This window comes from Mesoplodon bidens (assembly GCF_964165515.1).
Source record: "Mesoplodon bidens genome assembly, chromosome: 16".
Classification (NCBI taxonomy): domain Eukaryota; kingdom Metazoa; phylum Chordata; class Mammalia; order Artiodactyla; family Ziphiidae; genus Mesoplodon; species Mesoplodon bidens.
In genome coordinates this window covers 74,508,833-74,650,016 of record NC_138173.1, presented here as the reverse complement: position 1 = coordinate 74,650,016, position 141,184 = coordinate 74,508,833, and the positions used below count along the sequence as shown (strand labels likewise).

The window sequence follows — 141,184 nt, the reverse complement described above, 5'->3', positions numbered from 1 at the left end:
ATCAGCAGGGATTTCCTGAGCCCCCGCTGGGCCAGGCCCTCCCTGGGTCCCGGGGACACAGGAGCAAGCAGACCCGCTCCCGGCCTCGCTGGGCCTTTGCTGGTGGGTAGTGAAGGTTGAGGAGAGACACGGCCTGGTGCGAGGGGGCAGGGGTGGAGTCTGGGGGCGTCACACAGGCCTGGCCTTGCTCCAGCCCTGCCCCACCCCGGCTGCAGACCCTGGCACGGGTATAAGGAGGTGACTGTGTTCCGTGGAGTGGTCAGGACCCAGCCCCCAGGGGGCATCCGCAAGTCCCTCATCCCCACCCCTCCCCCTCTTGCATCTCTGGGGACTTTTTGTCTTTAATTTTTTATTTTCAGTTAATGAGAAACCACTGGGCAAACAACCCGTGAGGCCCTCATCAGCTTTTACCGCAGGCTCAGCCCCGTTTATTGGAGCAGAGGGCGTGGATGTGGCGACTGTACCGAGAGGACTTCCCTTAGGAGCCCCCAGCCTGGGAACGAGCAGCTTGCCCACCACAAACTTAAATGCAGGGCCTGGGGCTAGGGAAAGGCCTGCTGCTTTCTGTAGCCAGGCCACACCTGCAGGAGTCGCCAGCAAAAAGTTGAGAAGCACTGTGACCCGGTAGAGATTTGTGTGCTCATCCATTCCATCAACAGGCACTGATCAAGGCCACCTGGAGGTCTGAGCAGGGACTGAGGGTCAGGAGCTTCCCCCCGCCCCCGGAGGTCGCTGAGCCCAGTGTGTGTTCACGGTGCCCTGGCCGACCCTGGAGATGCTCACGCCCTGCCTGGTGCTGAGAAAGAAACAGTCACGGCTCAGAGCTTCATGCTCAGAGACAGGGCCAGAGATGGGGAGGAGGGGGCTTTGGGGGCTCCTGCTCTACCTGCGCAGGTCCAGGAGGGCTTCTCGGAGGAGGGAGCAGGGGCACGGGACTGCAGGGTGAGCAAGGAAACCCTCTTTGCTATGAGGAAAGGATCCACGCTGATCCCTAATCCCAAGCCCTGGCCCTGCCCTTCCCGCACAGGCACAGCCTCCCTTTAGCCTCAGAAGCCTCTGGAGCAGATTATGTGAACTCACCCCACACACCTGCCCACGCGCACACACGTGCAGGCTTCAAGTTGTGAGGAAGACCCGAGGTCAGCCCCATGCAGCGTGGTGGTCCAGGTGGCCTGCACGTGCAGAGGCTGGGTTGGGATTTGGACCCCCTCCCAGCATCCCAGAGTGGCTCCGTGTCCTCTCTAGGCCTGGGGACAGCATGCATTAATCCTTCAACCAGCATCTGCGGTGGGGACAGGAAGCTTTGTGCTGTCAAAAAATGGTTCTGACACTTGTTCAAACAGTAAGGGGACTTTATTCAGGACTGTTGTGACAGGGGTCAAGCCTGTCCAGTAGCAGAGAGAGGTCAGACTCTGCTGTAAATGCAGCAAAGACGGCTGGGGGTTTGGAGCCAACGAGCAGAGTGAGGGGTCAGTGGGTGGAAAGTCACTAAGAGGGGACATCAAGGGTGGTGGATTCTTGCTGAAGGCAGGCCAGGCGATCGGACATCAGGGGTGGGGATTCTCGCTGAACCGACTGGGCAGGATTCTTGCCAGAATTGGGGGATGCCGGCCGGCAAGGCCAAGTTCCGAGTGTGCTGTCCCAGCGGGCCCTTTATGTATCCGTGTCCTTTAATCCTCAGTCACCATAGTCTATATTCCAAGTGAGGATTCTGGGGCTCACCAAGTAAGTGGGTTGCCAAAGGGCAAACAGCTCATAAATGGCAGAGGTACCATTTAAGCTGGCCTATTTAACTCCGGCAGCTGAGTAAACGTTTGGTCAAGGCCCCCAGGAAGTGTGGGGAAATCTGGAAGGAAGGAAGACGCTTGCGGTGAAGACTTTAGTGGGTTTAGGCCTCCAAGGCTGACCGAGAAGTCCGCAGGCACTGGGGCTGTCCCACCCTGAAGGAAGAACCGGGCAAATTAGCAAAGTGGGACGAGGCAATGGAGCAACTGTATGGAAAGCGAAGGGTGGGTGGGGGGGAGGGGGGCGGGGGGGGGGGCGGAAGGAGGGGCAGGTGGTGGGCGGGAGAGGAGTGGATGGATGGACAGGTGAGCACATGGGTAGATAGACACACGGATGGATGATGGGTGGGTGATGTGCAGTTCAGTGTTGGTTGAGTTTGTGACGGCAGAAGATGAACTATCTAGATCCCTGTTCCAAGGCTGGGGCACAGGAGCCCAGATAGGTGGGCAGATTAGAACTGTGGGCACCACCCTTTGCCACGAAGCCAGCATCGCCACCTTGAGTAAGTGGAACGGGGGAGCCTGCCCCTGTTGCCAGCGTTTACAAGCTAGGGTTGGAAGCAGGTGGGCAGTGTGCAGAGACAGAGAAAGGAGTCAGGGCCACGGCACGGCCCTGGTGCCTGAAGCATGGATGCTTACGGGAGACGTGGTTTCCGGAAGGGCCAGGTTTATCTGAGAGCCAAGGTAGAGGTCCGTGCCGGGTGCTGTGGGCTTGGCCCCTGAGCATCCCTGGCCTCTGGACCCTCGTAGGGATGTATTCTGTCCAGTTCTGGCTGCTGGTCACTTCAGGGCTGAGGACTCCACTGTGATTTCCATCGAACGTCTGACAGAATCGGGCCAGAGATTCAGATGTGCAGCCAGGTAGGCCGACTGGGTGGGCTGCCCTTAACCTTTCCCTGGGCTGGGCTGGGCTGGGCTTGTTTCAAAGGGCATATTGATGGGCTCAGCGGGCAGCAGGGCAGGCTTCCTCAGGAGGCTCCTCCCCTCCGCCCCTCGTGCAGGCAGCGACCTGGCCCGACTGCCTGGTGGAGCCGCAGGGGCTCTTGTCCCTCGTGCTGGAGCTGCACTTGGTTTCTCCATGTCCGCTGGGGTCATCCATCCTGCCAATGTCGCTTGCTGCTACTCCAGGGGACAAAGGAACTCGTGTGGAAGGAGGCAGTTAAGAGTGTGAGCTCTGCAGCCAAATCCCAGCTCAGGCAAGGACCTGAGCTCTGTGTACCCTGTCCATAAAATGGGGACAGTAACACCCTTTGTCATAGGGCCCTGGTGAGGAGGAACGGGACCATCCGTGCAAAGCACCGAGACCAGTGCAGGCGCGTGGGAAGTGCTCAGGGGAGGGGAGTTAATAGTGCTGGCGCTGCTGGTGCCCGGGGTCACTGGGAGCTGGAAGGCCCAGTGTCGCTACAGAAGGGGCCACCACCGCTCACCCCGTGCACTGTTCATTCACAGACACCCAGTGGGCAAGACACAGATAGACCTCAGCCCCTGCCCTCTGGGCTCCCAGCGTGTAGGGGGAGCAGCAGGGACAGGTAGTGACAGCGCAGGAGGGTCCGGGCTGGGTACAGGCATAGCTGCACTTCTGAGGGCTTCCGGGAGGGTGTGCCATCCGAGCTCGCGGCACAGCGCACTCACAGGGGACATTGCAGTGCTCCTGCGCCCTCTATCTTTCAGCATCCCTGCCGGGCAGGCATCTTACAGGTGAGAGACTGAGGCTGAGTGAGGACCCCACAAGTTAGTGGCCAGGCAGCCCCCCGTCACCAGGGCCCTGTCAGCCAGCCTCCCCACCTCGTGCCAACTCCAGTCCTGGGCCCTCATGGTGCATCTTTCCTCCTGAGCGTTCCCCCCAAACCTGCACCTGCCTCAGGTGTGTCATCTGTACAGTCACAGGACGAGGGACAGCTGGGGCAGTCTTGATGGCTCTGCAGGAGGCTCAGTTTGGGAAGCCAGGTCGACCTGGAAGGATTCTCTGTGCTTGCTCTGGGGTCAGTGCTCTCTTGCACTGGCACTGTGTCGGTTGGGAGGACAGGAGTGCATGACATGCAGCAGCCACCTCGTGTGTTAGGACAGGGCCCCCCCGGGGTACACTGCCCGGGGGTTGCAGGGGACAGGCACCTGGGTGACAGGTGCGGTTTGAGTGGCCCCTGGGGACTCATCCCAGGGCTTCTCAATCTGGCCCTCTCGGGCTGGAAAGTACATTTAAAGAAGCCACCAGTCCTTGCAGAGAGGCAGGAGGCCCGTCCCCCAGAGCAGAAGGCCACAAGCCAGCTGCGGGGCCCTGGGAAAGGGCCTTCTTTTCTGGCTCAGGGCTGCCCACACAGCCCCTCAGCCTGTGCCCGGCACCGCCCCGGAGCCTTTCACACTCACCGTGCGGTGCAGGGCTGCTGCCTGGCCCCAAGCTCTTCCTCTGCAAACAGAGGACCCAGCCAATGCAAAGGCAGCAGCACGAGGGCACCTGTCCCCCGTGCCAGGAGCAGCTAGAGGGCATCACGGAGGGCAGCACACGGGAGCTGGCGCGGGCCCTGGGGAGGCGGCCCTCCAGGAGCTGCTCCGTCCACACTCGTTTGCAGGGAGCCCGCCTGAGTCCGGGAGAGTCTGGACTCTCGTGTGGGTCGGGCCCCCTGGAGCCTCTGCGACGCTCAAGCCCCCGTCAGAGAAGCCCAGGCGGGGGCCTCATTCAGCAGGGTCACCTCTGGTGAGGGTCTGCGGGCCCAGTGCACGGCCCGCGCCGCACGGACAGCCGGGGCCCATTTCCCTGAGGCCGCTCTGCCCTGACGCCGCCCTCCTGCATCCGACGCCCTGCGCCCAGGGTTGGGGCAGCGGGGGCCGATCCTCTGTCCTGGGTTTGTGCGGGCCTCCGCCCCACCCCTACCCCGTGCCGTGAGCGCCACCGTGGGGCCTGCTGCGCGGTGCTCGCCCAGGGCAGAGGGGCCGTGAGGGGCCCCCTTATTGCATCCTCACGAGCCTCTAGCCCACCTTCCAAAGGGCCAGCGGCAAAGTCTCGGCAGGGCAGTGCTCTCTGGGGGCTCAAAGGGTGCCCTTTCTCATGGCCGGGAGTGACCCCAGTTAAGTGCAGGGCAGCGGGCTCATCACCAGCCTGTTTGTCCAGCTGCCCGGCTCCCGTGGTTCGGGCGCGTGGGCCACTCGGAAGCTTCTCTCGTGGCCCGTGTCCTTCCCGAGTGATCTGAGTGTGCTCTGGGGTTTCCACTTCTACAGGAAGCTTCAACTGCCACCACTTAAAGAGTCTGTTTGACGTGGTAAACGTTGACTGAGCACCAGGCAGGTGTCAGGCCCTGGGCTGTGTGTGGTGGGGTAAGGGGACGGTCCTGGCACAGTGTCCGGATGCCGAGGGAGCCAACATGCCACCTTGGATCAGTAGAAAGAACGGTGTGAGGATGGACTTAGAGGGCTGAGCCCAGGCACGAGCACCATGAAGTAGTAGCCTGTTCTGAAGTCATCCAGCTCGTTCCTCTCAAGTTATAGATGAGCAAGCAGAGGCTCAGAGAAGTTAAGTGATTTCCCTAAGGTCACACAGCAAGCCATAGTCGGGCCCTGTTCATTCGTCGGTTAGTTCAGTGAGTGAACCCTGAGCCCTGCCCTCAGAAGAGCTCGCTTCAATCAGGGAGACATTTTGTCAACGGAAAATTCCGGCATGAGGCTGTACATGATATGACAGGGGCTTGTGCGGGGTTGGGTATGATTCAGGAAGTCTTCCTGGAGGAGGTGCTGCTCGAGCTGAGTTTTGGAAAGGCCTAGAGGAGCTGGCAAGGCAGAGAGTATGAGGGGCATTGTGTGTGGCTGTGAGGGGCTGATGGATGGCAGGAGGGGTGTCACAGGGTGCTGGGGGAGAGAGGCAGATGGCCTTCAATTTGGTCTAGAAAACTCTGGAGGAGCAGTCGAGGGCACCAATCCTATATCGACATCCTTTTACATTTTCTCTCTGGAAACCCTTTTTCTTCTCCTTGGCTGTCTCCCCGCCTGGACAGAGCCCAGAGTCCAGAGACCTGGCTCCTAGGCCTGGCCCCACTACCGGCCAGCAGAAGGTCTGCGAATCCTGGCGGCCGCCCCAGGTACTCAGGCCCTACTGGGCGCCAGGGGATGGAGGGAGGAGTGCCCGTGTCCTGCCCTCCGGAGTCCGTGGTGGTGGCAGGACCCCAGGTAAATGCAGGATGCCAAGTGCAGCCCCCGAGGCACCGGGGAGGGGAGGCTGAGCTGGACAGGCGCACAGGGCAGGCTCCCAGGCCCAGGCAATGAGCCGCCTGCGCAAAGGTCCAGCGGCATGAAACCAACTGCACCGCCCCTTCCCATGTCGGCTGGGGCCCTCCCATGCTCCTTGCCCTCCGGCCCTCGGCTTCCTCATCTGGGGAGAGGAGGGGCCTCAGATTCCTGCATATCCTCCTGGTGCCAGCAGGGCCAGCCGTGTGACCTGACCCTGGGGGTGAGAATGTCTGGGGCTGGGACACCCTTGTGTGGTGAGGACCAGCCTGGACGCAGAGCCACAGGAGCAGCGGAGGGGCTGCCTGGGGGGCAGCAGTCTTTATTTAGAAAGTCCTGAGTGGAGAGGAAAACGGAGATTGAAAACGTAGGGACACCGCTCGGAGACAGAGAAGGCATTTCAAATTCTCTGCTGTTCTCAGGATGATGTCTTTGCATAATGCTACCAGCCAGCAGGCATAGCTTTCATTCTTCCGTTTTTTTCCTGGTTTATCTTCAGTTGTCTGAAGTCCTTGTCCAAAAAGAGACGGTTGAAGCAGAGGGTCTAAGAGAGGCATTGTCTCCACTAAGCAAGGTGCTCCCTGTGGAAAAGCAGTTCCGGTCCCTTTGGGAAGGGAAGGGCGCCCGGGCTGCAGTGCCCACGCCACCGCTGATTCACACCATGGTCCTGAGCACGTCAGCTCCGCACTGGGTTCCAGTGTCGCTTCTGAAAGGGAACAGTTTGGAGAGACGATCCCTGGAGGCCGGTAAACGTCGTAGCTAAATGCCGTAACAAACAGCCCCAAATTTCAGGGGCCCAACGCAGCAGCCTTCCTTTATGTTCTCATGGTGGTGGTGGTGGTGGGGCCTGTCTGGAGCCCACTGGGGGACCCTGGCCCCGCCCACCCTGGGGCCCTGCCCATCCCAGAGCTTCCCTTATCCCGCGGCTCCCCCTGGACCCTTCTCAGCTCCTTTACTTCTGTGAGCAGGCAGATGGGGGATGGTAGGAGGGGTGTGTGGGGGGGCCAGCTTTGGGGGGTGTCATTTCCCCCCCTGCTGTCCACTGGCCGGGACTCGGTCCCGTGTCCACGCCTCACCACTGCGGGCACTGCACTCTGGCTGTGTGCCCAGGAGGCAAGGGAATGGTCTGGTGAACACGCGGCCAGCCTCTGCCGCCAGAACCTCCCGACTTCAAGTGTTCCGTGAGGGTAGAGCGGGGCGGGCCCCTGGGCGGAGGGGCCGTGTGAGCAGGGCCTTGAGACCTGGGGCAGGGGGACACTGCTAGGGAGAGGACGGCGGAGGGTGGCCACCAGCACAGAACCCTCAGGCGAGACCCGGGTTCGACTGTGGCCGCCCCGAACTCAGTCTCTTCAAACTGGACCGACCTTGTAGCTCCGCCGGCACCGCTGCCTCTGGTCCCCGTCGTGAGCCCTCGCGTTTGTCGGGCACTTCTCTGCCCCGGCTCTGCACACCGGCCCTCTGGCCGCATCCCCCCCTTGCAGGCCAGGAAGCAGAGGCTCTGGCTTCTCAGGGGGGCTCTCCCGGAGCCTGGACTTGGTCTGAGCCCCGCCACCCTGCTCGCCTGGCCCGAGAACCAGGGCAACCGTGGGCAGGGGGACCCCTGACCTGGTGGGTGGTGTTGGCCGTGGGCGTCTCTCCCCGTCGTTGAAGCAGGTTTGCACGGTCCACAGGCAGCCACAGGGCCGCAGGATGCAGCCGCCGGGGGCTCCCCTCCACCGGCCTGGTCCCTGCCCGCCCCGCGGGTGCTGGACCCCGGGTGGACGTGCCCGGGAAGCCAGAGGACATTCCACGAGTGAGCTCCAAGCCACACGCATCTCCCCTCCAACTCCAGCTTGCCTTCATTTTAATCTAATTCCCTTTCATCTTTAATGAAAAGTTATAAAAGTAAATTATTTACCCAAGAGAGCCAAACGGCTCCTCAGGAGCTGTTCTTGACTTGAGGGTAATTACACGTGTGGGTCTTGCGCGGTCTCCCTCCCCGGATGCTGGGGAAGAGGCATCCTGGCTTATGAACTAATTATCTACCTCGGTAACTGTTAAAAACGCGCGCCATTTAGCACATTGAGAGCAGGGCTCAGGCGTTGTGTGGTGCCCACCTTGACGAGCGCCCGGCCCGGGACCCGGAGGAGCCTGCGCAGCCGAGCCGAGCTCTGGGGAACAGCCCTTCTCCCGGCCCGGCGCTCTCCGCTCGTGTCCCCCAGCCTGAGCCAGCACGGCCGACAGAAGGACCCCCTTCCCTGCAGTGCGGGAGGCTCGGGAGGTGGGGGGAGGCGGGAGGCGGCTGTGGGGCTTGATGCCATCTCCCCAGGTGCCCACTTGCCTCTGCGTGTAACACCCTTGCCCAGAACACCGTCACTCCCACCCCTGGGGCACCTCCGTGCTCCTGACCTCTTTTGCAAACTCTCTGTCAGTAAAGTAGCAAAATAAGATTTGAAACATTTGGACTAAGGGAAACCGTACTTGGCACAGTTGGTCAAGACTTGGAGGAGTGGGCATGCAGGAGAGGCCGTGTGTGCGTGCGTGTGTGTGCGCCTGTGTGTGTAGACTGAAATACGGCTGCTGAGGGCCCGCGTGGTGCCCTAGGTCGGTACACTCTTGGCTCTGAGCTCCCTAACAGCCACAGAGAAAAGGTCAGTTACTTGGCTCTCGTCGGTAGCGTGGGAAAACTTGCCGCCTTAGTTGCGTACCTAGCGACTAGCTACGTTGGCATTAGAGAAAGTTCACCACTTTTTACTGGCTAGTCGGGAATTACAGGGTTTTCTACTGGACCTGCCTGTGCCTTCTCCCAAAGGACAGCCAGCGCTGGGGGGAGTGGGCAGCACCAGCAGGCCAGGGCCCCGGCCTTGGTTCTCTTCCGCATCCCCGAGGCTCAGCTATCGTATTTTGTTCCCACTTGAGCTTCTTTTTTGTTTCATTTAAAGGGTGACAAAGCTCCTTGATAAATTCCCGAACCTAGCCTTGCCCTGAATCAAATTTGGCTCTCAAATTTAGGACCACCCAAGATTTATGTCAACTAGAAAAACGTGTGTGTCGTGTGAAATTTGAAATTTAAATGTGCTCTAGCTGAAGCAGGCTTGGTAGAGCCTCGAAAACTTGACTCACTCCGGCAGTTTTGGAGTCTTCACCTCATTAATTCCTACTGCATTGTTCCCAAGTCTTTAAAATGTTTTATCCAAAATTAGACCTAAAGTCTGCTTAGTCGTCCAGTTTATCAAAGAAATGAAAGGCAAGGAAGGTGGAGCTCTGGGGTGAGGCCAGGAGGGTGTCCTTGCTGGGGGTTTGGGCTCCGGGGAAGAACAAGCCTTCCACTGCCGGCCCTGGGAGCTGTGTCCTGAAGAAGCAGCGAGCAGGCCGTCCACGGCTCACCCCTCTGTGCCGCTGAAAAGTGACTTGCACGTGACCTTGGCTTGTGGGGGGCTGCTGATAATTTTCCGTGTTTCCTTCAGCCCCCAAGGGAACTGTGCTGTGCAGGCTCCACCCAAGGTCCCACCTCACCCGTCTTCCAATGCCTCTCAGAGCGAGACCGTGGCCTGGGACACGCACACATGCGCACACACGCACACGTCAGAATTGACCTAGGAGGCCAGACTCCCGGGAGCCGCCAGGCAGGTCCCTTTTGGAAAGTCCACAGTGGTTTAGAACCGCTGGGCTGTCCACAGCCATTTGGCAAGTGTCTCCCAAGTGCCAGGACCGTCTGCCCACCCCTGACCTTCACGCCCTCCCACTCCGTGGACCAGACTAGAGAGACGGCTGTGGACACCGCAGGGCCGGCCTGACCACCGGCCCATCCGTGACCTGCTCATCCTCAGGCTCCGATCTCTACCCGGCCCTCGTCTTGGCTCCAGAGGCCCTGCTCCCACCTGCGCCTCTGAAGTCTGGGTCCTGATGCTCTCTGCTGGCCTCAGGCTCGCCCAGCCCCCTCTTCTCTGCCGTGCACGAGGGGAGAGGAACCCACGCTATGCCCCAGCCCTCTGCCCAGCCCCAGTCTCCAGGAGGACGAGTGGGGTTAAGGGCTTGGGATTCCAGAAGGTTCTCAGCGAGGGATAGATGAGTAAAGAAGACCGGACAAAAGGGCCTTTACAGACTCCTGTCCCAGCAGGCAGAGGCGCACGTCCACCCTGTGGGGCGCTGAGGGCCGCAGCTGCCTGGCCGGGCGTGGGCACAGCAGGGAGACGCTACTGCACCCACACTAGGATGGCTGGGACAAAGAAAGGCAGGCACTACAAGCGCTGGGAGGGACGTGGAGAACCTGAACGCTGCGAGTAGGGCTGTGAGATAACACAGCCGCTTCAGAACACAGCCTGGCGGTTCCTCAGCAAGTTAAACACAGACCCACACAACCCGGCAGTTCTGCCCTGAGGTGTGTGTCCTCGAGAAGTGAAAACCTGAGTCCGTACAGACACTTGTCCTGGAGTGTCCACAGCAGCATTGCTTACGACAGACAAGGGTGGAAGCACCCGAGGGCCCATCCACAAGTGAAGACAAGCTGTGGTGCGGCCACACGACGGAACATCACTCCAGCGTGAAGAGGAGGGAAGTGCAGGCTCCCACAGGTCAGAACCTGGACAGCGTCGCGCTCAGGGAGGGAAGCCGGTCCTTAAAGCCCGAATGTATAGGATGGGACTCGTGTGAAAGTCCAGATCTGGGGCGTCTGGAGAGCTAGAAACTCGATTCGTGGCCATTCAGGGCTGGGGGACGGGGAGAGAGGCAGGGATGGTGGAGGCGTGTGGAGTTTCTTTTTGACGTGATGAAAATGCCCTCACATTGCCCGTAGTGATGGTTGCACAGATCTGGGAATCTATGAAAAGCCGTGGAATTGTACACTTTAGTAGGTGAGCTGTGTGGTTTGTGAACTAAATCCCAGTAAAGCTGTTTAAAAAATAACACAAGCCCCTGTGCCCGGGGTTCGGGTGGGAGCTGGGCGCTTAGCTGGGCGCCTCGGGCCGGCTGCGAGCCTCTCCACACCGGGGTAGGTTCACCTGTAAAGTGGGGCAGTGACAGCGCCAGCCTGATGGGGTTGGTCTGAGGACTGCGTGAGGCGGTGCCTGTGAAGCCTTAGAACAGTGGCCAGGGTGCCCCTGGGAGCTCCTGTCACCACAAGACTAATAACAGTGAGAAGCGCAGCGGGCTGGCGCCCGCGGGGGAGGACAAGGGGGACGCCTGGGTGCAGAGGGCCGCGCCGGGACAGGCCCCTTCCACCGCGCTCTCCACCTGCTCCCGGGCTCACGTGGGCCCGGAACCCTCTGGAGTGCAATGGGCATGAGAGGTTGGCATGTCCCCAGGGCGGTGTCTGCCTGTGTCCTGGGCACCAAGAAAGGCCGGCCCCCTCCAGGCACAGTGTACAGTAGGGGCGGCATTTGGTGAGGCCAGGCGGGGGTCTAAACCGGCCCCGCATGGGAAAGCGGAGCTGTTGCAGCCCCTCCTGGGGCAAGAGGGGAGACCGAGGCTGGAGGACAGAGCCGCCCCCTCCAGAAGCAGGACTCCAGCCGCCATGCCGATGCCAAGCCCTGGATGACGGGCACTCCGTCGGGGCAGCGTCTGGGGCGGGCCAGAGGCCCCGGGCCCCGGCAGTCCCATCACTTCCCGGACCTCAGCCTCTCTGCTCAAAACCTGCTAAGGCCTGCCCAGTTCTCTCTGCCCTCCAGGAGCACGTGAGGGTGGGGGGGAGGGGCTTGGCCTGTGCGGGGCACCGGCGAGGGTTGCGGGGAGGGAGTGGGCAACGGAAGACTCGCCTGACCTGGTGGCGCCTTGGGGTGCGGGCACCGCCCCGTTCTCAGCGCGCTCTCACTGCGTGAACCCCCGCCCGCTGTCCGCACGGTGGCTGCCCTTGGCCAGAGCGCAGGCTGGCACCGCCGGCTGCCTTCCTCCTAGCGCCTTCCTCGCCAGCCTGGGCCCTGCAGGCCCTTCCCTCATCGTGCCTTCTATTTATAGCATGGGTTCCTGCCAGAGCCTGTCAACGTGCTATAGCATAAACGTGGCAGCCTTTCAGGAGCCATTCTGGGCCAGATAAGATTAAGTCCGTGACTCTGGCTGGTATTAAAAGTGAAGGAGAAGCACGGCCGGGGGCGGCGGGAGGAGACGGGCTGGGGCCCAGTTTAACATGTTGCGGGAAGAGACTAATCCGCTCCCCGGAGATTTCTTACGATATGGATTCTCCCGCATAAATAATCTCCTCCATGAAAGTTGGGTCTGCGAGTCAGGACCAGAGCCAGGCAGTGGCAGCTTGGTCCTAATGTCCTCTCTGCAGGGGTGCTTCGGGGACATGGCCCAGTCCCCTCGAGTCCCAGGGGGCCCAAAGGGGACAGGGCACGGCTGGGATTTGAGCCCAGGTACCCCTGCCCCAAAGCCCACTCACTTACTCTTTCATTCATCCACTCACTCACTCAACAAATATGAACTAGAAGAGTGCCTGCCTGGCCTGGGTGTTGGGACGAGGAGGGAGGGATACACAATGGTTAACAAACAAATGGGTAAAGAAGAACTTCAGATAAGATGTTGAGGGTCACGAGAAAATGAAGAGAGTGGAAGAGTGACGGTGCAGGAAGGCTCTTTACTGTGTGGTCAGAGACAGCCTCCCTGAGGAGAGGGCCAAGGTGGTGCGAACAGCAGGTGCAAAGGCCCTGGGGCAGGGATGCGCTGGGCCTGCTGGCAGAACAGGGAGGAGGGAGGCAAAGTGGTAGGAGCGCGGGGATGGGGGAACCTGGCTCAGGGCCGTGCAAGGCCCTGGAGACCAGGGTCAGTGGCCGTAATGTGATCAAAACTCCCTTTTATTCTGGGACCGGGCAAGGGGCGGGCAAGGACCTGACAAGGTGAAACCACGGTTCACGCCGCTGTGAACCGTTGGCTGCCGTGCAGGAAGCTGGCCTGGGCTAAGATAGAGTGGGTCGGGGCAGAGATGGGGATGGCCGCCGGGCGGGCCGGTGGGCTGGGTGTGGGTGCCCGGGGAGCACCTCGGTGTGACCTCCAGGCGCCAGGCGGGCCTGCCAGGTAGGGCCACTTCTGTACGGAAGACCCTGGGGAGGCGGGGTTTCCGGGAGAAAGTGGGAGGGTTTCGTTTGGGCCAAGTTAAGGGTGAGACCGTGCTGGACACCTGGGCGAGGAGGTCAGGGCTGCCCAGAGGAGCCGGTGCCCGGCTGCAGCCCTCACTGGGTCCTGAGCCCCTCCTGCTCGGTCCTGCAGGGTGGCCACCCTTCCTGTCCAGGAGTCCCTCCCACCTGGAGCTGCTTGAGGGCAGGGCCACATCCAGGGTGTTCCACAGACACTTGTTAAGATAACGAGTGCTGTGGCCTTGGCCTCAGGCCTCGGGTTTCAGAAACTGGGGGCTTGGGGGCGGGGCGGGCAGAAACGAACGGAACCTTTGAGCACTTCCCTTTGGCACTTTGCACAGAGAATGTGACACTCGCTGCGTTTCCAGATGAGGGACACAGGCAGGGTTCAGGCCGGGCTCTGCCCGCCCTCCCCTTGGGCCTGGGAGGCAGCGGCAGCTCTTTGGTCACTGAACGCCAGCCACTCTGACAAGTGAGCGCCAACCTAGTGGCTGAGAACAACACGAGCTACTACCCCACGGTCCTGTAGGCCAGTCTTAAGAGGTGGCGGCAGGCTGGGGGCTGGGGAGACCCCGGTTCCCGCCTTCTGGGCTCCAGGGAGGCCTGCACCCCTTGGCCCTGTCCTGTCTTCAAAGCCAGCTGTGCAGCAACTCCCGGCCTCCCTCCGCCCCCATGGACACGCAGCCTTCCAGGCTCTCCCCTGCCCCCTCTTGCCCTTATAAGGACCTTTGTGACGACATTGGGCCCACCCACATACTCCAAGATACTTGCGTCTCAAGGTCCTTAACTGAATGTCACCTGCAGAGTCCCTTTGGCGTGTGCGGGAACACACTGCACGGGATCCAGGGATTAGGACGTGGACATCTTTGGGGGTGTCATTCTGTCTACTGCATCACCCCCTCTGGTGGCACAGACTTAGGGTTCCGGGAGCTTCTCCGGGACAAGGCTAGACCTCACAGAGCCAGAGCTCTGTCTCTCCCACCCAGCGCTCCGGAGGAGCCCCCAGGTCGAGGTCGCCCGTGCGCAGCTCCCCGGCAGCCTGGGGGTCAGGAGATGGGCTTCCAGGCTGGGACCCCCCTCCCTGCCTCCCCGGGGGGGGTAGGGGGGGTGCCTCTCCCCTGAGGCTGGGGCATTCCAGGTCGTGATGTGGCCCACCTGCAGGTTGGCTGTGGGTCTGCATCCCTCCTGGACAGAGTGGCCAGGAGAGGCTGAAGGGACTCGTCCTCTGCCTCGGTCCTCTCTGTCCATCGCATCAGCGCTGTGCTGGTCATCTTTCCCCATCAGCATTCACGGCCAGCCTGCGGGTGAGGAACGGCCCTGGAGAAGCTATATAAATGCAAAGTGTCCTCCTCGGCTGGGGGTTAGAGCTGGTCAGGGACCTGGCCCGCCCTGCGCATTCTCCTCTGCCCAGGGTGGATGTGAGCATAATGGTGATAATGATCCAGCCGTCCCCCGTTGTGTGCCCCTCCCCCTCTGCATGCGCGTTTCCAGTTCTCACAAAACCTCTTTGAGGTGGGCTTTCCTATCAGCCCTTCTAAAGGTGAGGAAACTGAGGCTTGGAGAGGGCAAGCGGGGAGGAGTCAAGGAGAAACTACTCACAACTGCGCAGCAGCAGGAATCTCTCTACCCCAGCCTGGGGAGGGGCAGGGGGGTCACCACCGCAGGAAGTGGACAGTGGCAGCGGCCTGACGGGCCGACCCTGGAGGCCAAGGGCAGCACCTAGACCCCGCGTGCCCGGACATCAGACCTGGGGTTCCCACGGGGGTCTTAGTGAGCCCACCCTGGATGCCATGGGAAGGCACCCGGGTGATTGTGAAGAGTCCTCGGGGCGGGGAGGCGCCAGCTGCACGGGACACACTCGGACCGGTGTGCCCACCCCCTCCCCGCAACTGGCCAGTCTGCTGCGGACACAGAGGGAGTGCTAACCCGCCGTCCCTGGCAGGGGCCCCGGTCTGGCGATGGAGTGGACGCGGTGCCCACCTTCCCCACCCGAGGTCAGAGGGGCTGGGCCACGTGGCCCCCGGGGATGGTGGGCAGGAAGCCGAGCTGAGCCCTGCACGTGCCACAGGGCGGCTGAACTCCTGGCAGTGCCGTGATGTGGTTCTCATTCCTCTGGGCAATTTAGAAACGGCTCCAGCACAGCTTGCCTTTGAGAAATTTTTAATTATTTCTTCCCTGTGCCTTCCTAGTGAGCTCTGTGACTCCCTGGTGGACAGCTGGAGCTTCTCCTTGCTGGTCTCAGCTGTTCCTTCCAGCCTTGCTCAGCGGGGCGTCCACGCGAGAAGGGTCCCCTCTCCCCAGCGTGGGGCACAGCTGCCCTGGTCCAGAGTCAGAGAAGCGAATTCACTACAGCAAAGGGTGTGCTGGGACATTAGTGCCGGTGGAGTTACAACCCCCGACCTGAGCACAGCCATCACGGTCACTGTCAACACTGTTATCTCAGATGCATTTTCACTAGATCTCTCGCACAGTACCCCATGGGTCCCAGGAGAGGCCAGCCCTGGCATCCTTTTCAATTCAGGAAGCATGTCATATTCTCAGAGAAAACGGACCTCTGCTGTTTCCACCAGTGAGTAACGTGGGAAGGTTTGGTGCTCTCGGACCCAGGTTGGAGGTGCTGGGGCTGCAGGGTGGAAGGAGACAGCTGCTTGCTAAGCCCAGAAAGTCGTGAGTTTGGCAGGCAGTTATTGTGGGTGCCAGGTATGGGTGTGGCGTGACCAACTCTCCCAGCGTGCCTGGCACTGAGGGGTTCCCAGGACGCAGAAGTTTCAGTACTAAAGCCAGGATGGATGAACCATGACAGTTGGTCACCTATGACTGGGGACACATCAGAGAGCAAGACAGGTGGGTCCTGCCCCTCTTGAGGGTCGCCCTCCTCCCTGGGGAGGCAGACAAGGAAGCAAGCAACTCTCCCCAGACTAGGGCAGGGCAGGCCTGGCTGGGTCCTCTGTCTGCCTCTGGTTCATTACGCCAGTTTTGCAGATGAGGTGAAGGAGGCTCAGTTCGGCAGAGGGCCTCCTCCAGGATGAAGGGTTGGGGCAAAGCCAAGATCCCAGCCCGGCCTGCTGCTCAGCCAGGGGCCAGCTCCGTCCCCCATCCGGCCACCCTGGCCTGACCTCGGGACCATGCCCCTCCCCCTCATTTAGAGAATGCCAAGGAAAGAGTCCCACTAGGAACTGTGTCCACAGCCTCATTTCCCCTCTTCATTGCCCCAGGGGCCAAGTAGAGCTGGGCATCAGGGAAGGGTTAAGTGGGCACCACCAGGTGAGCTGGGGGCTGCTCTGCAGATGAGCCATAGGCCAGTGCCTGTGGCCCACGCGGTTCCCTACAAGGGAGAACACAGGGGGCAGAGATGCAGCAAGCCGGCCACCCTTCGCTGATTTGCAGATAATCCTGTCTTCCCCTTAATGGAACCGTCAACCGAGGCTCTCCTACACCTGCTGTCTCCACATGGGGCTCAGACTTGCCTGGCTGGGTTCATTGTTCAGCACGCATTACTGGGGCCCGGCCTGAGCAGGAGAGGGACCAAGGACTGTCATTACGTCCACTTCTCAGGTTTGAAACAGGCCCAGGACAGAAGCCAGTGTCTCTTGTTCCTGATATATCCTCTCTACACACACACACACACACGCACACGCACTCACACTCCGAGCCCTGGATGTGCTACGGAAAGGTCAGCTGAAGAGATTCCAGCACTCCTTGGGGATATCCACCTGCCTTGGAGGGAGGGTCTGCATGGCCCGTCCAGGGCTGGCCCCTCTCCAGACCCGTGCCTTCCAGGAACCCCAGTGAGGCGCTGGCCTCCTCCCATGGGCACCGAGGCCCCATAGCTGTTGGGCAGGATGGTCTTCCGTGCAGTCGCCTGGTGTCAAGAGCAGTGGCAGTGACTTGGGGGCTGTCCCCGACTAGCCTCCACTGTGGGATTCTGGTAATGGCGGGGTCAAGGTTGAGACACACGTGACGAGTCCTTCAACAGCAAGGTGGGCAGGCGTGAGGAAGTACACAGGTGACCTGCCACGTCATTACTCCTGGGCCTGCAGATGTGATGAGGCCAGGGCTCAGGGTCGGCGCTTGGTAGCCCCACGGCCAGTACCGTGTGGTGTGAAGTCCCACTGCAGGTCTAGGACCCCGTTCCCTGGCCTCCATGGCCGGATCAGCAAGCCGGTGACCTGGTGTCAGGAAGGACCCTTACTGACCGTATCAGCGTCCAGCGCTGCCATAGCAAATTACCACAGACCGGGGGCCTCGAGACAACAGAGCTGGACTGACTCACTGTTGTGGAGGCTGGAGGTCTGAATTCAAGGTGTGGGTAGCGCTCTGGGGGAGGATCCCCCCGCCTCTCCCAGCTCCCGGAGCTGCGGCTGCATCACTGCAGCCTCTGAGTTCTCTATCTTCACCTGGGCTCCCCTCTGAGTCAGTTTTCTCCTCTTCCGCCTCTTTTAAGGACACTTGTCACTCTCAAATCGCAGCCTGTGCCTTGCACCCATGCTTGAAGGTGGGTCCCCCAGCCTACCCACCCTGCCGTCCTGCTGGGATGTCTGGTGGTCTGAGGAGAGCGGGGGTCACAGCACAGCCTCTCCAGTCTACCTGCCCCATCACCCCACCCCCTTGCTGCTGCTCATTCCCTGTTCCCTGCCTGATGGGCGCGCGCCCTGCTCCGTGACTCCCAGACCTTCCCCCAGCTAGCGTCCCGCCTCCGTGGTGCCCCAGGGCCACCCCGGCCCTCACTGCTGCAGTCTGGGCGGGTCAGTCTGCAGGTGACTCAATAAAGGCCCAGCTACGGCTCCTCGGCCCGGCCTGTGCACAGTCCCCACCAGTTCTTAGTCCCTCCCCTGGCTGTCCTCCACCTGCAGGAGCCCCTGGGGTCCGGGCCAGAGCTCAGCCCTTCCAGGTGGGGGCAGCTAGGAGACCCTTCAGGACCCCCCAGTGACCCTGGGGCCCTCTTGGCCTCTCCAGCGTGGCACAGACCCCCCTGGGGTACAGCTCTGGCCCCGACGCCTGTCTCCGCTGGCCTGCACGTCGGGAGAGCAGGAACTGGGGCCCTTCCTCTGTTTTCCAGGAGACAGCCTTGGTGGGTGAAGGAGCGGAGAATGAATGAATGAGTGGAGGGAGGGAGGCTGGCTGGGCGGTGCCCTGACAGCCTCGTGCCCCGTGTCGCTCGCAGATGTGCTGGTGGACGGACAGCCCTGTGACCGCGAGGCGGCGGCCTGCCGGGTGGGCGACCCCGTGCGCCTGGAGGTGAGGCTGACCAACCGGAGTCCGCGCAGCGTGGGGCCCTTCGCCCTCGGCGTGGTGCCCTTCCAGGACCACCAGAACGGCGTGCACACCTACGACCTGCGCCATGCCGTCTCCTTCGTGGGCTCCGGCACCTTCTACCTGGACAAGGTGCGTGTGGCCCCCGGTCACTGTCCCCTGTCCCACCCCTCCCCCAGTGGCAGACGTAGGGGTTGGTAGACGTGGCGGCCTCTCTGCGTTGACCCTCATCCCCCTGACTCGCCCTGAGACCTCAGACAAGTTCACGTCTCTGTACCTGAGTCCTGGGAGCACAGCTAGGATGGGGATACCGGCCCCGAGGGTTGTCAAGGAGCTGAGACGAGTGTGCTGGGGGGGCGGCAAGGCAGCGTCAGATCTCCGTGCCCCTGGCACCGCTGCCCTGCCCCACGTGGCCGTCTCCTCCCTGCTCGTGGTCGCTGCACGCAGGCCCAGAGGGACTGATGGGGTCACAGGGCACAGTCCTCAAGCTCCACTTGCCTGGTGAGATGGCACCTTTGCCCCAAACGCTCCCCACGCTCCCTGACCCCCGAACGGCCCAGGGAGGGAAGTGTGATTAGCGCCATCCTAGGATAGGAGCTGAGGCCCAGAGAAGTGCAGTGACACGCCCGGGGCAGCACAGCAGGGAAGCCCTGGAGGGCCATGGGAGCAAGTCCTGGGGGCCCGCCCGCCCCTGCCCGCCCCTGCCCGCCCCCACCCGCCCCCGCCTCTGTATCTAGGTAGGTTCAGGGCTCTCCTGGAGGCTCTGGGGGTCCGCGCTGCTCCCGGCTGATGCCCCTCCTCCTCCCCTCAGGTGCGGCCGTCGGGCCAGTCAGCCTGCCTTGGGGCCCTTCTGTTCCTCTGCACGGGCGACTTCTTCCTCCGCATCCGCTTCCATGAAGACAGCTCCAGCAAGGGGCTGCCGCCCTCCTGGTTCCGCCTGCCCAGCGTGCACGTGCGCGCCCTGGGGGCCCAGGCCTGAGCCGCTGTTCCCGCGGGGAGAGATGACCAGAGGGCTCCCCGGGCAGGGGACAGGCCTTCGCTGCAACTCCTGTCCACTCCTCCCAACCCTCACCTCCCCTCCTACCTGCGGCGTCCTCTCTGGGCTTTGCAGGAGCCCCCAGACTTGGCAGCCGTGCCCCTTCCCACACTGGCCATCAGGGCTCCCCTGCAAGAGGCCGCTGCTAGGGTGAATGCTAATCAAACCCCAGAGTGTGGCCCTGGGTCCCTGCACCTGTTCCTGTGACCTGGGGTTCACAGCCCAGCCAGCAGGAAGAAAAGGTGAGCGTGAGGGAGGGGCACAGCCGGGGGTGGGGGGTCTGGGGAGCCTCCCTCGGCCCCCTCAGCCCTTGGAATCCCCCGAGGGCTGGCTCTTCTCCCAGGGGCCCCGAGGCAGCCCAGCCAGGAGAGATGGCACCGTGGTTGACCCCAAGAGGAGCCACCTGCCCCCCCTGGGCTGGTTCCAGCCTGGGCTGTGGGGGGTCGCAGGCTGTGTGTGTCTGCGTGTCGGTGACAGATTCTCCAATAAACGGCCTGCCTCGCTTCTCTGCTGGTCCACCTGCGTCCCTGCCTCTGCTAGTCCAGTGTGGTCAGGGGGCCGCCCCCCAGCTCGTCAGCCCCCGGCACAGGTAGGGACTCGCACGACCCCACACAGCACACACAGCTGGTGGCCGGCAGGGTTGGGCCTGTGTCTGTCTGTCCCTGTGGCCCCTCCCCTGCGTGTGCTCTTTGGGCCTCTATGCCACCCCTCTCAGAGCACCGTCTCGAGTACCACACCACGGTCCTCAGCCCCCGCGGTGGCTCTGGCCATCTTGGCCTCTCACTTACTCTCCTGAGGTCCACACACACTCGGGGAGATGTTTGGGGGTGACACAGGCCTCCAGAAGTCGAGGTGCAGATTGGAGGTGGGCGTTCCGCAGCCACCCTGGGACCCACCTACCGCGAGGGCTGCCTCGCCCCGGCTCCCTCCTCGCCTCCCCTCCGGGTCGCCCAGCCCGCCGGCCCCCTGCAGCCTCGCTCCCAGCCCTGGAGGTTTAGACCACCTCTGCCCAGGCACCCTCAGGCCCTGTCTAGTAAATTCCACCTTCGAGCAGAGTTCTGGGGCCAGAGAGAGGGCGAGGGTCCCAAGGCACAGAGCAGGGTGCGGTGAAGCCGGACGTGTCCAAGGCTCCCGAGCCACCCCGTTTAAACGAGGCCCCCCGGGCAGCAGGCGCGTGGCCGGCCCACACCCAGGGACAGAGGAGGATGGGCAGTGAGCGAGCTGCCGTGGGCCTGGGGCGCATGGCCCACGGGAGCCCCACGGCTTCAGAGATGGGTGCCCTTCCACGCGTACCGGCACGCCCCGATTAGAAAACATCTCAACGAAAGCTCTGGGCTCAGGGCAGTGAAGAACTTCCCAGGCCCGCCTCACATGGGCTGCACGTGTTCCTGGCGTGCCTCCCAGTGCCGGGACTTCGCCCTGCTGTGCGGTCCTCAAACCCTCTGGGCCCTGGGGCACTGCCCCATCGCGGGGCCTGGGGGACTGGGTCTCCAGGTGCCCAGAGCACAGAGCCAGAGGCAGCTGAGCAGAATCCCGCTGCCCTGGCAGGGTCACCCCAGGAGACACCTGGGAGGAGCCACCTTCTCCCACACTCCACCTCTCTGACGATGCTTATGGTCCCTCGCAGGCTCTCAGGGCCCAAGTCCAGGCCTCATGGACCAGGCTGCCACCCGTGGCTTTGCAGTCTGCTTGTTGCCCACAGGGAGGTCGAGTGAGGGCCAGAGCCCTATCTTGCCCCTCGTGGGGCTGTGCCGCCTGGGTTGGGCAGGGGGTGCTTATTCAAACTGCACAAGCTGCCACGTGGCCTGGGGTGGCCCGTTCCCCCCACTCCATCGGCCTCCACCCTCGCGGACCTTGCTTCTCCCAGAGCCCTGCCCTTAGCCGGCCCTCCCTTCTGCCCAGGGCGCACACACCTGGGTCCTCGCAGAGGCTGGCCCAGGGACGGTCTTCGTTTCAGTGCCCCATAGCAAACCCTGAATCTGAGCACAAGTTCATCTGGGAGATGGGGTTCCCCCGTGGGGGAGTGAGGGGTCGGAGGCAGGGACGAGCGGGGGCCGAAGCATTCTTGGGCCCCTGGGCTGAAATCCTCCGGGAACTTGTGGGGCGTGAGAACACAGCCTCAGACTCCTCCTACCAGCGGCGAGAGCTGGCCTGTGTCCCCCAACCCTCGGGGGTTCATTCCTGCCATGCCAGCTGTTCTCGGACCTGAACAGGTCAGCTGCCCGCCTTGGGAGCCCCAGGGATGCTGGACATTCCAAAGAATCTTGGGGGCTGGGAGTGAGGGCTCGTCCACAGCCATTTTCTGGGACTGGCCAAGTGTAACACAGCAGGTGTTTGGTCTCTGCCCTCAGTTCCTGACAGAGCTGTTTCATCCCTTGGAATTTCCTGGGTGACAGGAGCATCTTTTGTTCGAAAAAAGGTGGCTCTGGGTGGGCTCCTAGATGGCTTCAGGATGGGGGCTGGTCACCAGAAAGGCCCAGCATGACTAGAAGCTTGGGCCTCTCTCTCCCACCCTCATCCTCCGGGGAGGGGAGAGGGACTGGAAATTTAGTTAATTGATCATGCCTGCAAGATGAAGCCCCCGTAAAATTCCCTCAGCTGTGGGGGTGTGGAGAGCTTCCTGTTTGGTGAACACACCCACGAGCTGAAGGTCATGCACCCCAACTCCACCGGGACAGAAGTTCCTGCAGCCAGGATCCTCCCAGACCTCTGGGCACCTCTTCATCTGGCCGTTCATCTGTATCCTTTATAACGTCAGTTATAATCGATTGGTCAACATAAGCCGTAAGTAAAGTGTTTTCCTGAGTTCTGTGAGCTGTTCTAGCAAATTATCAAGCCTGAGGAGGGGGTCATGGGAACCCCATGTGTTTTTTAGTTTCCAAAACAAATACAACAGTTGCCAGAGAAGTTACTGAATGCGCTGAGAGAGAAGTCTCAAAGGGCTTCTTGGGGGAGGGGGTGTTGACACTAACCCAGGCACCCTGAAAGGTGACCCATGTGAGGCCTGTGTCCCGAGTGCCCCCCACGGTGGAGGAGATGAAGTGCATCTGGCTCAAGGACAGCCCTGAGGGGGCTGTGAGCATTTGGAGCTTTCTCGTAGGGTCAGTGGGAGCCCGGGAACCATGTAGAGCAGGGGTGTGACTGTTGGCGTTGGCATGGCTGGGTCGTTCCAGCGTGGAGGTGTGTGACCGAGGCAGAGAACCCAGGCGCGGGTGTCTGGGGCACAGCTCAGCCTCCTGGTTCTTCAGGTCCAGCAGTCCGACAGCTGCTGTGTCTGGAACCCTCCTCCCTCCCAGGGCCAGAGGAGGCTAAGCCCCGAATAGACTGTGTCCTTTTCATTTCACTAGCTGAGCGGGCTTGGTTTTGCCTCCTGACGCTGTTCCCTTTGGCCAGGACAGGCCTGCAATGACCCTGTAATCTCCCAGCCATCACACTCTTGTCATCCTAAACTCACCAAGCAGAGCCCGGATCCACGGGAGGGGGTCCGAGGCACTGAACTCCGACTCAGCCACTTGTCAACTCTGCGATCTCAGGTCACTTAAGACTCGATTTCTTTTCTTCCGAATAAGTGGAGATAAAAATACTTATTTCACGGGCACTTTTACGATAAGAGTTTGGTTTGATCTCCTCAACATTCCTACACATGAGGGCAACTCCCCGTGAATACTGGTTCCGTCCTCGTACCCCTCCCGTTGCCTGTGTGCTCCCATCCACATCCCCGGCATGTGCCTGGAATTCCACCATTCCCCTGGGAAGCTTAACAAGGGATATTGCTGTTTCCCATTAGACCCCCGCACAGGTTAATTTATTAGGTAACATGAAATAATATAAGGCAGGTATTTCCAACACAAATGCTCAAATGGGAAAGGGATTGTCTGACAAAGGAGTGAGCTCTGTGCCTCTTTGCAGTCAAGCAAAAGCTGGAACTGTGGATGGTTTCAAAAGATGCAGGTGTCGGATGAGGCCTGTGAGCCCAGAGGCCACTGTCATTAGATGTCTTAAGTGCCAGCCTGGTCCCAGTAAGCAGAGAAGAGAGTGAGGTGCGTGTGATCACCTGGCTCCTGGGGCCTCTGAGCAGTGTCTTAAGGGATTACGACAAATCATAAGTAAAGGTCAAAAGAGGGTGTCAACATGATGGAGTAGGGGCCCAGACTAAGCTCCTATTGAAAACAACCAAAAACGATGGTAATTATTTAAAAACACATTTGTGAGTGCATCCGCAAAGCTGGCAGGGGAGTAAGAAATACTCAGTCCAGTACCTGTGTGTAGGCAGAATCCAAAAAGGCAAGCAGTGAACTGATGCCAACTTTCATTTTGAGGGTTTTTGCCAAAGCAGGAGCATCAGTTTTTTTTCAGTCTCACAAGACAGGAAGGAGGAAGACAAATCCTAGGGCCCATCAGGTGGGAAGTCTAATAGAAGGCCACTCCCAGTAACTTGGGAGGCCTACCATACTTAGAGAGTGGAAATAAAACTACTCTATCTCAACCCTTTGATTCCAGCCCACACTGGCCCTCCCTTGAATCTGCAGTCCCCAGGCACACTCCCTGAAAGCCGCCCCCAAACTTCAAGTCACTCATTAATTTGAAAATGTCCCTGAATATACGCACCCCTACCACCACATACCAGACGTCTTACAGAAGTAAATGCATCCTTTCTGGAGGAATCTACTCTTGTCCCAAGCTCCAAGGGTTTCTACAAGGAAAATGAATAATTCAGAGTTTCAAAAGAAAGAAAGTCATTAAATACACAAGGAAACAATGCATCATGTGTGAGAGCCAGAAGAAACAAAAGCAGCAAACTTAGGCTTGAAAAGGAATCGGACATTGGCTTTATCAGACATAGACTACAAAATAAGTATGCTTTATATGTTTTGAGAAACGAAGAAGATTAAAATGGGTAAAGACCTAGAACATCATAAAATAATCAAATGGAACTCCTGTAATTGGAAAATAGAGCTGAAATTAAATACTTAACAAATAGGTTGAAGAGCAGATTAAACCCAGCTTGGGGGAGAACTAGTGAATGAAAGATAGAGCTGAAGATGTTAAGGGAAAAAATGCAGCCCAGAAAGACCAAACAATATAAAAGAGACTTAAACACAGAGAACAGAGTGAGACACTCTCTCATACATCTAATCAAGTCCCTGGAGAAGTGGGTAAAGAGAATAGAGAACAGGCAGTATTTGAAGGGGTAATGACTGAGAACTTCTCAGAACTGATAAAGACAAAAGTCCACATATTTTAACAAGCCTGATAAAGTCCAAGTAGCATAACATTTAAAAGACACAATAGACACGTCATAATACAATTTCAAGGACCAGATACAAAGGGATGATTTAAAAGGAGCTGGAAAGAAAAGACAGATTACCTTCAAAGAAGTGGCAATTTGATTGACAGCTGACTTTCCATCAGCAAAAACAAAGTCCAGAAGTCAGTGGTATAGTATCAGAGAATGTGCTGAGTGATGCAAATATTTTTCAATAGATGAAATGATTGTATTTTCATATAAACAAAAACAGGGGTTCCACCACCAAAACCTCATGGAAGGGAGTTCTGAAGAATGAATCTCAGGCAGAAAGAAATTGATGCCAGATAGAAAGTCAGGGATGCAAGGAAGAAGGAACAACAGATTGAGTGGTACACGTGTGGATAAATCTAAACAAACATTTACTGTACAGTAATAATTATTAACTTAAAACAGAATTGACATATAGCAAAATAACATAAGTGTTGGTAAGGGGATGATTGGAATTAAAATATTCTAAAATGCTTTAATTTCAATTTTAAAGGTTCAGGAGGAGGGTAAAGATATTGAGTAATTCGGTGCTTTGTTTATGGAAGTTTCCATTTCTGGGATAAGCACTAAGAAAATGAGAAATAACATGAACAACTTCTAAACTAGATGCTCCAAAAAAATGGAATAAGGAAAATTAATCATTCAATCGAAAAGTAGGAAAGAAAGAAAAGAAAATGACCAAAGAAATAAATGGTAATGACAAAACAAATAGAAGAAAATGACAACCATAGTGGTATTATCCCCATATTACAGGTGAAAAAAATGAGGCACGGAGCAATTAAGTAACACCTAGAAGTGGTTATAAAATGAGTTGTAGAAATAAAGCATATCCATACTTAGAGTAAATTAAACTAAATATCCCAGATAGAAAACTAGACAAAACCCACAAAATCATGTTTATGATATTTACAAGAGACACTACAACCTAAGGATATAGTAGGTTGAAATGAAATGTTGGAAAAAATGTACCAGAAAAGTCCTAATTAAATAAGTCTAAAGCAAAAAATAAATTACTTTAAGAAATAAAAACAATAACATCATGATAAAAGTAATAACATCAGGAAGCCTATAATAACTCCAAATATGTATGCAACCAATAATGCTGCCTTCAATACATAAAGAAAAACTTGGTAGAACTAAAAGGAGAAATAAACCTCTCACAGTAACTAAAAGATCAAGAAGACAAAAATTGTTAAAGACATACAAGATTTGTAAAATTCCATCATTAAATTTGATTTAATGGATTTATATAGAATACTCAGCAGCTTAGAAAGTCATTTTTATCAAGGGCATATGTTAAAGATTTGCTTTATGGCCCAGTAAGTAGTTGAAGGACTGTTATCCTACAGATACATTATCTGAACCCAATATACTTAACTTAGAAATCAGAAAAAGATGATTACAAAATTCTCATGTATTTGGAATCTAGTAAACACTTCTAGATAACTCAGAGTTGAGAGAGGAGTAACCATGGAAAGTAGGAAATACTGAAATTGAACAATTAATAAAAGTATTAATTAACTTGCGTGATGCACATAAATCAGTATTTAGAAGAAGGTTTTATAAACTTAAATGCTTATATTCAAAAGAAGAAAGTGGAAAAGTTAATGAACAAAGCACCATCTCCAGGAGCTAAAAAAGATGGCATAAGAAATCAAAGAAAATAGAGGAATATAATAAAGATCATAAATTAACAAAATAAGAAAGAGACACACAATAACAAAAAGCCAAAGGTTGTTTCTTGAAAAGGCTAATAAAATTGAGAAACCTCTGAGTAGATTAATAAAGAAAAAAGAAAAGGCACAAATAGCCACACTACAAGTAAAGAGGGGACATTGGATACTGCAGACAATAATAGGAGACTATTATAAGAGGAAATTATGAAGAAATTCATAACAATAAACTTGAAAATGTAAATGAAATATACATTTTCTAATAAATATAATAATTAAAATTTCTGGTAATAAATAGTATGAGTAATCCTAAACCCATTAAAGAAATCAAATCTGTAGTTAAAAATCTTTTCAAAAAGAAAACTCCAGGCCCAGATGGTTTTTTACCAGTGAATTCTAATTCAAGGAACAAAAAATTCTAATGCTACACAAAATATGTCTGAACATGGGAAAAGAGGTGAAACACTCAGGTATATTTTATGAGGCTGGTATAACCTTGACATCAAAATCTAACAAATACAGCATAAGAAAATAAAATTTTAGGCTAAATCCTAAAATTTTGCATCACCGTAGATGCAAAAAATTTGAATCTAAATGTTAGCAAACTGATTCAGTGATACGTGTAAAAGAATACCATCATCAAGTGTTTGTTGGCAATCTGTATATCTTCTTTGGAGAAAAGTCTATTTAGGTCTTCCGCCCATTTTTGGATTGGGTTGTTTGTTTTTTTGATATTGAGCTGCATAAGCTGCTTGTATATTTTGGAGATTAATCCTTTGTCAATTGCTTCGTTTTGAAAGGATGATCAGCATCACTAATTGTTAGAGAAATGCAAATCAAAACCACAGTGAGGCTGAGTAATATTCCATTGTATATATGTGCCACATCTTCTTTATCCATTCATCAGGGAGATCAGCTCGGTGCTTTGTGACCACCTGGAGGGGTGGGATAAGGAAGGTGAGAGGGAGACGCAAGAGGGAGGGGATATGGGGATATATGTATGCATATAGCCAATTCACTTTGTTATACAACAGAAACTAACACAAAACTGTAAAGCAATTATACTCCAATAAATATGTCAAAAAACAAAAACAAAAAAACCCCAAACCACGAGGTATCACCTCACACCTGTCAGAATGTCCATCATCAAAAAATCTACAAACAATAGATGCTGGAGAGGGTGTGGTGAAAAGGGAACCTTCTTGCCCTGTTGGTGGGAATGTAAATTGGTACAGCCACTATGGAGAACAAACAGTATGGAGGCTCCTTAAAAAACTAAAAATAGCAATCCCACTACTGGGCATATATCCTGAGAAAACCGTAATTCCAAAAGAGACATGTACCAAAATGTTCATTGCAGCACTATTTACAATAGCCAGGACATGGAAGCAACCTAAGTGTCCATCGACATGAATGGATAAAGAAGATGTGGCACATATATACAATGGAATATTACTCGGCCATAAAAAGAAATGAAATTGAGTTATTTGTAGTGAGGTGGATGGACCTAGAGTCTGTCATACAGAGTGAAGTAAGTCAGAAAGAGAAAAACAAATACCATATGCTGACACATATATATGGGATCTTAAAAAAAACGGTTGTGATGAAACTAGGGGCAGGACAGGAATAAAGACGTAGATGTAGAGAATGGACTTGAGGACACAGGGAGGGGGAAGGGGAAGCTGGGACAAAGTAAAAGAGTAGCATCGACCTATATACACTACCAAATGTAAAATAGATAGCTAGTGGGAAGCAGCCACGTAGCACAGGGAGATCAGCTCAGTGCTTTGTGACTACCTAGAGGGGTGGGATAGGGAGGGTGGGAGGGAGACGCAAGAGGGAGGGGATATGGGGATATATGTATACATATAACTGATTCATTTTATTATACAGCAGAAACTAACATGACATTGTAAAGCAATTATACTCCAATAAAGATGTTAAAAAAATAAAATAAAAATTATTTTTCACAGCAAAAAAAAAAAGAGAATACTATGATCAAGCTGTATTTATTCAGAGAATGCAAGGTTGGTTTTACATTGGAAAAGATAGTAATGAATCCACCACTCTAACAAATGAAAGAAGAAAAATCGTATCATTCTTATAGATGTGGGGAAAGTCTTTGATAAGAGTCAACATCCTCTTGTGACTTTCAAAAAATCTCCAAAAGCCTGCAAAAACCTCTCAGTAATCTAGGTCTAGAAGAGTTCCTTTAACCTAATAAAAGGATATCTATTAAAAGTATATATACAGAAAACATTATTCTTTTTTGTTTTTTAGGGTACTTGTTTTATTTTTTTTAACATCTTTATTGGAGTATAATTGCTTTACAATGGTGTGTTAGTTTCTGTTTTATAACAAAGTGAATCAGCTATACACTGATTTAGTGTAGTGTATAACTACACTGTTAGTTTCTGTTTTATAACAAAGTGAATCAGCTATACACTGATGGGAATATACATATATCCCCATATCTCTTCCCTCTTGCATCTCCCTGCCTCCCACCCTCCCTATCCCACCCCTCTATGTGGTCTCAAAGCACCGAGCTGATCTCCCTGTGCTATGCGGCTGCTTCCCACTAGCTAGCTATTTTACATTTGGTAGTGTATATATGTCCATGCCACTCTCTCACTTTGTCCCAGCTTACCCTTCCCCCTCCCCGTGTCCTCAAGTCCATTCTCTAGTAGGTCTGCATCTTTATTCCCGTCTTGCCCCTAGGTTCTTCATGACCTTTTTTTTTTAATTCCATATATATGTGTTAGCATACAGTATTTGTTTTTCTCTTTCTGACTTACTTCACTCTGTATGACAGACTCTAGGTCCATCCACCTCACTACAAATAACTCAATTTCGTTCCTTTTTATGGCTGAGTAATATTCCATTGTATATATGTGCCACAGCTTTATCCATTCATCTGTCAATGGACACTTAGGTTGCTTCCATGTCCTGGCTATTGTAAATAGAGCTGCAATGAACATTGTGGTACAGAAAACATTATTCTGAATGTTGAAATGTAAGCACTCTCTTTACGATCAGGAACAAAACAAGGATGCTCATTATCTCCACTTTTATTCAACATTGTACAATTGGTCCATGCCAGCACAGAAACTTAGATACAAGAGCAAATAAAAGGCATAAGGGCTGGAAAGGAAGAAACAAAACTGTCATTATTTGCACATTATATCACCAATTACACTAAAAAATCCTAAAGAATCTTCAGGTTTATCGGAATTAGTAAGTGCTTAAGCAATGTTGTTGGATACAAAATCAATACAGAAAATCCACAGCATTATGGTACCACAACAAAACCAGCTGGAAAATAAAATCATAAACATTACCATTTATAGAACTACAAAAAATACAAAGAATCTGTGGTAGGCAGAATAATGACATTCCAAAGATGTCCACGTCCTCATTCCCAGAACTTGTGAAAATGATGGGTTCATGGCAAAGAGTAATTATGGGTACAGATAAAATTGAAGTTGCTAATCACCTGACTTTAAAATAGGGAGATTATCCTGGATTATCCATGTGGGTCCAGTATATTCGCAAGGTTTCTTAAAAGGGAAAGAGAGAAACAAAAGAGAACCAGAGAGATGGCAGCATGAGAAGAATTTAGCCTGATGTTGCTGGCTTTGAAGATGGAGGAAGGGGCCGTGAGCCAAGAAGTGCCTCAACCTCTAGGAGCTGGAAAAAGCAAGGAAACATTCTCCCCCTAGAGCCTCCACAAGAACAAAGCCCTGCCCACATCTTGACTTTTGCTCAGCAAGACTCATTTTGGACTCTGACTTCAAAAACTGTAAGATAATCAGTTTGTGTTGTTTAAGCCACCAAGTTTGTAGTAACTTGTTACAGAAACAATAGGAAACAAACACAGAATCCAGGAATAAATCTTTAATGTGTAAGACCATTATGGAGGAAGTTATAAAAATTTATTGGAAGACATTAAAGGAGATCTAAGTAAATGGTTGGAAGACTCTCTTTCATAAAGATGTAACTTCTCACTAAATTGATCTGTAGGTTCAATGCAACACCAGTAAAAATCTTAATTTTTTTGTGGGGCGGTGAAGCTTGGCAAGGTGATTCTAAAATTCATATATAAATGCAAAGGCCCAATAATAGCGAACATACTCTTGAAGAATAAGTCAAATTGTATTATAATGCTAAACAATACACACTGTGGAATAGAAGAATGGGTCAATGGAAAGCCCAGAAACAGACCTATGCATATAGGGACATATGATGTATGAAATATTGTTGTCACATGCCAGTGGGAAGAGGATGGACTTTTCCTTAAATAGTGCTCAGAAAGTCAGTGAGTAGCCATAGGGAAAGAGAGATACTGGGCCCTGCTACACACCATGCATAAAAATTATTCTAGGTTAAGACCTAAATGTGAAAAGCAAAGTATAAAACATTTAGAAGACATTAAAGATATCTTACAATCTTGGGGTAGGGATAGATATCCTAAATAAGACACAAAAAGCCCAAGCCATAAAAATGATAAATTTCACTATATTAAAACTAAGAACTTCCATTCATCAAAAGACCATAAAGAAGATGGAAAGACAAGTCACAAACTGGGAGAAATATGAAGAGGATCTTAAACCGTAATGAGATTATTCAACCTGGAGATGGCCCTGCCTGACTGCAAACGAGGCATGTCTCTTTTAGGGAGGAGAGGAGAATGAGCACCAGAAGTTTCTACCACACCTAGTGAGGTTGAACTGGTCATATCCTAAGACCCAACGATTCTACTACCATGTACATAATGTAATGAGTGTACAGTGGCTTGTGTAACATGAGCTGTGTGCCAGAATGTTTACAGCAGAATTGTTCATAGCAGGGAAGAAAAGGACATAAGTTCACATTCCATAGTAAGAATGGAATGTACAGATCCGTTTTAGCATATTCATATAGCAGAATAGTATACAATGATGAATATGCAACAATGTGGATCCACTTCCAAAACATAACGTTGATGGAAGAAAGCAGGCAACAGAAAAGCACGTGCAATATGGTTCTAATTACACGAAGCAAATTAGTGTATTTGTTAAGGATACATACCAAGTTGTTACAATAAAAAAAAAAAAAAGACAATAGAGACAAGTGAGTAACTGACACAAAATTTAGCATAGGTCCCCTCTGGATTCCCTCAGATCCCTCGTGGGACCTGAGAGGGGAAACAGGGCTCTGAGAATCAGGTAATGTTCCATTTATTCACCTGGGCAGTGAAAACTTAGTTCTATGCCTCTCTCCAAAAATTGAGATGTTCAATTCAGGCCCAGGTGATGAGAATTGTCAAAGACATGGCTTTCGGTAAAAAAAATAAAAAGAAAAAAAGAAAAAGCTCCTTTGGCACAGATTCAGCAAAAACCAATAAAGAAATTCTTTCCTTCCACCTTTAGTTTGCCATTTCAAACCTGCTGATTAATCACAGTGTGTTCCTGGCAGCCGCCCAGACCAGCTCCTCTGAAAATAGGTGACGTGCGAGCCCTCGGACAAGAGCACCTTCAGCACCACGGACAGCAACCCACGGCTGGCCCTTCTGAGACCAGCTACGTAGGGATTCCGAATGTTGCAGAAGGGCAGAGGATGAAACAGAACCCAGGTCTCCTGATACCTCATCTGGTCTTCATTCCGTGGCTCCTGGCTTTGGCTAAATGGACTGAAACGCCTCCCTGAACCAAGAAGTCGCCAGGGGACTTCCACATGTGGCTTTCACATATGCCATTGAAAGCTTGGGCTTTGCAGCCAGCCTCAGCAGGGTTGAGATCTGACTCTGCCTGCATCATCTGAGCGCTTTCGGAAGTCTCTTCACCTCTCCAAGCCTCAGTGTCAGTCATATCAACTCCCCACAGAGTTGCTGCGAGAATTCAGTAATATTAGATCTTGTGCTCTGGTGTGCGTTGAAAACCAAGAAAATTCCCTTTCCCTCAGTGGATTTCATATAGAAAAAAAAAATTAGTTCTTTGGAACATTTAAAAGATGCTGAAACAACTAGAGGCTGATCTGGAAATAAACCCCACAAAATTTCCGTATAAAATCTTGGCACTCGCTAACAGGTATTAAGGCTCCCTTAGATGTCAATGTCTTAGCTTTGTCCAGTCTGGTTCATTAGAGCCCCCTGATCGTTGCCTAATATGTCCTTACTTTGTCATGCCAAGAGTCGCTCAGAGAAGAGGGGTGAAAATATGCCTACAAAATGTCCCCAAGGCTAAGGGTCCTCAACCACACACTGCTTTCCCACAGTGAACCTGAAGGGTAATATATTGTTCTCTTGATGAGTCGCTAGATTCTATTTGCTAGTATTTTACTTAGAAATTTTCACCTATATGTGTGCCATCGGTCTATAGTCCCCCTTATTTTGTATTATTTGTATTAAAGATACTCTAGATGCATAGAATGAATAAGGGCATTTCTCTCCTGTCCTTTTCTATGGACTCAAATAGTTTAAACAGTATTAAAATGATTCATTCTTTAGAAATTAGATAAAACTCAGCTGTGAGCCTGTCTGATTCTGCTTTTTTTATTATTAGTTTCTGCTTTATAACAAAGTGAATCAGTCATACATATACATCTGTTCCCACATCCCTTCCCTCTTGTGTCTCCCTCCCTCCCACCCTCCCTATCCCACCCCTCCAGGTGGTCACAAAGCACTGAGCTGATCTCCCTGTGCTATGCGGCTGCTTCCCACTATCTATCTACCTTACGTTTGGTACTGTATATATGTCCATGCCTCTCTCTCGCTTTGTCACAGCTTACCCTTCCCCCTCCCCATATCCTCAAGTCCATTCTCAAGTAGGTCTGTGTTGATTCTGCTCTTTTCACTGATAGATCTCCAGTCACCTTCTAATCTCTTCTATGGTAATTGGTCTATTAAAATTTTCCATTTTTTCTTGGACTGATTTTGGTAATTTACTAGGAAATCATCCATTTCCCTGAGGTTTTCAATTTGTTATCACAGAGTTGCATGTAATATTCTCTCATAATTCTTTTTATCTCTCCTGGATCTGTAGTTATATTGGTATGTCTGCCTTCTTACTCCTAATCTTGTCTAATTTTACTCTCTCTCTTCATTCTCCATAATTGGACTCACGAGGGTTTTTTCTATTTTATTAGCCATTTCAAAGAATAAGCTTTTGCATTTACATATTCTTCCCACTATTAAAATTTTTTTTCTATTTCATCAATTTCAGTTCTTTATGAATTCCCCTTTTCTTGTTTCTTTTGCTGTTTCTTTTCGTAATTGCTTGAGACAAGTACTAAAAATGATGTTATGTTTAGCCTTTGCCCCTTCGAATGAAGGCATTTAGGCTGTGGGTTTCTAAGCTGTTATCTTTACTCCATGTGTTTTAACATGAAGCATTTTCTTTTTCTTTGTTTTCCAGATGATATATAACTTCTCCCTTGATTTTTCTCTTTGATCCAAGAGTTATGCATGAATGTTTTAAATTTGCAAGTAAAGTGTTTGGCTCCCATTTTATTATTAATTACTACTTGTATTGAATATGGCTGGAACATGAGGCCTGTGAAAACTTCATTCTTGGGTTCTTGAATTTGGTAATGTTTTCTTGTCAGCCTATTATATACTGATTTTCCTCAGTGACATTTGGGCACATAAAAAGGGATTCACTATTTGAAAAATATATATATATATATAACTATATTATATATACGTTCACAATTATTGGTTGCATTATTCAGTTCTGGTGTTATTACTTCGTTGTTTTTGAATTTCAAATATCCATAAAAGCAGAGAGATAACGTATACTATACATCCATCATCAAGATTCAATAACTGTGTACATTTTGCTGTTTGTTTTTTACTGAGGTATTTAGAATTAACTTGTAGGCTTCATGGCATTTCACCCCTAGATACTTCAGTTTATCTCTTTACTAAAGAAGGATGCTTCCCTGCTTAACCGTGATACCATTACCACACCTGAGAAAATGACAGTGATGTTCTAGAATCTTCTAAAACTCCATCCATATTCAAATTTCCCTAATTGTCCCTAAAACAGCTTTTAAAAATCTGATTTGTTCAAACTAGGATCCAGTCAATGGCCATGCAATAAATTTGATTGCCTCTTCTAACAGTTTCTTAGTTTCTAATACTCTTGTCCGTTTCTTACAGAGATCGTGCAATGGTCTCTCACTATAATTATAGTTTTATCCGGTTCTCTTTCCTTTCCTAATAGGTTTTGCTTATATATTTAATTTTTTTTCTTTTTAAATACAGGCTTATGGCTGTATAGCACTTCATTGTGTAACATTCTAATTTATCACATATAAATATTTTAAACCTTTTTGAGATTACTATCTACCCATCCTACTTTATTTTCATTTGCTTTATCCTTGTAGATATTTTCCCAGCAACTTATTTTATTTTATTATTATTATTTAATGTCTTTTTTTTTAACATCTTTACGGGAGTATAATTGCTTTACAATGTTGTGTTGGACTTCCAGTCTCCAGAACTGTGAGAAACAAATATGAGTTGTGTAAGCCCCCCCAGACTGTGGTATTGTGTTATGATCGCCCAAGCAGATAGACCCTGAGACTCCTTCCATTGCACTGATAGCCATTCTCTCTTCCCTGTTTCCCAGATCTCTCTACTTTGAAAATGAGATACCACCTATTCCACACAATAAGATATTCTAGTTTTCCCCTGATTATTCCTCCCCAGTCTAATAAGATGACACTTCTAGACATCTTTTATTTTCTTCCTTTCCCCTCCCCCTCCAAGATGAGATCCTTGCAAAGTTTATAAATTTCCTTCCTGGCCATAACTTGTAGCTATTGCTGAGCTATGACTTTTATAAATAGACCATCATTACAATTTTTCCTTTCAGTACAGACCTTCAATTCTAGGAACCCTTACTTAGCACTTAGATGATACCGTCTGGGACAGGTCTATCCTTATTCATTTTTATTCAATTTACCACATAGCAAGTTCCTCTGCTCACCATTATGTCTTCCCCTTTTCATCGTTCTTCATCTCGTGGGCTCTGTTTTGTCTTCTTTATTTCAGGTTTGGGTCTTCTCTTGAGTCTTTTCTTCAAATGAAGGATGCAGGGGATAGAAGAGAATTTGGGAAGTGTACTCTCAGAATCTTCCTTTTGCCTTGACGGGTGAGTGGGAACTTGTCTAGGGACAGGACTCTTGGGTGAAGGTCTTTGCCAGGTATGAGGGTGGACAGAAGATCCCAGGCTTGGCCATGTGGCCTGCTTTGGCCAACACAGTGCATTCAGAAGTGATGGGGGGTGTTTCTGGGCGGAAGCTTTTGGGACCACGGTGAAATCTGTCAGGTTGCGTCTCCCTGTCGGGGATGGTGGAAGCCTAGGGCAGGGGAGCGTCTGTCAGCCTAGGTCTCAGGGGGCCAGTGAACAGAGCTACTGTCAACTTACATGAGCAGGAAGTAAGCCTTTGTCATTGGAACCGCTGATTTTGTTATTTAAAAAATTTTCTGGTACTGCTATGTCTCAGTCAGTGCAGGCTGCTGTGACAAAATACTGCAGACAGTGGTGGGGATGGGGGGTGACCAACAGCAGACATTTATTTCTCATGGTTCTGGAGGCTGGAGTGTCCAAGACTGGGCGCTGGCAGAGCCGGCACCTGGCAAGAGCCCTCTTCCTGGTTTGCAGATGCCCTTTCTCACTGTGTCCTCACGTGGCCGAGAGATAGTGAGAGACAGAGGGCTCTGACCTCTTCCTCTTACTATAGGACCCTAATCCCATTACGGGGCCACACTCTCATGACCTCCTCTAAACCTGATGGCCCCCCAAAGGCCCCACCAGCAAATGCCATCACACTGAGGGTTAGGGTTTCAACATATGAACGTGGGGGACATAGACATTCAGTCCATAACATGCTGTATAATCTATCCCATCCTGACTGATTCAGAAACCGATAGGATGCAGGGTGTTCTCACTCTCCAGGTACAAGTCTCCCCGTCGTGTCTGGCTTTGGGCCCTCCCTAGATGCCATGATTTTTCTTTGTCAGCTCTTTGGAGGCTCAGATCTCATAGCTGAGTGCCCCTGTGTTAATCTGGATCCTCCAAGAAGCAGATGTTGAGATGCAACTAAACACAAGAAATTTAAGAGAGGAAACGGAGGGAGCTGGGAGAGCCATCACACCTGATCTGACCCACGTGAAAGAGGGAGGGAAGGAAGGATGGTAGGATGGAGACCAAATACTCAGTTAAATTCCGCTGCCAAAAGGCTACTGCTCAGAAAAGGCAAATAGACAGGAGGTGAAGTGAGGCCTGGCCCCAGAGTCTGGCCTGACCCTTTTCCTGATGCTTTCCATGGCAGCTGAGGTGCAGGCCAGAACACAGGTCAGTATGGCCAAGCATGGGCTGCGCAGGAGAGAAAGGGGTGTGGGGTGCATTTGGGACTGAACTGTGGACAGTATTGCTGATGAAGGATCATGGAAGCCAACATGTACACAGTACATCGGTCTGTTGTATGTAAGCATCCTGACCTCACCTTTGCAGCCTCCAGGGCCTGGACCAGGAACTGGCCGAGTAGATGCTTAACAGACATTCGTGTCAAGAAAGAATGAAGACCTGTATCTCTACTCTGGTCTCAGATTCTAAGACATAGTCTGGGAGAGAGACACTTTGGGTGGAAGCACCAAGGAGGTGTCCACCAGCACCAGAGTCAGGGAAACTTACCCTGATTGTCTCACCCCGCCCGTCATCGCTCTCCGCTTCTACCTCGTCTGCACCCCACAGTCTCCCTCCTCTTTGGTTCCTGCATCTCTCCTTCTTCTCTCCCATCCCCCAGTCTCTCCATCCTTCTCTCTGGCCCTCCACTTTCCCTTCCTCTTTCTGATGTCCCAGTTCTCCCGCTCCTGCCCCTGCTCTGCTGGGTTCAAAATCTCAGGACTGTTGTGCAGGAGTCTCCGGTGCCCCTGCATTTGGAGAAGCAAGAGTAGCTCATGAGAGAGTGAGGTTCAAAGCTACAGACAGAGACAAACACAACCAGCTCACCTTCCTTCAGTGCTTACCTGTGCCAGGCACGCTGCTAAGTACAAAACACACCACGTCCCCATTTCACAGATGAGGAAATTGAGACTTGGGTGAAGTGACAGGTCCAAGGTCAATCAGCCAGTATATGGTGGAGCCAGGATTCAAACCCAGGACCATCTGACTCCAAAGCCCACCTGTTTGCACTACCTCCACCCCAAGCTCGGAGACTGTGCCAGTGTGGTACTTGGCTTTTCACCCTCACCACCATCCAATCAGCCAGGAGCCCTCACTCCACCCATTCTGCAAGGGACGGGCCTGAGGCTTGAAGTCCAGGGGTTCACCCAGGAAGTTGGTGCCCAGATCTGAGCCAGATCGGCCCTAGTGCACACGCAGACTGAGTCCTTGACCATTATGGGCCACCTCTTCACACAAGGTGTCCCCTCCAGCCCTCCTCCACCTCCAGCATCGTGGGCCTGATGCACCCATGCTCCAGCCGGCCTTGATCCGGGGCTGTTCACTTGCGCTGTGTTAGGACCGCACCGTTGTCACATACTCGAGGGACGGAATCTCTGCCTGGCTCCATCCAAGCTGCACAGTAGCAATGGAGTGTGAGAAACACAGGAGTGCGACCTGTGATGTGGCCCTTCTCCCCTGGGCGTCCTCCTCTCTAACCGTATCCCCGAACCTTCTTGAGCATCCATCCCCTTTGTGTTCTCACCTGCTCCCTTGCACTTGACACTTAAGGAAGGTCTTACATCAGCATCCGTGGACTTTAGGGTGTAAAAGTCAGTGTTTCCCAGGGCCGGCCCCATTGCTGAAATGGTGCTAACTTCCCTGGGGAAAATCCTTAGGATTTTGTTTCTTTATATTTCTCTCTACTTTTTATATTTTACGCAAAAAGTATTGTTTGTGATCAAGAATAAATAAATTAAAAGGGTACAGTGATTATAAAGAGTAATTCAACCTGCCACCATTAAAGAGATTTTAGGCATCTGAGTGGAGGTGTGGGAGGGATTTGGGGAATTGGCGGCTCTTCCTGTTGCTGCGGAAATCACACCTTGGCCACCAGGCCTGTCCTGGGTCGTTGGAGACCAGACAGCATCAGAAGCTGCAGTGATTTCACCCAACTCACCCCCGGGGTGCCTGGTCCCCTGTGAGAGGACCCCGGCCCCGACAAGAGGCGCTCAGCAGTGGCCTCTGGGGGGCTGGGGCCGCGGGCTGTGTGCACTGCAGGCCCAGCCCCTTCACAGTCGTCAGAGTTGGAGTCGTCATTGTTTTCATTGACCACCCATTGCTTGGGGACCCTTCTTCTTCCAGGTTGGAGAGCTCCCCAGGCGCCCCGTGGTGCTGATTCTGCAGGATGTGGGTGCCCCACACTGTCCAGTGAAGCGGATGTGCCTTCTCTCCCTCCCCACACCGTGCACGCGTGGACTTCCGTGAATGCACAAGTGAAATCCATCTTCCTCCCGTGGGCTGCGAGAACCCCCGTGATCGGGCCATGCCTCCTGTCCTCCTGGGGGTGGGGTTCGGAGCCCTGACCTCTGACCTCATCTTGTGCCAACTTCCTCTGGGCCAGCATCCCAGCCACATTTGCCTTCTGGCTCTTCCCTGAATAAGCCAGCATCCCTCCCCTGACCCCAGGGCCCTTGCACAGGCTGTTCCCTCTGCTTAGACACCCTTTCCTGGGTCCAAACGTGTCACATTCAAGTCTCAGTTCCAGTGTCCTCTCCACGGGCTGGCCATCCCTGACCACTGTACCTCAAATCTCTCTCTGCCCAGTACACTTTTCCCCATCCCGTGTTTCTCATCTTCCTACAATCACCTGCCTCTGGCTTTTCCCTGATGGTTAACCGGTTTACTGTTCACTTTCCCAGCAGGACGATTGCTCCGTGACAGCAGAGACCTACTGCTGGCTCCCCAGTACTCCTCAAGGCAAGGGCTGGATTGCCAAGCTATGTGGACTCCCTGGAGACCCTCTGGGGGGCCTGGGAGGTGGATGGTGTCCCAGCTCTGCAGACGATGATGACTCTGTGATCTCCCATAAGTCCCTGGACTTCTCCGGGCTGCGGTCTCCTTATTCATCAAACGAGGAAGGAGACCTAATTGCTAGTGTACCTTCTGGCCCTGTGGGAAGAGACTTAAACCCTGGATGGGGCCCTACAATGTGTGCATCCTCAGAGTGTAGCTGTACCTTCTCCACACCCATAGCAACCAGAGAGCTGGGATCAGCCCATCCCACGGCCTGGGGACTGACCAGGAAGCCCTTTGGGGTCCTGCAGTCTACGCTGGTCTGGGCTCTCACAGCCCCCGTGACCCACGGGTCTCCAGCTCCAGACCTGCCATGGCCATCTCCCATCTATCTTCTGTCACAAACTCCCAGCCCCCGCCTGGCACGGTGGCCCCAAGCCTGGCAGGTGATGTTGGGGCAGAGAGCAGCTCAGGGGCAGAGAAAGCCTCTCTGAAGCCCCAGGCCCTTGCAGAGCTCCCATCAGCTCGGTGGATGTTTCCTGATCCCTACTCTGTGCTGGGGACACAGACAGGTCGGACAGGCCCTGTCCTAGGAATCTCGAGGCCTGGACCGGAGCAGGGGATGGAGCAACAGTGCTGAGGACAGGGGCTGTTCGCACCGGAGCACATGGGCCATGCCCAGACCCCACCTGGGCCAGGAGGGCTTCCAGGGGAAGGCTCCCATGGAACAGGAGCCTCTGGAAGCACCCCACCCTCTCTTCCCTCCCGCTGGGAGTTGACAGGCCCATGATGATACAAACGATACACCTGCGAGTCCCCAAAATAGCAGCAGTGTGTACAGGGATGCCGTGTCTCGCTGCGAAATCGCTGCCACCTCGGCTGCGTTTGCAAAAAATACCTTCTGCCACACAAAGGTGAAAATGGAAGAAGCGAGAACCAGGCTTCTGAAAAGGAAAAATATTTAAACACTTTCCGCGGGGATCTGTAAACTCTCGGCACAGGGACAACGGTGGCGCCATGTGACTGGACTAAAGTTAGCTCCCACCCGGAGGAAGCTGGCTCCCCGGCCAGGGAGGTGGAGGGAGGAGGGCAGCGTATCCTCCGCGGGGCGGGCGGGGCAGGCGGGACGAGTTCCCGCACCGCGTGGCCCCGCCTGCGGGCCAGGCCTCCGCCGGCGAGCCGCACACGCCTCCCCGCGCTTCATCCGGATGGCCGGAGAGCTCTCTTCTGCCCTTGCCAACCAACCGGTGGGGTGGGGGGCAGGGGCACGGAGCGGGTCGCCCACTCGCCCACGGTCACGCCGGGTGGAAACGACAAGCTTGGGATTTGGATCCCGGCCGCCTGACTCAGAAGCCGGTACTTATCCCACAGCCCGAGTGCCAGTCGGGGTCCGTCTGGGAGAACTGATCTGATGGTGATGCAGAGCCTGTTCACACCCCGTGTGCGCTTTAGGGACACGCTGCTTTGGACGTGGCGGGGGAGGTGTCCGCAGAGCAGCCTCCACGCCCCCCGGCTCTGCCCCGTGCTCGTGCTGGGCAACTTCCAGGTGCTCCTGTCCACAGCCACATCAACAACCGCGGGGCATCCCGTCTCACACCCGAGCGCAAGCTTCCCCACGTCCCACATTTAGAGCCTTCTCCGTAAGCGATTGTTTGTTTTGAGGAGCGGAAGATTTTTTATTTTTAATTATTCTTATTTACGTCAGCATTAGTATTACGAAGAAGAAGAGCTGGGTTCAACAAATGTCCCCTCTCTATGGGCGTCTAATTATTTTACGCACCGAGTGGTGAGGAGGTGACTGAGAGAAAGGTCACCCGTGCCATTTCCTGGCCACCGGTATGTCGTTCTTGAATCCATTTCATTAATCTAGTCAGCAAACGCCCAGGAGCCTCTGCTCTGCCAAGCCCCGCGTACCCAGAAGCGGAGGCTGGGGACAGGATGCCGTCCCCACCGCCCAGGAGTCCCGCTGTGGGTGTGGACACGCTGCCCTCCCATCTCCTGGGCCTGGTTTTCGAACAGCCTCCCTCAGGGGTTGGCCCTGACGCTCCGGCCTCGGTTAATGAGACCCTCCTGGTGGGCACAGTGTTCGTGCCCCTCCAGCAGCCCCCCTCAGGAGCTGTCAGCTGGTGAAGCCTCTGCCGATGGCCTGATTGATCCTGGCAGCACTGGGGCTCCGTGGGGAACACGATGGAGCTATTTATGGAGCAGGTGTGGAGCTGGGCAGTGGTCCAGGCTGCTGCGTTAAGAAGCCTGAAATCCACTAATCATATTTCCTGCAGTAAAGCAAGGGCTTATGTGTGTGTTGGGGGGGTGGGGGCCGCCCTTGGCTCGAAGGAGGGGCCCCTGGCTTTGCCTCTGCCCTCATTCGCATGTCACCCTGAGTCCCAGAGAGGGCTGGCTGGCTGCTCACCTGCTAGATGGACTTCCTACTCTTAAGAGTCCTCTAACTCCGGGGGCAGATCAGATCCGCCCTGAGCCTCGAATCTGCACACCGATCGTTCCTGCAACAGTTTAGAGTGTGAATCTCCCAGGCATCTTTGCCCACGTGGTCACAATTGGAGACATCACCGCACAAGGAGAACTCTGGGGCTCAGAAATTCCAAGTAAGACCCCCCTTGGGCTTCACATCTCACGGGGGAGCCCACCCATCTGGGGCTTTGTGTCCTCACATCACCTGTTGATGGACTTTGGGGGCAGCTGCATGCAGGTCCAGCAGCCCCAGGTCACAGGCTCTGACTGTCCACCCTATGAACTACTTCCCCTGCCCCTGACATTACATTCTGGAATCCTCTGGGCAGACTGAGCCTGGCCGGCGTCAGTTTCCCTTTTCTGGCATTGGCTCTGCCTCTTGTGTCTTGGAAGCCCTGGGCCATTTTCCTGCTTCCCTCCCCCAGACTCTCACCACATCAGCCCTGGGACCAGCCTTAGCATATTTTGGATTTAATCATGGAGCCAATGAAACAACTTTTAGCCCCTCCTGTGTACCAGGGACTGGGCTGACCCTCCCTCTTCCTTCTCAGCCTTTTCGCCATCACACTGGTCCAGCCTGGTTGCCTGTGCCTGGAGACAAGGACGCGGCCCCCCAGCTCCCACCCCACCCCACAAAGGATCTGCAGTCATGGTCACTGTCTGAAGCTTAGAGCCTTGGCTTCATCACTGGCCAAGGGGATGATGATGGCCTCACAGAGTCATCATGAGTGCTCAGTTCCCAGCTCAGGCTGAACAGCCAGCAGGTGCTCAAGAAAGGCTCGCTCAGGACCAGCCCACCAGGGCGCCATACACCACCATCACGGTGCCACTTGCTCACGGCTCCCTACGTCCTCTCACGATGGGTGTAAACACTTCTTTGCCATCTCAGCTGGGGCCAGATTGGTGATGGCCTTGAAAGGAAACAGGTGAGCACTGAGACCAGGATGAGCCCTGTGTGGACCCGTGTTCAAGATTCTCAGGCTATAACAGATCTCGACCGAAGACAGGGCTGGGATTGATGAGCAATGTCTGCTGTGGGCCCAGGCCGAGGGAAGGCAGCCTGTGTGCCAATACTGGTGAGTTCATACTTGGACCCACTCCCCTCTCCAGGCTCACTCCTCACTCCTTCCACTGCCTGAGCTCTTGTTGCTTTCTGCCCTCTCTTCCACCTCTGCGTTTCGTGTTCTTTCTCCTCCTTCTTCATTGCACTGGACCCCCAGGGACATCAGAGTCAAGGCCTAAACCTCAGAGACTCTCGGAGTCCTGGCAGGCCACCACCTTTGCCCTTTGCACAGCTATTTTTTTTTTTCTTTCACTCAACTACCTCTTCCTGCCTTCCTTTGAGAGATCTCACTTGGGGTGACTTCAGACGCACTGGCACGTGAACTGAACTCTGCTCTTTAGTTTTTAACAAACATTTATTGTGCACCTACTGTGTGGCAGGTCCTGCATGACCAAGTTGAGGCCGGCATGGCCCCTGCCCTCAAGGAGCTCACAGTCTGGCAGGGGAGGTGTGACTGGCACCAAAGGGGTCACAGGATAGAAGTCTGTGCAGGGACACAGGCGCCTCATCCAGGCTGGGCACAGGGGAAGCTTCTGGAGGAGATGCTGCCAGAGCTGAATCTTGAAAGATGAGGAGACGGGAGCCTGAAGAGGACAGGGAAAGGTATGTAGGCAGAGGGAACAGCATGAGCAAAGGCACGGAGGTGTGATGTGCTGCACTGGGTGGCTGGCCTAGAGCACGGTACCTCCCTGCTTCCTGCCCGCAGCTGAGTCTTTCACAGACACATAGCGCTGATGTAGAAGCAGCACTAGACTGGGAGTGAGATCCACTCTGACTCACTGAGGGGCCCGAATAAGCTGGTCAGCCTCTCTGGGTAACACAGGGTAGTGATTCTTAGCCCCAGGGGCTACGGACACGCCCACTGTGTGTAAAGAACCTAGCAAACAACTAGGTGGTAGATAGCGTTATAAAACCATGATGTTCTCTATTATCGAATCAGATACATCTGTTTTTACTAAAGAAGACACTGAAGTCCAGGTAGGCCCAGGGACAGATCGCTGGAGGAGCACAGACGGGCTGCCAGCTCACAGGCACCGGCAGCACTGGTCTGCTTGGGACCAACTCACAGTGGCCTAAACCAAAAAGTGAATGTATTTGCTCCCTGTAGGGGAGTGGCCTGCAGTCGCAGTACCTGCCTCCCTCCCACGCCTCCTCAAAGAAATCCTTTCCCAGGGTTCTCATTGGTTGAGAGGTGAGCCACGCCCAGCCAATCACCGTGGCTGGGGGAAACCTGGCTCTGATTGGCCACACCTGAGCTCTGAATCCACCTCTAGGCTGAGCTGGAGTTGGTGCTCCCAGACCACAGGGGCAGAGAGGGAGGTGGTCTCCCCAGACGCACTGCCACCAGCCTAACAGCTTTCTGGACTGTCATGCGGCAGCAACCCACAGTGCTAGCTGAGCACCTGCCTTGGGGATGAGTGTTGGGGACACAGGGAAGATGTCAAGACCCAGGCTCTGCTTCAAGAAGTTCACTTCCACCTGCAGGTCAAGACCATGGAGGGAGAGTGTAGGGTGAGGAGAGGAGTGTGGGTGCTGGATGGACAGACCAGGAAACCTTCCTTTTACCCGCCTCCCCGACCAAGAGCTCTCCAGAGGCCCGGCTCCCAGGCTTGTTTCTCTTGAGTCCAAAGGCCATATTTGGGGCGGGGTGGGGGGGAGTTAAGGAAGAAACGGCGTTTGGGAGTGGTCTGTGGCTATTCGTGGCACTGTGAACTTGGGGTCAGAAGGCAGCTGGGTCCTTGAAGGAACGCAGGACAGAAGCCAGGAGGAGGTTCAGTGCTGGTTCTGGATCCGAATTGCCTGGGTCCCTGGGCACGTGATCCTCTCCCGTTGGAAGTGTTCCCATCTGTAAAACAAGCGGTTTGGACTAGTTTATCTCTGAGGTCCCTTCCAATACGCGCACAAAGCTGCTCCGTTTTCCTGAAAGGTTGTATGTAAACTGAATAAAAGTGGCTCCCTACAAAGCTTGGAGTCTGTGGGTGGAGAGCATCCCATCCCCCGCTCCCGCACCTGCCAGCGGGGACAGCTTGGACTTTCCTACGAGGCGTTGACTCAAAGCGGGGCGACCTGTGGGTCGGAGTCCAGTGCCCCCTGGTGGCGTCCAGGCGGGCAGGCTGCTTCCGGACGGCGTAGGCCCGACGGCTGTGACTCAGGGGTGGCGCCGCTGCAGGGCGGCGGGAGGCCCGACTGGGGTTCCGTCGTGGGCCGAGCCACGGCGCAATTAATTACCAGCTGCTGGGAATCCTTGTCGCCCGCTCGCGGTGACTCACCGGGCGGCCAGGCTCATTCGCCGAGCGCGGGGGCCTTGGTTTCCAAAATGAATTCTGGGGAGAGCGCCTGCTAGGGGTGGGGCTCCCCGCCCCCGCGGGCGAGCTCAGACCCAGTGGAGACCGGGCGGCCCAGACGTCGCCCACAGCGGGGGCCCCCTTCCCTGGTGCGCCCGGGGCGCAAGCACCCGCGAGTCCCCAAAATGTGATGGAGAGCATCCCCGCCGGGGAGCCTCCGTGGGTCCCTAGACTCGCTCGACCCAGACAGAGTCCTGTGGGCGGGGAGCCCAAGCACGGCCCGAGGGGGCGACCCAGAGGGGTCAGGGCTCCCGGAGCGAGCTGCGCGAGGGTTGAATATAATTCCCTGGCCTACCCCCCCCCCGTAGTCCATGGCTAGCCTCTGCCCCGTTTTTCAGCCCGCCGCCGCGGGGGGGTGGGGCGCCCCTTTCCCCAAGTCTCCATCTCTTTCTTGGCTGGGGTCCAAGGGAGATCTTCTGACCCAGGGAAGTGGAGACCGGGGGTCTCCGCCACTTGCGCTTGCCCCTTTCGTGCTCCATTGCTCAAGAGGCAATTAAAGGGGCCGATGGTTGAGGGAAACCCCCTCGACGACCTGAAGGGAGATGGGGGGAAGAGGGCAAAGGAGGCTGAAATAGAAAGGGGGTAAAGCCGAGCGAGGACCCCTCTCTGGACTCAGGGAATAGCTACGCCCAGGCCGAGCCTCGGGTTTCCTCCCCAGGCTGGTCCCGAGAGGCGCCGTCGCGCGGTGCGGGGAGCAGGGGGGAGGGTCAGGGTTGAGTTCTGGGTGCACCCCGCGCCCAACCTCGGGGAACCAAGGAGTGTTTCTCGGAAAAGCAACAGGAAGCAGACAGGGAAAGGGGAATGCGGCGTCCTCCCCAGCGGCCCCGATCCCAAGAGTGGCGGTTCCTGCCATCCTCAGCGCTCTCCCTGGGAATGGCTCAGGTCGGCCGGTGCTGGGCCAACCGGCCGGCGATGCTCTCCGGGTCTGACGCGGCCCTTGGGACCCCAGCACGCGACGAGGAGGTGCCCCAGGCCAGTGACACGCACCCGCGCCCGGGCCAGGTGGCTGACCCTGGGGGAGCCGCGTGCGCCGCCGCGCTCCCGGGAGCCCACCGACCCTCCCCTCGTGCTCCCACCCTCCGCCGGATTTCCCCTCTCCCTTAAGCTGCCTGTCTGCTTTCTCCGGCTGGGCTGCATCCCGTTTCTTCTCCTAACCCCGGGTCCCTCAAACTCTCCGCCTCTCGTGGTTGCATGTGCTCTCGGGGAGCTGGCCTAGAACGGCCCAAGCAGCCTCATTTATCCTCCCATCCCCCGCCAAAACCTGCTGGTGGCTCCGCCCCCCGCCCCCTCTCGGGCGACACCCAGTCCTCGGCCCGCCTCCGCCCCCTCCCCGGCTGCACCGGCCGCCCCTCCCGAGCTCCCTTCGCGTGCGCCCTGCGCCGCGTTCGGTCTGCAGCGAGAGCCGCCGCGGCAGCCTCGCCAGCTGGCTGGTGACCAGGCGGGAGGTGGCGCGCCCGGGAGGCTGCGGGAGGGAGGGAAGGAGGGAGGGAGGGAGGGAGGCCGGGCCTCGGTTTAGCCCGGCCCCCGCCCCCCGTGGCCCTCCCGCTGGAGCGGGGCTGCCGCGCGCGGGCGCGCGCCCGCGCGCGCACACACAAACACATACGCCCGCCCGCGCGCACACACCCGCGCGCGCACGCGCGCGCATATACACACACACACATATACACACACACACACGCAGGCACACATACGCACAGACACACGCACACACACACGGGCTCCCTCCGGCGCGCACGCACGCAGCGCTCCAGGCAGAGCGGCGCTGCGGCCGCCTCCCCGGACGCCCGGACGCCGGAGGGCCCCGACCCCCGCGCGGCTCATGCGCCCGCGCCCACCCCGCATCTCCGCGAGGCCCGCGGGACCCCTCCCGCCGCCGCCTCCGCCGCGCCCGCCGCCCCCGGAGGAGCGGGCTGGGCGACCGCCGCCGCGCCGTTCCCCGGCCGCCCCCGAGGCCGCTCCGCCGCGGGCCCTGCCACCCGGGGGCCGCGTCCCGCTCCCGCGCCTCGGGGGCTGAGCCGAGCAAACTTCGTGGACCGGCCGACGCCTGGCTGGGACCCTGCCGCGTCCCGGCTCGCCCGGGTGGACGCAGCGCGCTCGGACCTTCGGGCACCCGGCCGCCCCAACCGCTGCACCTGCTCGGCCCCCTCCCCGCTCGCTGGGGACTCCGGAGACGCCGCCACTTCGCAAACTTTTTCACCCTCCTCGAAGGGGAACGCGGAGGGGTAAAAGGGGCAGGAGGTCCCGCGGGGCGCGTGCGGACCTGTGGTCTCCTAGCTGGGCGCCGCCTCCTCGGAGCCGGACCCGGAGGGGCGCGGGCCCCGGCGGCCGCGCTCCGGCTCCCGCTCCCGCCCCTGCTTTTCCGGCGGGAGCTGGGGGCGGGGTGCGGAGGGCAGCGAGGCCCGCGCGGTGCCCGGCGGGGCCGCCGTGCATGGCCCTGCGCAGTGGGGCGGGCTGTTTCGGCCGGGTCTGGCGCAGGGTGTCGGGGCTCCCGGACGCCTGGCCCCGGCGCTCGAGCAGCCTCCTGTGCCTGTCCGCCTTCTCTCCCGAGCTCGGGCCCGCGCCGCCCCTGCCCCGCCAGCCGCCTCGCGGTGGCGGCGGCTGTGGCGGCCCCGGCGGAGGGGGGCCCCCCCAGCCTCCCCGCCCCCCGCCTCCCCGCTGCTGCTGCTGCTGCTGCTGCTGCCGCCGCCGCTTACAACTTGGAGGCGGCGGCGGCGGCGGCGGCGGAGGAGGCGGCGGCGGCCGCCGGGCGCTGCAGTGGGACGCGCGCGGCTGCGAGCCTGCGGGACATGCCCCCCGCGCCGGCTCCTTGCTGGCGGCCATGAAGAGGCAGAACGTGCGGACTCTGTCCCTCATCGTCTGCACCTTCACCTACCTGCTGGTGGGCGCCGCCGTCTTCGACGCCCTCGAGTCGGACCACGAGATGCGCGAGGAGGAAAAACTCAAAGCGGAGGAGATCCGGATCAAGGGCAAGTACAACATCAGCAGCGAGGACTACCGGCAGCTGGAGCTGGTGATCCTGCAGTCGGAGCCACACCGCGCTGGCGTCCAGTGGAAATTCGCCGGCTCCTTCTACTTTGCCATCACGGTCATCACCACCATAGGTAAGGGCTGGGCGCGCCGCCGCCCGGCTCCCCGCGTCCCGGGAGGAGTCCGGGGAGGCGGCTGAGCGCGCGGCGCAGGGCTGGGTGCGGGGCGCCGAGGGTTAAACGCAGCCTGTCGCCGGGGCCCCTCCCGCAGCGCCCCCTCCTCTCCGGGAGCCCCCGCCTCTCCTGCGCCTCCGCGCCGTCTCACCCCTCGCGGACCCCACCCGGTGCCCTCCTCCGCGCCGGTGTCTGGGCCGGGCGTGCGAGCCCGGAGCGAGCGTGCCGGAGCCTGGAGGGCGGAGGCGCCACTTTTGCGAAGAGAGTGGAGCGCTAAGAATAATCCCACAGCAGACACCCACCCACCCACCGCCCCGGCGCGGGCTGGGCTGCGCGGGCCTCCAAGCCTTACACTTACTACCTCTCCGGGAGTTGGAGAGGGCTGGCCTGGCACCTGCGGCGCGGAGACCGACTCAGGTGGCCGCGGACGGCTCTCGGAGCGAGGCAGGCGCTGACCCTCGCCAGCCTCCAGCCTTCTCCGAGCCCAGGTTTCAGTTCTCCTGCCTCCTGGCTCCTCTTCTTCCATGCTGGAACCTGGTCGTGCCAGGCCCCTGGGAGGAGAGGGTTTGCTCTTTGGTGATGGGGGGGGGCGGGGCGGTGGCAGCCTGGTGAGAGGCTCTAGGAGCGCGGTGGAGAGCCCGTGGAGGCGGGCAGGACCAGCCCACCCCCAGGCTGTGCCGGTGGGTGGGTAAGGCACGTGTGCGTATTGCCCAGAAGCCGGGGAAGTTCAACTCCGGTCCAGGGAGAGAGTCCAGTCGGTACACCCTGGGGATTCCTGTGGGTCTGAGCCCAAAGGTTCTGCCGGGAAGCAGCCTCTGGTGGGCACCTAGGGCAGGACCCCCACTGAGGCCAAGGGGTTCAGGCAACTTGCGTCCATCACCCTTGGAGACCTGTGGGAAATAGAGCAGGTCGCTTCATCCCAGTGGATTTGGGGCTGCCCTCCCCACGCCGCAGGAGGCAGGGTGGTGTCTCTGTGGTGTGCACCTTGTCCCAGCGCAGCACCCGGCCTCTCATAGCCACCTCCTTGGACCTGTCAGGGCCACTATATTGGCTCGGGGCCACCTCTAGTTTGCTCCCCTCCAGTTCTTCGTGTCCCTGTGCCCTGAGAAGAGGCCTCGTCTTCCCCATCCTTCTCTCCGTCCCTCCTGCCTGACTTCTCTGGACCTCCTTCTCTGATTTTCCCCTTGATATTTTTCTTTCTCTGGAAAGCTCTGCGTGCTGAAGAAACAGGATTTCTCAGTGCCATATGCAACAGGAAGCGCCGGCACAGGACGGCTTGTCTTTCCTTCTTGGTTGAAAAGAGTGTTTAGAGAGTCATCTTGTCTGAAATGTTTAATTCATTGGTGTAGGTCTTTACGTTTTCGGGAGGAAATTGTCCTTCTGCTGTCTGCGGAACCAGCTTTACTCCTTTTGCCACACGCCCTTGGCCCAGGGGCCAAAACACAGTAAAGTCCTTCCTTTCCCACCCTGTGCTTCCAGCTCATGAAAGGGCCAGCCAGTCATAACCGTCGTTTCTGTTCTTTACACTTCCAGTGTGAGCTGTGGCAGTGACACACACACACAGGGCGTCCATCCTGCGGGGCAGGGACCTGCTTGCGGGAGAGCCAGAGAGCCGGGGATATGCCCCCAAAACTGACCCCCCCTGGGGAGGGGAAGAGCTCATCATTCCCTAAAGGACCTTGAGTGATGTAGACCCAAATCAGATGAAATCTGCGAGCATGCTGGCCACCAGTAGTGAAACGAGCACAGGAAACCTTTGGCTGGTCCCAAGAGTTGAACTGCAACATTGAAGAGACGGTTGGAGTTAAAATCAAACCTAGAGATGTTCCATTTATCTGATAAGGTTCTTGTCGATTGCGTTTATTGATTCTGATGGGCAGTTCTGGGCATATGCGTCTAACGGTTAGGGCTCCAAAGAGAAAGGGTCAAGGCAGGGTGGCCAGGTGGAGCGTGTGGAGGGGCAGCTGATGCCTGTGCTGACTTATTCCTCACTTTTGTTGAGTTGCCAACTGATTTTCCAGAAAGAAAGGGTGCAATATAGGTGTAAGGCTAGGAAGAAAAGACTGTCCTAACTCAGCTGCCCTGCGGTGGAAGGATGCTGAACCTGGAGCCCGCTGACCGGGCTTGGAACCTGAGTCCTGTGAGACGGGAAGACTGTGAAGCGGAGAGTGGTGTGCTGACTCCCAGCCTGTTTCCCCACCTGTAGAAGGGGCGTGACACTGTAACCTCCCACCAGGGTGACTCTGAAGGGCCAGTGGGATCCCTCGTGCCTGCAGCCGCCTGGTCCAGTGCTGAGTGCACTTCGTAGGTGAGAATCCATGAATTTTGACATCAGCTGAGCCTGACTCTGCCCTAGGAAGCTGTTTAGCTCTGAGGAACTCAAATTTACGGGAAACCAAGCACCTGTCTAGTTAATTCTGTGTGTTTTCTTCTTTTTTAATATAAATGCAAATTAAGGTGCTCCTAGGCCTAGACCAAAACCCAGCCCCAAGCCAGGCCCTCCAAGGAACCGGCTCCTATTGGACAGTGATATTAATGAGTCAGGTGCACCTTCAGGGGCGTTCTTCTTTTTAATCTAACCTTGAGTGGTTTCTTGAGCATGCGTGCTTCAACTTTGAGCTCAAGTCTCCCAGGTGGGGCAGGAGCCGCCCTCACTCCCTCCTCTGCTTCCCGGATGCAGTTAGTAGCGCACTCAGTGAACGGGATTTTAAGAACATATATAATTAGCACTTTGCCTTGGATCTGTGGCCGCCGTTTTCATCAGAGGCTTCGTTGGGCTCTCACACTGACCGCCGCCCAGCTCTCCCGGGAGCCCAGGCACAGGCACCTTTGTCCTAAGGAGGGACGAGCACAGGTCCCACGGGCTCCAAGAAGGCAGATGAACTCCCATCGCTGCTCCAGTTCTGGGTGCCATCCGTCCCCGCTCGCTGCTTCTGATGTCTGTGCCACTTGTAGCTGCTGCCCAGGAGATGGTATTGTTGCGTTCTAAATTTGGCGAGCCCGAGGCCTTCGGAACTCTCCATCATGTTCAAGATGAAAACTCCTTCTGCATCCCCTGCCGTGCCCATCTGATTAGCAGGCGGGTTGGAAACCCTCCCACCTGCCTTCCTGAGCTGCTGGTAGGAGTGGTGGCAGTCAGGAGTCCCGGCGGCCAGGGGCTCTAGAGCGCCTGCTCTGAATTGCTCTGCTCAGGGCTGAGGCCTGGGTGGGAAGGAACCCCCAGCACGCTGGGGCTCTTCCTACAGGAGGCGCTTGAGGCCAAAATTGTGTCCCGCCATCAGCGACTACTTCTGACAACAGCGGGAATCTCCAGACACTTCTCTTTCGACTCGAACATCTGTGTTCTAAGTAGTTACCACCTTCAGGATCATTAAAGAGGAAACTGTGCTTAGAATTCAGATCTCATTTGGAGGATCTAAGAAGACGATTTAAAAACTGGGCCTCGCAGGGGAAGGAGGGAAAAAAGGGCCCTGCGTTCTGTTTTTGCTGCTGTTTGGAGGAGGAACAGACTGACGTCAGGCCCTTTGGGCCCGGCTGAAGGCGGGGTGGCTGCTCGAGGGCACCGGCTCAGGAGGTGGGTCCCTGGCAGGGGGTGGGGCACAGTCCCAGAAGGTTCTGCGCTCATGCGGGCTCCCTGCTCAAGGTCCCTCGCCCCAGAATGCCGTGGGGCACCCCCTTTTCTCGCTCATCCGCAGGACCTTGAACAGACTTCTCACCAAGTGGAAAGCGTCTCCCATGTCCTCTTCTCGCGCTCTGGGGCGCAGGTTTCGATCCATGGTTTACACTCTCGCTGCGTGCCAGCCCCTGCCTGGCCTGTGCTGCCTTGGAGGCTCTGGGGACCGTCTAGATGACAAGATAAGGCCTGGCCTTGAGGCAGGAGGGGAGCTGGAAACCCAAACAGTTGGGTGCAGTCCAGCGTGAAGCGTGGGGACAGCTAAACTCAGTTAACCCTTCCCGAGCCGCCGGCAGACAGCCCAGGGGCTGGGCCGGGGGGTCCTGGTGGGCCCTCGCCCTCCAGGACGGCACGGCTTACCCTCTGCCCCTCACTGCCCCCAAGCTGTGCCCCTGCCCTCCGCACCTCCCCCAGCTCCTGCATTGTCGGTGCCATTCATTCTGCCCCTGGAGGAACTGTGTCTCCTCCTGGCACCGGCGGGGCCCGCACAGAGCCCCGCACAGAGGGGTCGCCTCCAGAAGGACCGAGGATGGAAGCACCACTTCTACGCACACGCACTCACGTCACCCCCGAGGCGGGAGGAGGTGTTGCCCCAGTTTACAGATGGGGAAACTGAGACCCAGAGGAGGCAGTGCCCACTGAGGCCGAGGGCCTGGAACTCTGCAGTCGGGATCTCCTTACCGCAGGCTCCAAGGATGGATTCCACCCAGGAGCCAGGGATGGGCCTGTGGAATGTTCCATCTGTGTCTTTCTGCTTCTCCCTTTACCTTCACGCTTCAGGAAACCTGCTCAGCCAGGCCCAGGTGAAGGACCCGGCCACCCAGCACACCGTGGGCTGGACGGGAGGGCTGGGGTGTCCTTGTGACTTTCAGTATGGCAGCTGGTCGGGTGCCCAAGCACAGGGTGCCGTGTTCAGCTCCTCCCAGGCCTGCCCGGGCCTGGCCTTGCTCGACGTGGCCCTGGCCCTCCAGCAAGCACAGCCTATTTATAGGTGTCCTGGGGGAGGCAAAGGGGTGGGTTCTTTGACTCGGGGTGACCTGAGAGGCATATGAGACACCACGCTGAGGGCTCTGAGATGGCAGGGATCACACGAGACCCCGTGTGCAGACACCTGTTGCCTTCACCTGCTCTTTCTGGACGGCCTGGACTTTCATCTGCTAAGTCCGGGGAGGTCAGAGCAGGAGGTGGGCCAGGCTTCCGTGGACATCTCTTCCCCTGTGGACCTGCGTTCGCACCTGCACCCGCCCATCCCCCACACTGCCCCTCGGCCAGCCCTCCCTGCACCTGTGTGTCAGGCTCCACACATCCCCGCGTCCGTCCGTTCCTCCCTACGTGCTGTCGTTCACTCACTCACGCGCTCACTCAGCTCCGTGCATCGTTCGTCTTCCCTCCGTCAGTGGGATGTTACCCAGTTCCTCCCATGGGCGGGTTAGGGTGGGTGCACGGCACCCCAGCAGGGCTCAATGAGTGTTAATGCCTCGATGGCAGGGAATCTTCAAGTTGTTCCAGCCTCATCTCCTTCCTGCCAAATGGCCAGCCGATCCCAGTCACTTCTAATTTTTAAGAAAGTAGAATGTTCGTATGGAGAAGCGCATGTGTCACAAGTGTATTGCTCAGTGATTCCGATAAGCAAACCCTGCTGTGCAACCAGCACTCAGATCAAGAAACAGAACATTACCAGCACCCGTGATCCTGTCTCATCAGCCAGCCTTTTCTTGAATGCCTCTAGTGACAGGGAGCTCATTACTTCACACGTGATGAAGTGTGTGTGCTTAGATGAACGTTGTTGAGGTTATTGTATGAAGTTCTGACCTGTGGGCTTCCATGTGGAAGGGGGTGTGTGTACTTGGGGGGGGGTCTTCTCTTAAAGGGCTGGCCAGTCTCTATGGTGGTCACCTGAGGAGGGGCCAGAAGGTCTCCATTTAGAAAGTGGAACTCGGGAGCCCAGGCCCAGGAAAGGAGAGGGAACTCAGCACACAGAGTGTAGCTAAGTCTGGAGTGGGATGTGTGTGGAGTGGTCCAGGGTGGGAGGGGCTTGGGGAGCTAGGATGGACAGGTGGGCAGCCCCGGGCACCTGCCCCTGTGAGTCAGAACACAGAGCAGCCCCGCACTGTCTTCACACCAGCCGCGCCAGAGGACCAGGGAACATGCCGGAGGAGATGAATGTAACGCCTGGTCTTGGCAGTGCTCTGGGAGGGAGTTAGGAGGCAAGGACCCTGGAATTCCCCGGTGGCACAGTGGTTAAGAATCCGCCTGCCAATGCAGGGGATTCAGGTTCGATGCCTGGTCCGGGAAGATCCCATATGCTGTGGAGCAACTAAGCCCGTGTGCCGCAACTACTGAGCCTGCGCTCTAGAGCCTACGAGTCACGACTGCTGAGCCTGCAAGCCACAACTACTGAAGCCTGTGCGCCTAGAGCCCATGCTCCACAACAAGAGAAGCCACCACAATGAGAAGCCTGCGCACCGCAATGAAGACCCAATGCAGCCAAAAAAAAAAAGAGTCCATGGGCAGTGGAATCTGGGACGTGAGAGTCTGGTTGAGGGTCTTCCCCTCCACCCCGGGGATATCCTCCTCCAGGCCACCCGTGGGTGGGCAGTGGGGGCGGGGTCTGGTGTTCATTTCCTTAAGGGATTTTGTTCAAAGTTCCCTTCTGCCTGTCCCAACTCTGGGACCTCCGTCTGTAGAAGGTTCTCCCTTTTAAGCTGAAGGCACCCACCCTGTGGCTTACAGTTCTCCAACAGAGGGGCTGAGTAGAGCTTGGTTCACTTCCTGTCCCGTAACAGTCTTGGGAATTTGGAGATGGCCCCAGGGCCCCTGAGTTTCTTTTGATAACGCCTTTGTAAGCCAGCCGCTGTCCTCTGAGCAGCTCTGGTGCACACGTGTGCCCTCCAGGTCGGGTCTGGTCACGCAGGGAGAGCGGAGGATTTTCTTACCTCCCCTACTCTGCACTGTACTTCTGTTCATGCTCCCAGTCAGCACCCCAGCATTTCTGGGCAGCCCCCTCCCTGCATTGACATGTTTTGAGCTTCTGGCTCATGTGAACTTCTCTTATTCTCTGTCTTGGACTGGGGTGAATCCAGGCCCTGACGTTGATCTCGGATCGCAAAACAACTATGTGCTGTGGACCCGGAGAAGAAGGGATGGTTGATGGAAAAATTTGCAGCAGGGGAAGATGAGAAAGTTTAGGAGCGTCTGTGAGTGCGTTGGCCCGGCTTGCCAGGACACTGTGAGATGTCTGCCCCTGGGCCCGGGAGAAGCAGGGGGTCCCCAGCTGATGACCGGCTGCTGCCCTCAGCCACCTCCACCACCATGCTCCTTCCTGGGGTCCTGACGGGCCTGGCCGGGAAACAGCTGCTCAAAGGCAGGGCTGCCCCGTGCGGTGGGCTTGCCCTGAACTGCCCTCACCCTCTTCGTGTCCCCAGCCCTGGGAGGAGCCCTGGGTGGCAATGAAGTGAAGGATGGGGCCAGACCAGAGGCGGATGAGCTGTGGCTGGCATGAGGGTGCAGGTGCCCTTGGGTGGCAAGGGGTGTGGTGGGCTGGGCGTATGGAGGGTGGAGGGGGCCAGGGCCAGGCCCTACCTCTGGCCTTGGTCTTCCATCTGCAGGAGCGGGTCATGGCACCGCTTGCCTCCAGAGCCTGAGTCCAAGGGACTGGGGGCCAGGGGTGGCAGGCAGATCACCAGGAGTCTCGTAACCGTGGGCAGGACTGCTCACGTCTGCCTGTCCTGGAGGCCTGATCCTAGGCACATCCCTTTAGCCTGGGGCTTTCTCATCTGTGAAATGGGGACATAGAGCTTGGTGGTTCTCGAGCATCAGAGAACGTGCCAGAACGACCGTGAAAGGCCTCCTGTCACAGCCCCGGGGCTTTGCTGTGTTGACAGCGGTTACCAGGTGCCTCGCACCTCCTTGCACTCCGCCGGCTCTTGGCAAATTGGAGAGTCGTCATTTGCAGCTTCCCAGCCCTGCTCTCCCGCCCACCCCTGGGGGACATCCCATCCCCTGCCTGTCTCCAGCCCCCGCCCCTGCTGGGTGCTGTGGCCCTGACCCTCATTGTGGGGGCTGTCCCATGCCCGCTCTGTACTCAGAGAGCAACCCCAGAGATGGAAAAGCTTCTGGCATCCAGCGGAAGGAGGCTCCCGTGGTGGGATGCCAGGCTGGGGGCCTCGGGGGCCTCTGGGGCCGTGGGGTCCAACCCCGGGCAGTAGGTTTTCTCAACCCAGGCCTGTTGGGAGAATATGGCTTTCCGGGAGGCCGCCTTCCACCCTGCAGCCACGGTGACCTTTCTGAAGCCCACCATCTTCCTCTGCCACTGACACCCCTGCACCCCCAATTTCTCGGGTCAGAGCCAGGCCCACCACGCCTCCTGCAGGGTGCCCCGGGCGTGTGTTTGTGCCACAGCCTCCACAGGGGGCAACTGAGTCCCCAGGGCCGCTCAGGGCACTTGCCGGAGGCTGAGGTGCGCGCCCGGCCCTGAGAGCTGGGGGGACTTTGAACTGAGTGGTTTGGGGCCATCTTCCCGCTCGGATGAGCCTCGGGGCCACTGGGCAGGTGCAGGGCAGAGGCCTGGCCTTTTGAACTTCAGCTGTTGGGTTTAAGGGAGGACAGCAGGTTAGGGACCCGTCTTGCCAAATGGGGAGCTTCTCACTCCCACGCCTTAGATGTGTGATTTCGGTCCCCAAGGCCACCGCTAGTGATGGGCTCGTGTGAGTCAGGCACCTGGCGGGAAGAGACACCCACCTGTGAAACAGCCTTGGGCTGTCACCAGCCCTGCCAGACATGAGGTACATCCCAGCGAGCAGCATCACCAGGCCTTTGCCCGGGGCTGAGGCGTTCAGTGTGTTGTCATGGCACCCAGCCCTCCGCCCTGCTGCGCCCTGCCTGCCCCTCCCGCCCTGTGGGCCCCCAAACTTCCCTCCACCTCTCCCCACGCCCCCTGGGACACCACTGCCGGGCAGTTCCCACCTGGGACCTTGCCCGTGCTGCCCCCTCCACCCAGCCTGGCCTGTGCACTGACAAGATGCTGAGACTGTACTCGTGTCTGTCCTCTGGACGTTGGTCAGTAGGTGACAGCAGGGGCCTGCACTGTGCTAGATCTGCTCACATGAAAGGCGCTTGAGGGCTGTGGTCAGGCCTTTTATCCCAGTGTCCCGAGCACCTGGCACATACTGGGCCCCAGAAGGTGTTTGGTGATTGACTGCCTGATGGCCCGTCAGGAACAAGATGTTACACTCAAGGACCAAGATGTCAGTAAATGAGAAGCACGCGGCAGTGGTGTCTTTGGTCCCTGTTGGCCATTTGTTGGAGGCGTGCAGGGTGGCACACATCTGGGTGCTGTGAGTTTCAGGGGTGGGTGAGGCCTGCTGGGGGTGAGGGGCAGAGCCTGGTGCCGGCAGCCACTTTGGGAGCTGCAGCCCTGAGGCGTCCAGGCTGGGCACAGCTGCTTCCTGGACCCTCCCCGTGTGCACGCCTGCCCCCCTTGCTGTCCCTCTCCCACACCTTCGAGCCGTGGTCTTCGTGCACAGGGGAGCTTGGTGAGGATCTCCCTGCTGACTCTTGGGGATTCCATTAGGTACTTCCGTGGTGCCCACTGGCAGTGTCCCCACTTCCTTGGGCAGGAGACCGTGATTGCTCATGACCCACAGTGAGGATGCTGGCATGAGGGCTGCAAAGAGCGCGGGCTGTACGCAGGGCCCTGGCTCTGGTCACTGGGTGACCTTGGGCTGGGGCAGGGTTCTCCCCGTGCACCATTGACATTTGGGGCTGGATACCTCTTTGCAGTGGGGACCGTCCTGTGCATGGTAGGACACCGAGCAGCATCCCTGGTCTCCATCCTCTGGTTGCCAGTGGCAACTCCCCTCCCCCACCCAGTAGTGACAAATAAAAATGTCTCTAGACTTTGCCAGATATCCCCCAAAGTGCAAAATGTCCCCTGGCCTGGTGACTTCCCTTCCCGGAGCCTCTTCTGCAGACTGGGAGGAAAAGCCACCTTCCGAATCATGGCCAGAGGGGGCCGAGCAGTGTGTGTGCGTGTGCGCAGTCAGTGCCTGGGAGGTGGGTTCCTTCCCTCTCCCTGCCCCCTCCTCCTGCCCAGAGGAGGCCTCACAGCCACATGTCGGGAGGGAGGTGACTCTGGCGTTGAGCTTTCAGGCACTGTCCCATGTGGATGGGGGTGGGAGCCCAGGTGGGGCTGAGGCGAGCTCGCTCACTCTGGGCGGGTGGGGTGAGCTTGGAGGTGTTGGGCGGAACTGTAGGAGGGCGCTTGGCTTCCCCACCTCACGCAGAAGCTCTAGGCAGCGTTGCTGTGTGGCAGGGAGCAGGGAGGGTCTGGTTCCTGCTCCAGCCCAGCGGCGAGGCCCCAGGTACGTCTGGAGGCAGCTCGGTGTCCCACGGGCTGCACCTGCAGTGTCGGGGCCTTTTCCCTCTTGGACTCTGGTGGCAAATGACTGCTCGTGATGCAGGGCTGGCCTGGCTGGGCTCTAACCACGAGTCTCATCTGCGCCCCAGGAAAGGGCCTCGCCCAGGGCTGCTGCAGGAGGCGGGGGAATGTTCCCTTTGAGTCTGGTCGTACTGAAGGGTTTCCCAGTGTGAGCGCCATTTCCGGGGAGATAAAGACCTCTTTGACTGCGTCCTGAGTGCTGAGGGGCCCTGGCAGTTGGCACAATTGGTCTGGCATCTATTTGGGACAAGTGTTTAGGCCAGAGGGATTCGAACGCTGACGAAGTGGATGCCCAGTGTGTGTTGGTTCACAAAGTAGCTCCTACATCACAGAAAAGGGGAAGTAGTGAGCTGTGGCAGAGGTCGGTTTATAAAGAGGGGAGAACAGTCCCCACCGCTCCCCTGTGGTCTCGCGGTCACGTGCAGGAGTGGCTTTAGCTTTTCATGTTCCCACTCTCCTCGTTGCCCAACTGTGCTCCCTGTTTTTATCCTTTCATCAGGATGTATCTGTAAGGGACTACGCTCAGCTGCCTGGAGCAGAGAAGCCGGGTAACAGTGACCGCGCCAAACAGCAGTGACGGAGTCTGGGGCAGGTAGATGGGCTGACAGGTGACTCCACGATGCCTTCAGAGACTTGGGCTCCTTCTATCTCTCTGCTCAGCCGTCTTAGCTTGGCTTTAGTTCTCAGGCTGGTGCCTCATGGTTCCAAGATGGCTACCCTAACTCCAGCATCACATCCGGCATCCTTTCCTGGCAGGAAAAAAGAACAAAAGACAAAGGCATGTATCAGCTGAGCCTGCTCCTTTCTAAACAGCTTGCCTGTATGGTCCACCTAAGGACTTCTGCTTACCCGTCATCGGCCAGAACTTTGTCTTATGGCCAACCCTATCTGCAAGGAAGTCTGGGAAAATGTAGCATGTTGCTTTTCAAGCCAAATGGGTCCTGAAGGTGAGGAAGGAGTGGATATAGGTGTTGGTAGGGCCCCCATGGAGTCTAGGCGTTTCAGAGTCTTTTTCCCTTTAAGTTTATATCAAACATTACCTTGTGTTTCTGCAGTCTTAAGGGAAATATATTTTCACAGCTCCATATCCACTAAATGAATGTATGATCATCTATTTAACCACTTCTCTATTTATAGTGTTTTAATGTGTCTTTCCTTTTTTTTTTTTGCCAATTATAGGTAGTGCTTTATTGAATGTGTGTGTGTGTGTGTGTGTGTGTGCGCGCGCATGTAGATTCTGCTGGGTTATTACTTAAGGGTTTGCTGTGGTGGTGGGATTCCCAGGTCAGAGGGCACGAGCACCTGGGAGTGTTGTGTGTTGTCTTGTAAACAACAGCATATGGTGCAGGGCTTCTAGTCTCACTGCAATTTCAGCAGTGCTCAGCAATGTTGAAGACATTTTTTGGATGTTCTTAACTATTTTAGAACATTCTCTTAGCAATCTTGATGTGGCCTGGACCAGGTCATGTGGGGTTAGAGGGCTGGTGTCCACAGCTGTGAAAACCCATCCTCATCCCAGGCTCAGCTAGTCCAAGGGAGTCTTGTGGGGGCCGTTGACACCTGGAACCCACAATCTCCTGGAAACCCCGGAACCAGGTGGAGGCAGGGGAGCTAGTGGGCCTTGGTCTGGCTCCCAGGATCGGAGGTTTTGCCTCATCAGTCTGGTCCAGCCAGTTGGCTTGGTCACTGGAACTCTGAGCTGAGAGGCAGCTCCAGTGGGGAAGAGTGCTGTGATCGATTAGTCATGTGTGCCATGGGTATAGAAGGGACAGTGGCAGGATACCTGCCATGCACTTGCCCGCCCCAAGCTAGCGAAAGACATAACTTCAGAGGTGGAGGGCTTTTCCTTCAATGTGCCTGGAGTGACATCTCTATAGAGGACTCTATGGATATGGATATTGTTTGTCCCTGCTGTTATCTAGTTCACAAAGCAGGGTCCCATCCACTACCATCTCTCATCCACATAACAACCCTGTGAAATAGGCATGGTTAGGATTAACTCTGTCATGCCAGCGAGGCAGACACGTCCAGTGGCTTCCGAAGGTCACACAGTGGAGTCTGGGACTTGAACCCAGGTCTTCTGCCCTCAAGCCCAGCATTCCCTTCTTTACACCACTGTCCACCTTCCTGGGATCATGGGTTGGACACAGGGCAGAAGACCTGCCTCGGTGATTGTTGTCTGACAGTCAAGAGGATTCAAAGGTCCTCTGGTTCTACCCTTTCAGGATGGCATCGTTGCTTGACCCTCCAGTGACAGGGAGCTCACTGCCTCACCAAATGAGTAAGGAAGGGCAGATGTGGGACTGATGTTAAAACGAAAGAAGACAAAAGGTCTGTCATCTGCTTGTCTTGGTCAGGCTGACCAGAGCACCCCAGGACAAGCTTCATCTCTAGTCCCTGTCACAACAATAGAGCTTTCACTCATGGGGTTTTGTTTTTCTACAGATACCATCTGAATTAACTTCATCCTCTCAACAACCCTATCAGATAGATATTTTCATGTATTCCCATTTTACAGATGTGGCTATGGGAGATCAGAGAGGTCAAGCAATTTTCCCAAGGTTACACAGCAAACTAATGTCAGAGTCAGGAGTTACACCCAGGCAGTCTGACTTCAGAGTCTGTGCTTGTTACTATTTCATTATATACTGCTTCTTTTGACCTTCTGTATCAGTTAGCTAGTGACGTGTAACAAATCACCCACAAATATAGAAGCTTCAAACAATGACCATTTATTACTGTTCACAGACTGAGGCTCAGATGGGCTTGACCGCTCCAGAGCATTCAGCTGGGCAGCGTTTTTCTCATTGCTGGTCTGAAGCTGACAGGGCAGCTCTGTTCCAAGCCACTGTGTGTTTTCCTCTTGGTGATGGCAGAGGTGCAAGAGGGCAGTGAAAGCAAGTGAGGTGTCTTATGCCATGACCCTGCTGCCGTGCTGCCATTTCTTCCACATACCGTTGTCTGAAGCAAGTCACGTGACAAAGTCCAGAGCGTAAGGGCAGGAGGTACACCTGCCCACGATGAGGCCGAGGCAGGGGTGCGGTCTGCTCACCCTCCTGGCTGACCATCAGTTTGTCCACGCCCCTTGCTGAGCCTTTCCTGCTCTCCGTGCTTAGCTGCCTGGTGCAGTGGAGAGAGCATAGCTTTGGACTCTCATCTGGGTTCAAATGCTGCCCATTTCATAGCTCTAAGATGTGCCGTTCTCTTATCTGTGTAATAGACAGTGTATCATCTATCTCTGTATCAAGCTCAGGCTACCATAACAAAGCACCATGGACTGGGTAGCTTAAACAATAGAACTTTATTTTTTTTGCAGTTCTGGAGACCAGTAGTCTGAGATCAAGGTGTTGGCAGGTTTGGTTCCTCCCGAGGCCTCGTTCCTTGGCTTAGAGATGGCCACCTTCTCTCTGGGTCTTCACATGGTTGTCCCTCTATGGGTGTCTGTGTCCTAATCTCCTCTTACAAGGACATCAGTCACACTGGATTAGGGCCACCCTACTGACGTCATGTTAACTTAATCACCACTTTAAATACCCCCATCTCCAAATTTGGTCCCATTCTGAGGTAGGGGGTTGGGACTTCAACATATGAATTGGGGGGACATAATTCAGCCCATAGTATCTTCCCAGGACTGCTATGAGCAGAACAATGGAAGTGAAAGTACCTATCCAGGCCTGTCATGCAGAATTCCCTCCGTAAATGTTGGTCTCTGCTCTGTCACATGTAAGAGTGTAAGCGTATGTCCTTACGGCCAAGGAGCTTTTGTTGCCCTGATGTACTAATTATCCTATCATTATTTTCAAAATCTGGTTATATGTTGGGTCAAAAGGCTGCCACGGTAGAGCGGACCCAGCCTGGGATGTGTCATCAAGAGGCCCGAGCTCAAATCCCTGCTCCACCTCTTACTGGCTGGGAGACGGTGAGCAAACCCCTTCACTGGTCTCAGCCTCAGTGTCCCCATTTGTACACTCTGGGTGATCCTTCAGCATGTTTTGGGGTATATGAGGTCTACTATGCTTCTTTTAAACTTCTTAATTGAATTTTCTAACAGGTAGCATGTAGTACTTCCGTAATTAAACACACATACATACTAATGTTAAGTTTTTGGTGTGATTATTTTAGTATGGTTATAGATAATAAATGAGCCCTTATCTTTTAGAGATATATACTGAAACGTTTAGAGATGAGGTGAAATGTCTGGGATTTGCTTCAAAATTATCTGAATTGCAGGGGAAGGAGGTTTAGATGAAATCAGATTGGCCATAGGTTGTTAATTATTGAAGTTGGATTATTTGTGTTTGGGGGTTTATTATACTTCTCACCTCTACCTTAGTATATATTTGAACAAAACATAAAGTAAAAGTGGAAGTCTCTCGTCACAGTCTAGCCCCTTAGCCCCGCTTCCAGGTCACAGCTGCCAGCAGGTTGCTGTGCAGAAGAGGATGAAGCAGTTGGCTCCTGTGCAGGCTCTGGGCTGCTCACAAGTTTCCTTTGGCCCTTACATTGCTTGAAAATATTTTGAATTAGTTGCCAACATATATTGATCTTTCAAAAGAACCCGCTCTTGGTTTTATTATAGTACAGTAAGGTTACCTATCTTACTGGTTTTTGCTTTTGTATTTATTAAATACTTATTTTACACTCTTTAGTTTTATTTTTCTTTTCTGCCCTTCACACGCCGACAGCTTCTGTTTCTTAACTAAATGTATCAAAGGCTATACATGTTCCTCTGCATGCCCCTTTGGCTATATCCCATAGGTCTCTCATTATCACTTATTTGTAAATAACTTGCACATTAGTATTTTCTTTAATCCAAGAATTAGTTGAAGTGTGTGTATGTGTTTTAAACTTATGCACACACAGAGACACACACATAAAGTTAGCATAGTTGGTTATAAGCATAAGCTTTGGAGCCAGACTGCCTGGGTATTATTCTTTCTTGGGCATTTACTAACTGTGACCTTGGGCTTTTCCCATCTATAAAGTTGAAGATAATGATAGGAATAATAGGAATAATAAATAATAATAATAATAGCCCTCAAGTTGTTGAGAAAATTGTTAGCTATTGCATTCTGAAAGTTTAAGAGAGCTAATGTTAATTGAGTGTTCACTATCTGTAGGCACATTTCTAAAGCATAATTTCTATATTCTAAGATTTACTATAATTTTTCTTTGTAGCTCAATGATTACTTTTTGTAGCGTTCCATGTATATTTGAAAAGAACTTACCTCTTTGTTGTGCGTGAAGTTCTATATAAATCTAAGTCAAACTTGTTTATTATGTTGTTCAAAGCCATTTCAAGGGTTGAAACTAGTGATTATTGGCTAAATCAGCCTGCACACCTGTGCTTCTATACTGTTTTAAATGATCATTATTTTGTTAATTCTCATGCCTTTAATGGAGCACGTGCTCTGTCCGGTTCGCCACAGTGCCCACCATCATCACATCAGGTCACCTCACTCATTTACTTCAGCTGCCTAGCTCTATAGACATTTCTGCTTGTGCCCTTGCCTTATAATCATCTGATTGTCATTATTGTTAGGTCTACTTTATTTTTGAAGGAGATTGTTAGTGTCTCTTTCAGTGCTTCGTCACTGTGGTTTGTCACTTTCTCCTTGTATTTCTGTCAATTTTAGTTTTAAGTATTTTGAAGCTATCTGGTTAGATGCATAAAGGTTTGTGTTTCTCATTCCTTCTTGGTGTGGAGATAAGCTTGCCTTTATAAAACATGCTTTTTTTTTTTATCGTGTTTGATATTTTTAGCCTTGGGTTCTTTTTTTCCTGATATTATTTCTGTGCCTGCTTTCTTTTATTAGCATCTGTTATATATGTGTGTGTGTAGGTCTGTGTGTGTGTATATATATATATATATATATGTATATATATGTGTATATATATATGTGTATATATATATGTATATATATATATATGTATACACACACACACACACACACACATGTTTTGAGCTTATTTTTACCCTTTCTCTGCTAGGAAGATTTTGATATTGCTTATAACAAAATGCCTAAAAATAAGGTACAAAGGTCCAGGAATCTGGGCTGTGTGCGTGTGTTTCATGTATATTAACTCTCATCATGGCCATGATAGAAGTTCAAATTTACATGGAGTTTCTTAGGATAAAGGACAAAAAGAAAACACGTCAGATGTTATAACTCCTATCGTAGAGCTTGGCACTAAATTGCACGAGAAGGGCTCGCTGAGTAACGTGTTGGTGTCCTGAACATTGGTGTGGGCTGTGTTGAGATGTGGCTGACCTGGAGACAACCGGAGGACGTGGCATGCCCAGGGGATGTCTGGGTGGAACATCTGGGGAGTGACAGTGCTAGTCGCTGCGGTACTCTGTCCAGGGCCATCTGGGCTCCCAGTTCCTTTGATTTTCCTGCTTTGTCTTCTTTACGTGTTGTCATCTATACGCGTGTTGATCATGTCTGTGTCCCAGGCAGGAAGAAGAAAGGTGGGCTAAAGGTCAGAAGGGGTATGCCAGCTGAGATTGCCCTTTGAGCAAACTTTCCTGGAAGCCCCACCCAGTAACTTTTGCTTCTCCCTCATTGGCCAAGGGTGGATCCTGTGGCCACACTTAGACCAGTCATTGGAAGATGATGGAGAAGGGGGTGTGGCTGCATGCCCGATTTCACACATGCCTGAAGGCCTAGGGAACACGAAGCCCAGACTTCTGGGGTGGAAGGGACCTCCTGGCAGCCTGTTCAGAGGCCTCGCAGATTCTGCCTGTACACCCCTTGTAACAGGGACAGCTCTCTGAGCCCTCGGCCATGGTCAGCTACCACATGTCCTGGTATGTGATCTGGTACCACGTGGTCGGCTCCGACCTCTCGGGCAGGTTTCCCTTCCCTGTCTGGGCTTTATCTCCTGAGTGGGAAGTGGGCCCTCAGATGCGGTTGGCTCTGAGGTCTCCGGTGGCTGGTGATGGAAACCCTTGGACCTGCTGCTGAAGACACAGGCCACGGGCTGCTTTGTTTGGCATCTCAGGGTGTCCCGAGAGACCCATGGTAAAGGGATCAGGAGAGAAGATGGAGCTGAGATGGGGAATGCTGTCGGCAGGGGGTCACCTCATGTGGGCTGGAAGAGGTGAGCAGAGGAAGCTGCGGCCGGGGTGGTGACACTTTCCCTCGCTGCCTTCTCACGCCTGGTGTCCAGACACCTGCTCTCCACCCCTCTGTCAGGGGAGATGCTGGCAGGCCAGTGCCCTCATCTTACGCTTTGCTGGACCCATCAGTGACCTTTACAAGGTGGGGTGTTAAGTGTTGTTGGTACCTTGTACTCGCTTCTTCCTATCCAGGGGGCATTGGCCATCAACCAGGACCTTGTCCTGTCACTGTCCCCTCCCCCAGCCCCTGATGCCCCTGGCTGAAGTCCTGCCTCCCACCAGACCCAGGAGACCCAGCCATCGGAAATGTTCTGGGTTTTTTCCTTTGGGTTTTGTTTTCCAGCTCAGCCTCAGTCTTTTCTGGGCACACAGAGAAAGAAGCCCTCTCTAATTTTTGGCTTGCTCTGGGGATGACCTAAGCATTTGTTTTTAAAGGGCTGGCGGGGGGCCACGGGGCATTATGCAACACTGCACTGAGACCACATTACCCACTCGGCCTTGTCCCAATGCATGCATTTCTGCGATGGCTCAAGACCTGTGCTGATATGCACCAAGCTGGCCACAGGCCATCAAATCAGATCGAGTCACTCCCCTGCTCCAGAGCTGTCGATGGCTCCCAGCTGCCTGCAGCGCACAGGCATTGCCCACCACGGCCCTTGGAGTCTGAGCTGTTGCCTACCACTCAGCGCCGTTCAGCACCGCACCCTGTGCCATGTAGATGGAGTCCCTAACCACTAAAGACTGCTCCTCTCTGGCTGGTTAGGCGTCCCTCTGGTTGTCCCGGTAGCTCCAGGGCCCCCGCCAGCTCAGCGCCCGTCACCCCGTGTCATGCCCAGCTCCTCCCAAGTCTGGCTTCCTCCCCTGGCCCCTGCCTTCCCAGCAGGGACTGAGGCATTTGTCCGCCAGTGTCTGGCACTGAGCAAGCTTTCGGAGAATGTTTGTTGAATGAATATAGGCATGGAAATGGAGCAGCTTCCACAGGAGCTATATTTAATTGTTCTAGAATATTCTCCAAGTCTTTCAGAAAAGCAACTCCTTGAAAAACCACAGCCCACGAATCTGAATGGCAGGTGTTTGCACGAAGTGGTGGGTAGTCCAGTTGGGAGGGCAGCCCCGCTTTCCGTGGGAGTGGGGTTCTCCCTGCACCCCTCACCCTCCCGGCTCGCTCAGGAGCCTGCTGATTTTGCTGTTTTTCCTCCAGATCCCAGGGTACCTGCAGGGCCTGGTCTGGTTCCCTTGGGGTTGCCGGGAGCTTTTGTATGAGCAGGCCATGTAAAGGAAGGGGGCCTTCCTTCGTCCACCTGAGGCTGGGCCACTTTTCCAGGTGGCTTGAGCCCTGAGCGCGGCTCTGACCACAGGCCAGGCAAGCTGCCAGTCAGTTAAGTAAATTTCTCCACAGCGTCACTCTGTGCACTGGTCCACGTGCAGACCTCTCTAAGTAGGATGCTGGGTCCAGGCGTCCACTGCAGGTGGCCAGTGCCCCACCCCCTGACATAGGATCAACCCACCACTGGCCTCACCACGGAAGCCTCTGGGACTCTAGTACCTTCCAGCAAAGGGAGCAGTCAGCCTGCTGTCCCCTGTGGTGTGGGGTGAGCTTCCTAAAGCCTGTGGCCCTTGTCCCGCCCCCAAACCCTCAGGGGCTCTGGGAAGTCTGCAGGGTCAAGTCCAGACCTCGGAGATGTCTGGACCTCCCCCCACGACTCTCCCCCCCTCTGCCAGCATCCTCTCTCCTTCACACTGTGGTCTGTGCCTCCTGCTTCCCGCCTTTGCTCAGCCTGGTCCCTCTGGCCCACATCCTTCCGGGCTGCCCCGCTGTCTTCATCCAGTGCGCATGCGTGAAGCGGCTTGCTAGTGAGAGGAGCCCTGCTCCGTGGTTAGAACCGCTGTGGACTCAGGCTTTGTCGGGGCTTGTCCTGGCCTTTCTCTTGAGCAGCTCAGTGTTTTCATATGTAAAATGGGTAGGCCAGTGGCTGCTTCTGAGAGGTTTTCTGAGAAGTAAGAGAAAGTGGGTAAAGTGCTTGGCCTGGTACCTGGAATGTGGTCCGTAATGGATGGACAGTGGACGCTGTGCTGACGATGTTGATGTGCTGGACTCTGCCAGACGCAGTTCGCTCAGAAGTGAATGAAACAGACACGAAAGCTGCATGTCTGCTCCTGGAGATAGTTGTTAAACAAGTGAAGACACAAATCTGAAGCTCCAAGTCGTGGGATGTGCCGTGAAGGGAAAGACGTGGGTGCTAGGAGAGTGAATGCTGGCGACTATACTCCGATTTGGTGGTCAGGGACAGCGTCCCCCGGAAGTGCCATTTAAACTGAGACTTGACGTGGGGAAAAGTTACTTGCCCAGGACGAGGGAACCGCGTGGCATGTGCAAAGGCCCTGTGGCAGGAGAGGGACTGAAAGAAGGCTGGGGATGAGGCCAGAGCGAGTGCCCTGGGCTGGATGGGTGGGGCCTGGAAGAGTTGGAGGAGGTGGCAGAGCTCTGGGATTGGAGAATTGGGCCCTTGGGGCTCAAATCCTGGCTTAGCCGCTTACCAGTGTGTGGCTTTCTTGCCCACGTTACTTAACCTCTCTGTGCCCTCGTTTTCTCAACTCCAGAGTAGGGGTCGTGAGTGTCCACCTCAAAGGGCTGTGTGTAGATTCAGAGGGAAAGTGCAAGTGCCAAGCCCGGCACACAGTGAGAGCTCACCTAACGAACTTCCAGACGCTCCCTCGGCTAAAGAAACCACTGCATGCACTTGAGTGCAGGGGGTTGCAAGGTGCCCTTGAGAAGGACCTCTGGCTGCAGGGGAAGGGTGGGCTGCAGGGTGTGGAGGGGAGAAGGGGGAGCGGTGGGCTGCAGCCTTCATGCTTTCTGGGTGCAGAGGGAGGCTCTGGGTAGGGTGGTAGCCTCAGGGAAGGGGAGAGGCAGACCTGAGATGCTGAAGTCGCAGGAGGGCGGCTTCCTCCATGGGAAGGATCCCTCCCTTCTGCACCTGCCCCAGCCCCAGGACTGTCCCCAAGGTGGCCCTCAGTGCTGTCCAACTCTAGCCCCTTGGAGGTATGCAGGGCCCAGCTGGCCTCAGGAGCTGCCACTGCAGGCCCTGGACGAGGCCCTTGCTCTGATTCCTGAGGCCAGTGAAGCAGGAGGTCAGGGTGGACAGCTGAAGGGGAAGGCTCCTTCCTGAAGCTGGGACCTGCCCTGCCCACTGTGACACCCCTGCAGGATTGGGCACTGGAACTTCTGGTCCCCCCACCTCTGTTGCTGCTGGCCCAGGCCAGGTCAGGAGCCTGCACTTGGCTGGCCCTGGGCAGAGGCTGTGCCAGCCGGAAGAGTCTCTGCCAGCTCCTGCTGGCCTCAGGCATGACTCCCCAAGTGTCCGCAGGCATGGGTGGGCCCAGGTGGCTTGGAGGACAGGACCCAGGAGCTGCAGGCCCCCAGGCCATGTGCCCCAGGCTCACCCCGCCAGGGTCACTGCATCACTTGGTGAATAATAACAGCTGTGACGTGGCTCAAAGCGAGGCTGAGAAAGAGCCTCCGGCAGCAGGCGAAGTGTGGGTTCCAGGGCCAGCGGGGAGGTGGGAAGGTGGTGGGGCTGTGGCCTCTGTGCTTGTTTTATCCTTGTCCCCGTATCCTAACTCAGTGCTTGCTTATTAACGAGTGAGTCCGCTTGGAGTCCTGCCCTGCCCCCAGGTGTGGAGCTGCTTCCCGGCTCTGGCTTCAGCCTCCCCTTCTGTGAAGGAGGAAACTGGGCGTCTCTGAAAAGACCTGGGTTCACATCCTGACCTGTGCCCTCACAGGCTGTGTGACCTTGGGCAAGTTCAGTAACCTCTCTGAGCAGTTTTCACATCTGTAAAATGGGACCGCCAGTGTGAGGACTAATGGAGAAAAGGCTGGTGCGTGGTAAGCTCTTGGTGACTTTGGCTGGTTCCTGCTGACAATCCCTCAGTCTTATCCAGGCATGTGTGTACCTAGAGATCCTGGGTTGAATGATCACTACCTGTGTCAGTGAGGAATGGGTTGACTTCGTGTAATTCTTGTAAAAATCTGACCACAGCAGCTTAACCAGTTTGGGATTTTCCCTAGAACAGGAAGTTTGGGTGTCAGCAGGCTAGCTCCTTGGGGAAGTCATCAAGGACCCAGGCCCTCCTGGCCCTCTGTGCCCTCATCTTAGTGAGCAGCTTTTATCCTGCCTCCTCAGTGGGAGTAAGGGGAGGAGTGAAGGTGGGTGTCTGTTGGGGCTGCCCTTGTGTATCGGGGACACAGGCTCCCCCAGAGCCCTGCCTGGCAGGCGCTTCCGCTGTCACTGGGCAGATCAGGGGCCCGTGCCCACCCCTGGTGTTTCTAGCTGGGCCCATGGCTGTTCCAAGTAAAACTGGGGTTCTCTCAGTGAGGAAAAAAGGGGTACGGTATGGAGTGGCCAACCCACATGCAGGCCCCAAATTGAATGCTTACTACTCTGAAATGGGCTTAAAAAGAAAAAACCTGCAAATGCCTCAGGGGTAGTCTTTCAGGTCAGTGTAGACCCGGGCCTCTGCAGTAGCCGCTGCGTCTCTGCCTCTGTGTGAATGTAACGCGGGGTGTAGCCATGCCCCGTGAGGGAGGGTGCAGCTTTCTTGCCCACTTAATGCCTGGGGAGAGGCCGTTCGTTGCTGCATCTTAGAGCAAGGCCCTGGGTCCAGAACGGGAGCCCATATGTTCCTAAAGGCCCAGTGATGGCCCTCAGCCTGCTCACGAAGCCCCCAAGCCAGCAGGCCCCAGACTCCCAAAGGGAATAGTGTCTGTGTGGCGTTGGAAGTGGCCGTGCAGCTGAACCAGTGACCTTCCCAACAGCGGGCTGGGACCCCTTGCGGACACCAGAGGACATCCCAGGTATGTGAGGACCCTGCTCCCCGGAGCCTCATCCCAGCAGAGCTGGAGACCCCTGTGGAAGGGCCAAGCTGGCTGCGGACTAAGATCCAGACGCACTTGGAAGTGACGTGGAGAGGGGTGTCCGGAGAGCCCGGGTGAACACGGGGCAGTGGTTCCAGAGGGACAGAGACCTCGGGGCTCTCAGCCCACAGAGGGGAGGTGGGTTCAAATTCTGAGTCCAAGAGGGGAGGCCCGAGAGGCATACCTGCCAGGAGAGGCCTCTCCGTGACCCTGTGGAATCCTTCCACCTGAAAGAGGGGGGCCCACACTTGGGTGGAATCCCGCTTCCAGAACTTCCCAGGAGTTGTTGTGGCCCTGCAGAGCCTGGGGAGGAAGTTTGGGCTCTCGAGTCCAGGAGGCTCCAGGCCAAGCAGGGGGGCAGCTGGGCGGCCCTGGGCTGGCCAGGGCTCTGGGCCTTCGGGCTGGGGTGCCAGGTAGTGCGCTGGACTTCGGAGCATCCCGCCTGTTTCTCTTCTTGTCAAGGGTTCCGACCCACTTTTCCCCCTTTGCTGAGTGCTCAGTGTTTAGAGGAATTATATTCTCTCTTGACCCCGAGCTGTCTCTTGGGGTTTGAACAAACCAGCAGGCCAGGCAGGCTGGGTGATGAACACTTCTTGGCATTCGGGGTCAGAGTAGCCTGCAGGACAAGTGCTGTGCACAGAGCCACAGGCCCTGGGGTTAGGCAGGCCTGCTCGTGAGCCCAGCGCTGTCCCTCCTCCCCGGCGTGACTCAGTGTCTCGGCCTCGGTTTCCCCATCTGCCGCATGGGGTTTGCACACCCAGAGGTGACAGGGAAAGCATCTGACACCCGGCACAGCTGCTGCAGGGCCCGCTGCCCAGCATCAGCCTTCAGCTGGTAGATATGAGGGATAGGGCAGTGGGGTACAGGATGGCAAGTGAGGGAGTGGCTGGCTCCCAGCTGGTGGGGAGAATGGCGATGTTTCAGCAACGTGGGCTCCCTGTGTTGGTGAGAAGTGCTAGTGACGTGTGCCCACCTCGCAAGGGGTGGTGGCGTCTGTGAGGCACCTCGTGTGCGGAGTGCAGTGTCCCTTTTGGTTCCCTTTGGTCTCTGGGCCCCTGGGATAGGTTCCTCCTTCTCAAGCCCCAGTAGGCTCCTGGGCAGGGAGGCCCACTCTCATGGGCCACCGTCCCTCTCTGATGCCTCACTTCCGCTCAGCTGGGGGACAGTGTCTGTCCCTCTTGATTCCTTTGCCCTGAGTGCCCGGAATTTGCACTCAGCTGATCTGGGGGTGAGCAGCTCACGAGGGCGGCCCTGGGGACGATTGACCCTCGGGCCAGACTGTCACGGCCTGGATCTGTGTCCTCAGCAGGAGGTGGGGCCGGAGGGGGGACAAACACGATGCTGGCCTGCGTCTGGGGGAAGCATGTACATTCCGGGGCCCCGCGGCCTGGCTTTTATCCAGTTCTTGCCACCTGCCTGCCATGGGCCATGGACAAGTGACTTACCTCGGTTTTGGGAAGGGTAAAGTGAGCATGTACTTGGGAAGAGCTTAGGACGGTGCCTGACATGGGGCTGATCCATAGTCATTGCTTACGCTTGGAGAATCAGGCACAAGCTAAGACTGGAAGGCCCTCTGGGAACAAACTTCTTATTTTCCAGGTGATCCTATTCTGAGGAATCCTGGTGTCTTCATCAGGCAAAATGTATGATTGCCCACTCTGCACCAGCCCCAGCTAGGGAAATGGAAATGAGGAAGTGACAGGTTGTACCTTGGTCATAGACCAGGGTGGGAGACAGACAAGAGCCTGGCTAGTGGTGGTGCAGAGGACGGAGGGCCAGGAGGGGGCTTGAGGAGGGAGCCACCACTGGACACCTTTGTTGTTGGAGAGGGGTTGGGGCTGTGTGTTCATCAGCACAGGCTGACCGCTGTAACAGACACCCCCAGGTCCCGGTGACTTAGCACAATACAAGTTTATTTTGCTCAAGTTAATGCAGGTTAGAGACCCTGCTCCACCAGGTCACTCAGGGCCCCAGGCTTCTTCCATCTTGTGAGTGTGCCTTCTTCTAGGTCCTTGGAGTGCACTCTGTTCAGCTAGCCAATGGGGAAAGAGAGCTTGGAGGCGTGTGCAGAGACAGACCTGGAATTGGTGTGTTTCATGCCTGCCCACATCCCATTGGCTAGCACATAGTCATGGGATCCTGCCTGGCTGCAAAGAAGTCTGGGAGATGTAGTCCAGCTGTGTGCCCGGGAGGAAGTGTGTGAGGTTTGCCAGCTTTGGCGAACACCAGCGGGTCTGTCCCAAGAGGCTTCTGGGAGAAGCTGAGGCTGGCCCGGGCCGTGGAAGATGCCTGGGAGTAGGGAGGGGAGACAGGCCCTCCAGGCAGGGGGGCAGCTTGGGTGAAGGCTGAGAGAGCCCAGCACATTTGGGGGAGACAGGAAGCCCAGGGGATGGGGTGCGTGGAAAGGCGTGCAGGGGATCATGGGATGTCTCCCCTCATCCCCCAGTCCCTGAGGGTTTTGGTGTTCGTTTCCAGTTGCGGCAGTGCCTGTGCCCCGAGCAGGCCCCGCCGTGAACATTATTACCTCATTCAGTCCTTCCACCTGTGCTCCCTTTGGGGCTGGTGGACACCCAGGGCTCCGGGAGATGAAGTAATTTTCCTATAGCTCACTCAGACAAACAGCGTGGAGCCAGGATTTGAATCCCAGTGTGTCTGACTCCGTGGCCAGTGCTATTTCTGGTGCTCCATACCGCATCTGTGTCACCGGGCCAGGAGTGCATGCGAGCACCCAGAGTGGGGAAGCCTCTGTGGGGAGGAAGAGTGCGTCTCTGGGCTGACATGCCATGGGACATGGCCCTTGGGTGTGGCTTTCAGGGAAGCACGGTCCATGCACAGGGGCCTCTGAAGGCCCCACCCTGTGCTGAATCCCCATCTGCTGCTTGGCCTCAGGGCCACCGGGTGTCTGAGCCCTTGTGACCCTGACCGCACAGGTCCCGTCACAGTGTCGTTATTCCCATAAACATGTCAGCGAAGGAGGAGGGCCTCAAGCAGAGCAGAAGTTGGGGAGGGAGGCCGTCTGGCCGGGTGGAGGGTGGCACAGGTTTCTGGGCAGAGCTGGGCGCTGGGGCATGAGGTCCTGGGTTCGAGTCCTGGCTCCCTGCTCCATAGCTGTGTGCTTTGTATGAGAAAGAGCATCAGGCTCCTCATCTGTGAAATGGGAGTGCCGGGTCCCCTGCCTCACAGACATAGTACTGGGGGCACTGCTGTCTGTCCACCTGGCCCTGGCACCCTGTCTTGGTCAGCTCAGTGACCAGAACAAAATGCCTCAAGTTGGGTGGCTTAAACAACAGAAATTTATTTCTCACAGCTCTGGAGGCTGGGAAGTCTGAGATCAAGGTGCCAGCCTGGTTGGGTGAGGGCCCCCTTCCTGGTTTGCAGATGGCCACCTCCTTGCTGTATCCTTCTGTGTTGGAGAGAGAGAGCTCTGGTCCCTTCCTCTTCCTATAAGGACATGAATCCCATCATGGGGCTCCACCCCCATGACCCCATCTGTAATCAGTTACCTCCTAAAGGCCCCACCTCCAAATACCATCGCATTGGGTGCTAGGGTTTCAACATATGGACACTGGGGAGATACAAACATTCAGTACATAACACACCCCAAGCGGGCCGTGGGAAACAAGCTTGGGGTTTTGTCTCCCTGGTGGGCACAGTGGTCTAGAGCTGGACGGATCCAAAGACAGCCCAGACAGCCAAGGCAGCAGGGCGGGCAGAGCTGCCTTGGGCTGGAGCAGCGGGGCCCAGCTTTGGGAGGAGGGCGCCCCAAATCCAGCCTTGGAGGAAGCCGGGGCACTGGGTGGGCTATGTACTCAGTGTAATGCTGGAATGGGTTCTCTTCTCTCTCTGGGACCCTGAGGTCCCACCACCACAGAAGGAAATGAGAGGCTGGGCCGCCTCCTGGGTGGTATCTTCACAACCTGCAGAGGTGTTTAGCCCACTGTCTCAAACGTGGATGGCCGACGTTTCGCTTGTCTCCACGAGTTCTCTCTCCAGCCTGTGTTTGCCAGCTCTGTGGCCCTGGTGACCTCCGGAAGCTCTCGTAACCCGACTGTCCCCACCTGGAAAGTGGGCTACTGGCGTTTAGGAGGTCAGATGATCAGGGCTGTCAAGTGAGACGTTGACTGTCGAGGTGGTCGGTGGAATGTTGGGCGTCCCCGCTGCTCACCTGGCATCGGCCAGGTCCTGCTAAGGTGCCCCTCCTGATTGCTGGCACGGGTCTGGCGGGGTTTTCTTTCTTCTTTGTAGCAGCTTTATTGAGATATAGAGTTCATAGACCGTACAATTTCCTCATTCAAGGTGTACAGTTCCATGGTTTTCAGCATATTTACAGATTGTGCAACTGTCCACGGTCACTTTTAGAGCCATTCCTCGCCTCAAAAAGCAGCCCTGTGCCCTTTACCCATCACCCCGCCCCCCCTTCCACCAGCTCGAAGCAGCCGCTGATCGCCTTCCTGCCTCTTTCAGGCAAGGCTTTGAGCTCGTGTCTGCTGGGTGTTGGTTTGGCCGCTCGGGGCGATTAGGTCCTGAAGCCGAGGACCCAGGGCTTCCTCGCGTCACTCTCTGGGCCCACACCCCATTCTGCAGGGGCTGAGGCGGGGACTCTGTGGCTGGACCCATGGCTGCTTGTTTATTTCTCCCTCTTGTCGTGTCCCCCCGCTGGACTGGCCGCTGCCCACCTCTCTCACCCTGTGGGGCCTGGCACCTTGCCTCGTGGGAGATGGTGCTGGGGACCTGGGCTCAGGGAGGAGCTGTGAAGGTCCTGCAGGCTTGGGCAGCTTCTCCTGGGGCCCGTCCCAGTCCACACGTTCTAGGCTGTGGCTGGAGCCCCAAGCTCCTAACTCACCCCGTCCCCGGAGAAGACACAGGACTGGAAAGGGGGCTGGGCCCTCTGCCCCCGAGGTGTGCCGTGTCCCGGAGCGCCTGAGCCCACCTGCCCCATGTCCATACTCCTCCGGAGGCAGCCCTCAGGCGTGGGGCAGTTGCCATGGGAATTGTGTATTGGGATCTATTTTGAGACCATTTTGTAGCATGATTTTTATTACTGCCTGGTGTTGGCTGTTGGTTTTTCTATGTTTTTCCCAAGTGAGCGGGTTCTCACTGGCCAGTAGGTTGGGCCGGGTTTGTTTCTGGCTGTGGCATTGCCCAGAGCACGGTCTGAGCAATTAGTACCAGTGGGGCCAGGGGCCTTGGGAGGACCCCCTTCAGAGGACGCGACGTGGCGTCCCTCCCCCAGCCTCTGGCCAGCGGGGCATCAGTGGGTGGGGCCGGTGCCGTGTGGGACAGGTGAGGAACCCAGGAGGGAGTCACCCCTGGGCTCTGGGAATTCGATGAGAGGCTGGGGGTGAGGGACTGGCTATGGCCAGTACTGTGATGAGCGGCTGGGAGGAGGGCGGGAGCGCCAGCTGCGGCCTGGCCTGACACGGGGTCTCACCCACTGTTGGCTCCCGGGGCCCCCGGCCTCCCCTGCATGGCATTCATCATGCATCAGAGCTTGAACTCTGAGCTGAGAGTGTATTCACTCAATGTCTGCCTCTCCCGCTGGGCTGCAGGCCCCAAGGGGAAATCCGGGGGCTGTGCCCCTCCCGCCATCCCCGCGGTGTGCCTAGCACAAGGGAACCGTGAATAAATACTTGTGAATAAGAGAATGGATGAAGCGAGGGCCCTCAGGAAGGGGCTCGATGCTGGCCAAGCCTCTTGCCTGTGGGAGCTTCTGGCGGCATGTCACCTCCCCTGGGCAGGCTTTGGGGTCCTGCCGCTGGGGCTACAGAGCAAAGACCTGAGGACGTCAGCCAAAGGGTGTCTGGGAGGGTGACCCCTAGGAGGGATGTACCAGGAAAGGGAGGGAGGGAGGTACTGACCGTGGAGAGCCTGTCTTTGGGGTCAGGCCACCTGGATCCCAGACATTCTCTGCACATGGGCTCTCTTTGCTGCCTCTGCTTCCAGGAGGGGCCTGGCAGTTGACTTGCCTGCACGCATGCAGGCCAGCTGCTGCTCTTATCTGGATATTCTCTTACTGATGTTGTGATTAAAGCACACATGGATCCAGGAAGGAAGCCCATGGGATGAGCAGGGGACACTCCCACGCCTGCTCTACGTGGCTGGGTGGGGGCCGGGGTCAAGGTGATGCGGCCACAGAGCCCCTGCTCGGTGATGGGGACGTCCCCGGGGTCATCATCCAATCCCGGAGCTGGGAAGACTCTCAGTGGGAGGTCAGGCCGCCCAAACGTGTCCTGTTGCGGTGTTTCTAACTTTAAAAAGCAAAACATAATAATCAGGTCAGCAATACATGATCATTGTAAGCAACGTTAGAAAGTACAGGTGAGGAAAAAGATCTGATGTCCTACCTGCTGAATCTACGGTTTCTAGTGTATTGGTCCACACTTTTCAAATACACATGCAGCCGGCATCTGTTTCCTGTTCTTATTCTTATTTTTATTTATTTTGCAAGAAAACAGGATTGTACTACACTGACTTTCCTGGACCTTTGGTGTTTGCCATTTAGTGTATCCAGAACCTACTCTCATGGACATAAGTATAATAGTGGACATCTGTAGCCCTGCTTTAAGGGTCCGTCTGTGTGCTGGAATCTTAATAAGCCATAATGAACTGCTCTCCGGTGTTGGAGATTCCGGTCCTTTCAAGTTTTGCTGTTATAAGGAACGCTGTGATGACTGTCTTGTTCACAGTCCTTTGTACACTTGTCCAACTGTCCCCTTAGGATGCAGTCCTGTGGGTACAGTTGCAGTGTCATCATCTACAACCCACTCTGCGCCGTCCTCACAAAAGCTGCCTGGGTTGTGAAGGTGGAGCCCGTGCTGGGGGGTCCTTGCTGGGGGGCATGGACGGCGGCTGACGTGTGGGGCTCTGCACTGTGCGGGACACCGCTCCCCCTCCCTCGGAGCTGCTAAGCCCTCTTTGCTTACACGGCAATTACGCACGTGACCAAGAACCTCGGGCTTCTCATCTTTGCAACGGGGATAACGCAGTTCACCTCTCTGGATCTTCCTGTAGGTGAAATCTCATGGTACCAGGTCCCTTGTGGTGTCGGGTGCTGGCCTTTCTAAGGAAATGCGTGGATGGTGCCTCTGGCCGGGTGGCATCTGGGTCTTCATTCTCTCCATCCCCGGGCAGGGTGAGGTCACAGCTAGAGCCGCACACGTCAGCAGGACCTACCCGGGAGTGAATCACTTCACTCTCTGGGGCCCGTGGTGTTTGGGATCGATTTTACAAAGGGATGGGGTTTTGTAGGGATGACAGAGCGGGGGTGGGCATGAACTGGGGGGCAGCCAGTGTCGTCCTCTGCCACTTTCAGGGCCCCTTGGGTCTCCTGCAGGTCGTTTAGGGAGGAGAGGAAATGGGGTCCAGGTGAGCGATTGGCGTAATTGCTAAAAACCAGCTCTGGCGTGGTGGGTCAGAGGTGTCAGACTGAGGGATGTACTGTGTCTGGGGTCCCCGAGCAGCCCCCCTTCGGGAGGGAATGGTGGGCTGGGGGTTGTCCTGACAAAGCCTTCATCCGTCAGCCTAGCGATTCCCGAAGAGGGCAAGGGCGTCGAGGCAGTGGGGGATGTGTCCTGCAGGCGGCAGGGCTCTGTGGCTCCCACCTCCCTCGGCCTCCTCAGCCCGTGGCTGGCGGCCCTTCACGTGATCCCGCCCCCCTCGTGAGCCTGTCTTTGGGTCCTACCTTGCCCAGAACCCAGGAAGTGGCTCTGGGCACCAGTGGACGTTCTTGTGCCTGAGAAGGCAGTTCAGCTGTGATTTTGGGGGCCAGAACTGTTTTCAGTTGATGCCAGTTGCAGCCCTGCCTTGGGGGAGGGGTGTAAGGCAGCTTCGAGGTGATGCTGGGCAGAGGCCAGGGACCCGGGCCCGCATCGCCTGCCTCAGTTGGTCTGCGTGCTGCTGCTCCTTCTTGGACCCGGACTGAATCCTTGTCCCGTGCAGGTTACGGCGCCAGGGAGGCCACCAGGAGGGCTGCGGGCAGAGACGCAGAGGGACGTTGAGGGCGATGGAGGAGGCGCTTGCGTTGGCTCCGGGCAGGGGGTGAGCGGGGAGGGGCTGTGAGGTGTCCCCAGGGGAGTGGTTTCCCTGAACAGCTGCTCACAGGTCGCCTGGGCCTTGGCGAAAAATCCTTTTTTTTTTTTTTTTTTTGCGGTACGCGGGCCTCTCACTGTTGCGGCCTCTCCCGCTGCGGAGCACAGGCTCCGGACGCGCAGGCTCAGCGGCCATGGCTCACGGGCCCAGCCGCTCCGCGGCATGTGGGATCCTCCCAGACCGGGGCACGAACCCGTGTCCCCTGCATCGGCAGGCGGACTCTCAACCACTGCGCCACCAGGGAAGCCCGAAAAATCCTTTTAATGGAGGTTCCGGAACGGAGCCAGTGTCTCAGGATCCAAGCACGTGGGGCGCAGGCTGAACTTGGTCACGTTGTCTCCCTGGGTGACACCTCCAGAGCTCTCTGGGCCTCCTGGCTCCCTTCGGGGCTGTGGAGCCGGAGAGGTTACGTTAGGATCGTGCTCAGGGCCCCATGGCCATTGACTCCCGCTCGGCGCCACCTGCCACCCCGCGTGATCCAGAGGTGGTGCTGCGTGCGCGCCCCCTACCCCAGCCCAGGCTCCTGAGGAGGAACCCGGTGGCCCAGGCGGCTGCCGCGGGTTGGCATCGGGACCGCCTCGGCTGGTGCACTGTCCAGCGGGTGTGTGTGGCCCATCAGCCTGGCGCAGGCATGGGTGGTGGGACGTGATGGGCAGGAGGGCTGCCGGCCCCGCGGGGCCTCTTTGTTTTATCCACAGGTCCGGGCTGGCGTGGGGAGAGCCAGAGTCTGAGTGCTGGCTGGTCTCGGCCACCCCCTGGCTGGGTGGCCTTGTGGGCAGGACCCTCTGTGGGTCCTCAGTGTTGTCTGCAGGGAATGGACGGGCCAGCCGGTGGCTCGTGAGACTGCAGGCTGAGAGGGGTGAGGGACACGTTTTACCCTGTGGCCCAGCGCCTGTCCGCCCGCCCCCCTCTCTCCTGGAAAACTGACAGTTCCGTGAAGCAGGGAGGCCGGTGCCACCCAGGCTGCGCTGGGCGCTTCTGGACCTGCTTCTGGACCTGCCTCTCTCTCCCTTCCCTCCCCGTCTCCCCCCTCCTCTCCCTGCCCCTCTCATCTCTTCTCTCTCTTCATTTCTTTTCCATGATCAGAAAAAGATGAGGATCACAACCGCGAAATCGATTCCCCGTCCACTGCTGCTGTCTGTGGGTCTCTGGTACAGGCTCTGCTGAGCCAGGCCTCTCCCCGCCCTGCCCCTCTCCCCTTCTGGATGCCCACGGAGACCCCAGCAGAACTGGGAAGACATCCTAAAGATAGGACCTTTATTAGTTTATTTTTTTAAGTCAGTGAACACTCTAGGAGCAGCATCCGAAGGGAGCAGGCTCTCTCCAAGGTCCTGGCCTTGACTTTGGAGTCAGGCTGCTCTGAACGCTTAGCACAGAACCTTGGATGAGCCCCTTGGCGTTGGAGGCCTCGGCTTTTCCCAGTTGTGGGATGTGTACGGGGGCCCCGGCCTCTGGGGTCCTGGCCAGGATTCAGAGAGAGAACACACGTCCCACACGGGGTACAGTGTGGCCCTCGTTCTGGGAGCTTTCATCACCCTTGGCTGGGCTCCTCCCCCACCTCTGGCCTCTGACTCACCCCCTGTAGGACGGAGAGCCGAGTCCTAGTGAGAGGCTGCACAGCCAGACCCCAGCCGTGTCTTCTCACCTCTCGCCTGACCCGCTGGAGACCTTTCAGAAGCTGTGGCGTGTTTCTGGTGTGGACAGGTTGCGTAGAGGTGTTTTAAGGTTTGGAGGTTGGTGTTCCGTCGGGGGGTGCTTCCGCCTGTGCTGTAGATTCATCGTGTCTGAAAGTCCTCGGTCTCCGCCCCAGCAGTGCGGGAACCGTCACGTGCCGGGTGTGTGCTGTGTTCTCTCTCATGTCGCAGGGCTGCTTGTGGAACGTAGGCCTGGGGCCTGACTCCCATCTCACTCAGGCGCCTCTGCGGCTGTGTGGCCTTGGCCCGAGCCGGGCCACGCATCCCCACTGGGCCCTCGACCACCGAGCCGTCGGGTGCTGGGCAGGGGGGTGTTGCGCCAGCCTCAGATGCAGCCACAGTGATGCTGCTGTGGATGGAGGCGGGGGGCCTTTGCTCAAGGGTGAGACCCAGCCCTCCAGGCCAGGGCAAGGCCACGGGCATCAATGCCCAAGGAGGCACGTGGCTGAAGGTCGAAAAACAGGTGGAGGACACGTAAGTGAGAAGAAATAAAAACCACACTGCATGTCCGTGAAGAGGTGGTGGGCTTTCAGGTATCAGATACAGTTTGATGTGGATCTGGACTTTTCTGTGGAGCCTTTTCAGACAGCAGGCATTTGAGCACCTGCTGTATGCAATGCTGCTGTGGCTCAGAGCACAGACTCGGGCCGGCTGCCAGGTTCAAGGGCTGGCTGTGCCGCTCATCGGCCTCCAGAGCTGGCTGATGAATGGGGCCGCCCTTGCATCAGTTTCCTCATCTGTAAAATGGGATGATCCAGCTTGTAGAGATTGCCAGTGAGGAGCTGACCCATTCAAACCTGCTAAACACCCAAGAGGTAGGTACTCATGTGTATATATTTATTTCGCACTTCATAGAAAGGGCATATAGCAGGGCTGAAGATACTATTGCATATTGTTTTAACCACCCTACACGACAGGGTTTATTCCCATTTTACAGGTAGGGAAACCAAGGCTCAGGAATATTAGGAACTTGCCTCTGGTCACCCAGGCAGTACTTGGTAAAAGCACGATTTGCACCTCTATTCCTATTAGTTACTGTTATTGGCCCCCAGTTTTCTCTGCTCTAGACTAGGGATGCCTAACTGCCACACGATGCATGGCTGGTAGCCAGGTAGCTGGGATCAGATCCCAGATGGGTCCCTGGTTCTTCCCTTGCAAGATTCAGCTTTGGGTTACGACCACTTAGTGCACCGCAGGTGTGGTGGTGGTGGAGTAGAACGTGGGCCCTGATGAGCTCAGCTCCGATGAGGTGGGGCGGAGCCGGAATCCTCCCACTCGGCCGCGCTCAGTGTTGTCTGGGGCCAGCAGCGCTGGCCTCACTGGCAGCTGGGCGGACAGGTGAGTCTCAGCCAGACCTTCGGCGTCCAAGGCTGCCTTCTGATGAGACCCCCACCCCCCACCCCCTCCAGGGGACTGTGCACGTTCAAGTTCGAGAAGCCTGGTCTGGATGGTGGGCTGGGGGTCATCCTGCCTCGGCTGTTCTGGAGTCCATCTTGGGGTAGGACCCCTCACCCCCCTTTGCACCTCCTCGTCCCATTTCACAGACGGGGAAGTTGTTAGGGGAGGGGTGGGGGGAAGGAGCCAAGCTCCAGGGGACCTCCTGTGGACTGTTCCAGGCGGGGTGGGCACCTGGCAGTTGCAGAATGTGCTCCCCTCCCAGACACGTCCACACACCTGTGAATATGTTACCTTGCACAGCAGGGAGCATTAAGGCCGCAGGTGGAGCCGAGGTTGCTAGCCAGCTGACCCTGAGATGGGAGAGTGTCCTGGATTGTCCAGGGCCCAGTGTAATCACAGGGTCCTTGAAAGAGCGAGGCAGAGGCCCAGAGTCACAGACGGCACGTCGTGATGCGAGCAGAGGTGAGAGAGGGAGAGATGAGAAGAGGCTTGGAAAGTGGAGGAAGGGGCCGTGGCATCCGACAGTCTCCAGAAGGAGTGCAGTCCTGCTGATGCCTTGCCTTTAGTCTAATGAGACACTGTTCAGCCTCTGACCTCTCAAACTGCAAACAAATAAATTTGTGCTGTTTTAAGCCCCCAAGTTTGTGGCGATCGTTACAGCCACCGTAAGAAACTGATACACAGAGCAGATGTCGTCCTGATTACTTTGTTGTTGTTTAAATTTTATTGAAGTGTAGTTGATTTACAGTGTTGTGTTCATTTCTGCTGTTCAGCAAAGTGATTCAGTTATACATATATATATTCTTTTTCATATTCTTTTCCATTATGGTTTATCCCAGGATATTGACTGTAGTTCCCTGCGCTCTACAGTAGGACCTTGTTGTTTATCCATTCTCTATGTAATAGTTTGCGTCGGCCCGAGGACTTTGTGTAGAACTGTGCTGGTACTGACGTCTGCCCTTGTTTGGGGAAGGAAACATCCTCCAAATCCCTCAGGTAGAACTGCCCAAGACCCCTGGGCGTGGGGAGGCGGGGGCCAGCCTGGTGAGAAGCTGGGGGCAGGGGAGCTTCCTTTTAAACTCCTCACACCGAGGGGTCATCCCACCCACGCTGGCTCCCAACCTATTGCCATGGCGCCCCGTCCCTGTGGTCCGCTCCCGGCCTGTGGTTGGTCCCCTGGCCCCCTCTCCTCCCACTGTGCCAGCAAGGCCATGCCCAGCCGTGTCCGGCTCAGCGTAGGCCCTCGTGAGATGTTGAGTCGCTGGAACAATGGTGCCCAGTTACGGCCACCCGGGCTTGACCCTTCCTCAAGGCCAGGAGCAGCTGGGTAAGCAGAGGTTGGGGTGAGGCGGGGGGCGCTGGCCGAGGCCTTAGGCCAGATGTGTGCACACAGCCCCCTGGGCCTGCCTTGGTTGGAGACTCAGGGTAAGGCGTTCCCTGACCGCGTGCCTGTCTCACTCGGCCACACCTGTGCCTTTGGCCCCTCTGAGTCCCCTCTTGGCTTCACTTGCTGAGCCCTGGGCAGGGAGGGGGTACCACCAGCCTCCCCACTTGCCCCTTCCTGCCCGCAGTGGAAACTCAGGAGCCAAGAGACTGGGGGGAGGACACCAGACAGGCCCACAGGGAGTGGGACAGCTCCGTGGTCCGGAGCCCCAGCAGTGGGGAGAGTGGGGGTCAGAGCATGGCAGGCCCTGGGCCGGCGCTGGAGGAGGGCAAAGCCGCCCGCCCAGGCCAGCACTGTCCAGTCCTGAGCCCCTGGTAGCCTCAGCTGGGATACTCCAGACGCTGTGTCCACCCTGCCACTTGGGCAGTGAGGAATTATAAGGCGATTGTCATGGCAATGGGGAAGCAGGGTTGGGGGTGCTCCCAGAGGGCTGGAGTCTGCGGGCTCAGCCTGCCTGGGCGGTGGGGCCCAGGCCTCAGTCCCAAGGAAGACCTGGGGATCTGGCCTATTGCCACTCTGAGCCTCAGTTTCCCCATGAAGGAAAGTGGCTGTGCCTACGTCTGGGGGCCCCGATGGGCCTGGGTGCTGAGGTAGCAGCCTGGTGGGGGGACTTCTGCTGAGCCCTGGTTCTGCAAAGGGCAAGTCTAACCTCTGTGTGCCTCAGTTTCCTTATCTGCAAAATGGGAGTGCTGTTAGCAGTCATCCTCATAATTGCCCCACCCGGTGCCTCCAGCAGCTCCCGCCTTGCCCGGGTGTGGGCTCCTCCGTCCTTCCAGTCGTTCAGGCTAGAAACCTCGGCTCCGTTCAACCCAACACCCAGGCTTGTGGCCCACCTGCGGAAGCGACCCACCATCCAGCCCTCCTCCTGTCGCCTTGGCCACTCCCTGGACAGGCCACTGATGCTAGCCTGGCCTCCCCTCACCCTGCAGCTGCCCCGCTGGCCCTTCCATCCCCCACACTACAGCTAGACTGAGGGAGATCCGCTAAAGACGGGGTCTGATTGCATGGTTCCAGCTTCCATTTGGAAGGAGATGGAAACTTCTGGAAGGTTTGAGTCAAGTCCTCACAGTGGACCACAGGCCTTAGGTCCCCTGCCCTGCCTTGTACTCCCCCCAGGAAGCAGGAGGAGAGCAGGAATTCGGTCACCCTGCTCCCTGGCACTTCATCTTCCTCCAGCAGAGATGCTGTCCCCTTGGACACCTCTACATCCTCCGAGATCTGCTCAAAGCCCGCCTGGCTGCCTGGCTGCGCTCTCTCCTAGCCCTGACACCCCTCCTGTGTTATCACCTGTGCCCTGGCCTTGCCTCACTGTGTCTCACAAACTAAGTGGTCACCTCGCCTCCTCAGGGAGCTTATATTCCAGTGGGACAGAGGCTGTCCCCACCTCACTGTCCTCAGTGGCTAGAGCAGGGCTGGCACATAGTAGGAGCTCAGGGCATGTTTGTGGCATGAGTGGTGCCCGCTGTGTGGCTGGAGGCCCGGGCATGGTTGGTGCTCCGTCGTCCACCGCCCTCGGCCCTGGCTCTTCCACGTTCGAAGTGGGGCCCCAGGAAAGTTATTTGGAGCTGAGCATTTTCATTGCATTTCTACCAAAGATGCATGGAAGGTGCTGGTGCTTGCTGGGAGCTGGGAGTTGAGGATGCCCCCCGCCCCGCCGGCAGTGGGGCAGGAGTGGGGGTTTTGAAGCTGAGGGAACTGGGCTCCTTTTACTGACTGGCTCTGAGACCTCCTTAGGCAGATGGCTTGACCTCTCTAAGCCTTAGTTTTTCCATCTGGAATATGGGGATGGTCATAGACACAGAAAGTCTCAAAACAGCCTGGGTGCGAGCGATTGTCTCGTGTGCTGAGCCCCTTAATGGCAAACGGCATGTATCATTGATCATCAATAAACGTCTGTTAACTGAATGAAAAATATATCCGATATGTAGGTTTTACCCAGTCATTTTTGTGCTTTATATGAAGGAGCTGGGTCATAATAGCCCCATTCTTCCTTGTCAGTTGTTATTACCGAGTGATTGCTACCTGCGATTTGGTGGTCTAAGTGCTTTTTAGTGATTGTCCCATTTCATCAATACAATAATATTACAGAGAGGCTAAGGCTCGGTTTTATTGCTAACACTAGCACCTTCAGAAAAGTGTTACTCGCCCAGGGTCATATAAAAATAAATAAAGCCTTTCCGACCAGCTATTTGATCCAGTAGGTAATATTGATACATTTTCATAGTTCAGATATTAAGCCAAGATACAAAGGTGTTCATTGAAATAACTCACTCCCATCCTGTTCTTTGCATCCCATCTGCATCTGTTTTTCCATGTTCTTACTAATAAAGTAGGAACCACTTTTATTAATATCTTGTGCTTCTGATGGAGACACAAATATCTATTATTATCCCCCCTTTCTTACACAAAAGGCAGCATCTCGACCACTGTTCTGTCTCTTGCTTTCTCATAATAATAAATCCCAGAGATCTTTGCATACCAGTACGTAACTTCCTCTTTCTTTTCTTTTTTTTTTTTTTTTTTGACGTAGGCATACTATTCCATTTTGCGAATGTACCAGAATTCAGTGAGGCCTCTACGAATTGATGTTCTATTCCTGATAGAAAAGGACTGGAAACAACTCGTGAATGAATAACTTTTTACCAACGTCATTTCATACGTATGCAGGTGGACCTTGAGGATAAATGTGCAGAAGTGGAATTGCAAATGCATTTGTAAACTTGGTAGATGTAGAAATTCCCCTCCATGGGGTTGTACTATTGTGCCTGCCCGCCAGCAACCTATTAGTGGGAAATGGTAGCTTGCTGTAGCTTGAGTGTGAGGTTGAGTATCTCTTCTATGTTGAGTGGTTATTTGTGGGTTTTCTTTCCTCAGGAAATTGTCTGTTCATGTCATTTGCCCGGGCTCTCAGTTTTGACCCCCCCAGGTTCAAATTCCAGCTCTCCAGAACTTGAGAAGAAATAAGGGAATAATAATAAAAAGAGGAGGGGGAACCTTCAAGAAACAGGCCCCCAGGGAAGGAGGCCACCCTCTCCCCTTGCTGATCACTTGGCCACTGCTGTTGGATAGGCAGCAGGCCAGCGCCTCGAACCTGGCACCGGGGTCAGGTCTGAGCTTCCAGGGGCTTGGGGCCCAGTGCCAGAAGGTAGGTCAGGGCAGCATTCTCCATTTTTAATCAATGTGCCTGAGGCAGAGAGCAAAGAGGAGAGAAACCCAGCCTGTGCCCTCAATTCTAGGCGTGAGCTTTGCTTCAGAAATTTGAAGGGGACCCCTGGGACCAGTAAGGAAAACCTAGCCTGCAGCTGTGTCCCTAGGAGGCGGGGGGCCTTGGGCCAGTCCCCTATGACAGGGCCCCCATCCACAGGGGGTGCCTTGGGGCACAAGCACTTTCTGGCCTATGAACTCCTTTGGTACCCACAGGGCCCCCAGTGGCTTTGCACGTGCTGTTCCTCCCCCCCGGGAATGTCTCCCTCGATAACTTGCCCCGCCTCGGTATTTTAATTTTTACTTTCAAATCACTTCTGATCTTGTCCCCTCGGGGAGCTTCCCAGGGCCGCCCCCTCCACAACCCCCCAGAATACATTAGTTCTCTCCACGCTGTGTTACCCTCTGAACTTGGGGGTCTCAGCACCTCGGACAGCGCCCGAGTCAGCGGGAACCTACAGGGCTGGTCCAGGGCCCTGACAAGCCTGGGACTCTGCGGGGAGACGGAAGCTAAGTCACGCAGAGCTCCTGGAACACGGCCTTGCTAGCCGTGACCACGACATCAGCTCCACTTGGCAGGTGGGAGAAGGGCTGTGCTCGCAGACCCACTTGCCCCCTTCTCCTGCGGTGGCCGGCAGGGACCTCACTCCCAGGCTCCCTCGCGCTCTGGTCTGGGGGATTTTAGCCCAGGGCAGGCGGCAGCAGAAGTTCAAATGGCAGGGTGATGAGAGGGTGCACACTGCACCCTCCCTCCCCCCGCATCCCTGGCAGTGGCTCCACTGGAGGACAGTGCCATGGCGCCTGCTCTGGCCAATGACCTGACCCTGGCCTGCCTGCTCTCACTGCCCAGGCCTGGTGGCAGCTTCTGGTCCCCACTCTGGGCTGCTTCAGCTTTCTTATCACCCCCATGACTGGGTGGAATTCCCTCTGTCCTAAATTTTTCAAGTGGGCCCTCGTTTCCTGGTTAGACTCCTAAGAGGATTACACTCAGAGAGGCTCAGCGACCTGCCTGAGGTCGCACAGCAGGTTAGGCGCACCAGGATGCCTGAGTTCAGTCCCAGCTCAAACCAGTGCCTGCCTTTCCGCTGCTCAGTGCAGCCTGGCTTCCCTGGGAACAGAAGGGCAGGCTTCCTGGAGGTGGTGACGTTGGAGCTGAGCCCTGGGGAGGAGTAGGACTTAGTCGGGAGGACCTAGCAGGATGGAGACGGCTGTTCCTTGGAGGACACAGCACCTGCAGTGGAGTGGAGGGGCAAAGTGGTGGGTTTAGAATGGATCCCGAGGCCAGGAAGGCTGCAGGAAGATGGGGCTGGAAGGTGGGAAGCACAGGCTGTGCAGGGGTGGGTCGGGGTGGGGTAGAGCCCTGGCGACGGGGGGTCGAGCTGGGCTAGGGCATGATCCGATTTGTGTTGGGGAGGACCGCTCTGGCCACTGGATGGTCCATCCCTTGTGCCAGGGGTGGGGAGGCCATGAGGAGGTTGTGGCCTGGGTCCAGGTGAGAGATGATGGTGGCCTGTACCTGGCCAGTGCGTGGAGCCCAAGAGAAGCGACGGGTCTGGGAGAGGATCATGATCATTCAGGAAGTCTCTGCGGCAGTAGATGGAGCATTGTGTGAGTTTGAGCCCCTCCAAGGTTTGGCTTAAAGGAGGAAGTAATCAACTGTTTCCGGGAAGGTGAGAACAAGGAGGGTGGCGGCTTCCTGGAGGAGAGGCCATCTGACAAGGCTCCGTGCACCCAGCCGCTTATTTATCTGTGTGCTTCTCGGTCCTGGGAGCCCCTTGGGGAGAACCGGCCTGAGATGGTGAGGGAGAAGTCAGTGTGGTCCCACTTGAGATGTCGGTGTGGGGGAAGCATACCAAGGAGACTGGGGAAGGGCGCTTTGGGCAGGAGGAACAGCATGGGCGGAGGCCCAGAGGTGAGAACGCGCTTGTTGCCTCTGGACGGCAGGCGTGGCAGGGAGGTGTGCGCTGGAGGAGGCTGGAAGGTCAGGGTCTGGGGCCGAGCCACTTCCAGCTCCCCTCTCAGGCTGCTGCCATTCTGCTTCCTGCGCTCCTGAGGGCCAGGCTGGCGGCGGGGAGAGCTGACAGACGCCTCTTAGCTCGGGTCAGAGCCCCAGTGGGGTTCATGCACCTGCACCTGGGGGCATCAGCGGCCCCTGACCTTGGTCCCTCCGAACCTCCCTCGCTGTGCCTGTGAGGAGAGTGGAGCAGAAGGGCCCCGAGCCACCTGAGTGTCCACCGAGCCACGTGGCTCAGTGCCCATCAGAGCGTGGTCCCTCCACCTCCCTCCCAGGGTTCTTGTTCCCATTACACAGATGAGGAAGCTGAGGCTAACAGGGCTCCAGGAACTTTCCCAAGGTCCCCCCGGCGTTGCTCTGCCTTTCATTTGCTGTAGGTTGAAATCCTCTTTTGAATCCTGTCTTCTCCTCCAGGAAGCCCTCCCTGACTACCCTGCATTGGCCTGCCACATCTGCTTTCTCCCCTCCAACTCTTTGGCAGAGCCCCTGGATGAGGAGGCTCAGGGTGTGGGGAAAGCAGGCTGGTGGAATTAGCCACACCTGCTTGCGTGAGTTTGAGCAGTTACTTCCCTTCTCTGGGCCTCAGTTTACTTGTATGAGAAATGGGGGTCACAGTGCCTTCCTGGCAGGGTGGACTGGGGATTCTCCACGTCGTGACACCACAGCACAGGGCTCAACGCCAGTCAGCTTCCTGCTTCCCTTCTGGACCTGGTGGGAGTCCAGCCTCTCCTGCCCCTTCCCTCCCCCATCCCCAGCTCAGGGCTCTAGAAAATCTGCCTAGTCAGGTTTGAATGAGGGAGAGCCAGCCAGCCAGCGTGTCTGGGTGGCGAGAGAGGCTATTTTGGGAACGAGCGGGGAAGGAGTGTTTTGTTTTGTTTGCTCCTTGTGATTACAAGAGGTGGCAGAGTTCTGCCTCTCCTCCCCTGGACACCAAGTGAGGGCTGAGCGAGGGATGGGGAAGGCAAGGAGGGCATGGCTCTCAGCGAGATGGACTGTCAGGCTTCCTGACAGCTGGAGGCCACATGGGTCTGCGGCCTAGCCCCCGTCACTTGTCACTGTCATCTTGTCCCCAAGCAGTGTCTGAGAGAAAAGGAGTGGAGGAGGGGAGGGTTGAAAAAGCAGGGAACTCAGATCCTGCCACACCAGAGTTTTATTGCCAGATCCGCCATCTGCTTGTGCGTCCACCCATCCACTCACTGACCTGTCCATTTGCAACAAACCTTTCTCTTACCCATTCACCCATCCACCCATTTATCTACCACCCCATTCATCCCCCAACCATGCACCCACCCATCCATCCATTTGTCCATATGAACCATCTATTCATTGAAACAGTTATCCATCCATCCATCCATCCATCTATCCAGTCACCCACCCATCTATCCATCCATCTATCCATCCATCCATCCATCCACCTATCTAATCACCTACCCATCTATCCATCCATCCATCCATCCATCCATCCACCTATCTAATCATCCATCCATCCATCCATCCATCCATCCATCCACTTATCCAATCATCCATCCATCCATCCATCCACCCATCCATCTATCCAATCACCCACCCATCTATCCATCCATCTATCCATCCATCCATCCATCCACCTATCCAATCATCCATCCATCCACCCATCCATCCATCCATCCATCCACTTATCCAATCATCCATCCATCCATCCATCCATCCACCCATCCATCTATCCAATCACCCACCCATCTATCCATCCATCCACCTATCCATCCATCCATCCACCCACCCATCCATTCTTTTTCAGCAGATACCACAGGTGCTCCATAAATCTGTGCTATGTCTTGTACAAAGCTCCAGGATAGAATGGTAAACAAGACACACCATTGCCACCCGCCTTCCCCACTAGAGGCCATGATTAAACAACTAACCTGGCATTTAGTGCTTACCTTTCTGGACCTTACAGTGTCCCGAGGGGTCTGGAAGATTTGAACCAGGTACTGTGTGAGGGAACCACTGGGGGCCACAATGAAAGGCTCCTGGAGGGATGGTGTCCCAGCTTCGACCCAGGCAGAGTCCAGGTGTCTGCCCAGCACACTCAGCTGAGTGAGGAGCCAGCAAGGCCCCGAGGTGGGAGGGGCTTGTTGTCAGGGAGCCAGAGGGTCTGCAGCTCAGCGAGGGAGCGGGGGAGGGGCCCTGAGGGCTGGAGAGTGTCTGTCTGGCCATCTGATATAGTCCATGGCACACCTGGACGGGCCTGGACACATGGGCACGTGCTCTGAGGCCAGCTTCTTATTCAGAAACTGTCTTCTTTAATCAGGCAGAGCTGTCCCCAGATGAAGGGGGCTGGGGCAGCTGGACACAGGGGCACCCAAGCGATTTGGTGCCTTATGTTTTACAAGTAAGTGTTAAAAACCCTCCCCGAGCTTTCCCTGGCTATATAAGCTGAAAATTCAGATAAACCTCAGCTATTCCTAGGTTATGCTTGGACTTAGAGTTTTCTTTTTCTTAAATGAAAGCATCTTCCTTTTTCTCATCAGGTGTGTTAACCTGGAAAGCTCTGTTCCTGAAGAAATTGAGTGGACAAGGCCTTGGGCATGGGGCTCAGCATCCTGGCGTGGGCACTGACTTGCTGTGTGGCCTTCGAGCACTCACTTGCCCACTCTGGGCCTCCACTTCCTCCTGGCTAAAAGGAACTTGGGGATCAGAGCCTGCCACTTCTGCTCTAAGGCTCTGGGGTTGGGGGACTCGGGGGCCGTGAGGCCTTGGGCAGCATGGAGCAGACATTCTCGGGAGGGTGCTGCCGAGAGCTGAGCCAGGCTGGCATGGGGAGGAGTGAGCTTGTGGGCCTCTGGACAGCGTGGAAGACAGATTCTTTCTGAGCTGATAATACCGCCTTGTGTTTGTAGAGCGATCTATGGATTTTACAAGCACTTTCCCTTGTGTCATCTGAGTTGAGTTTTGACTGTCTGCCGAACAAGTGTTTTCATATAGTGGACAAGGGGAACCCGGGCCCTGCGGGGTCAGAGAGGCAGTGGGATGGCTCTGCCCCCAGGGGCTCACATTCCCACGGGGGCCCCAGCCCCACCCCAGAAATCTCTGGAGAGAGCAGGAGGAAGGGTAGGTCTCTGGTGGGCGGGTTCTGAGTGGGGACCACCAGAACCATGGACCCTGAGATTGGAAGGAGAGTCATCTGCGGGGAGAGGGGCAGGGGGACTAGATCAAGCAGGGTCTCGGGGTGGGAGACCTCAATTTGATTCAAAGCAAATGTGGCACCAAGAAAGCAGACATTTCAGGTACCCTTTTTGTTATGTTAAGGTGAAGCCAATGTGTATAAAGTATGTCCAAACATTTTTTATTCCTGGCCAGGTATTTGTGATCTCTTATAGTAAAATACTTTTTTAGAAGAGTGGCCTCAGCTGCTTGGAAACGGGTCTGGGATCAGAGGCCGACAGGGCTGGTGGCTTGTGTGATGGTTCTCCATCGCTTCCTGCAGCGAACACTGGGCGGCAGGGCACAGGCAGGCCAGCGCTTCCGCACCCCCATCGTCCACATGTGGAAGGAGGCCCCCTGCGTAGCCCCCAGGGAGCAGCAGCAAACTGCCATCACGGCACACAGCGCACCATCCCTAGCCCCCAGGATGCCAAGTTCTGACTCCAGGAGGGAGGGTGAGGATGCAGCCGGGGTTGGGAGCCCCTGCCTGGTCTTGGCGGCTTTGAACTCAGAGGGACGCTGGGCTGCTGCCAACCGGGAACCGGGTGTCAGGGGCGCCCAGAGCATGCCACCTGCTGACGGGTGCTCCCGGCAGCCAGCGGCTGACAGCGCTTGGCTGCACAGCGCTTGGTGTATTTATGGACCCATAAAATATTAAATAATCATCACGCAGCACTTTTTCTCCTGAAAGCTCTTTAGGGTGCCTATTTCCCCTATTTGGAAGGCAGAACAAATAACCATTTGATTAACCCCCAGCTCCCGGCTCGAGAATCGTGCCTTTGGAGGACTCCAGGGCCTTCAGCCTCCACCTCGTCCCGCCCCTCACTTGATGAATATCAGAGGAAGCCTCCCCCCAGCTTTTTTACAGGGAGGGGTGCTGATGCAGGCAGCAGGCCAGGGGCAGGATAGGGGCTTGAACCCTGAGCCCCTGAGACAGCCGAGGGACCAGGTAGGGAGGGCGGTTCTCCCACATTGGCCGCCCCACCTGCAGATGGTTAGCTCGCCACGCCCAGGTTGCTCGGGTGTTGGTCCTTAACGCATTTAAGTGGAGAAGTGTTTTTCTCACAAACAGAGCACACAGAGCCCTGGAGCCGTCGTGGGCTGAGGAGTGCGTGTCGGGCTTGAAGCCAGGCGAGCTGTGGATGACTCCAGCGTGGTGGTGCCTTCGGAAAATCAGGTCTGAAGCATCCGTGTTCCTGTGTGTCCGGTCCTGGGTGGTTTTGTCGCTGGTCTACCGGGAGGGCTTGGCGCCGTGTGGAACCTCTGCTGTGGGTGTTTTTCATCTGCTGGCCGCTATAGTCTGTGCCCGCCTATCCTGCCATTTCATTTAATTTTGCAGAAAGCTGGGATCATGTTACCCGGGTCACAGGGGGTTGAGAGTGAGGACATTTGAGACTCAAACTGGTGACATGGGGGGTTCACAAGATGGGGAAGTTCAGGCATAGAACGGATTTTAGGTGCTTTGGTTGGGGATCTGAGGGCTCAGGTGATGCTGCCAGAGCTAAGAGAGGAGCCCAGGTGTTTCTCTCTGCAGCGGGGAGGACGCAGAGGATGAGCGGGGCTCAAACCGCAGCATCAGCCGGGGCAGAGACTGCAGCGCCCGTATATGCGACGCCAGGGAAAGACTTGAGCCGAGGGTGGGATGGGGCTGTGATTGGAAGCCCCCCCCCCGCCCCAGGACCACAGACTGGGTGTGTGGGGTGTATGGTGGGGTGTTGATCCTGGAGGTGGACCAGATGCCTGTGTCTCTGACTATGTGGTCGTTGGTACCCGTTGATAGAGGCTGAGTTGCCATTGCAGATTATCCCGCATTCACACCCCCTCCAGGCCTCCCTCTGGCTCCAGCCCCTCCTCGAAGGTTTGGTGAACTGCTCACGGGTCATCCAGCCTTGGCCTTGCAGCCAGGAAGAAGTGGAATGGAATTTAAAACAAATTCTCTTGACCCACAGCCTGACATTCTTATCCAGAGATTCTGGAACTCTCGATATTAGTAGGGGCAGATGTTCTTGCGGTTGGCTGGGGCTCCAAAGGCCCCCACCGAGCATCACTTGTGAGGGGACGAGGGGCTGGGGGAGTCTCGGTGAATCTCCGGGCCCAGCCCGTTGAGGGCTGATGGGAGGCCGCTTCGTTTCTTCCCTGCGACAGCACCAGCTACGGCAGGGCTGCACCCCTCACTGGGTGCGGGCCACCCCTCACCCACATCTTGGGCAAAGTGTTGCCTTTCCCAGGGACTTCTGGTTGTTGAAATTCACTCTGGGCCAGTTGCAAACTTTCAGTCTGTATCCTGTCCAAAGCCAGTCCCTTCCTGCTATGGTCAGATGGCAAGGACCTGAGGTGGGGAGGGGACGTGGATCCTCTGTTCACCCTCCTTCCCCTCCCTCCTGGGGGCCACCTCTCAGTGGGGAGGACGGTGGGGTGAGAGCAGTCAGAAGCACCAGGATGGGCACAGGGGCACCTCGGCCCAGCCCCTTCCCCTGTCCTAAGGCAGCATCTGCCTCCACTGCCTACCCTCGGGCTCTTGGGTGCCCTGTTAACAATCATAATAAGCACTGAATTAACCACTGGTGTGTGTGCTAGGCTGCTTCAGAGTTCACGGTGAGACCTGAGGCTGGGCTGGCGGGGGTGGGGGGGAGTTACTGGTGCTCATAGAGCTGCCGTGGGGGTGACATGATTAACCAAAGGTGTCCCACCTTTGCCCTCAACAGTCTACGCTTCACACAGTCGCCAGAATGATCCACTGAAAATGGAACTCAGATTCAGGACTCTGGAGCTTATTCTGGGTGAAATGAGAAGCCGTGTGGAGTTTTGAGCCAAGCTCCTCCCATGGCCTCGGGACCTTGCTTTGCCTGGGTTGGCTGCTTCTGCCCCAGGGCCTTTGTATGTGCCGTTCTCTCCGCCCCTCAGGTATCTGCCTGGCTTGCTCTCTCACTGCCTTTCGTAAGAGGAAATAGAGGGGCCCTCCCCACACCACCTCTTCCCCTAGTGAATGGAGAGTTTCCTCTCAGCTTCTTCGGGTCCTCCGTTGTGGTGGGGAGACCTTGTTTACTGCCTGTCAACGCGGCTTTGTTCTCTGCTGTATCCCCAGGTCTTAGAACATGCTAGGTGCTCAGTCAATTTTCTCTTAATGAGTGATTGAGGCAGAGTGGTTAAGTAATTGGTCCAGGGTCACACAGCTGAGAAGTGGAAGGGCTGGGATTGGAAGCCAGGCAGCGCAGCCCTGGAACCAGACCCCGGTTGCCTTGCAGGTGCTGGGGAGCCATCAAAGGTACTTGAGCAGGGGGTGCCCCCTTGGGCACAGTGCAGGAGGAGGATGGCAGTGGGAGTTAGACCAGGGTGGGATGCAGAGTCCACGGCAGGAACCCAGGGAGCGTGGCATGTGCGTAGGACGTGTTGGGGAGTGGATTTGGCCTACCTGTGACTCTGTTTTTGCTCAGCCCACCCTCTTTCTACACCCACGATGTCCACTTGCTGCCAACCCCCAAATCCAACAGCGAGCTCATCACAGGCCTCCTGCGCCCCCAGCGCCAACGTTTGCATAATTAAACACACGCTTCTGACACGCCACTCTGGCCAATTTTCCAGATCGTGTCTACTTGAAAATCCTGTCATTTTCCACCAGCTGAGTTACAGTGAAAAAGGAGAATTTAACCAGAGTGCGTCCATCTTCAATGCAAGTGAGCAATTGGACCCCATCTGCAGTTGAAGGACCTGAAATCTGGGGTGTGGAAGGGAAGAGAACACTTCTTGGAGGGCAAAGAGCAGCTCAGTCATCTTTGATTATTTTGGGGGGCATTTCACAGAAGTGAATGATGAAAACCCACGGAAAGAAATCCTTCGGCTTCGGGAGGCTCCTTCCGTCTTATAGGCAGATGACTTCCTGCCACAGGGGAGACGTGAGGTGGAGATTGAAACTGGGAAAGATGGGCGGGGCAGCAGCAGCCCCCAGCCCAGTCCCCAGGACGGAGCTCCGGGCAGTGGGGCAGCCTGTGGGGCGTCTGTCTCTCCCATCCACGCATAGCCCAGGGGTGGCTCCTTGGGGACAGGTGCCCTGTCCTTACCTATCTGCAGGCCAGCATGTGCTTTTCACCGGTTAACCCCGTTTGCACCAGGCTCTGGGTTGAAACACGGCTGCTCTGGATGGGCTGATGCCAGCGGGTGTTTATGGTCACTAGCTGGTGACAGCGAGTTCTTGAATTTGTGTGCTGAGCTAGTGGCCTCCCCCTTGGTGAGGGGAGGGTGTAGGAGGCAGGAGCCCCAAGTGGGGGTCGACACTGCAGCCGCTACTATCTTGAGTCGGGCTTGTGTGGCCCCCATCTCCAATTAAGGTAAAATACATCCCATAAAATCAGTAATTGTAAAGTGTACAATTCAGTGGCATTTGGTACGTTCAGTGTTGTGTAATGTAACCATCACCTCTATCTGGTTCCAAAGCATTTTCCCCCTCCCAAAAGGACACCCCGTACCCATTAAACACTAACTCGCCATCCCCACTCCTCCCAGCTCTCAAAGCCATCAGACCGGCATAACTTGTTTTACTGTGCTTCACAGATACTGGTTGTTGCATATTGAAGGTTTGTGACAACCCTGCGTCAAGCAAGTCTGTTGGTGCTATTTTTTCCAACAGCATTGGCTCACTTCGTGTCTCTGTCACGTTTCGGTAATTCTCATAATATTTCAGTCGTTTTCATTATGGTTATATTTGTTACGGTGATCTGTGATCAGCGATCTTTGGTGTTTCTATGATAACTGAGCATTTGTTTTTTGCAACAAAGTATTATTATTTTTTAAATACCTTTGGATTTTTTTTTTTAGTAATTAAATTTATTTATTTATTTTGGCTGAATTGGGTCTTCGCTGCTGCACGCAGGCTTTCTCTTGTTGTAGCGGACGGGGGCTACTCTTCGTTGCAGAGCACAGGCTGTAGGTATGCAGGCTTCAGTAGTTGTGGCATGTGGGCTCAGTAGTTGTGGCGCGCAGGCTCAGTAGTTGTGGCGCGCAGGCTTAGTTGCTCTGCGGCATGTGGGATCTTCCCGGACCAGGGCTCGAACCTGTGTCCCCTGCATTGGCAGGTGGATTCTTAACCACTGTGCCACCAGGGAAGTCCAACAAAGTATTTTAAAATTAAGGTACGTCCATTTTGTTAGATATAATACGATTGCACATTTAATAGACGACAGTATAATATAAACATAACTTTTACATGCACTGGGAAACCAAAAAGTTCATGTGACTGGCTTTATTGCCATATTTGCTTTGTTATGATGGTTTGGAACCCAACCCACAGTCTCTCTGAGGTGTGCCTGTCATCTGCTTTCTGTTCCTATGGCTTTGCCTATTCTGGATATTTCGTGGAATCATCTAGTGCGAAGTCTTTTGTGTCTGGCTCCTTTCCCTCAGCAGAATGTTTTCGAGGTGCATCCACGTTGCAGCCTGTGTCAGACCTTCATTCTCTGTAGCGTGTGTCCACGGCTGAGCAATGTGCCATCGTGAGGACGTACACATTCCTGTGGTGGACACTTGGGTTGTCTCCACCTTTTGGCTGTTGTGAATAGCATCGCTTATGAACATGTGTTTGTCTGAGTTCTGTTGGCAGTTCTTTGGCGTACATACTTAGGAGGGGAATTGCTGGCTCATGTGGTCATTCTAGGTTTAACTTTGGGAGGAACCACCAAACTGTTTGTACATGGCCGCCCCATTTTATATTCTGCGGTAGCCTCTGGAGAGGGGTCAAAGGTAGGACTTGGAGACCTACCTTTTAGAGTGGAAGCCAGGGCAGAACACTGTGGGTTCAGCACCTTCTAGACCTTCCTGTGTCTCTTGGAGGAAAAACCAAAGCCCTTAAAATGGCCCACAGCCCTGCCCGTCGGGTCCCTGCGACCACCCCTGTCACTCCCTCCTCCCCCTCACCAGCCACCCTGGCCCCTCTGCTGTCCTCCAGTGGCCAGCATGCCCGTGTCTCAGGGCCTTTGCACGGCTGTCCTGTAGCCATGGGGGGTGCTGCAGAAGACAGTGACATGTGCCCTTACCACCCTCTCTCCTGTTGTATAATTTACTTGTTTATTGTGTTCGGTAATCATTGCCTGTCTCCCTTCCTTCCTCTCCCCACAAAAGAATCCAGATGTCTACAACTGTGCCTCCCGGTTAAGTGCTCAGTAAATATTTGCTGAGTGAATGAATGAAGGTGAGGACACAGATGAGCTGTTTCCTTAGACCTCCCGCCAGCTTCTCGGGGCCATGGGTTTGGGGAGACCGGGACCCCCCTTCAGACTTCCGTCCCTGGGCCCATCCCACTGTGTTAGTGCCCCCTCGAAAACCCATGCTCACCGGGGCACAGCCCTAGCACCGCTTCTCGGGCCTTTGAACCTCAGACTTGCAGAGAATCCTGCTGCCAACAGAGGGCAGGAGGGGATGCTTGGTTAGGGGCCTGTGTGCCCAGTGCACAGAGGGACCGATTCTCCTTTACATGCATAGCACACCTGCTATGTGGATGTGTTAGGGCTGGTGACCAGTTTCACGGCAGTGAGCCAGGGTCCCCCTGTTAGAGATGTCAGAGGTCTCTTTTGGGGCGGTCACGTCAGTTTACTGTATTCAACTAAGAGTTACCCATTAATGTCAAGACTGTGTTTGTGCCATAAACTTAGAGCCCATTTCTGGGAATTCTTGTTTATCACGATTTATTTTATCTTTGTTAGGGTCAAGATTTTAAAATGCTGGAAAGATGGCCAGAACTACCATCCAAAATACCATTCATTCATCCAGTCAGTTAGCAAATGTCCCTGGAATACCTGTTATTCCCATGTCTCAGATGCTGCTCGACACAAAGACATGGTACCGTCCTTGAGGGCACCCATCCATTTACAGTGGGCTGTCCCTCATTGCTCTGTGTGAGAGGCTTCTTCTGGGTCACTATCTGAGTCATTAATGGAACATATTGCTCAGGTCAAGTCCGAGATAGAGCCCTGTGGCCAGCCACTAGAGACCTCCTTCCATGTTGGCCTGGTCACTAGAATCCCTGTTGTGCTGTTATTAACAGAGTTCAGATGCCACTGCCTCCTCATCTGCACACGCCCACCCGTCTTCTCCACACGTTACTGGAAGAGATTCAGAAACTGACAAATTTGGCAAAATGTCTATTGTTATTGGTCTTGGTCTTTGCAAATGGAACCAGCACTATACATCTGCAGGAGCCAGCACAGGGCCAGCAGGGGAGATGCCACAAGGCGTGTGTGCCATAGGGCCGCATCTCGGCGGGGCTGCCGATGTGCCATGCTCACAGCCTTTCCCGATAGGTGCTGGCCCCAGCGGTCCTCCCACTCGCTGGACCCAGGCAGGGCCTCCCAGGGGAGGTAACATCCACCTGGGCCTTGAACACTGGGTATGGTTCCAACCTGAGAAGGGGGCAGGAGGGATCCTTGCGGTGAGCAGCAGGGCCACAGCATGGAGGTGTCAGGGGATGGGCAGTGGGGAAACAGCAGGTTTTTCCCGGGAGCTCTGAGCGTGCCAGGAGGGGCAGGTGGGTAAGAACTGCGAGCACTTGGGGCACCAGGCTAAGGCAGTAGGGTGCTGAGCAGTGTTGGGGGAGTCTTTGGGGTCTCCTGCAGGGGCAGGGCAGCATCTGGTCTGAGGCTCAGGAGGCCCCTCTTGCTGTTGCTGGGGTGGAGGCTGGGGAGTAGGTGGAGGGGTGGGAGGCCCCAGGCAGCGATAACAAATTCCCCCATATACCCTTCGGGGCTTCAAAAGCAGGTGCTCAAAATGGATGCCTAATTGGCTCCAGGCGATGTGGGAGAGTGTCTGCCTGAAGCTGTCCCCGAGACAGCTTGGTGGTGGTGGGTCCCAGGTGCCAGGAGGCTGGGGGATGGGCAGGAGGGCAGAGGGCTGGCTTCCCCGGAGCACCTGCTCTGGGCATCAAACGAGTTCAGTGTTTTCTGAGGTACCTTCTCTTGTAACGTTTAACCCACCCTGTGCGGGGGGCAGTTCAGGCCTTGATTTACAGACAGGGAAGCCCAGAGCTGGGGAGGCTTCCGGCTCTTCCACTGCCTGGCTTTGCCAACCTCCTGACCGCCCAGCCTGGACTCTGATGACCCCTGCCCTTTGCAGTGCTGAGGGCAGGTCGGCCTGGGCGGGGAGGGGCAGGGGCTTTTGCCCTCTGAAGCCAAATCCTTGAGTGGACGGGCCTTGGGCTTAACGGGGCAGCCCCAGCCTTTGGAAGGTGAAAGAATCCTGACCTCTTCAGGTAGATGGTTCCACAGGAGCCCAGAGAGGGTGAGTGAGACACCTAAAGTCACACAGCATCAATGTTCCGCTCAACCTTGATGCTCAGGGCCCCATGGGCACCTGTGGAATGCTTCCCTGGGACCCTCTGGAGCCCTCAGGTGGAGCCCCTGCTTGGGGGGCCATGGCCCATGGTTCCCACTCCACATTCTTTTTTTTTTTTTTACAACTTTATTGGAGTATAATTGCTTCACAATGGTGTATTAGTTTCTGCTTTATAACAAAGTGAATCAGTTACACATATACATCCGTTCACATATCCCTTTCCTCTTGCGTCTCCCTCCCTCCCACCCTCCCTATCCCACCCCTCCAGTCGGTCACAAAGCACCGAGCTGATCTCCCTGTGCTATGCGGCTGCTTCCCACTAGCTGTCTATTTTACGTTTGGTAGTGTATATATGTCCATGCCTCTCTCTCGCTTTGTCACAGCTTACCCTTCCCCCTCCCCATATCCTCAAGTCCATTCTCTAGTAGGTCTGTGTCTTTATTCCTGTCTTACCCCTAGGTTCTTCATGACATTATGTTTTTTTCTTAAATTCCATATATATGTGTCAGCATACGGTATTTGTCTTTCTCTTTCTGACTTACTTCGCTCTGTATGACAGACTCTAGGACCATCCACCTCACTACAAATAGCTCAATTTCGTTTCTTTTTATGGCTGAGAAATATTCCATTGCATATATGTGCCACATCTTCTTTATCCATTCATCTGATGATAGACACTTGGGTTGTTTCCATCTCCAGGCTATTGTAAATAGAGCTGCAGTGAACATTTTGGTACATGACTTTTTGAATTATGGTTTTCTCAAGGTGTATGCCCAGTAGTGGGATTGCTGGGTCCTATGGTAGTTCTATTTGTAGTTTTTTAAGGAACCTCCATACTGTTCTCCATAGTGGCTGTACCAGTTCACATTCCCACCAGCAGTGCAAGCCCGCTCCACATTCTTAATTCTGAGATGACAAAACGGCCCGCGGTGGGGAGGGAAGCAGCCTCGCGGTTAAGTCTGGTGCCAGCCTTCTGGTTCTGCAGCCCCCTCCCGCCTGGTATGGGCCCAGGTAGGCACCCTGTGCCCCCTGGGGCCGCGGAGCAGGCCTCCCGAGACTGTTGCCTCAGCTCCGAATCAGGGGCAGGGATGCCCACGGACGAATGGGAGTCTGAGCGTCTGGACCCACCTGAGTGTTCCAGCCGCTCGTTCCCAAGCCCACCCCGCCCGCCTCAGGCTGCAAAACCCTGCCCAGGAATATGGTCTAAACCGTGGGCTGTGATCCATTAGTGGGTCATGAAATCAAGTTAGTGGGTCACAGCCAGCATATTAAAAACACAAACTAGAATAGAAGGGAATCAAATAGCAGGATAGAGAGAGGAAGCCGCACTGTCGGGAGAGCCTGCTCTGAGACCCAGCTGCACACGCTGGCTGCCGCCACACTGCGTTAAATACATTTCTGGCCACGTCGGTTTCAGCCTGGCTGGGTCTGTTGGCCCTGCTACCTGCAAGCAGGAGATGCCGGTTAGCCCCTCCCCCTCTGTCCCTCGTTGGTCAGACAGGATAATAAGGATAATGATAGTACCCACACCCCACAGCCCCCCAAATGCCTTGATTTGCAGAACGCTTTGCACGGCCCTGGCCCTTCCTAATAGCAAGAGTATTAAAGCTGGGATTACTGTTACTTCAGCAGCAGCTACTAGCTCCCGAGCCAAGATGCCACGGGAGGGTGGGGACCACAGCCACCACCCGGCTGGGGCCTGTTTTGATGCCGAGAACACCACAGGCCCGGAGAGCTGGAGTCCAGGCTCACCTTTCTGCCTGCTGCGTGATGCGTGGTGCCAGGTGGAAGTGTTGTCAGATGTCTCAGGGCCCCTGTGTCCCTCCTCCCTCCTAGGCCCTCTCAGTCCCTGGAGCCCCGGCTCCCCACGTGAGCCCTCCCTAAGCTCCCGGCTCAGGGGGCACAGGGTGTGGTCCCTGGTCCCCGCTCCCTGCCCCGGCTCTCTAGGGCCTTTCTTAGAAGCACCCGCTTGGTCTCACCCAGGTTTTGGCTCAGGCAGTCCTTCTGTCCGGGACCCAGTTCCCCACTCTTTTCTGCCCCTTTATGTGCAGGGTTTTGTCCAGCTGCAGCTGAGTCCTGCAGGGGGACGGGTTTAGAGTCCTCTCCTCCAGGGGGCCTCTCTGGACCCCGGTCTGGGTGAGGGACACCTCCTCATCTCCTCCCACAGCCCAGGGACTGACCAGGGTGGACCTTGAACCTGGCTTCTGGAGTGGGGGGGCCTGGCTCCTCCCTGATGAGCCCAACTTGTCCACCATGAGCTCTCTGGGCTCCCATGAAACCTGCACAGGGTGGGTGTTCAGCTGTGAGATGAATGAGTGAGGGAAGGGATGCTTCTCCCCCACCTTCTCCAAAGTGCTTTCTGTTGGAATATCAGGAGGACTTCCTGTAAGAGGGGGCTTTGTGGAACGGGAGCAGCTTGGAGACACAGAGGTGGGGGGGATCCAGCTTGGCTGGTTCCATGGATTCTGAACTGTTTGCTGAGCATGGTGCCGGCAGCAAGTCCCTGCTTTGCAGGACAGTGACAGGGTGGGATGAGGGGGCATTAGGATCTCCACTTGCCAGATGAGAACACCTGTGACCTTGGCAAGCCGGCTCGCCTGCTGCAAGGATGAGAGGTAGACGGATGAGGCCGAGGGCGTAGGGGGGCTCCTGGAGGCCTAGCCGAGTTTGGGGCGGGTTGGGAGAGGTCTCGACTATTAGGGGTCTGGGCTTTGTTGGAGTGTCTGGGGCGTCCCTGGGGGTATTTGAGCAGGTGGTGGATGGTAGTTGTCCCTTTTCTGACCACAGTACACAGCTCACGTTCATCAGCCATGGACCCCCAAACCTGGTCTCCTACCGGACAGAGAGGATCCTGGTGTCCCGGTGTGGATTACATACTCACCCAGGGCCCGGAGCCAGCTGGCTGGCGCCCTCTGCCCACGTGGGGGTGCCACTCCAGGGGTTTAGTTTTTCTCTTTGGGGAGTGGGTATGGCAAGGAAGGAGGCTGGAGGAGGCGTCCTACTTGGTGATCTCACGGTGGGGGGAGCAATTGGAGCTCGGGGGGGTTGGCATCACCACCACACAACAGATTCAGAAACCACCCCTTGGCCTCTGGGGTCCGGGTTCTGGAATGTTCTTTGCTCTCACCCCCAGCCCCCCGTCCTCTGTCCCTCAGGTGTGGGATCCAGCTTGGGGCTGCCGACCTCACCTTTGCTCCTCAAAGCCCTGTGAGGGGGTGGGTTCTACCCAGAGAAAGGAGCTTCTCCCAGGGTCCCTTCCTGGGGGCGACCTGTTGAGAATTGTCTGTGCTCCGGGCCTTTTGGCCACCAGGCTAAGCCAGGTGGGGAGAGATCCCTGTGGATCCCAGGGAGGGCACGTTGACTTGCAAAGTCACTTGTCACTTCACAAGGCTGGGGGCTAGTTCACACCCATGGCATTCTATAAGAGCCTCACTTAAAAAAAAAAAAAAAAAAAAAAAAAAAAACCAAACTCAGACTTTTAAAAAAAACATGCTTTTAAGCTCACTAAAATTGTTTATTGGTTTTGATTACAGCAAACGAGTGAATTAGAGTTCTTCTTTTTCAATCAATTTAATTGTTTTGGTGCTGTTCCCAATTTTTTCAGCAGGGGTTGAATCGCCTTTGTTTAAGGACCTCTGGTTCCAGCCACGTACTTAACATCTCCTGAGTCTGGGCGGCTGTCTCTGAAGGAGCCGCTAAATTTGCACTAAAACCTGCTCTTGGTGGGGGATGGAATTTAGTTGATTTCAATTTTAGGTGGGGAAAGGGCTGTCCCTGAGCCGTAGATGTCACTTGGGGTTATAGGAGCACCTGAGCTGGAGTAAGGACACTTCAGCATTCCTTCTCTGATGCACGGGTCTATTCTGGACCACCTTGGGTGAGTGGTTGTCCAGCCCTAGCTTCAGACTCTCAGCCACGGCCACTTCACTACCTCACCGGGCTATGGCTGGTCCCTGCAGCAGAGCGGAAGTGGACATCTGTCTGGCAGTCTGGGAGGAGACCTGTTCATTGCACAGGGTGAGCCCTGCCAGCGGGACGGCTCCTCCAATGGGCCCCTCCAGAGTTCTCATCTCCTGCAGCATAGGCATTGCCCTCAGGGAGCTCCTGCTCAGATGTGGGCTGGCTGTGGGGATGGGCGAGGAGGGGAGAGAAGCATATCACCAGGGGATCATGGCCCTGACTGGGCGCAGAGGTTGGGCACTGGGTAGAAGCGGCATCAGGAAAGTTGCGATGGATGGGCGGCTGAGTCAGCTCGTCCTACAATAGGGGGTCAGACCAGACAGAGGGCATGGCTGGGGCAAGGCTGCTGGTGAGGAGGGGTTCCGCCTGCTCACGGATGAAGGGGTAACCTGGTGTATTAGAATTGGGTGTGCGGCCGGGGGTGTGGGTCAGAGTGGGTGAGGACACCGTTACTTGGGGTGACCCTCACGTGCCACTCCACCTCCAGGAGAAGAAAGGTCGTGATGTCCATTTCCTGGGGGCTGAGGCGGTCTGAGGATGCCAGGGCCCAGTGTCCCTCGGGTAATCAGCAGCAGGCTGTGTGGTCCGTGCCGAGCTCGGCATGCTGACGGGTGGCCTTTCTGCCACAGGCTGGGGAAAGCTGGGTAGTTATAGGAGACAGAAGATGGAGAGGGAAGTGCCCTGAGTGTCCTGTGCCCCGAGGGCACCCTGGGGTGGGGCTGGGGTGCAGCTGCAGGGAGTGGGTGAACTCTACCTGCAGGGTGGTCCAGGCATCCACTGCCACCCCAAGAGTACAGGTCACAGGGTGCCCCAAACCACCAGGAGAGACGGAGCCCTTCCCTGGTGCCAGGCCCTGGGCAGGGCGATTCCCTAGTCACCTCCCTTAATCCTCTCTAGAAACCAGTAAAACTGAAACACAGGTATGAAACTAATTTTTAAATGTGGGTGACCCAATGATAAGTGTGCTTTCTGACCGACGCGTTCAATAACAGGGACCATGGTGGGTCCAGCGACTACCATGAGCCCCCAGCGATGATGCATGTCTGCGATGTCTCAAAATGTCCCCAACTGCACACATGGGAGGCAAACACGTCTCACTTCTGTTGACATCACAGCAATAGCCACTACTGACCCCTCTTTGGTTTGTTGTTCATAAGTGTAATAGAAGTAATTGCTAAATTTCAGCCAGAGGGTGGTGAAATTGAAGATGGTGTATTTTTCCACATCCAAGTTTTGGACACCCCTGAATTCTATCCACAGACCCACCTCCACAGGGTTCAGGGTCCCTGTCCAAGGTTGTCCTCAGCAGCCCCGAGGGCAGATGGGCTCATGGTTCGAGGAGGCCCTGGTGAGCCCCAAGTGGCTCTGGGTGCAGGTCTGTGACCAGGATGACCGGCATTGAAGAAATACATCCCTCTGACTGAGGGTTCTGACCGTGGCCAGCACGGGACTGTAGGAGCGTGGGAAGGACCCCAAACCAGTTTATTAGGGCCCCGCAGATGAGCCCTGACTGCCGTCTTGGAGAAAGAGGTGTGAGGTGTCACAGGCTGGGGTACTAGCCCATCCATCATCCCAGTAGCTGTCAACAGCTTGACTTGTTCTGGGAGCGGGAAGTGTACAGCATAGCAGGAGCTTGGCGGGTATCCTGGGGTAGAGCAAAGGAGAAAGACATTTAAGGAGGTGGGTTAGGTGACAGACAGACTAGGGTTCAAGTCGCCAGCTCGATTGCTGACATGCTCAAGCAGGGATGCTTTGCAGATGCAAAGGCCATGGGCATCATTTCATTTAAGTTGCACACAACCTCTCTCTGCTGCGTGGAGGTGAGCACAGTGCCTGGGGCCCACTCCTAAGCGTTAGCCGAGCTTGGCTGGTTTTACTGCTCTTCTGGGGCTGGGGGGCGTGCCGAGCACAGGAGGCCCCACGATCTGCGCCTTGCCCAGAAGAGCAGGAAGAGGCTGGGCTCGGGATGGATGGAGGTGTGATTAGCGGGCTTAGAGGCTTCGTGACCTGCTGGAGGCTCGTGCAGGGACCAGGTGAGGCGTGAGGCTGCCACTCAGCCCTGGCATAGGCGGGCTGTCCCCTGATGCCATCTCTGGGATGGATGGGGCAGGGTGGGGTCCTTACCTCTTCTTGCAGATGTGGACGCTGACCTTAGAGAGGTTATGTCTGAGGCCCAGCTGGGCAGCCCTGCGGTCTGGCCACAGCTTGCTTGTGCGGTGCCGGCGAGCTGGGGGCTGGTTGGTTTGGGGGATTCAGCTGGGCTGGCTGTTCCATGTGGTCTCACTCCCGTAGGGAAGCTGGGGTCTTGTCACACACACGGAGGCTGGGCTTCAAAAGCAGTCAGAGAGGCCAGCCCTGAAGCAGAAGCACTTTCCTAGCCTTTTTTTTTTTTTTTTTTTTTTTGTGGTACACGGGCCTCTCACTGCTGTGGCCTCTCCTGTTGCGGAGCACAGGCTCCGGACGCGCAGGCTCAGCGGCCATGGCTCACGGACCCAGCCGCTCCGCGACATGTGGGATCCTCCCGGACCGGGGCACGAACCCGTGTCCCCTGCATCGGCAGGTGGACTCTCAACCACTGCGCCACCAGGGAAGCCCTCCTAGCCTTTCTTGCGTCGCATTTTCTACTGTCCCTTTGGCTAAAATGAGCCATGTGGCCAGGCCCAGATTCCACATACTCAGAACTGGGGGGGTGGAGCCACAGGCCAACACAGGGCAAACTGCTCTGTAACTGTTCTCATCCTTCCCAGTTGCTTGGCACAGGGCGTTTATTCACCCCGTGGCCTCGGGGTTCGTTGGCACTTTTGGACAGAGAAGGGAGAGTAGCTGGCATTTGTTGGTCAACTACTGTATGCCAGGCACGGTGCCAGCCACACCTGCAAAATGAACAAACGTGTGTAGTCACACCGCCTGGGGTCAAACCCCAGTGTTGCTACTTGCTGGTGGCCTGGCCTCTGGTAAGGTCCTCCACCTTCCCTGTGCCTCCATGTCTGCTTCTGCAGAATGGGGATAACACTAGGACCTGCTAGGGGACTGGGATGAGAGTTAGTGGGCTTATCCATTTAGCATCACTAGGCATGGAAAAAAGTGTTCAGTGCATATTAGCAGCTAATACTTTATGAGAAAAGTGGAGCTCGGAGAGATGAAGTAACCTGCCCAAGGTGGCACAGCTGGCTACTAGGCTTCAAAGCTCAGGTTTCATGCTCTCCGTGCCCCTCTCACTTATGTTAATTAGCAGCACATATGGTATGCGTCTATCCATCGTGGAGCTCCACGTGACTACCGGGCTTTGATATTTGGGTGCAGTTAGCTTGGGAGCAAGTGCCCAGAATACGTCATCATCGGAGACAGCTGAGGCCACGGGAGGGAGCTGAGTCCCCTCCCCCTGCTCTGCCACTCACACAAGACTGAGTCTACGAGGGGATGGGAGCAGGTGTCTTCGCCAGGCCATGGGTCCCCTTCCATTTCTTCCTGTTCCCAGTCAGGATCCCAGCTCCGTTCTGCACTGGAAGTAGAGGAGGAGACAAGATTTAAACTGAGTTTGAGATGGCCCTGTAGACTTTCTTGAGATTTGAGTAACTGAAAGGGACTGGACAGTTTCGGAATCTTCCCCAGGTATCCTGAAGGGTTGATGGGACAGGGTGTGGTTGACGGCAGTTGACTGGGAACAAAATTGAACCAGTCCTTACATCAGTGAAGTTCTGTTTCACGCATTTGGGGCCTCTGTTATTAGGTAAATGTATGTTTATAATTATGATGCCTTCCTGATAGATAGAACCTTTTATGCTTCTAAAATGTCCCTCTTTGTCTCTATTGACAAGTTTTGTCTTAAAGTTTATTTGGTCTGATACTATAGCCACACTCCAGCTCTTTTGGCAAGTTTGCATGATCTATATTTTCTATCCTTTGGCTTTAAACCTGTTTGTGTCCTTGAATCTAAAGTGTGTCTTTCATAGACAGCCTATAGTTGGATCGTGTTTTTGTTCTTTGTCCATTCGGCCCATTTCTGCCTGTTAATTGTAGTATGTAGTAAATTTACATTTAACGTAGTTATTGATAACATAGGGTTTAAGTCTATCATTTTGCTATTTGTTTTCTGTATGTATGCTTTTTTGTGCCTTGATTCCTCCATTACTGTGTTTAAATAGATATTTTCTAGTATATAATTTTGATTTCTTTGTTGTTTCTTTTACTATATATATTTTTTGAATTATTTTCTTAAATTTCCCTGGGGATTATAATTAACATCTTAACTTCAAAAAGTCTAGTTTTGATGGATACTCACTTAATTTCAATGGTATTTAAAAACTGCTTCACTATAGTTCCATTCCCTCTCTCTTCCTTTGCACTATTATTGTAAAAAAGAAAATTACATCTTTGGGAATTTCCTGGAGGTCCAGTGGTTAGGACTTAGCGCTTTCACTGCCAAGGGCCTGGGTTCAATCTCTGGTCGAGGAACTAAGATCCCGCAAGCTGTGCGGCCTGGCCAAAAAAAAAAATATTACATCTTTACACATTATAAGCCCTTCAACACTGTTTTATTATTATTGCTTTATTCAATGGTCTTAAATCAGATAGGAGAAGAAAAGGGTTACAAATAAAATATATATGTACTCATATATTTACCTATATAAAGTTGTTAACTTTACTGGCATTCTTTATTTCTTTCTGTGGATTTGAGTTACTGTCAAATGTCCTTTCATTTAATCCTGAAGGACTTCTTTTAATATTTCTTGTAGGGTAGGTCTGCTAGCAATGACTTCTTTTGAGTTTTTGTTTATCTGGGAATGTCTAAATTTCTCCTTTGTTTTTGAAGGGTAGTTTTGCTGGGTATAGAATTTTTGGTTAACAGTCTTTGTCTTTCAACACTTTGAACATGTCACCAGAGCCTTCTGGCCTCTGTGGTGTCAGATGAGAAGTCAGTTGTGATCTTACTGAAGATTCCCTGTACATTTTGGGTTATTCTTCTCTTGCTTCTTTCAAGAGTCTATCCTTGTTTATGACTCAATAGCTTAACTATTATGTGTCTAGGTGTGGATCTCTTTGAGTTTGTCCTATTTGGAATTTGTTAGTCTTCTTTGATGTGCAGATTAATGTTTTCATCAAATTTTGGTAGGTTTGGGTCATTATTTCTTTGTATATTCTTTCTGCCCTTTTTTCTCTTTTCCTTCCAGGACCGTAATGAAATAAATGGTAGATCTTTTATTACAGTCTCATGGGTCTCTGAGGGCTCTGTTTATCTCTTTTCCATTTTTTTTCTGTTCCTCAGACTTGGTAATCTCAGTTAACCTGTCTTCAGGTTCACTGTTTTTTTCTTCTGTTAGCTCATATTTGATGTTGGACCCTCTGGAGGATTTTCCATTTCACTTATTGTACTTTTCAATCCCAGAATTTTTGTTAAAGAATAATTTCTATCTCTTTACTATTTAGTGAGACATCATTCTCATGCTTTCCTTTATTTCTTTAGATATGGTTTCTTTTAGTCTTTGAACATATTTATAAAACCCGATTTAGCATCACTACTCATCTCTGGCTTCCTCAGAGACAGTGTCTATTGAATGCCCACCCCCCCTTTTTTTTCCCTGTGTATGGGCCATACTGTCCTGTGTCTTTGTGTGTCTTGGGATTCTCTGTTGAAGACTAGATGTTTACAATGATATAATATGGAAACTCTGGAAATCAAATTTCTTCTTAACCTCCAGGATTTAATGTTGTTATTTTTTGTTGTTGATGCTGCTGTTTGCTGGCTTAGCAACTTTCCTGGATGAATTCTGTAAAGTCTATATTCTTTGTCACATGTGGCCATGAAGTCTCTGCCTGGTTAGCTTAGTGGTCATCTAATTGTTGGATGGAAATTTCCTTAGATGCCTTGAGCAGATAAGTCTCCCCATCTTTGCTGAGGGAATCTACGTGTGGGTTGGGGCACACAGTGCTCTGGCAGGCAGTTTACCGCTTCATCTTAGCCTTCACTTCCTGCTTGGGTAGAGTCTCATGGTCATCCAGAAGTGGGGGATTAGGGCCATCTAAAGTGTTCCCTGGTAATGTGCACCTTCTAGATTCCCAGGAACATGTCAGAGCTTTTCAAAGTCTTCCATTCCCCAGGTTTTAAATTTTTTGGTCAGCCTCTTCTTAGCCCCAACTGGTAACTCCACTTCAGGCAGCTGCACTGTTAAAGAATTTGCCTCACGGGCTTCCCTGGTGGCGCAGTGATTGAGAGTCTGCCTGCCGATGCAGGGGACATGGGTTCGTGCCCCGGTCCGGGAAGATCCCACATGCCGCGGAGTGGCTAGGCTCATGAGCCGTGGCCGCTGAGCCTGCGTGTCCGGAGCCTGTGCTCCGCAACGGGAGAGGCTGCAACGGGAGAGGCCACAACAGTGAGAGGCCCGCATACCACAAAAAAAAAAAGAATTTGCCTCTGACTGTTTTCAGCAAATGCCCTGGGTATATGGTTTCTCACAGAGCAGGCTCTGAGTCAGGTCAAATAAAGACTAGCCATGGGAATGGAACTTTTCAGGAAGCTGCCAGACAGGTCAAATAGTGGCAGTTCTCCGGGTACAGGTTCTTTTGGGAGCTCCAACCCTCTTCTGCCCCCTCCCATGGCTGCTGGGATGCTGTTTTCACAGCTGTCACGATTGCTGGGCTGTTGGTTTTCAAGGCTACCATGGAGCTGGGGACAGGGAGATGGGACTAGGCAAAGTTAAAATACCATAAAGCTTTCCTTTCTTAGTGCAATTTAGTCACTTTTCTTGAATAAACATCTTGGATTATAGAAAGCCTTTTGTTAATTTCCAGAATTTGAAAAAGTTGATTTTGACACTTTTCCCAGTGCTCTCATTGTTTTTCTGACGGAGCAGATTTTTGGAGGTCCTTCCTCTGCCATTCTGGAAGCTGGCTGTCCAGCAGTGAAGTTCTGTGGCCTCAGAAAGCGCATTACGGTTTGGGTCCATCAGCAGTAGGTGGGATCCACCTCTGCCGAAAGGAAAGGGCCACAGTGAGGGGAAAAGGGAGACTCTGGATCTGGCCCGGTGGGAGGCTCAGGAATTGACCCTACCCTGGGGCACAGGGCCGGCCCTGTTCATCCCAGCCTGGATGTCTCCAGCCCTGGCTGTGACCATCAGCATGAGAATAGCTGGAACTTTGGGGTCATACTAGCTGTATGACCTGGGGCAAATCACTTGACCTCTCTAAGCATGTGTCTTCATCCAGGAAAATGGGGATGATTGTTCCTAGAAGATGGGCATGCCGTGGGGAGAAGGTGCTCATTAGACACTGCCCTCAGGAAAGGGGACAATGAAGGAGGGATCCGTTTCAGCTTTGAGTCTCTTGCCGTGCTCAGCCCAGGTTCAGGCATTTCTTTGGTTTCTGGTCTTTTTAATGCGGTATGAGTAAAATACCAAGGGCCAGAAACAGTGTGTTTTTGGCTAAAATACAAATGGTTATTAGCAACAGAGACAAGCTGGAGATCAATGGATTCCCTATTTAGCTTATTTAAGTGAAGAAATTATGACACGTCTAGTTGAAGTTTATGAAGAATTAAAAACAATGTTTATGACAATTTTTATTGGCAATATAGTGGCATAAGCATTTTCTTATAAGTAGAAGAAAGAAGGCTACATAATTGCTTATATTTAGTTTGCTCTCAGCCATGGAAGATGTATTTAGGAAAAGGCTGGAGGAAATATAACAAAATGTTCACAGGGCTGCCTCTTGAGTGGTGGGATTGTGGGTAATTCTTTCCTGCTTCTGTAGACTTTTTTTTTTTTAACTTTGCAATGCTCTTCGGTAAGCAAGTATTATTCCTACAATTAGCAATTTACAAAATGGAAAAATCTCAAAAGTAGAAAACAGAGAAGTGCCTGCAAGTCCAGGAGATAAATTAAGGAGGATTAGGTCGGTGGGGATTTTTCCATCTCTTGCATCTCAGTGTTTGACCTCTGTTAGGTTAGGTGACTTGCCCAAGGTCACACGGCTGAGACACGGAGGAGGTGGCGCCGGGACCCGGGTCTTCTCTCATAGTTATGACAGAGTGATTACGAATGTAGTGCATCCCGCTGAGAGATGCCAGCCTGCTCCCCTTGCTGGTGGTGTCTGATGCTCCAGCATCAGATGGTGATGGGAATTGATGGTGACAGATTCAGGAGAGAGTCCACCCCAGTGACTGTCACCCTTGGCTTTTTCGGGAAGGGTATTAAGGGCAGTTCTCTGGGTGGGCAGGATTTTCTCCCTGTGGGGCTGGTACAGAGAAGCCTAAAACAGTGGGTATCTGCCTCTGGGGGCCCTGCGAGCATCCATCCAAACTGCCTCCAAACCCTTGGAAATCCATCTAACTTTCTACCTCACACCAGGCTCAGAAATGGGCACCAAGCCCAGAGCCCAGATCAGGTTAGGGCTGTGGTTCTCAGAACCCAGTTTGGGTAGTTCTATAAGGTAGATTCCAGGGCCTGCTCCCAGGGTCCTGATTCCATGGGTCAGGGTCAGGGCCCAGAATCTGCATTTTGACCGTTGCACTAGGGAGTCCCATGAATGGTCTGTGGCCATGCTTTGCAAAACACTGGGCTGGGGAGCACCTGAATGGTTGGTGCCTCAAAAGGACGGGATGTGGGATTTTGCAGAAAGACACGTGGGGGTGGCCCAGGGCTGGCTGGGGGAGATGACGACCACCGTTGGGACTCATGTGTACCTGGCCCTGGGCAGGAATCAGTCACACACAATGTCCACCCCCCATTTGGGGGGTTCCTTTCCCTTTGACAGATGAGGAAATGGAGGCTCAGAGAGGCTAAGTGACTTGCTCAGTCACATGACCCATGTGAGCACTGCAAGTCCAACTTTAGACCAGCCAGTGCAGGGCTCCCCGAATGTCACCTCCATCCTATAGGCAAAAGGTTGGACAGCTTTCCTGCTGCATTACGCACCTGGCTCTTCCAGCAGACTGTCCTGGAGGAATAGTGTTCTGGGGACAGGTTTTGATTGGGGGGACGATGGGTGTGGGAAGGGGGTTAGTTTCCACTAACATTTGTTGAGGGCCTACTGTGTGTCTGCAACGTCATTTCACACCAACTGCGGTGTTCTCAGGAAGGTCAGTAACAGATGGTGGCGTTGTGTTGTTTTTAGTGGTAATGCAGCAATTTCTATATACCTGGCCCTGTCTGATCAGAGTTCAAGTTACCCCACTGAGCCCTCCCAGACACCCCAGGCAGCAGGACCAATCTTGTTCCGTGTGGCAGAGGGGAAACTGGGTCCCAGAGAGGCCAGCACTCTTCCTGTAACCTGTGCCCAGTGCTCTTCCCAGGCCTGCCCCTCGAAGGCCACTTCTCCCTGTGGCCAGCATCTGGGGATCTCCAGAGGAGTGCAGTGCAGTCAGAAGGGGACCTCACCCAGGGCAGCCTCAGAAGCGGAGCCCGTCCTCATTTTCCCTAGGGGCTGAGTGGGGTGGAGCCCATCCTGGCAGACAGCACGGCCGTGTAGGCAGGAGGATGGGGCGGTCCTCTCCGGCCTGCTCCCTTGGCTGAGGCTGAGTCTCCAGGCCTGCACAAGCAGCTCCAGGACACCAAGCCACTAACAAGACTGATACAGGGCCGCTCTCACGGTCCAGGGGCCATCCCTCATCCACAGACAGCTGGGCAGGCTCTTTAATTAAAAGGGCTCCGTGGCTCTGGAGAGATGAATTGAGGCCAGCTTCTGTTTGTAAACGCTTCCCGCAGCAGGGCTGGAGGTTCTGGGCAGGCTCTTCTCCATGCGGATGGGTGGGTGGGTAGGCGGGTACCCTGCCCTTCTCAGATGCTGAGCCCAGGGCTGGCTTCCTCATTTACAGCCAGGGGCCGGGTGCGGGGCTTGGCATGTGAGGTCCTGGGGAAGTGACGGCGTGAACTGAGGATACAGCAGGCTTATCCCAGAGCCCTTCCGTCTCACATCCTTCACAGCACCCTAGTGGCTGCTGTGCCTTCTGTGACAGTGCCGCTGGCTTACAGCCTTTAGAACAGTGCCCAACACAGAGCGTCACCCCCTCAGTCATCGTCATCGTCATCATCCACCTCCTTGTCATCATCGTCTTCGTTGTCATCATCATCGTCTTCGTTGTCATCATCATCGTCTTCGTTGTCATCATCGTCTTCGTTGTCATCATCGTCGTCTTCGTTGTCATGGTCATTATTATCACCACTGTTGGGATCATCATCCTCATCATCCCCATCCCCATCCCCATCATTGCTGTCATCATCTCTTGGCTTTCCCAATGCCCAGCACATGGTGGGTGCTCAGTAGTTACCTGTTGGATGAATGAAGGGATGAAATAAGTGCCTGCATGTCCCGGGCATTGGGAGTGCAGAGATGAAAGGCACAGGCATTTCACCCGCTGTGGCAGGAAAGAAGATGCTCCCACCCTGCACTGTGCAGTCTGTTCACATAAAGGCAGGTGTCCCCCTTGGAGACTTTCGAGCCCTTTGGCCCTGATGTCAGAGCCCTCAACCTTCCTCTCGTCCACTTTGCCACTCCCCACCTGCCTCTTTGCGGCCTTCCCTCCTCCTGCCCTGGCCTCCTTCCCAAGGCCCTGCCCTGTACCTCCCCATGGGACAAGGGGGCACTGCTTTGTCGTATGTGGACAGTCTGACCCCACCCTGGCAGCAAGGTGGCCTCGGGGACGGGGGTTTGAGGGAGCAGTGTTCTGGGTTTGAATTCCCTCTTTGCCATGTTATCAGCTGGGTGGTCATGTGCTAGTTACTGGCCCCTGAGCCTCAGTTTGCTTGTTTAAAATATGGGTGTAGTAACTGTACCTCCTGTGGGTGTTCAGAACACTGGCCGGCACGTGGCTGACATGTCATATACTTAATGGTTTGTATTTGTTCACTTATTCATTCATTTCACAAATGTTCTATTGAGGTTCTGTGTACCAGACACTGGGGATACTTATGGCCGTGAATAAGATGGGCTTTAGAGGGCTGTGTGGGGGACACTGCCTGCCCCCAGCTCCGCCCACAGCCTGGCCGCCCAGCCCCCTCTTCCAGGGCTCTGTATGCCGCAGGGGAATGATCGGATGGTGACCTGAGTCAGGGAGCACAGCGAGGCTTCCCCTGCCCACCCCCCCACCCCGGCCAGTGTTACAGGTGATTCCTGTTCATCCACTGACCACCCCTGTGCCCCAGGCAGCGCCCCTCCTACAAAGTCCTTGGTAAAACGCGATTCCCGTGCACACCACGAGAGGCCTGGCATGCCTCGGCCAATTTATACCCGTATCCTCTGCCTTCACCCAAGGATCCCACTGACACCCAGTGTCGGTCCTGAGTGGAATCATACCTGAAAGAGACGCACCAGACGAGACCTCCCTTGTCTGGCCGTTCATCATTCCAGGCTTGGTCCTGGGGCTCTAGAAAAAAGTCAGAGGCTGCCCTTGAGGTGTTCCTTCTGCTCTGGGGAGGACAGATGGTCCAGCACGGGTGAGCTGGCCCCTCCAGGGGGTGGGAGGGAGTGGGAAACCTCGAGATACTGGAGAGATGGTGCCGTCCTGCAGGGCTAGTGATGGTGGACGTACCTCCCCTGCAACCCTCGGGCCGAGGGGAGTGAGGGCTCCGGCGAGGGCACCTGGCACCCAGACACCAACGCCTCCTTGCCAAAAGGGTAGGGAAGACATCGATGTGGCAGGGCTTTGCAAACGTTCGGTCTGTGCATCTGGACGCTCCCCTTTCTGCGAAGGAGGTCAGGCCCCCTGGGCGGTGACCCTGCAGAGCAGTAACTGGCTGGGGCTGCCCACATGCTCTCCCCTTCCTCAGGGTCTCCTCCCATTGACCTCTGGGACAAGTCCTGCTCCCTCGGGACTGGCACTTAGCCGGTCCCTTGAGGCCACCAGCCTAAGGGAGCCACGAGGCAGGGGCACCTTGGCTCCGCACCGGGTCCCTCCGCTGAGCCATCCCAGCCTGAGGCTGAGGGCCCAGGTGTGAACCTGTAGGCAAGGTGGAGCCGAGGAGGGTGCCGGCGTCCATGGCTGGCAGCACAGCACGTGCAAAGTCCCGGGGCATAAAGTAGAAGAAAGGAGACTCATGTGCGCCTGGGACAAGCTCATTTACAACATTTGCAGGGTGTCTGGGAAACCAAAAGGCAAAAATCACAGGCCAGGAGGGTCCAGGGAGAGGCCCCTGCCCTTAGGGAGGCCAGTGCCGGTGTTTCGTGCCTGTCACCTTCTTTAATGCTCGCAGCAAGCCTTGGGGGAGGTGCGGGTTTCCATCGCCTCCAGGACGGACCTGGGTGCAAGGTGCTGGAGCACGTTCCCAGAGTCCCACAGACGAGCAAGCAGGCCGAGCGGGTGTGGCTCACGCCGGGCTGTTTCCACGTGACCTGGAGACACCTCGGGCTGCCGTTGTGCAAGCGAGGGTCTGGGAGAGCTGTGGTCGGGCCGTGTGTGCGCGCGCGCACGCACATCTTCCCGCAGGTGCTGGCTGCAGCCTTTTGAAAAGGAGGTGAACACCGGGTGGTTGTATGGCAGCCGCGGTGGCCCGCGTATTAGCTATGTGTCCTTGGGCAAGTGACTTGGCTGGAATCCTTGAATCCTCCCCCCTCCACGAGGCTGGTGCTGTTATTACCCTCCACTTTCCAACAAGGGGGCCGAGGACAGAGGCTGTGTGCCAAGCACTGCCCCTCGGTTTTTGTAAGTGCTCACATGTAACGCACGTTCACTATTAATAACTGGAGAAGGAGTGAGGGGCTTGTTGTGTTCCTCAGCTTTATCTTGCTTCTTTTCTATTGCTCTCCAGAGTATCTTGGGCCCCAGAGGTGCATATGTGTATGTGTGCGTGTGTGGGCATATGTGTGTGCATATATATCTGTGTACGTCTCTGTGTGCATGTGTGTATATGTGTGTGCACACACGTGTGCGTGCATGTGGTGTGTGTCTACATGTGCATCTTTGTGTACCTATGTGTGTGTGCATGTGTATCTGTGTATGCCTGTGCATGCACACATACATGCGTGCATGTTTGTATGTGGTGTCTGCATGTGTGTGTATCTCTGTGCATGTGTATGTGCATAGGTATCTGTATGTCTGTGTGTGCATGCATGTGTGTGTATTTGCACACACACGCACGGGGGCTGTCAGCCTCGTACAGCAGGCAGTGCTGTGTAGTCACGGCCGTGTCCCACGCCTCGCCCCACTACATGTGGGATGCCCCTAAGGTCACACAGCTAATCATGTCCCGGAGACCAAGTTTTCTCACCTGTGAAATGGACACGGCCGTCCCCGCCTGGCCGCCCCTGGCAGATGTGGAAACAGGTACAGAAGGGCTCATCCGTGTCTGCACCCGAGTCGGGGGGGTCCTGTTGGACAGCAGGGTCGGCGATGACGGCCTGTACGTACCTGCCCCTTGAGTGTGGCCCCTGTGCTGGTAAACCCTGACCTCTACAAGCGCTTGTCGTGAGCGGGGGGTGTAGCAAGCACCTCCCCTCATCCCCGGCTTCATGTGACCCCAGCTCCTTTACCCCTCGTGTCACAGTCACCGGGGATCAGCAGGGCCTCTGTGGTGCTCGGTCGTTCAGGAACGCGGGCTCCGAACAGCGGGAGGCTCCATCGCTCCCTGTTCAGGCTGAGCGGGGAAGAGGAAGGAGGGAGGGGCCGCAGGAGAGAGAACGAGAGTCCCGAGGCTGGGTGTACAGGCCAGGCCTGGAGCCCTGCAGGCGGCCCGAGGGCCGTGTGGCCTGCCGTGCGCAGAGCAGGGGAGGGCCCACACCTGGGTGGGCACCAGCGCTGTCGGCTAGAGCCCCCGCTTTCGCTGCTGCCTGAGGAAATGAGCCTCACCACGTGGAGCAAGTCTGCTGTTGTCAGAGCCCCGGTGGGTGCCGAGTGGTGCGCGGGACGCGAGCTCAGCTCTGACCATCACCACGCACTTGGGACCAGGCCGGTGACATCCCCTGAGGCCGGGAGCTGACCCCCTCAGCTCCGACAGGCCCCTGCTTCCCTTCAGGTCCCTCCCGAGTGCTGGGAGGATCCAGGGACCTGGAGAGAAATGCAGAGTCCCAGGCCCGGTCCCCCTGCCTCAGCACCTGCCCTGGAACAAGACCCCGGGGCGGCCGATCCCTGTGAGCACGGGTGGTTTGGGAAGCCGAGCTGTCTACCTTTTACCTTCACTTCAGCTCATCATGTGTCCCAGAGGCAGAGGCATTTGCTTTTTAGCATCTTCAGCTGTGAAAGCAGCGTGTCTTTGCCCTCAGCGGCGTGAATCATGCTCCTTTCACCGAGAGGGGAGCCAGGCTTGAAGACAGGCCACCTAACGCCGTGTCCCTTAGGTCCCTGTGTGCCCAGAGCGCCTTTGGGATTTGGGGGTGAGGAGAAGAGGGCCTCCCTGGAGGAGGTGGCCTTTGAGCCGGGCCCTGAGCAGGGCAGAAGCTTCCGGGAGGGAAGGGGCTGTGGGCTTTGGGGAGCTGGCACGCAGAGGCCGAGTACCTTGGCACCCAGGGCTCGCTCTCTCTGTTCGGCCTCCACAGATCTTTCCTCCATGGATTCGCCTGCTCCCTCCTCCTGCCCTCCAGGCCCTGAAGGAGCGTCTCCACCTCAAACAGAAACAAAGCCCGCGTTTAAATAGTTGTGACTTGGTTTTACGTCTTTAAAAATACAAGTATCAGTGATTACCGAATGAGTGCGTATTCTTGGGTATTAAGCCTGTCTTGAAATTCTTATTCTAACCTAGACTTTTCAGAAGTCAGCCCGATTTTATGTAATTTTTCTTATGAACTTAATTTTTTAATTTAGGTTTGTTTCCCCAGGTTTCCTTGCAGTTTTTGTTTTGGGATGGGGGGTGCGTTATGGACTGTGGGCAGCGAGGGAAGGAGAGTAGAATGGGAGGGAGAGGAGGATTTTCTTGCAAAGGGCTGGAGGAGACAGAAGGGAAACACCTCTTCAGTGTGTGGCTGGCTGAGAGCAGGGGGTTAGGATGGGCACCAGCTCCGTCTGACGCCGGGGCTTCTCATCCATGCCCCCCCGAGAGAGCACCCCTCACTACGCAAAGGGCGTGTCCTCTCCCTGCAGAGCGAATGAGTTAAGGAACGTGAAACACGCTAGCTCGGTCCCTGGCGCAGTGCATGCCCTCCTAGACAGTGGTTGTGACCACCATCATCTATTATGTTTCGTCAGTGATGCCGTTGGTTGGTGGTGACTTATGAGAAGAAGTTCACCACACGACACACGTCCTCTGTAAAAAAGATGAATGGCTTTTCCCTGACTCCCTGGTTCTGGATGCTGTCCCAGGGGAACTCAGGGCTGGTGGCCCATGCGGCCGAGTTCCGGCTCTGCAGTTGTCCGTGTGCCCGCCAGAGGGCGCCCTTGCATTTTGGTCGCTGACTGGCGGTCCGAGGCTCTTTAGCAAGTGGGCCTGAAAATACTGAGAGCTGTAGGCTTTAACCATCATTTCAGCCCCTTAAACTCTTTACTGGCCACATTTTATATGACCCTCTTCAAGAGCAAACTTACTTGGCAGATGGAGGGCCTCTAACCTCTTCCAGCAGTGAGGCTCCATGCCTCTGAGGGTCCAAGCTTGAGATATTTGAGGGTCTGGGGTCTGGGTATGCCTTGACCCAGTCCTGTTCCTGATGTCTCTCCTGTTCAGGTCAGAGCCGGGCCCCCTGGAAAATGGGAAGCATTTGGCTTTAAAAATAATGTTTTCCCCCCCTTCTTGAGGTACAATAGGCATAATATAAAATCAGCCATTTTCAAGTGTACAGTTCAATGGCATTTAGTGCATAAATAATTTTTGCAAACCACCACTTAAGTCTAGTTCCAGGACATTTCCATCACCCCAAAAGGAAACCCCCAACTCATCAAGCAGTTGCTGTGTTGTCCCCTCCCCCAGCCCCGGGAACCCCTAATCTGCTTTCTGTTTCTGTAGACTTGCCCATTCTGGATATTTCATATACATGGAATCATAAAGTGTTACCTGTTGTGTCTGGCTTCTTCCTCTTTGAATAATGTTTTCGAGGCTCAGCCACATTGTAATATGTGTCAGAGATTCCTTCCTTTTTTTTTTTTTTTTTTTTTTTTCTTTTTGTGGTATGCGGGCCTCTCACTGTTGTGGCCTCTCCCGTTGCGGAGCACAGGCTCCGGACGCGCAGGCCCAGCGGCCACGGCTCACGGGCCCAGCCGCTCCGCGGCATATGGGATCCTCCCAGACCGGGGCACGAACCCGCGTCCCCTGCATCGGCAGGCGGACTCTCAACCACTGCGCCACCAGGGAGGCCCAGATTCCTTCCTTTTAAAAACATTTTTTATTGAGATATAATTGAACGGTAACATAGTAGTTTCAGGTGTATGACATAACGATTTTTACTTGTTTATATTGTGAAATGATGACCACAGTACATCTAGTTAACATCCATTACCACACACAGCTACAGTTTTTTTTCTTGTGGTGAGAACTTGTAAGATCTGTTCTCTTAGCAACTTTCAAATATGCAATAGAGTGTTATGAACTACGGTCGCTGTGCTGTACATTACGTCCCCAGGACTTATTTATTTTACACCTGGAAGTTTGCTCCTTTGACCCCTTGCACCCATTTTGCCCACCGTCCCCGGGTCCTGCCTCCAGCAGCTGTCAGTCTTTCCTCTATGAGCTTGATTTTTTTTTATGATTCTATATATAAGTGAGATAATACAGTATTTGTCTTTCTCAGACTCATTTTACTTAGCGTAATGTCTATTTGTGTTGTCACAAATGGCAAGATTTCCTTCTCTTTTATGGGAGTAATGTTCCATTTATACATGCACCAGCTTTTCTTTTTTTTTAATTAACTAGCTTTTTTAATTGGTTTATAGCATTATATGTTTCATGTGTACAGTGTTATATTTCTACTTCTGGACACAGCACAGCACGCTCACCCCTGAAAGTTTAGTTTCCATCTGTCCCCACACTGTGGACCCCCTTTACCCATTTCGCCCTCCCCCCGACCTCCATCACCCTGGTAACCACTACCCTGGTTCTCAGTATCTGTGTGCTTGTTTTCGTTTGGTTCATTCATTTATGTTTTTTCTTTTTAAAATTTTTATTGAAGTATAGTTGATTTACAGTGTTGTGTTAGTTTCAGGTGTACAGCAAAGTGACTCAGATTTTATATATATATATATATATATATGTATATATTCTTTTTTAGATTCTTTTCCATTATAGGTTATTACAAGACACTGAATATAGTTCCCTGTGCTCTACAGTAAGTCCTTGTTGGTAATCTATTTTATATATAGTAGTGTGTATATTTTAATCCCAAATTCTTAATTTATCCCTCCCCTGACACCCCTTCCCCCTTTGGTAACCATAAATTTGTTTTCGGTGTCTGTGAGTCTATTTCTGTTTTGTAAACAGGTTCATTTGTATCATTGTTTTAGATTCTAGGTATAAGTGATATCATGATATTTGTCTTTGTCTAACTTACTTCACTTAGTATGATCATCTTTAGGTCCATCAGTGTTGCTGCAAATGGTATTATTTCATTCTTTTGTATGGCTGAGTAATATTCCATTGCATCAATATACCACATCTTCTTTATCCATTCATGTGTCGACGGGCATTTAGGTTGCTTCCATGTCTTGGCTATTGTAAATAATGCTGCAATGAACATAAGGGTGCATGTATCTTTTTTTTTTTTTTCTTTTTTTGTGGTACGCGGGCCTCCCACTGCTGTGGCCTCTCCCATCGTGGAGCACAGGCTCTGGACGCGCAGGCCCAGCGGCCATGGCCCACGGGCCCAGCCGCTCCACGGCATGCGGGATCCTCCTGGACCAGGACATGAACCCGTGTCCCCTGCATCAGCAGGCGGACTCCCGACCACTGCGCCACCAGGGAAGCCCCACATGTATCTTTTTGAATTACAGTTTCCTCCAGATATATGCCCAGGAGTGGGATCACTGGGTCATATGGTAGCTCTAGTTTTAGTTTTCTAAGGAACCTCCATACTGTTTTCCATAGTGGTTGCACCAATTTACATTCCCACCAACAGTGCAAGAGGGCTCCCTTTTCTCCACACCCTCTCCAGAATTTATTATTTGTAGACTTTGGTGATGGCCATTTTGACCAGCGTGAGGTGATACTTCATTGTAATTTTGATTTGCATTTCTCTGATAATTAGTGATGTTGAGCATCTTTTCATGTGCCTGTTGGCCATCTGTAAGTCTTCTTTGGAGAAATGTCTGTTTAGATCTTCTGCCCATTTTTTGATTGGGTTCTTTTTTTGATATTGAGCCGTATGAGCTGTTTGTGTATTTTGGAAATTAATCCCTTGTTGGTTGAATCATTTGCAAATAGTTTCTCCCATTCCGTAGGTTGTCTTTTCATTTTGTTTATGTTTTCCTTTGCCGTGCAAAAGCTTTTGAGTTTAATTAGGTCCCACACCACATTTTGCTAATCCATTCATCCACTGATGGACATTTGGGCCGTCTCCACCTTTTGGCTGTTGTGAATAGTGCTGCTATGAACCTGCGTGTACGAGTATTTGAATACCTCTTTTAAATTCTTTTGGCTATACAACTAGGAGTACAGTTGCTGAAAAGAGTTTTTAAAGGAAGTATTTTTTGTTACTTTGGTCTGCGCTAAGAGTAGAGAACATTCTTGAACAAACCGTAAAGTCTTGCCTTTTACTTCTCCACTGACTTCTGGGTGGTCACCGCCATCTGCTGTGGGCGTCATTCTCAGCACCCTCAGGGACCCCTGGGATGCATCTCCGCCCCCATCTGAGGGGTCTCCTGATGCCAGCCTCCCGAGGTCTTTGTGAGACTAAAGGAGAAGCACACGGGGCTGCCCAGGCTCAGTTTCCTCCTCCGTAAGATAGGGATAATGACACGTGACTGGATCCCACTGGATCCTCATAACACAAAGGAAACAGGACCCAGGGAGGTGCAGCCCAGAGCTGGGAAGAGGCCCAGCTGGAGTCTGGACCAGGGTTTCTAGGAGCCCACCGTCTCGTCTGCCAGGTGCTCCTGAATGATAGCACAGACCAAGCGAGAGATGCGGTGTCCATTTAGCACAAGCGGGCGGAGTGGGCGCCAGGTTGATGTGAGTGGGAAGGTCCCTCAGGCCGAGTGGGCTCTGGCCTCACCTGACACCCCTCACCGCAGCCTTCCCAGCCCTCCCAGGAAGGGGCTCACCAGGCTCTCCCCAGGGCGTCCTCACATGAGGCCTCCCTCCAGACAGAAGAGAAAGACCTATCATGAGCTGTTGTTAGAAATCTGTGCCTTGTGAGCTTGCGTATTTTTAAAAATTTATTTTTAGGTCTTCTTTCCCTCTTAAGACATATCAAAACAGTGAAGCGAAACCAAAAGGGAACGTTTTGGGAAATTAATGAGGGAATTGCTCTGTCATTAAATAAAACACCAAATCTGCCAGGTTTTCTTCCAGGGATCACAGTGCCAAACTGATGACTGAGCAAGTCACCAGGCCTCCAGGCGCCTGAGAGGGGCCAGGGCTCAGGCCTTGGAATCCCCGGCCCTGGACAGAAAGCCTCAGGGTTCTCATCTGTGAGATGGGGTCATGGTCCTGTGGGCTGAGTCCCCTTGGGGATGGTGCCCAAGATGGTCACGCTCACCTGGCCGTGGCTCTGCTTGGTGCTCTGAGTGGGGCAGGCGCGTCTATGGCCCTTATTTATGCGTCTGTGAAATGGAACCAGTGGATGACTTGCAGCAGGGACCTCACTGTGATGGGGGAAGGTGAATGGGCAGTGTGAGATGGGGCTCGGGGGTGGGGAGCCACGGGCCTGGCTGCCCTCTCACTGCCCGCTCTGCTGTCCCCGCCCTCCCTCTCCTCCAGTCCTTGAGCATCGTGACTTATCCGTTGGACAAACAGATGGTCAGTTTTCTCTTACTGTGTTTGGCCTGTGCCACGTTTTAAAATGTTTCGTTAGATCCTACATTTTCAATATCCAGTGTTTCCAGCTTCTCTTTAAAAATCAGGACATTGGGTCACCCTGGCCTGCAGCCCCTGTCGCTGGGCTCGGGGAACAGCTGCTCTTTCCGGGGACATGGGTCTCCAGTTGGCCGCCGGCTGCCCGCAGGCCTGGTTGGCCTCACCTGCCCACTTCCCCTCAGACAGACCTAGTGGCCTGTAAGAGAAACCGTGTGAGGTGCAGGGGTGTGTGAATTGCAAAGTGCTTTGTTATCCATCCCAAACTGCTCTTCATGATTTGTAGTCATGCTGAGGTGTAGGACATGTTGAGTGTTAATCCACTGCAGTCAGAGCACTGGCTGAAGCCAGATTACTGGGACACAGACGGGAGTGCCTGAGAAGGGCTGACTGGAGACTGGGCTCAGACCTGGGGGTGGAACAATAGCCCCCGTTTCTCAGGATAGTCTCCTGCATGGTTGGGCGCATCCTCATGGTGGTGAAATGACTTCAGAGGCTCCGGACATCACACCCTGGCCCCTTCAAGTCTGGCAGGAAGGAAGAAAAGGCTCATTGGTTCAAGACTTGGCCGGAGACCCAATCGGAGCCCACAGGAAGCATCATCCCCTCTCGGGGGCTGAACGGCAGTCCTGCACATTAGCCCAAGCCCCCGTGGTGGGACCCGGGAGAAATTCAGGTTCGGTTATAATGTGAGAAGGGTGGCTTGACCTGGGGCTGCCACAAGGGATGGCCCTTTCAGATGAAAGAATGAATGCAGAAAAGCTTTGCAGACTGTAGAGTGCTGTGGAACTAACTGGAAGGGACGCCTGGTTCCTCACTCCCCTCCACAGAAGAGAGTAAAGGCTTAGAGTCTAGGTGGCTTTCCCAAGGTCATGGTTGGTAAAGTAGGGGATGGAGCCAGATGTAGTCCTTGGGACTTACTGCTTTCCATCCAGGAACCTCTGGAGGACCCTTCCTGCCCACCCTCACCCCCACTCCCCATGCCCCACGGGGCCCGTGAATCATTTTCCTTTTTGGTGTCTGCAGACACCTGGGTCTTAATAATCGTGCGGAGCCCGTGCGGGGGCTGGAGCCAGGCCAGCACGGTTGGAGGATGGATGAGTGGGATGCTTGTTGCAGGCTGAAGTGGGGAGCCAGCCAGAAAGCACGGGGGGCTGAGGGCAGCCCCCTTCTCCGGCACCTCTCTCCACAAAGCCACCTTGAGTCATTCTTTAATGGAATTTGTGCCTATTTTAATTCCTACGGGCACAAAATCCTTGCGTGTCCTTTATAAATATTTCATTCTCTTCCAGCAGCAAATTTCCTGATGCCCAAATGCCTGGGTGGCCATCTCCTTCCCTGGGCCGGGCGGCCTCTGGGCTGGAAGAGATGCCCATGACCACTCTCACCTGGCACCTGGCCTTGATGTCCGCTTCTGTGCAGTGAGCAGCAGAGTATCTATCCCTGGGAGGTTGGGGGTCACAGTGAACTTGACTGAAGAGAATGAGGAGGCCTGGGCACCCATGGTCCCTAAAGGGCGGAGTCAGGGCTCCAACCCAGGTTGTCCTGATGCCAGGGGCCAGCCTTGTCCCGCCCGCTGAAGTGTCCTGGAGGGGAATTCCAAGCTGGGTTGGTCGTTTCTGGCAGGGGGATCAGGGCAGGCTTCAGGGAGGGGCACTCCACAGTGGGGGAAGCTTTGCAAACTGTGAAGTGCTGTGAGAGTCTGGAAAGGGCTTTTACGGCCAACTGTTTATAGGCCTAGATTCCCAGGGAAAAGGAGGGAGCCATGGACAGTCCCGGAGTGTCAGGAGTGAGGCTGGTCTACGACCCACACTGCCCAGTTGCCTTATTGACTTCTCACAGTGAGGACAGCCCGCTGGACACTCATGACATCTTAACGAAATGCTGCCCAGGGCAGGAGCTGGGCCTGGGAACTTCTCGGACCTGGCGGTTGTCAGCTTCTGGGAAATCTAGTAGGAGCCGGGGGAGCACAGGGTGTCTTGCAAGGGAGCGCTGCCTTGTAGCTGCAGCTGGCTCTTTGGGGAGCCCCCAACCCAATAGAAATGATCAGTTTTATTACCCTCCTTCCCTGCCTTATTCCCCTCCAGGAAGACAGAGCCTATTCATTTGTTTTATTTGTTAGCCGGCTGCGGTCCAGAGCTGCAGGCCTCTTCTCTGCAAAGCCTCTCCCAGGACAGATCAAAGAGACCCACTAAGTATATTAAAGGGGCCATGAAAATCGGGCTGGATGATGCAGTGTCTTGGGCAAATCTGCCCTCAGCCGTGCTGGGCTTGGGGATGGGCCAGGACTTCAAGGCAGGCCTGGAAGACGGAGGTCATATGCGTGGTGATGCCGCCCTCTAAATTCTGAGTGCCTGTTCCATGCTGGGCTCTGGGGTCCACAGGGGTGAGCCAGGGGTGGGCTCTGCCCTCTGGGAGCTCAGAGTCTGGCAAGAAGGCAGTGGCAGGGAGGGAAGGAGGGAGGGATGATCTCCAAATGTCATCTCAGTGGGGGGGGGTAGGGCTTCAATGTATGAATCTGGGGGGGACATTTAGTCCATAGCAGGGACCTGGTGACCTGGTAAGAGGTCAGTTCCCATTGCATCTCTGTCTGTTTCTGCTCCCTGTCCTTGGCCCCATTTCACAGATGAGGAAACCGAGGTGTCTTTCTAGGATGCTCAGGAGTCCAGATCAGCCTTTCAAGGTGGGGCTTGTTATTTGAACAGTTCTATCCCCTTTTGGGATTTGTAGGTTAGGAAGCCCATGCTGGCCTGTGGTGTGGAGCTGGGCTTTGCAGCCCCTTCTGGGTGGGGAGGTCGGCCGGGCGAAGTGGAGGTTCTTTGCAAGGCTGACTTCGTGCATTCCTCTTAACAAATAGCCTCGCAGCTCTTCGAATGCTCCATCCCTACCCCTGGGCTTAGCACGTGGGTGCACGTGCCGGGGCTGGGATGTGGGGCTGGGCTTGTGGTCTTCCTTTCTCTTCTGCTAAACCTCCTTCACTGCATATGTCCACCTGCCCTGCCCTTAGCACTCCTGGTGGGGAGGCCAGGGTCCTGGGCTCAGGTGCTAAGCAGAAGCCCATATGTCCACCTGCCTCTGCCCTTAGCCTGGTCCTGGGCCCTGCCACCTGCTGACAAAAAGAACCCTGGCCCAGGGAGCACAGTGTTGGAGATGCAGCGGCTGTGTGTGCACACTGGGGGTGGCTTTTCAGGCTGTCACCGCAGTCGCCATCCATGTCAGTGGTCCCCATGGCTGGCCTCACACCCAGGGGCATGGCCCCTTGTGGCCACCTGAGCAGCCCATCGGGGCCACGAGCAAGTCTGAGTCTCTGGCCCTGCACACGTGGAAAAGTCAGCAGAAAGAGGGGGCGGGGCTGGGTGCAGAGGGACAGTGTGAGTCACTGTGTCCCCTGTGTGTAGGGAGCTTTGCATCTGGTGGCTGGTGGTCTTCATGTCCCCCAGTTTGTGGAGGTCTGGGTGACGGTCATGTTGGTCACTGCTGGGCTCCTGCGGGGCTGGGGAAGGATGACCCTGTCTCCTGCAGAGTGGCCGTGAGCTGGTCTGATCTCCTCTTTCCAGCCTCATTTCTCACATCTGTCCAGGGAACTGAATAACTCTGCTGAGGTCACAGAGCAGCAGACCAGAGGTTTCAGCATATCTTCTGCACCCCAAGCACACCTCCTGAGCCCCGTATAAATCAATTTTAGATTCTCTTTGCCAAAAGGATGAATTGTTTATGATGATGGAAGGATGAGCAGTATGGTCCTAGGTGGGATTCCTGAGGTTTTATCGGTGGAGGAGAAACTGGCTCCCAGTGCCTGGGAAGATGGGGGGGCAGGGGGAGCCCAGGATCTTAAAGGGAAAACCTGGACAGGGATGTGGCTCTTGAGCTCAAGGGACTGGTCCTCACAGGTGGGGTGGGAGGCAACCCAGGAGAACAGGCACCAGCCTGGGAGTCCTCAGTGGCATTGCGACACCCATGCCCTCCACCTAAGGCCCCCTTGTCCAGTCACTGGGTGGGGCTCTGAGCACGGGCTGGCTGGTGCCCCTCTGGAGATCTCGGGGGAAGATGAAAAGCCCCCGTGGATCCCCTGTGCCAGGCACAGGTCATGGTGCATAGTCAAGGCTCTGGATGAGTCTCAGTGGATAACATATGAGTAGATGCATAAATCCGGCTCCCAGCCCAGGAAGGCCAGGCTGCCTTCATTCACTCACAGATAAAAAAAAAAAAAAAAAACAACCCACAGTCTAGGATCTGAGCTGTCACACAGGTTCTCTGAGAGCATTGAAGATTTGTAGCTTGTTATCCTCTTTATAACAGGCTTGCTATCCTGTTCCATTGATCTATATTTCTGTTTTTGTGTCAGTACCATACTGTTTTGATTACTGTAGCTTTGTAGTATAGTCTGAAGTCAGGAAGCCTGATTCCTCCAGCTCCATTTTTCTTTCTCAGTATTGCTTTGGCTATTCGGGGTCTTTTGTGTTTGTATACAAATTAAAATTTTTTTGTGTGCTGGTTCTCTAAAAAAATACCATTGGTGATTTGACAGAGATTGCACTGAATCTGTAGATTGCCTTGGGTAGTATAGTCATTTTAACAATATTGATTCTTCCATTCCAAGAACATGGCATATCTTTCCATCTGTTTGTGTTGTCTTCAGTTTCTTTCATCTTATAGCATCTTATAGTTTTCAGAGTGTAGTAGGTCTTTTGCCCCCTTAGGTAGGTTTATTCCTAGGTATTTTATTCTCTTTGATGTGCTGGTCAATGGGGCTGTTTCCTTAATTTCTCTTTCTGTTGGAAAGGAGAAGCTGTCTTCTCTTGTGTGTCTGGCATATGTGTATTTTGTATGTTCTCCACTGCGTATACCTGTTAATCTGTAGACATCACGGATGCTATTGAGATATGGGTACGTACAATCCCTGCAGCCTGTGCAAACATGTGGTGCACACATCCTGTGTCTCGAGTGCACTTTCCGTGCACATGCACATCCTGCACAAAGTGTGTGACTCTGGGTGTGCGGTGGGTATACCGTAGATGCTTTGTGTGTTGGTCTAATACATATATGGTATGTGGCTTTTGCCCACGTTTCACATCCACGTGCAGTTACTCTACCCAACACATCCATTTTTCACAAAGTTCCAAGCATATATATACCATGTGTATTTGTATAAAGCATCCATGCTATGTCTGTGTTTCATTGATACTTTATGAATATTCTATATGTAGACTTGATATGTGTTGACCCGTTTGCATGCAGTGCCCACCGTGTTGCATCATAAGGAGACCTGGGAAGAAGATCCAGTGGAGAATACACATGGTATATCAGCCTGGGTCTTTGCAGGAGGTGGCACTCTCAACTTGAACAGTTAGTTAATGGCTATTTATAGTGTGGGAGGGTGGGTAGGTTGGAGGGAAAGCAACGAGGGAAGGTGGGGTAGCCTGGGATGAGCATCTGTGGAGAGCTGTCAGTCAACATGCCTGGGATGTAGCTGCTAGCACTTGTAGTTGCTCCATGGGTGAACCTGCTGGCAGATGTAGCTCATTACCAAGGTCCTCATCTTCCTCCCTTCCTCTGACCTCCTGCTGGGACTGTGCCTTGCATGCACTCAGCTGGACACCAGAGGGCCAAGAACCCCTTGAGGTGGCTGATGCAGACTTAGCCTCACCAGTGGAGAGCAGGGTGGAGATGGGTGCGTCTAGATGGGGAAATTGAAGATATCCGGCCAGGCCTCCGTCTTCCTGAAAGGCTCTGCAAGTTGGGCAGCTTCTTTCTCGCTGCGGTGGGAATGGTCCTGTGCCCTGGACCCCTGGGGCCCTAGGAGATTTATTCTAGGGCCTGAACTTTGGAAGGCCCTGAACTTTGGGGGTGTTCCCAGCCCACACTCTCTTGTGCACGCGTCTTGCTAAGGGATGTCATTGCTGTAACAGATCAGTGAGATATACTGTGGGATGTCAAAACGATGGAGTTCTTTCTGTAGTATGACGGGCCGCGAGAGAATTGACACCACCCTGGGACAGGATACACGGGCATACTGCCATCCAGGCCCTGTGAAGGGACACCGCTTCTGATCAGTTTTACAGGATGGGGGGGGGCCTGAGCACCTGGGTTTGAGCCAGCAAATGCTGTGCTGGTTTCCTCCAGTAAATATATCCCATCCGGAACCGTTAGCTAATTTACCACCTTATTAAGTTGCAAGCAATCTACTGTCTTCCAGCATCCATCTGGGTTTTATATCAGCCACCCAGGTGAGCTATATGGCGATGTCGCGGGATACCCACCCCTGAACTTTGTATAAATATAAACCCACTTGTTTACCAAGATGCACTTCATTCTTTCCTGAAGACCTAAGTCTCCATCTGGTTCCATTTCCCTCCAGGCAGAAGAACTTCCTTAGTACTCATGCTATGCAGAGCAGCAGGAAACAAGTTTTTAGTCTGAAAGTGGATTTCGCCTTCATTCTTTTTTTTTTTTTACATCTTTATTGGAGTATAATTGCTTTACAATGGCATGTTAGTTTCTGCTTTATAACAAAGTGAATCAGTTATACATATACATACGTTCCCATATCTCTTCCCTCTTGCGCCTCCCTCCCTCCCACCCTCCCAATCCCACCCCTCTAGGTGGTCACAAAGCACTGAGCTGATCTCCCTGTGCTATGCGGCTGCTTCCCACTAGCTATTTTACAATTTGGTAGTGTATATATGTCCACGCCACTCTCTCACTTTGTCACAGCTTACCCTTCCCCCTCCCCATATCCTCAAGTCCATTCTCTAGTAGGTCTGTGTCTTTATTCCTGTTTTACCCCTAGGTTCTTCATGACATTTTTTTCTTTAAATTCCATATATATGTGTTAGCATACGGTATTTGTCTTTCTCTTTCTGACTTAATTCACTCTGTATGACAGACTCTAGGTCCATCCACCCCATTACAAATAGCTCAATTTTCGTTTCTTTTTATAGCTGAGTAATAGTCCATTGTATATATGTGCCACATCTTCTTTATCCATTCATCCGATGATGGACACTTAGGTTGTTTCCATCTCCTGGCTATTGTAAATAGAGCTGCAATGAACATTTTGGTACATGACTCTTTTTGAATTATGGTTTTCTCAGGGTATATGCCTAGTAGTGGGATTGCTGGGTCATATGGTAGTTCTATTTGTAGTTTTTTAAGGAACCTCCATACTGTTCTCCATAGTGGCTGTACCAATTCACATTCCCACCAGCAGTGCAAGAGTGTTGTTCCCTTTTCTCCACACCCTCTCCAGCATTTATTGTTTCTAGATTTTTTGATGATGGCCATTCTGACTGGTGTGAGATGATATCTCATTGTAGTTTTGATTTTTGCCTTCATTCTTAAAGAATACTTTCCCTGGATGGACAGTTCTGGGTTACGGTCTTTTTTAAGAGCTCTTTAAAGATGTTATCCACTGTTTCCTGGCCCCTGTTGTTTACGATTGGAAGTAAGTGCTGTTCAGATAGTTGTTTTCCTGTATGTGATACATGGTTTCTCTCTGGTGCTTTCAAGATTTTCCCTCTCTGGTGTTCAGCAGCTTGATTCCGATGTGTGGTTTTCGTTGTATTTCTCTTGCTTGAGGCTTACCGAGTTTCTTGAATCTGTAAATTTGTCTTCCACCAAATTTGGTTAATTTTGGCTATCATTTCTTCAATTTTTTTTGTCTCTAGGACACCTCGTGACACTGTCCTACACGTCTCTGAGGCTTTTAAAATTTATTAATTTTTTATCTTTTTTTGTCTCTTCAGAGTGGATAATTTCTATTGATAGGCCTGTTGTCCTCTCCTTCTTGCTGTTTCCCTGTTCTGTCCTTTCTGGCCCGACTCCAACGTTGACCTGCCATTTCTCCTCTTTCGTAAGGACTATGGGGTTGCTGAGGGGTCAGAGCTCTGCACTGGCTCAGTGGGACTGAGGGCCAGAGAGGACACAAACGTGTGATGTCATCTCTGCCGTGAAAGTGTGGCCCCCGGGGCAGGCAGGACGTGGCACAGGTTCATGCCAGGGGAGAGGCAGGCAGGCTGAACGGAAGTGATGAGTCTCTGGGAGAGAGGCCTGGGCTAGGGCAGTCAGAGTAGTCTTCCTGGGGGACACAGTGGGCGGGGTCCTAGGCCCTGGGCTAGCTGCTCTCTGACCTCAGCAGATCTGCACAGCATCCCCACCTCAAAATTATCATCCTCCCACGTAACAGATGAGGAAACCCAGGCTGGGAGAGGTTGTCTGGGGCCCAAGGTAGCACAGCTGGTTAAATGGCCATGAGCGTGTGGCTCGGGGAGTACCAGGGAAGCCTGTTGTGATGGGGCAGGATTTGAGACGTCGGAAGGCCATGTGCATCCTCCAAGTGCTCAGTCCAAATACTGCCCATGATCCTGGTATTTTTCTGGGCAGTATTATTCCCGGAACTTGAACTAGTCTTAGGTTTCTTCTGCCATGTTGTGCAGACCCTATCCTGGCCCCGACGTGATCACTGACCAGCTGGGTGACGTTGGCAGGTAACTTCACCTTTCCAGCACCACTGTCCTCATTTGAATGTGAGGAAATACAGGCTCGGTTTTGCATAGTTGATGCAGGGGATCAATGAAGTGATGGTCTGAGCAGCTGCGAGTTTCAAAAGCACTTGCACAAGAGGTCTCTAAGGATTATTCGTTCCCTCGATCTGACAAGGCCACATTCACACAGTGGCGTAAATTTATTCTGTCCTTTGTTAAAGCGGTATTTTAAGTGCTCCATGTTTCTCTAGGTGTGAGGATACAGCAGGGGACAAAACAGGTAAAAATCTTAGCCCTTGTGGTGTTTATGCTCCACCCTGCAATGACCTCTCTCAATTCAAGACGTCTGCTTTTAAAAAAGCCTCATTCTTGGGATTGGAACCCAGAGTTTTCAGCCACCAACTCTGAAGAAACCAAGCTACCCTGCTTTTAAGTAACTAACTCGGTTTCCTTGCCAGTGGTGTCAGCTGCATCGTGCCCGTTTTATAGGGTCGTCATGAGGGTAGAAGGAGGTGATGCATGACAAGGAGTCCACACAGGCTGGCTGTGGGCTGGTGGATCCCCGATGCCTGAGCTGGGGGCACGGGGAGCCCGGGGCGGAAGGCAAGTAGTCTTGCTCCATGCTGAGCTTTCTGGCACCACCGTTGAGAACGTGGAAATGGGGGTGCTTTCTCCCCTTCCCCAGCACACGCAGAAAGGACTCTAGGGAATCCATCATCCCCTCCCACCTGTGCACCCCTCTTACCTTCCGTGGTGTCCCCACCTCCCTGGGCAGCTCCCAGCGGGGAAGCTGCCGGGACCCACACCTCCTTGGCTGTCCTCCCACCTGTCCGCCGTACCTGGCCTCGGACCGTGCATGTATCTAAGAATAGAACCATGGTGGTCAAAAACAAGAACAACAACCAAAAAACCCAGTTAGCATTCTTTGACGCTATACTTTTTTTTTTTTTTTTTTTTTGCGGTCCGCGGGCCTCACTGCCGTGGCCTCTCCCGTTGCGGAGCACAGGCTCCGGACGCGCAGGCTCAGCGGCCATGGCTCACGGGCCCAGCCGCTCTGCGGCATGTGGGATCCTCCCGGACCGGGGCACGAACCCGTGTCCCCTGCATCGGTAGGCGGACTTTCAACCACTGCGCCACCAGGGAAGCCCTGACCCTTCACTCTTAACGTTGATCCATGTTGGGATATTTAATTTTCTCCCTTGGGCTGGCTACTTTTGGAGTTTTCTGCAAAATATTACGAGTGACTATGCTGCTTTTCTTTGAAAAAACTCCGTGTTACTGGACGAACAGTGAAATGACCCCCAAGCTCCTCTTGTGACTAAACGCCCCAGACCACCTCCCCCGTCCCCCAACTTCAAAGGATATCTCTTCACTGATTCTTCCCTGTTCTTCGCCCCACCCCTCAGGCGCCGGCCCCGCCCCCAGCTCCATCCCCACCGCTGTGCCCACATGCGCACCCACCCCGAACCCCCGGAGGCCCCAGCTGACTCCATCTCCCTGTCCTCTCACCTCCTCCCGCAGGTTACGGGCACGCTGCTCCGGGCACGGACGCGGGCAAGGCCTTCTGCATGTTCTACGCGGTGCTGGGCATCCCGCTGACGCTGGTCATGTTCCAGAGCCTGGGCGAGCGGATGAACACATTCGTGCGCTACCTGCTGAAGCGCATCAAGAGGTGCTGCGGCCTGCGCAACACGGAGGTGTCCATGGAGAACATGGTGACCGTGGGCTTCTTCTCGTGCATGGGGACGCTGTGCATCGGGGCGGCCGCCTTCTCCCAGTGCGAGGAGTGGAGCTTCTTCCACGCCTACTACTACTGCTTCATCACGTTGACTACCATTGGGTTTGGGGACTACGTGGCCCTGCAGACCAAGGGCGCCCTGCAGAAGAAGCCGCTCTACGTGGCCTTTAGCTTTATGTATATCCTGGTGGGGCTGACGGTCATCGGGGCCTTCCTCAACCTGGTGGTCCTCAGGTTCCTGACCATGAACAGCGAGGACGAGCGGCGGGACGCCGAGGAGCGCGCGTCCCTCGCCGGCAACCGCAACAGCATGGTCATCCACATGCCCGAGGAGGCGCGGCAGGGCCGGGCCCGGCTCAAGGCGGACGTGGCGGACCTGCAGTCCGTGTGCTCCTCCTGCACCTGCTACCGCCCGCAGGAATACGGCGGCCGCTCGGCGGCCCAGCAGAACTCTTTCGGCGCCAAGCTTGCCCCGCAGTACTTCCACCCCATTTCTTACAAGATTGAGGAGATCTCACCAAGCACATTGAAAAACAGCCTCTTCCCGTCCCCTATCAGCTCCATTTCTCCCGGGTTACACAGCTTTACCGACAACCACAGGCTGATGAGACGGCGGAAGTCCATCTAGGGTCTGGGGAGGGAAATAACAAACAGAAGTCATTTGTCACATCTGACGTTAAGTCTCATTGGCCCCCCCCTTGTCTTATTTATTTATTACGGTTATCCTTGATTGTTCTGATTATTGTCCTCATTTTTCTTTCTCTCCTTCCTTCCTTCTTGGTTTCCCTTCTCCCCCACCTTTCCAGCAAGACAGAGCAGGCCAAAGGGAAAAAAGAAAGGCCCGTCTTCCTGTGAAACTCGCATCTGAGCATGAAGCATGGATCTCTTCCTTCTTCCCAGCAAAGTATGCCTTACATGTCTCCCCAGCCCGCCCCATCTCTGGGGTGGCTTTCCCAGGACAGGTGTGAGACCCAGACAAGGAGACAGAACCCAGAGGATACCTGACCCAAAGTTGCACACGCGGCGGAGAGCCTCGAGTGCCCACCCACAGTGGTGTCTCTGACCCAACTCCTTTCTCTTTTCCTCCCCAAGCAGTGGGTGGCCGAACGTGTGTGGTCTGAGTGTGTGTGAATGAGTGCACACACCAGTGTGCTTCTGATGTGACAAAATGGAAAGTATCAGGTATTCATCTTTCTTTTCCGTCACACAATTTTGTTAATGGCCTGCTTTTGGCTGCTTCCAAACAAAACGGGAAAACAAAACCCACAAGGTTTTTGATTTATCATCTTGCCAAATCAAGCATGCTCCACAAGCAGTCTTTATCCCAGATATGTCATGACCACATTTTTAAAATGCTAGATTCTAAATTATACTAACTTCTTTTTAGGGGGTGGGTGGGCAAGCCGACACGGATCACTTTAGCTTGCCAGTTCAAAAATTTTTTAAACAAGCATGCACTTTGTTAAACTGGTATGCGTTATCAACACAAGAAAACAAAACTAGCAATGGAATAATCAAAAGCCAATAATATTAATTTATTAGAGATATTTTTGGTTTAACATCTCTAGTTCCAACAATTTTCCATGTAACTGGACGTGTTGGGGGAAACTGGAAAATTGTTGCAACCACAGAGTATTTATTCTCTCTTATTTGTGTGATGATGATGATTTGTGTAGCATCTACCTACATGAATAAGAATTACAGTTCAGGATGCTTGGATGCGAATGGGTATTAGTAAGTGGATGTGGTTTCTTTTCCTAATGAAAAACGACAGGGCATTCCTCATTTTAAAGAATATATATAATGTATTTTAAGAAAGATGATTGTCTCTAACTGCATTTGATTTGTAAATAAGGGAATGTTGATGTTGGTCTCAGGAAGAGTTTGGAGGCAAGGAGCTGCGTCTTGGCCTGCTGGGAACTTGTCAGTCTCAGGGGGTGATTTTTTTCTGAATAATGGAGAAATTCCTCCCCCACTCTCAATAGGGGATGACCCCAAAGGGAAGGCCTGCTAACATCCTGGGGCGGGGGGGTGCCTATAGAACATGGCACATTGGAGGCCCTTTCCACGACAGGAATAAAGGAAAGTCTCACCTCCAGCTTCACGGGGGGACCTTCATTTCCCTCATCACTGTCTCAGCCATTTCTAAAGATCAGCCATCCTCACTTACCTTTTTCAAAAACTGGTAGTTCTTCCAGGTCTTGGACAGCAATGGGCTTTGGCTGGGCTGCTCAGGAGCGGTGGGCGCCCCAGTGGGATCTCCCAGAATGGAGGGTCTTCTCCCTATAGCAAGAGCAGACCTACCAGATTTCCTGAGAGACCGCCCCAAGTGCATCCCTTCCAAGCATTTGGGCCATTGGAGTGACCACAGCCCTCAAGATTCCTGTGAAAAGGCAGGCACTTTAATGTTACATCCCATGTTGAGATGGCCTCTTCATCTAGGACACAGGGCCTGTGGAATGAGTCTGGGAACCTCAGATTCTCTAGGCCAAAGAGGACCGTTATTGATCTTCAATGTCATATCAATTAACTCATTTTTAAGACTTAAAAATTTTGTTAGGGCTCTAAAATCTGTCTGGAGAATAGAAGCAGTTGCTCTTTCATTTTTTTCTCTCTTGGAAGAGATTGGCTTTAGCGGGTCACAGGTGCAAAAGTACTACTGCATATTTGCAGAGTGCTTCATGCTCTGGAGGAGGCTGCTTGTAGTAAGTGTGGGGTTTCTCAACAAAACCTTTGTACAGTAAGACTTGACCTCAAATGGGGTCAAAGATAGATCATCTTTGATCTATAAAGGAGAGAGAGGCACTGAGAGGGTGAGTGATTTCCTCGACGTCAGACAGCTGGTCTTTGCTAGAACTGAGACATTAGTCTCAGTCTGGACCCCAAAAGGGTCCAAGAAGCTGACCCCACCACACTATGGCACCCTCATTCAGCCCTCAGATGAGGGAACCTGCATCTGTTTCTCCACAGGTAAGTGTACCAGGCTTTTAGAGTCAGTTAGAGGTGCACGGGTTCAACCCTTCACTCAGAACTGGTCCCCTCACCAGTGTACAGTGGTCCTAAAGTGACCTGCTTCTGCTTGAATGCTCCCAGTGACAGGGAGCTCCTACCTTCGCAGGGAAGTTCAGAAAACGCCCCGTAATCTCTCTTTGCACAGAGCTGACTCTTCTTTGTAGGATTAAGGATGGTAAGATGAAGTCTTTTCTGTTTGTGGGATGACCACCAACTTAAGTGTCTGAAGCAACTTGGAATTTCTCTTGGTTCCATATCCTCCCCCCACCGCCTGCACTTCGCTACCAGCTCAGCCCCTGAAGGACACGTACCGAGTCTTCTGTTCCAAAGGTAAACATCCTGTTTATGCTCAGAGCGTTCCGGGGTGGAAGGGAACCTGGGTTTGCTTCCCTTGGGATGTCCTTCTTCTTCTCAGATGGTCCAGCTCTTCCCTCCCACGCTGTCTGGCCAAGGAGTCCTCCAGGTGCCTCCAGTGAGGTGCTCTGATGGGGGCGCTGAGTCAGGAGTTCTCCAGGGTTCTCCTCTCTTGATGAAGCAGGCCTGGGGCATCTCCACCTAGAGCTTGGTCCACCCCATCAGCATTGGAATCCTCAAAAGCCAGGGGGAAGCTTAGTCTGAGTCACCTCGCTGAGGTCCCTCATCTTCAGGAAAGGAAATCGAGGTCCAGGAAGGCTGGACACGAGTCTGAGGCCCCACGGCCAGAACCTAGGTCTTCCCACGTGTTTCTCCTGCTGCTGCTTTCCTGGCTGCTTCGTCATTGCTGTCAAACCCTCCAAACAGTCCTTGTTGCTGGACTTTTCAGCATCTCGGACCCAGGTCTCTCTTCCCCCCTCTCAGCTGATGCTTTCTTTCTTTCAGCCCAGGTTTCCCACACCCTTCTTCCAGTTGACCACACCCACTCAGGGAGGGGGGAGAGATCTCACCAGGTTGTTTGAATTTGGGCCCCAACTTCTGTTAGAACGAGCTGAAGAAGGGCCACATTCCACCAGCATCCCAGGAGGCTGGCCTGCCACGTGGTCCCTGGTGGGGGTCTGGAACTCAACATGCCACATAGATGCTCAAAGAGATTTTGGACTCTCACTTGAATGCTCTCCAACTAGGAGATCTCAATCCACCCCCTCCATCAAAGACAAAAGGAAGGTAGGCAGTGGTGCTGATTATCCCAGCAGCTCTGAGTGCCGTGCTTTCTAGAGACCATCCCATTTTGGTCTTTATGACATCCATCCTGGGTGGAAGGTGCTGTCATGCCATTGGTCTACTAGGTTCTTTACATAGGAGTGAACCAACATGTTTGTTTGGCTTTTGAGATACCCAGTTAGCCCCAGAGCTGGGATCGGAGCACGTCTTTCCACCCACACCACTCTGTCCTGAAACTCAGGCAGCAGCCTGCCTCTTGAGCACAGCGGGCGGCCTGGTGCTCTAAATTTAAATACTCTCTCTGAAGCATCTGTTGTGCTCCACTGTGCATCACCAATTGGGAGGAGGGTACCTGCACTTTGGAATGATCACAGCAGATCACTTGCAGCCCAGGAATCCCCACTGGGTCCCTCATCCTTCCAGCAGAGGAAGCAGATGGATGCAGACCGCTGCCCAGGAGGCCTGGCTTTGCAGGTGCTCGTCAAAACCCATCTGTAGAAAAGGGTGAGTTGACTGCTTAATCTCGGTGCACCGTCGTTTGGTCTCTGCACACGGGGCCTCGGTTGGGAGAATATCTGGATGGTGACTTGGAAACCTGCAGATAAGCCCAGGCAGGTCATTTTTCTCTGCCTCCAGATCTGAAAGCCTTGATTCCTAGTGATTCCTAGTGATTGCTGGTCACTAGTGGTTTGAAGCTGGAGGGAAGAATGGTGTGGAGGCATTCGTTGTGCACACTGAGTTTGGAGGGGAAGGTGAGAGAGGTACAAATGATTAAAGAAGGAAAACTACCCATCACTGAGGTTTTCGGCCCTATTTCTTTATGTAAACGTCTTCTTAAATAATAGGCTCTAATTAGGGTACCTGTTAAGGGCATCCACAGACGCGTGGGGTCTGAGGCCTGTCCCGGACTACGTCCGCTCTCTTGGTGGGATGGGCGGTATCATCCGTCCAACACTCCAATGAATTGTATCTTTGCCCTGAAAGGGGTGGGATGTGGGGTCTGTCACATGCAGGCCTGCTGCCTGGGAGTGGCCAACGTGTGTTTCTTACAGAGTCATGGTTTGTGTGGGACCCCGGAAGCATCCCAGGCAAGGGAAGTTTGGCAGGACAGGGACCCGGCTCTCACCTCCAGCTTCACTGGCTCCTGGAAATCCGGTCCCCTCCCTGGGCCTCTGTAGCTTCCTCATCCACACAGTGGGCCAATTTGGGCTGCATTTGTGAGCATTTAGCACAGAAGCAATTTGACCGACGAAGACATCTGGCCTGATGTTCTGGTCACTGGGCACATTTGAGGGTTGAGCCACAAAATTGAAAACCCAAAATCATTTTGGTCGGCAGCATCCTGGGAGCTGGGAAGATGGCGAGTGAGCAGGCAGAGGCATCAAGAAGGGCGATCATCGTGCAAACCAAGGCCCCGTGCGTGCTGGGCTCCCCAAGGCCCCGTGCGTGCTGGGCTCCCCAAGGCCCTGGGCATGCATCCATTTTATGTGCGTATTTCTTGAGCGCACCTTAGTAGAGGTTGCTGTTTTGCGGGGGGGTAGGGGTGGGTGGAGGGAAACCTATTACCATGATTCCTCCCTATCGCCCCAACTTTCTGTTGTGAAAATTCCAGATATACAGAAGACTTCCGTATCCCTTTCACCCAGACTCACCAGCCTTCAGAACTTTGCCACATTTGCTTAAACCCCTCCCCGCCCCCGACATTCATACCCAGGGGCGTTTGGAGGATGAAGTGACGTCTGCAACTTTCAGGTGGTTCGGCCAAAGGGAAAAATTGTTTCTCTCCCAGGAACAAAAGCATTCTCTTTGGTAACGGTGCTTAGCAGTCATACAATGATATTGTCTAAGTCGCAACCCGTATTCACATTTCTCACATCATCCCAAAAATGTCCTCCAGGGCCTTTTTGTGAATCTGAGAGACCATCCAAGATTGCATCCCCCATCGCTTGTCTGCTCCCAGTCTAGGATATTTTCTCCGTTTTTGTTTGTCATGACGTTGCCACTTTGGAGTCTGGGCCAGTTCTCTTGTGGGCGGGCCCACGACCTGCCTCTGTTTCCTCAGGTTAAGGAATGAAAGGTAATGTTGTTAGGATTAATGCATTTGAGAAATTTGACTCTCTGGAGACCTCTGTGAGCATCTCTTTCATCGTAGATAAATAAGGCATATTAAATGCTGTTCTCCTTTGCCGGAGACACGAACTGAAGCTGTAGGAAAGGTGTCCAGGAGCCCCTGGATGCTGGGTCTCGTCACCAAAGCCAAGCAAGGCTGTGCTATTTCTAACTTCTCACGTGGATCTCTCTTCTCTGAGAGTCAGCAATCTTTCCCCTAAACACCTGTGGGGGTGATCCAGCTATAAATAGACATAAAGCACCAGGACATTCTTGCATGGATTGTAAAGGGCTAGCAAGTGTAGCCCAGGAGAGTGGTTGGAAGGATGCCTGTAAGCCAGTAGGGTACTCGGCACCCAGTTGCTTCTCGTCTCTGTTTGAGATGTGTGTGCCCACTGGCAAGTTCTACAGCATGGCCTTCTCAGTCCTGGTGACATAGAGCAACCCACCGGCTGAGGCACGGTCCCTTTAATTTTGATCAAGAAAATATGTCCATACAGATTCCCGCCTCTGAGCCTCTATGCCCATTCTGTTCCCGCTGCGTGGAAGGTATTCCTGCCGCGCTCCAGCACGGAGGCGGAGATGGGAGCATACTTTAAAAGCTCCTTCTGACTATTTGTTCCATGAGGGACTCAACGATGCCCTCCTCTGGGGTCCCCAGTGCTTCTTTCTATCATGGACAAATACACTGGGAAGCAAACCTCCAGTGACCCGGCCCTAGGAGCTATACGTTCTGGGCGGCGCCCACAGCAGGGCATAAAGACAATCAGACTTCCAGCATCTTGCCTAAATGGCCACTCGTCACTGTCATCAAGGCACGTCTTAACTTCACTGCAGGCCTTTGTTCCATCCCTGGAAACCGATGCACATCCACGGGATGAAAACCATCACCCCACCGTTGGCGATTCAGAGGCATTTGCCTGGCAGAGTTGGGTGGGCCATGTGCAATAGGGCCACAAGCTGTCCACAGCTGGGCACTTCCCATACAGCAGGTGATCGGTACATCTTCAGACACCAGGGGCACGCTTGTGACGTTTTGCCCTGGAGTGAGTGAGCCCTGTGATGCGAGTGTCAACAGGAGCCAGGGCAGCACCGTTTTCTCATGGGAGAACTCCTGGTAGAGGCTGAGCGGTGTGGGGC

At 54.4% G+C, this 141,184-nt stretch overlaps 2 protein-coding genes across 4 annotated transcripts in view; both read left to right on the top strand.

Moving 5' to 3' along the window:
• TRAPPC9 (trafficking protein particle complex subunit 9) overlaps nt 1-19,839 on the top strand; it is a 503,630-nt gene extending 483,791 nt beyond the window's left edge. For all 3 annotated transcript variants that reach the window (XM_081258084.1, XM_081258086.1, XM_081258085.1), the window contains 2 exons: nt 18,207-18,427; nt 19,107-19,839. In XM_081258084.1, coding sequence (XP_081114210.1) covers nt 18,207-18,427; nt 19,107-19,274 — 389 coding nt within the window. In that variant the 3' untranslated portion in view covers nt 19,275-19,839. The remainder of the gene's footprint in view (nt 1-18,206; nt 18,428-19,106) is intronic.
• A 28,100-nt stretch (nt 19,840-47,939) lies between these two features.
• KCNK9 (potassium two pore domain channel subfamily K member 9) lies at nt 47,940-134,414 on the top strand (the record flags this gene model as incomplete). Its single annotated transcript, XM_081258702.1, has 2 exons — nt 47,940-48,222; nt 133,570-134,414. The coding sequence occupies 2 exons, from the start codon at nt 47,940-47,942 to the stop codon at nt 134,412-134,414; spliced, it is 1,128 nt and encodes a 375-aa protein (XP_081114828.1).
• Nucleotides 134,415-141,184: the final 6,770 nt, after the last annotated feature.